The sequence below is a fragment of the Punica granatum genome, chromosome 5 (assembly GCF_007655135.1).
Source record: "Punica granatum isolate Tunisia-2019 chromosome 5, ASM765513v2, whole genome shotgun sequence".
Taxonomy (NCBI): Eukaryota; Viridiplantae; Streptophyta; class Magnoliopsida; order Myrtales; family Lythraceae; genus Punica; species Punica granatum.
Genome location: NC_045131.1, coordinates 8583628 through 8701618, shown reverse-complemented (window position 1 = coordinate 8701618; position 117991 = coordinate 8583628). Strand labels below are relative to the sequence as shown.

The following is a 117991-nucleotide window of genomic DNA, read 5'->3' as shown; positions in this document are numbered from 1 at the left end:
ACACAGTGGAGTTAACAAGACATTCACAGTGTGTTTGGTTTTAGAGTTAAGTAGAATTGAATTTTGATTAATGAATAGTTGAGAGAATTTAGTATTAAAAATTGAATTGAATGGTTAAAAAATTGAAGAAAAGGGAAAAAGTAATAATTGTGTTGTTAACTTTTATTGCGTGGTGCATAAAGTTAAAGTTGGAGTTATTAAAAATTGACCCTAAAACCAGACGGAGAGACATGGTTTAGTGATTTGATGTAAACTATGTGCTAGCTAAAAAGAGAAGGGAAAAAAAAAAGAAAAAAGAAAAAAGAAAAAAAGAAACCAATACTTTTCAGTGTATGATTTTGGAAGCTTTTGAACTGAAAATACATACCAATAATTTTGGAGTCACACGCCACGTGCCCTTCGACTAGTATAATAAAAAAAAGATAGAAAAGATAATATCCTTGTTGTTGTTGTTGTTGTTGTTGAGAAGGAAAGATATCGACGACGACTGGTGGGGATGGGTTGACTCACATTTGGCAAATTGTTATATATGTAAGCCAAACTGATAAATTAACAAGTAATCTAATCATTGACACCTTGATTTGACTTAATTTTATGAGATTAATTATGATTGGATGATGCTACAGGAGTTGGCACGAAAAAACTACTAGAACGGTTGTTTTATTATTGGTCGTCGGATCTTCTTATTTAAAATTCTGACTTAATAAGTGTCTAATATTTTTTACTTTAAGATTCACCCCTGATGTTTTAATCATCTATGATTTCGTCGGCCACGTATCTTCTCGTCGAAATTCGATCTTGTCCGTGAACCAGCCGAATCCAATTCGAGAGGGACTGGGAGCCGGGCTTCGATTCTATGGTTTTAGATCAGATTTGCGCATTGGGGTTTAGTTGTGCCGCTAATGATCTACAGGATAGATGACCCGAGGGAATTTCAGATCTGTACGTACGATGTGGACGGGGCTCAATGATTTTGAGTCCCGTGTTTCTGATTTCCCTGGATTGCTTCGCTGAAGCATTTGATTTTGTGTTTTCTTTGAGCTGGTTCTCGTTTATGGGCTGAGCAGACGACTTCAACTTGACTTGTTCACCTCTAAGCTCCAGTTTTTCTGCTGAATTAATGAGAAAGTGAGATTATTGCTAGTGTTGATATCTGTTCAAATCGATTGCCGCATGTTATTCCACTTTTGTTGGAGTTGATTCCAAGTGTGAAGGCTTGATGGTCCGATGAAATGAATTTAATTAATGTGTAGAAAACTGTGCGCTTTGTATGGCGATTCAGTCAGTCATGCTTGTTCTTCGATCTCTTCGTAAATGTGACAAACTGTTTTAGTGGTAATGTTTGTAATAATTCTTTGAGAAAGTACTTCTCAATTTAAAGCAATAACGGGCCATGGAGAAATTCTTCAATAGCGTTGGTTACTCTCTCCCTTTTACTCTCTCTATGAGCGAGCCTAGTTGGGCTCGGATACGGAGGTAGAGCCGGGAAGGAAGCAAGGAGTCGGGCTCGGAGCTTTCCTCGATAGACTGCTGGGAGGGAAGGGAGAGGAGGGGGGAGTGGGGCTCAGAGCTGGAGGCAGAGCCGGGAACGGCGGGCAGGCGGCCTTGGGGCGTTGACTATCGTCGACTCACATCGAGGGATTATTCTGCTCGTTTGTTGGATTAGAGGAGACGTGGAAGACGACTTTTTTTTTTTTTTTGGTTTCTTTACTGTTTTTATTTTTTTTTAAGTAATTAAATTATTTTTAATTTGGTTGAACCGGTGCAATTCAGTTTGGTTTATTCTCGAACTGGATTTGGCTCATTCACGGATGAGACCGAACTTTGACGAGAAAATATGTGGCCGAAATCATAGATAATTAAAATATAAGGAGTAAATCTTAAAATAAAAAAATATTGGACACTTGTACGGCTAAGATTTTAAATAAGAAGAGTCGACAATCAAGAATAAAACAACTGTGATAGTGGTTTTTTAGTGCCAACCGTTGTAGCATCTTCAAATTATGATTAATAAAGTAACAAAAACTAATATTATTTTGAATTGTCTCATAGACGTGCGGGATTATTAGCTAAGCATAAAATTAGATTTCTTTTTCGCAGGCTAGCCAAGTCCACTCTGGACACGTAAATACAGAAAGAAAGCTTAAAATCAATATTAGAAAATTTATAAAACTTCAAAGAGCGTCACTACTCTAGAGAATATAAAAGGGACATTTAGAAATATATAATCGTTGTAAGTATATTAATATATCGTCATTTTCAGAATAATTTATTCTCCAATCAAGGAGAATAAATTAATCAACCCCTCAAAATGTAAAGGAATATTTAGAAATTTTATAAAATTTTACGATGCCGTTATTAATATTAGATAAGCATATAAAACCAGAAAAATCTCATCATTAACATAAAATTGATATATAAAGTATTTTTCGTTAATTATATTACCGCCCTAACTATCTATATATAAATATCGACTTAACTTCTTAAAATGAAAATATTATAAATTTGATAATTTTAGAACTTTTATAAATAACTGATATTATAAAGTTATATAGTATTTTTTATTTGATAAATTTTATTCCTCAATTTCGAATGAAAACAAAAACATTTACCCTTTTTTTTATAGACAAATAAAATTAAATTTTGAGAAATATGTAATTCCACACTTGACAAAATTTGACTTTTCTTTTTCCAACCCTAGCCTAATAGATATATTTTTTAAATAATCGGTTACTTAGTTATTACTTATCATATATAAATTTTGCGTGTTGCAACTACATTTTGATAATTTTTCGTATCTCTAAATTCTTTTTTTTTTAAATTTGAATCTTGGCAAAATTATGTTTCTTATTATTTATTGTAAATTGCGAAGAAAATATAAGTTTTCTTAAAAATAGCTAGTTTTCTTGATAAACTAAAAAAATTCTCAATAAATATCGATTAAACCACACTTGAAATAATTTTCTTACGCATCCATGCAAGTGCGGCCTTCACCTTGTTACGTACTAATTTATGTAGAGTACACTACTTATTGTAAGAATGCAAGGACGGATATAGGAATTTAGTACAAGTGAACGAAATTTAAAAGACTTTGTCTCGAAAATCCGAATGACAAAATAGAACAATTTTATTGAGAAAATGATAAATTGTCCCACAGGCCACAGCCCCTCCCCCCCAATCCGTCCATGGTGGAATGAACATGGCATGACATAGGGATATGATATGTATATGGATCCTCGTGCAAGCAGTAAAATAGTAAATTCTACAATACAATCATCTCAAATGGAGGTACTGTATCTCCACCTCTCCACCAATGAGCATTTGACATATCCATTCTTTTAAAATAACTTTGAACGATTTACTTATAACGTGAATAATAATTAAAATATATTAAAAATGTAAGCATATTACTTGAAAAAAAAATACAAATGCAGATAACTTATTTGAAGGCATTATACATTCATTTTTCAATTAAATATATAATGTAGACTAACCCAAACAATATACTGCCGTACAACGTCCATGTCAGAGTACCTTTCTTTCTATTAAAGACTGTATCCTTTAGGTAGGCGATCCCGAGGTCATTGATTTCTAATATAATTCATTAATCACGGGTGACCTCGTCAAAGGTTTCACATGTGTATAAAGAATCTAAACAAACACAATTTATGCGAGATCTGTTCAGGATCGTGACAAAAGGGCACACAAAATTAATTATTAGTGAGTTTGCTTCTTATCAACCAGGCAAAAAGCATCATAGGACACAAAGGAGTGGAGAATTATATAAATATATATATGTATACATTTAAAATAATAGATTCAGGAATCCAAAGGTGAAACTCTTGCTTAAGAGGTGGATATGCAAAAACTAGTGGGATTGTACTTCACATGATCATTACAAGGTTTGATTAGGAGGATTCGCCCTAAAACTCAGGACTAGTTGCATCGAGTTCCCTCATACTATATTTGGAAGAGTGGATTTGAAGGGAGAGGACTTCCCATTTCGAGATGGTACTCAGAAGGATGGGGAGAGAGAAGGAGAGGCTTGAAGGAAGACACTCCCTCTCTATTTCCATCCACTGTGAAGGAACTTTTAAATATTAATAAAAGTGGGTAAAGCTTAGAAATATATATATATATATATATTTGATATATAGGAGGGGAAAAGAATGAACTCTAAGTGAGAAATGGGTAAGAACATTTATATATGAATATGATTTGATAGATTGTAGTCGGCAACATAAGTTCAAGATCTAATTCTGAAAAAAAAGAAAAAGAACATTGTAAATTCTTGAACCACTTCTACAATGATTATTTTCGGTAATCGATTGATGAATAGCGAGTTATTCATATTCAATTCTTGAATAGTTCTGACTATCGATTATAAAACTATAAAAATGAAAAAAACGAAAATTATTAAATAAGGAGCTTTCTTTAGAGCATATAGTACATTGACTAAAAAACCTTGAGTCTACTTGAGTATTGGTTGTTTCATATGGAAAAAATAAAAAGAAAATGAATAAACTCACCATTCTACTAGTTCAAACCTTTGAGATGGATTTGGATCCAATTGTTCGTAAACGCAAGGGAAATCTTACACGGTATCCGTGAAAGTTCACACCACGTCAGGTCTAATGTCAAGTTTTACTAACAGTGCTTCTCATGTTAGTCCGAGTGTGAAACTCATGGTCTGTAAGCCCAGGTGAGGAAGAGTAAAGCCTGCCTCATGATGACGGTATGAAAGATCACATGATGTCATGAAAGGGTAGGGTGTTTAGGACTGGTTGCACATCGAAAAATTAGAAAGCAAATCCTAAGCATATAAAATGATTAGACTTGTCATTTTATCTGTTTGAGCTTTAAATTTGACATGGCCTAATCGCTTATAGAGTCAAGTTGAAATTTTACGTGTTTCAATGTTCAGCAAGCTCTGGAGCAATTCAAAGGCAATAAAGCAAGGAAGAGAAAGCTCGGGTGAAGTTGATGGTTTATTGTTGCTCTTACTTTCTCGGTCATGGCTGAATTTGCTATGTTGTTGCTAAGTTGATTTCTCAGGAGTTAATTTGATTCTTAATTCAAGTTTTGGGTTGTCAAGAGTTTTTATGCAAATATTTAGAATTTTGTTCATAGTCTAATGATATCATTAATGATTCTTAATTCACCTGTCACACTAATGATATCATCCAGTTCTCCAAAAAATATAAAAGGTTAATTGAGAAGTCAATGGTTGCTATCTTCAGTGAAAGTTCTGTTGAGATCATCTCTGATGCATCTGCTCAGCTGGAATTGATGGTTATTGTTGCTCCCACTTTCTCGGCCATTACTATTGGCTAGACGATAGGCCAGCGTATGTCATTGTCGATTGAAAATGTTATAATTTTCATTTTTTAAGATTTTTTTCCTTCCTTCTTGACCATCTCTTCTTATTTTGACAGAATAATATAGACAGAAGAGTCGACACTAAATAAGATAACCATAGATACTTCTTACATTTATCCATTTTTTCTTTAGAAACTCTATATGATTATAATGTTTATGTAGATGGAAAAATTTGATTGGTCGCCTCAAATATATTGGTTAGACCTTATAACTTTTTTCATAATATATGCTTTAATATATATAATGAACAATGACGTGTCATTGCCATGGGAAGCTGTGTCATTAATAATCGGTTAGTTAGAATATGAATATGAATGATCACTAAATATAAAGTATCTTCTGTTTTACGTGACATAAATTGGTAATTTTCTAGTTTTCATATATTAAACAAAGATATATAAATGCTTTTTTGATACCTGAGGAGATTATATGTCTCTTTATTCAAGTTTTGGGTTGTCAAGAGTTGTCATCTAAATATTTAGACTTTTGATCGAAATCTAACGGTATCATCCAATTAATAAAAAAAAAGTAAAAAGAATGATCCCACAGAAAAAATAAAAAATAAAAAGAATGAGAAGGCAACACGGTTGCCCTAAAAAATAATAATAAGAAAAAGAAAAAGGAAAATCCTTGTTGAGAAGGAAAGATCTTAATACAACGATTGGTGGGGATGGAATTAGCTCACATTTGGCAAATCGTCCATATATGTAAGTCAACCTTATAAATTGATATGTAACCGTCACTGACATCGTATTTTTGAATTAATTTCATGAGATTAGGATTAGTGAAGTATTAAAAACTAATTTTATTATAAACCGTCTCATATCTTATTACGTTAAGCACATAGTTTAACTTTTTTTTTGTGGGATTAATTAATAATAATATTATTATTCATTACCTAGGGAGGCTAGCTAGCTGTCCCCTTTAGATTTGTAAATACTTATAAAAAAAATAGACGTGTAAATAAATAAATACAGCATCCAATTACATATAGAGATATAATCTGCATCTAGATCCCCGTGGAACAAATTCCTCAGTCCTATCGCTATATGAATATATAATAAGGTATCGAAATAAGTCATTAAAATCTCAATATGCGGTGTCCAGCTTTAGCATAATTAATCACATTCAAACCGTGCTATTATCTTCATATTTTCCTTTTGCAATCAATTAATTTAGAAAACAAATTGATGCACCAATCATTAATTATAAAAGCTCCACATAAATCAATTCATAAAACCCTCAACTTCACTTTGATCGATTTTTCAATTCCGATTAAATGAAATTTTCACTATATTTTATTTGTATTATATGCTAGGAATTTTGAATATTTATCCATATTATTTATAGATAGTGATATATAATTATACAAATTTTTGAAAAATTAAAAGTTCATCGATAATTCACAAAAGTTTCTCAATTTTTTTTCAAATTTAATGTGCTAAAATATCATCTAAGTAAAGACATGAAAATTCATTTTATAATTCATCTTTCTATTTGTTTGTTTTCCCCACATTTGAACGCCAACGTGATATCTTCTCTTCCTATGATATTACAGGTTGATTTACTCCCACAATATATGTTATTTGCATTTCCTTAGGAGATTAAAGTAATTAATTACATCTGTTAGCTTTATTGATCTCTTACTCACAATTCATATAGTTTAATATATATGCTCCATAAATAGTTTTTTTTATATATTTATTTGTATCGCATGTCATGATTATCATTTTTTTGGTTGTACAAAAATAAATAAAGAGTAACAGCATAATGTGGAAATATCTCCCAGTCTATATATAACATAACATATAGTGATTAGGTCAGTCATCATATCTCGCCATTTGTACATAAAATATAAACTAGCGGCTCCTCTCGACCCTTAATTGCCTAAATCTAAAATTAGAAACGACTTTTTCTTTCATATTAGGCCGTAGGCCTCTTTTGTAACTGAAAAAAAAACTACAAGCAACTTTTCTGTAAACTAGTCATAGAAAAATAAATTAGCTTATAATTTTCCCTTTGAATGGTACTTTGTTGAATCTAAATCATGGACCACATGAAAAAGAATATTATCAATGTTGAAATAAATTGATCATAAGTTAATCATCTTTTTGTTTATTTGTTAATTTCCCTTCTATACTTTCCTTTATAATTAAAAAATATTTAAAAAATGTAAATAATCTTTGAAAAATAGAAAATCTGACAATTTATTAACTGAGTTTGATTAGTCTCGAACTTGATTTACAAGTCAATTTCATCAATTCTTAGCGAATGAAAATCTTTTTCATGGGCTATAAAATACATATAAAATCTGGCTAATAAAATATAATGATTAAAATTTCCATTAACTAATTAACTATTCATAATCAATAAGTGTTTTCACTTGAATATCTGTTATTAATTTGATGAAAAATGTTTACTTCAATAAATAAATTAAGTAAAAATATTGGTAAACTGATAAAAGACAAAATGTGCAAAAGAATTTAAAAATGAAACTAAAAGATATTAATAGAAATGTGAAGTAATTAATCGAACAACGAATTGGATAATAGAGTAAAGTAAATTAGTAAAAACAGAAAATTCTTTTTAAAATATAAAAAATAAATTATTTACCTTAATTTTGATTAAAATAATTTTGTTTATTTGATCTTACAGATCTTATTTATAAAATATATTCATTAATGCTTTTTTAAGTGATGTCTTAAATTAGGTAGCTGGCTATATATTCGTCCATAGGTTCTAGTCCCCCTACTGCATGGGAATTGGGAAAGACATCAAAAACCAATTAGCCATGGCCGCCAACAATGTTGATCTCTGGTACATTGATTGGTCCTACCTCCTCATTTTAATCCTCTCCTCCATATTTGTCCGCGTTGCCCTCACCAAATATGGCAAAAATTCTTCATCTCCATCAACCCCTCAACCTCCAAGCCCCCTCCCGTTACCCGTCATCGGCCATATACATCTCCTCGGCTCGGTTCTGCCCCGGTCCTTCCAAACCCTGGCCCGGCGCTATGGGCCATTCATGCGTATCCGCATGGGCTCGTCCCTTACCTTTCTTGTTGGCTCGAGCCCTGACGTGGCCAGGCAGATCCTGAAGCCAGATGTGAATTTCTCGTCCCGATTCGAACTCGGTCCTGTCCAGTATTCTATATACCAGCAGGGTATGGGGTTCATAACCAGTCCATATAGCCCATACTACCGGTTCATGAAGAAGCTCTGCACGACTAAGCTCTTTGTTGGGTCTCAGCTCAACCAATTCAGGCACATCCGGGAGCACGAGGTCCGGGATTGCCTTAGGTCGGTCTCTGAGAGTTCCGTAGGGGGTGATGCTTGCAATCTGACTGCTAAACTTACTACGCTAATGAACAACCTCATCTTTCGGATGATTATGGGGAGGAGGTACGATAAGTATGTGGATGACGAGGTTAAACAGATAAAGGAGCTGGTGGTGGAAATCATGGAGCTCGGATCAAAGTGCGGGATTTATGAGGTGTTCGGCCCGCTGAAGAAGTACGACTTGTTTGGGCACGGGAAGAAGCTCCGGGCAGCAATGGTGAGGTATGATGATGTGCTGGAGAAGATCATCGCGGATTATGAGGTTGGCGATGGTGCTTGCCGTGGCAGTGGCGATGATCTGATGGATATTCTATTGAAGACGTCAAGAGATGTTGATGCGGAAGTTAAGTTGACCAACAATCATATAAAGCAATTCATTCTTGTGAGTATACAACCCTCCTGCACGTGCAAACTGGAAAGTGCGTTTGCGATTGCTTTCACGCCTTTACGAAAATTCAAGATTACTTGTTTTTTAAAAAATTACCCAACTTGTTCACCGAAAAAAAAATGATCCAACTTTTAAAACCCTTCTACAATTTGCTGATTTTTAAAAATGGATAGTGAATGCGATAACAGGAGATTTTTTGAGATATATAATAGAGCAGCTTTTTTTAATTTACTTTTCAGATTTTGATATTTTCCATGAAAATAGTAGAAATTTTTGATAGTTTGTTTATATATATATATATATGCACTATAGTTTCACTAAAAAGAGGGTGCAGTGAAGCACATTGAAACATGTTCTCCCTGATTCGATATTCAATAAGACTATTTATATCCATTTATTAGTTATTAGGATTTATATTTCATAGTATTAGGTCTATGAGGCTCAACCAAAAAAATAAAGTTTCACGTTATAAAAGTTGTGGCAATTATAATTTTTTTCCTTAATTAAACTATAATTATATTTGTATCCACGCTATGTGCGGTATAGTATTAAGTTTTAGATGAGCTGAAAATAGAAAATTTGTAAACACATAATGCATGATTTAAACAATAAGGAAAAATACTTTATACTGTGTGAAAGAGAAAAAAAAACCAAGAGCAATAAGGAGAGAGGGGAAGTGCAAGCATACACGTAAGTGACTGCAGGAGAGAGAGAGGAGAGGGATATGTGTGTGAATTTTTTTTTCCGATTATAATAAAAGGGTAGTTAACCTGAAACATCTAGGTTATCGAAAGATGATATAGCGTCAATGCACTACACCCCTTCAATGGAGTGCAAAATAATAGGAATTATTTGTAAAATCAATCAAAAAGTAACGGATGTTTCACCCAAAAAAAGTAGCTAAGACCAAATCCTCCTCTTATAGAGCAATATCTTCTTATATAGTAATATATAAATATAAATATAAGATAATATAAAATAAGATAACTCAGGCTTTAAATGATTTTCCGAGAAAAAAATTATTTACACAAAAAGTAATTTCAGTAAAGTAGTTTTATTTATAGACGTTTGAAACGATATTATGAAAATCAATTATTTTTTAACTTGTAAACAAAGAAAAGAAAATCCCAAACTTTAAAATAATAATAAAAAATAGAAAAATAAATATATTTTAATGGTATCTCACCGGCGGGGAAGATGAATTTCAAAAATATTAAGAAGATTTTATTTTCCCCAAATTTATTATTTATTTGCAGTTTGATTTTGAAAATAATTTTCTGATGACCAAAACTTATTGAGTTCCGAAACACTTGAAATTACTGTAATTACGCTCAAGAACAGGTAAGTCTGACTCAAACTGTACATATAGTTTAATAGGGAATATTATATAGTATGATTTCAGAAAGATTAGAACTTGGGCTTTTCCCAAGAAAATTGTACTTTTTGACCACTAGGCTAATCTTATTGGATTGTATATCAGGCCGTTAACAATTTCGTGATTCTCAATACCTTAGACGGTGGCTATAGTATTAGTCAGATCGTAACATACGTTGTGCATGAGAATAATTAGCATCTTCTTTACATAATTTGATCACAAAAAACATAACGAACGTAGAGTTTTATATGACAATGTATCATTTGATTATCTAACTTGGTTACATTGCAGGAAATGCTGATAGCAAGCATTGACACAACCTCCGCAGCACTGCAGTGGACCATGGCGGAGCTCATCAACCACCATCGGGTTTTCATGAAGCTCCGGGAGGAGATTGAGTCGACTGTTGGCCCCAGCCGTCTGATGAGCGAATCGGACTTCCCTAATCTCCCGTACCTGCAAGCAGTGGTCAAGGAATCGCTACGGCTCCACACCCCCACGCCGTTGATCTTCAGGGAATGCACCAAAGACTGCAAGATCAACGGCTACAAAGTCAAGGCCGGGACGAAGATCTTCCTGAACACGTATGCGATCATGCGGGACCCTGAGACATGGCAGGATCCAGATGAGTTCGTGCCCGAGAGGTTCTTGGTCAATGCGGAGGGCAGTCAACTCGATCAGGCGGAGCTTATGAAGGGACAAGACTTCGGGTCGTACCTCCCCTTCGGTGGAGGGAGGAGAGCTTGCATTGGCGCAATGCACGCATCGGCGGTGATACAAGCAACCGTCGGAGCGTTGATCCAGTGCTTCGATTGGAAAATCAAAGACGGGGACAAGGTGGACATTACGGTCGGGTCCGGTTTCTCGGGTGCCATGGCGCGACCTCTTGTGTGCTACCCAGTCGTACATTCCGATCCGTTTAAGTAGCTGAACTTGTTTCGCTTCCCTTTTCCTTGCTGGGATTAGGAGAAATAATAAATGTGTATCCCACTATGTTGTGCTCTTAAGTGGTCAGACCACCAGTACTGGTCACTTGTGGAATCTACTCGTGTTTCCAGTAAATTGAAAAATAATTTAGTACCGGAACTGTTCCAAGGTAAATAATAATTGTACGGACAATAATATAGTAATAATTCAAATAATATTGTAGTAGATTATTGTTATTGTTTGGTAATTAAGCTCCAATGAATTGATTGGTCACATAATCAGGGCAATAAGAAAAAGATTTATCAACATGCAATTGTTGTCCACGTACAACTTCAGCAACAAGCCTTATCTGAAAGGTTTGATTGCACATAAATTGCATCTCTCATTTTTTTCGGTAATGGGAATCTTAAATATATAATAAAAAGCCATGGATAGTATCACTTTAAGTATTGAATTTGGGATATCTTGGTCACTAGGCGTGGTCGTGTGCCACTACGCTACATCCTCTTTAGTATATATTGCATCTCTCAAATTCAATTACAATAAGCATCAATAAGAAGCAAAAGCTATATTATTATTCGAAGTTGTGAACTTCAAATGCAATTTTTTTTTTCCGGTGGAACAAATGCAAAAATCTTTGTTTAAGAAGACCCTTTCCTTGATCGGGGTCGTTGCATTGTTGAGAATAGGAATGTTCAAATTGGGGTACTTTTTTTTTCACGATACCTAGACCCTATCATGTAAGGAACATGTTTCAAGATTTTGGAATCAGACCCTACCCAGTTGAGTCGTGAAATCGGAATCTATCCGGAACCTGTATTATACCATAGGTTCCGGGTATCCTATAAATTTTTTTTGTCTCGCTAAATAAAATCGAAAATGTCTCATCCATAATAAGTAATCAAGTAAAATATAATATCGGCATAAATTTAGATTAATTTATAATACATCTACAATAAAGAGTAATATATCTCATCAATTCATCCACAAAACTAAACATTCGTAATACGATCAGGCCTAATCGAGGACACACTGAGATCATCGAACCAAAGCAATTGACGATAAGGAATGCGAGGCTTCTACTAAGAGAGAGAGCAAGAGACAGAGAGAGGAAGAGGGTAAAGTAAAATGGAGAAATATATCTGAATATAACTAGGAGAAATTATTGTCGAGTACGGATACCGATTCTGATTCTAGTTTTGGGTACTCCATATGCAGGAGCCAGAACCACCGATTCCTTATTTTAATATCCGGACCTTACCATATTTTCAATACGAGTTATCCGGACCCTATCCTAACGAGTAGGTTTCGACAGGTTTCGGGTATATTCGGTATCCGTGCACACTCCTAGTTGAGAAGATATGATCAATCTCATTCGCCCGTGCCCTACTACCGATAGCAGAGGAATGAAAAAAATCTACTAGAGAAAAAGCAAAAAGAATAAAATAAAATAATAAAATAAGAAAGCGAGAACAGATCCTTGATAGGTAAATCCCTTTCTTCCTGAAATTTAGTCACAAAAAATTGTTGATGTTACTGTATGTTACAAAACAGTTTCGCTAAATATATTAGGGTAAATTACACTGTTAGTTCAAAAAGTTTTATAAATATTTTAATAAAGTATAAAAAGTTTTTTCTGCAACTTGATGGTACAAAATGTTTCAAAATTGTTTCAGTATAGTACAAATCGTCATCTCGCCGTTGACACCGTCAAGCGGTTCTTTACAAGATCTGTAAATTTTACACCATCATGTAACTTACGTAAAACATTTTGTACTATTAAGTTACAATTTTAAAACATTTTATACTATCATGTAACGTCCTACAAAAATCGATTTTGCATCATCAACGTCGACTTGACGGCGTCAATGGTGAGATGACGATTTGTACTATACTGAAATAACTTTAAAACATTTTGTATCATTAAGTAGCAAAAATTTTTTTTATACCATATTAAAATATTTGTAAAATTTTTTGGACTATCAGTATAATTTACCCAATATATTATGTTCCATTTTATTGAAAACATGAATGAGCCCCACTCACTGTTACAAGATATCGGCACGTAATAATTTCTATATACGTGAATTGTGATTTAGGCTTCTTATAGAAGATCGACTGATCTTTTATGTGTTGATAGGTAATGCATCTAAATTGAGTTTTAAGATCGATAAACTATCTGATGGGCCGAAGTCCAAATCTTGTTTAATAATAAGCCTTCGTGGCAAAGTCGTCCCTTAGGCCTCATGACAACGTACGTTGCGCAATGCAAAGTGAAGGTGTCAACGACATGAGGCCCAACTAGAACTTGTGAACTGTGGTGCGGTTGATCCAAATGCAAAATTTGGTCAAATTTGGATTTTTTTTTTTCGTTCTAGTGGAAATCCATGAGCGTAGTGAAAAATCAGAAAAGAAGATTAGAAAGGAGAGGATATTAAGGGGCAAAAGACCACTTAACAAAAATTGTTGATTTTAAATTGGAGAGTCAGAAGAAGTGCTCTTTCTCTGGGAAATTTTTATTTACAAGAAAAAGGAGAAAAAAAAATAGAACAAGAACTTGCTTAATGTGGAATATTATTGCTCATGAGGAAGAACAAAGAAAAAAAATCTGGTGTTTAATTAGGAATAATCGTTCATTCATTTAAATTTGAACGTTGATATAAAAATTAATAAATCTCCTTTTCAAAGTTGTGTCCTTCATTCAAATAAATAATAATATTTTAAATCTTTATATTTTTTCTATTAATAATTATTTGACTAATGAAAGCTCTTTGGAAACGGGCCATATTATGCGAGGACCACAAAGGTGATTTATTTTCATCTACTTGGGGAAAAAAAAAGAGCCACAAAGAATGATTATGCATGAAACTATTAATTACAGAAATATTTGGGGAAAGCAAGAAAAGTACCTTCTTGGAATATGATTTTTCCACTTGTAAATCGAATAATATTATTTTGATCATATCGTATTTATTATTTTTGGGTAGAAATTAAATATGTTATCATTTTTCCTCCCGTTGGTTTTTCTTCTTGTTCCAATCTCTCCTCCGAATCTTCTTCTCCGTGGAAATAATGCAAGAGTCGTAATTTGCTTTCAAGAGCGCCATCCAAATAATTTTAAAGCTATTTTGTTTGCATTCCGTACTGATTTTTCTTATTGATTAATTCACTTTAAGAAAAATAAATTAAGGATTTTGACATCAAGAAATAAAGACGGAAAATTGAAAACTAAAAAAATTTAGATGATTATACCTTACTACAATCAGATAAGAAAGAACAAATACAAGTAAAAATCACTTAATATACGTTACTATTTGATTAATTAGGAATTATTCACTTATTTATTATAATTTAATTGGTATTTTCTGCCCGTATTATCCAAAAAAATTGATATTTTTACACCTAAGTAATAGAATAGTGTCGCCTTGGAATTTCTCTAAAGGAAACTTATCGGTATTACAGGCCAAAATCAAAAGGCCTCCCTACACACGATTGATATACAAGATAAAATTTTGGTTCATTATTCTTATGTTATTATGTATACACCATTATTAGCCTATCATTATCCTTAGAATTTATGGGACCATTTGGATGAGTCACTATGGAAATGTCCTAGCATTGTATCCCAGCTTTTTTCATTTTCCATAGTATTTATTGTCAATATCATATATCACATATATAATAAAACGTTTCGTCATGACGATTATTTCTAGTGTATGTCGTTTCACAATTGATTCACAATCATGCTGGACCATATGATATTATAAGCTAGTACAAGTATATTCAGGTAGTCTTGAAATGAGATGTTTGTCGTACACAACACAATCAACAGTCTGTCGTTATATAATACTTTATGTGTTATCCCACGTAATCTGATCTTCTATTACGAAGAAACTTCGAGCTTCAATCAGCTATCATGAAAGCTACAGCTTTCTAAGTGGCCGATCAACGAGTTGACGCCAAATAATCCCATTGCAACGTTCTATTATATAATCTCCTCAAAGTTTACATTAAATTTCTTATTAGACATTGAGAAAACAATATGGAGATTGAAGTTTCAGCCAACACCATGTACTATTACACTGGCCTCCTCCTCATCTTCGCCCTAGTTTCCACCCTAGCCTCGCATTACTTGTTCATGAAAAGGCCGTTGAAATTCCGAACCAAGATCCGGAGCCCACCGAGCCCGCCAGCACTCCCGATCCTGGGCCACTTCCACCTCCTCAGCTCTACCCTGCCCAAGTCCCTGGAAAACCTAGCCCGTCGTTACGGTCCCCTCATGCGGATCAGCATAGGCTCCTCCCACTTCCTTGTGGCCTCCGACGCTGCCACCGCCAGAGAGATATTAAAAACCCACGATGTGGAGTTCGCCTCAAAGTTTGTGTTCGCCCCATCCCACCATAACATCTACAGGGATGCGGAGTTCGTGAATGCGCCCTATGGAACATACTGGAAGTTCATGAAGAAGCTCTGCATGACAAGGTTATTTGCAGGGCCACAGCTCGAGCGGTTCTCCCACATACGTGAGGAAGAGACCTCGAAGCTTCTTGGATCCCTATGGAGACAGTCCGTGGGAAAAGAGGCGTGTGACCTGAGCACCGAGTTGACTGCCCTCACGAACAACATGCTATGCTGGATGGCCATGAGCAAGAGGTGCTCGAGAAACCCTGGCCAACCCAAGGAGATAAGGGAGATTGTGAGCAACATGATGGCTTGTGGAGCAAAGTTGAGCTTCGCCGAGGTACACGGCCCGTTGAAGCATATTGATCTGTTTGGAAATGGGAAAAGGCTGAGGATGGCTCTTAGGAAGTTCGATATGTTGTTGGAACAAATAATTAAGGAGTATGAAGAGAGCAACGAAGTTCGAGATCCGAGTTCGATCAATGAAGAAAAGGATGTCATGGACATTTTGTTGGAGACATGTAGAGATCCCGATGCCGAGATTACACTGACGAAAGATCAAATCAAACATTTCTTTCTCGTGAGTATCCGTATCTAATTGGTTACAATTGATTGTAATGAAGCTAAGTTATGTTGCGAACAAGTACTCATTATATGGCGCGTCCTTTCGTTAATAATTGATATTCAACAATATATTCATGGAAGGATCTGCTGATAGCCGGGGTGGACACCACGTCAGCATCAATACAGTGGGCCATGGTCGAGCTCTTTAACTGCCCCGAAGTCCTGACGAAGCTGAGGTACGAGATTGATTCGGTTGTGGGGTCCACAAGGCTGATCAACGAATCGGACGTCCCAAACATGCCCTACCTGCAAGCCATCGTGAAGGAGACCCTTAGGCTGCATACGCCGGGACCTCTGCTCCGCCGCAGATGCAACACCGTCTGCAAGATCAACGGCTACGATGTTCAGGCTGGGACCAACATTCTGGTCAACGCCCACGCCATCATGCATGATCCTGACACGTGGACCGATCCCGATAGGTTTTGTCAGCCATGCACAATTTATTTCAATAAAATATAACACACACACACACATATATATATATATTAAGGAGGCTATCCATGCATAGATCCTAGAAGATCGACGAATTACGACAAAATATTAGGATTTTGTATGGTAGTGTCAAACTAGGATTTTGTATGGTAGTGTCAAACTAATTATATTTATAACTAATGATGGTGCCCATAGAGGATATGCTGCTCTCAGGTATGTGATTTCCCGTATTAATTTATTGTGTTATTCTTTTCCCCGTAGATTTATACCGGAGAGGTTCATGAAGGATTCTGATGTCGATAGGAAGTACAGTGCAATAGTTCATTCTCAGACGATGGACCTAAGGGGTCAGGATCTCCATTTCCTGCCGTTCGGGAGTGGAAGGAGAGCTTGCATAGGAGTGGGACACGCGGCGATAGTGATGCACATCACGATCGGGGTGATGATCCAGTGCTTCGACTGGAAAGTGAGAGAAGAGGAGAAGATGAATATTAAGGTGGTAACGGGGTACTCGGGAGCTATGGCACATACTCTGTTGTGTTATCCCATCGGACGACTGAATCCTCTTGTCCTAATGAATGGAAAATGAAATATAATCAAATAAAATTAGCCGAAGAAAACCAGTAAAAGAGTTGAAAAATAATGTTGTCATGGCTAATTTGAGCAGTGATGCCTGTGTGGTGTGTGTGAGAACCGAGTGGGGTGACTTTTATGTGTGTGTTTTCAAGTAAAAAAAGTTGAAGACGTGATCAACTAATAATCCTTCTTGTTGATGTACATTATTACAAGCTTAATCGCGTTGCAAATTGTAATAAACTTAATCCAGTGTGTGTGTTTATATCTATATATCTATGTATCTACCTATCTATCTACGACTATACATTGTCCGCAAATTTGATTTACTATTCATACCAAGCTTAATTCTTTTCCTGTATTTCGATAATAACTTTCGTTTTTTAATTTGCCAAATTCTAAAGTGCATATTTTAAGTTTTTCAATATCATATAAAACTAATTTGGGCCCTTAAATCCTCCTCAATCTAATATGAATCGTCAATTTTTATAAGTTTTAAAATTTCAAAAACACCATTTAGAAATTACAATATCGTCCCTCTATTAAATAAAATGTGATTTTCGTTCACGATTCTTTTCGTCAGTGTTTGATGCTATCTCAAATTTGGGCTGATGACGTGGAATATTGAACCAAACCGATTAGAAAATAAAACCATACTGTTCAATAAAGCGTTTTCCATTGAATCAGTTACAAAATAAAACCTATTAGAGCTCCACGATCAATTGGAGGAGGGAATTGGGGGATTCGATTTGGGGGAGGTAGTACTCAATGAGCCGGCGGGAGGTGAGGTCATTGTTAGAGAACGCCAGTTGGATGTCTCTCATTGTGGCTTCCTTGATCATCAGGTGAGTATAATAAGGTTAATCCAGTCGATGAGTACAACACATTGGAGGAGGGAATTGAGGGATTCGATCTGGTAGAGGTAGAACTCGGTGAACCGGCGGGAGGTTTAGATTGTCAATGGATTAACAACTTGGAACTGGCCTATATTGATCCGACGGTCATAGAACTGTCATGAATCGTCCACTATTGATCATATGGGTGGTATAATCTATATATACAATATATAAAAGTAAAGATAAAGATGTGGGGATTTGCCACAGAGGACAGAGGAATATGACCACGAGTAGAAATGTAGCGAGTGAGTGCCATGTTACCACATCGTTTATGGAATTCGAAAGAACCGGCTTGCACTTATGGAAGACAGTAAGATATAATATATATAATCAAATGCCACAAGAAACTGAGTAATATACTGCGTTTCAGAGCTAAAATCTCTTGTAAGAGCAATGAGTAATAATATCGTAATATTGAGTACGGTTGCTCTAACGAGTGGGTTTCAAGGAAAGTGGAACCGCATTGCAAATTTAACTTGATAATGGGAGGCATCCCTCATGATGTGGGAAGAATGACGTACTTTTCATAGGTTGGGGTCATATTATGTAATTTTGATTATTGAGGTATATGCAATAGTCATCGTTGAATCGACTGCTTCTCGATATCCTATAGTTAATAAGAAGGCTTTTGTTTTTTCTACTAATATCTTGTATGGATGGTGCTGATAATATAATGGGAAAAAGTGCCAAAGGATTTTCCCTTCACATTTAATGTTTCTTATATGAGTCAGTATATATGACATATCTTCTTAATTACCCTTCACGTACGGGTTATAAGTGTAATGTTTAATATTTGCATATTTAAAGTATCGATAAAAAAATATTTGCATATTTAAACAATATTTTTTTTAAAAAAAATCTCTTGGTACTAGCACCTCTAATTTGCGCATGCATCTGTCGGTCTAGTTTTCCTAATGAGACTGCACGAGTTATCAACATAAAACTTTACATACCTAAATTAAAACTGGACAAGAGCTCGCTATTGCTGGTATGCTTCATCAAATGTCCCATAATAATCAGAACCCTTTAGATTTTGTTTTAATTAACTGATGTGACGTGTCATTAATACTGACTCCAAGAGCAGACAATATATAAGATGAGGTTTAATCAATTGAATAAACTGCGGGTTCCCCTACAAGAAATTGAGGATTAATTGTTTTACAAGCTTGTAATAATATTATGCAATAGGGAGGCCAAATTCTGTAGACCCATCATTGGCTGAACGGATGATTCTTGCTTTTCAAGATCCAACCGTGTCTCAACTTAATACGTACTTTATATATATATATGTGTATGTGTGTGTGTGTGTGAGATCGATGAAGCCACTCTGCAAAAAAAAGAATACATACATAAAACTACGAGTGAATTTTTTATTCTACCAACTACGTCGTTGAAGAGTCCCGACATACGTTACAAGACTGGTCCCAGATTGATACAGCTGGCCAAAATCATCTGACTTATTACACATGCATGGACCATGGGACGTACTAGGAAACAATGAAATGACATAGCTAAGATCCTGGCTAGAGAAAGACGCTCTAAAGTTTCAATCATAATAGATATAAAAAAGTATCATGACATTGATTTGGTTTGAAATATGCACACTTAATTAATTTTTTTTTGATATAGTATATATTGGTCATGCTTTCAGCTTCATGCCAGAGAATGACACAAATTTTTATTAGAATTAATCACATAGAAAAGTATAACATTTGCACTTTTTTTTAATATAGCACGACCTTTGAAAAATAATATAAAAATGCACGATCTTTACATTTTTTTTCTAAATATAGAATGACATTTGGAGAGTAGTACATAAATGCACAACTTTTACACTTTTTCCTAAATATAGCACGGCCTATAAAAAATAGTACAGAAAGGCATGGGTAGCACGATGTCATTTATTACTTCAGATTGTAATAATAACAGTTAATGTGGAGCTAACAATTCTACATGACACAATATGATTGGACAAGTAGATCCAATAGATTTTTATTTAATTAAAACATAATAATAAAAATTGAAAACATAAAAGAAATGAAAGAGGGATTCAACTTAACAAGAGGAAAGGGGGAGGGGGCAGATGGTGGTGGCTACGCCTGTGGTTACCATCTCTCAATTGGGATCGTCGGTTGTAGCAAGATCCCAATTACGTAGATGGTAGCCATAATCGGGGCACCACTGCTGGAATCAAAAGAGTCCTAAAATTGGGGGCTTTTCCATTTCGGCAGTGGGGCCTGATTGCTCTCACCACAATCTATAGTCCGCTCCTTTCTTTTCTTTTTTTTAGAAATAAAATCTTCTTTTTATAATTTTTAGAATTATTTTTTAATTAAATAAAAATGTGGAACCTACTCATCTAATCATGTTGTGCCATAAGGCGCCGGTAGCCTTTATTGTTACATTTGACGAGTAATTGACGTCATGCTAGAATTGCAGCTAAACCTGAAAGTCGTAACTTTCTGTGTTATTTTTTAAAAATTGTGTTATATTTAGGAAAAAAAAAGGTAAAGATCATGTCTTTTTGTGCTACTCTCAAAAGGTTGTGCTATATTTAGGAAAAAAATATAAAAGGTCGTGCATTTCTGTGCTATTTTTTAAAAATTGTACTATATTTAGAAAAAAAAATGCAAATGTCGTGCTTTTATAGACAATTAACTATTTTTATTATAATAATTAAATTGACTCTTTTGTTCCCGCTTGAATTATAAGCTTTTGATGGTCCTATGATTTTGCTTATGTCAGGCTTTCAACTTGGCACGCTGGGTAACAAAATTTGCCCATCACTAGAAACCTATACATATATATATTTTGGTAAACTTGGAAATATCACTAGAAACATATTGAAATATATATTATATATTTTCTGAAATTGATCATCATATATTGATAATCTTCTGTTGGCCTTAAGTGGTTCATGATCCGGAGTCTGATGTAGAAGGAAAATGTGATTGATTGGTACTTATATGTATTGTATTAATTGTCTAGAAGATATAAAAGTATAATAAAATTGGTCTCCAAAAGAAGATATGTGACATATACATACATACATATATATGTATATACACACATAATAAACATTGATCTTCTATTAGCATGTCAATTTATCAGGGATGACCATATCAAATAGGTCATTCTTCATAAATAGATAACAATTTTTCGTCTGAAAACGACTTTAAAAGCGACAAGTGCAATGAAATCGAATTATAATGTATAGATATAATTATGAGCGAGCAATCTACTATAACACATAAAACCTTAGTTGCAAAATAAGCTCTCAGCTCTATAAATTTAATTTGTTTTTCAGTTTTTCACTCGTTTTATGATTAAAAAAATTACAATACCTAAATCACAAATGTTTTAAATAAATTTCTGAGTAACTTATACTTGGCATAATTCAATTCATGATGCCCGGTAGAAACTTAAAAAAGACTCTTCGCATCTATCAATAAAATTTGTTGATATTTTACTTGAATTTTAATATAACACATAACCTTCAGTTTGTCCACATTACATGCACTAGAGAGCGATTCGTATGTATAGCGCATATAATAAGAAATTTGTTCTACTAAAATTCGAAAAGTTTTAGGAAAAAAATCTCATCAGCAATATTTATAGTGAATTTTATTTCTTCTTATCCTATTTTCAATTGAATTCATGGTCTTTTCGTATAAAAAAATCAGTTATGTCATATATTGTGATTATTTATTTTTTTAGGAAGAAAAACATATACATATACATATATATATATATCTCTTACTAGTCACTTGCGGTTTATTCCTAGGTAAGATAGAAACAAAGAGAAAAGGGGGAGGGAAGGAGAGAATTTGTGGAAGGTACAGTAGGAAGTAACTTGGCAAATTTACAATTGTATTCTCAATTTGATGATTATTAGCTAATCAAATATACATTCATTTAACTAGTATGAAATTAGTCTCATGAATGGAGAAAATCTATGATTGGAAGAGTTTATCTCCTTAGTGGATTGAATCGGTTCAAACTGAATTAGTTAGAACCCATCGGATTTTCTAATACCATAGTGCACAAAAAAAATTATTTAAATAAAAAACATAAATTGAAAGTGAGATGGAAGAGGATTTTTGAGTTTGATAATAGTACATATATACTTTAAAAATATATTTGGAGACTTTTAAAACAAGTAAAAAAATTATTTTCATATAAGTTGGAAAACTTAAAAAAAAAGAATTTTGTGAATAATATTATTATATATCTATTAAAAGGCCTTTTTTTGTGTGAACTACCTGTTTTTAGGAAGTGCAATACCCGTTGACCAATCCAAATTCAAACTTGATTAACTAATAAGAGATAGAACTCTCCCAATCGCGGAATTTCTTTATTCACAGTACTCGAACTCAACACCTTATGTAAGAATAACATGTGTTGAACCACTTGAAGAAGTCCACATTGAGTATTAAAGGGCCTTCTAGATCATATTTCTACATCACAAAATAGTCAAAGTCAGTTTTTTGGTATCTAAAGGTTCCAAGTTGAATTTTTGTTATGAGAGTACTCATATATCTTAATGAGGTTTCTATTTTTTTAAAGAGAGTAAATTAATAATTTGTCCCTCATAAGATTAGTGTTACATCAAATCCGACCTCAAAATTTTTTTTACATCAAATTGGACCCTAACAGATTAAGTGTACATCAATTGACTTCTTCCGTCAATATCTCCGTTAACTTTAATCGGAATTGCTGACGTGTACATAATAGTACCACGTGATACACGATGATTGGCCAAGTGAGTTCCATATGTTAAAAAAAAAATTCAATATCCCGATCCGTAGCTCGAATCGTAGCTCCAACCACATCCTTATTCATAGCCCGAACCATATCCCGACCTAGTACCATAACTCGAACCTCCTCTTCCACCACCGCCACCACTGCCTCCTCCTCCTCCTCCTCCTCCTCTTCCACCGCTCCCATAGCCAATACAAGCCATTATCGCTTCCGCAACCAGAGCCCAGAACTGTTTCCTTTGCCCGAGCCTCCACTTCCACAACCTCCTCCTTGGCCAACACTGCTATGTCTATGTCGACTTCCGGATCCATATTCCAAGCCAGAGCCACCGTGACCTGACCCTTCTCTACCATCACCGCCTCCTCCTCCACTGCCTCTGCCACCACTATTGTCGTTACCGTCTCCAAAGCCACTTCTTGAGCCATAACCTGATCCAGAGCCATGTGAACCGCCACCGCCTCCACCACCACCATCTTTACCACCTCTTTAGATCGACCTTTTCCGGATGGTCTTGGCATGGCGAGGCTAGATCTAGCCTTTCTACAACTAAATATTGCCGAAAAATGGGAGATTTGGCCATCGTTAAAATCGATCGAAACTCAACGGTCTTCGACGATCCCTGCAGTGGGCTTGACGAACCTTGTAATGGACTTGGCAATGTCGTCCAAAGGTCACCCAGCGCTCGTGAGTCGAGAAAGAGCCTCTCGAGCCTTGAAAAAGAAGCGATTTGCCGAGTCGAGTTCGCCATGAGTTGGAGGCTTCTGCTAACCATGCCTCTCAATCTTGGGTCTCGCTGAGTCGGGGGCTCGTGACCCCATGAGATGGGCCTGCTAGTCCTGCGCAAACCCACTCATGGGTCTCCGGATGGTTGGCTCAAGAGGGCTCACATGGTGGGGAGTCACCATGATACTGTTCATCTTTTTTCACGAAGAAGATGAACAATATATTTTTTAATTTTAATTTTTATTATATTATTTTAGATTTATTGTTAGATTTATCTTTTCCGGATATGGTTCGGATTACGGATCAAGATACAGTTCAGAATTTATTATTTTTTAAAAACATATGGAACTCACTCGGCCAATAATCGTGAGCCATGTGGCATTGTTATGTATACGTCAACAATTTCGGTTAAAGTTAACGGAGATATTGACAGAATGGGTCAATTGATGTAAAAAAAATTTTAAAGTCGAATTTGATGTAACATCGATCTCTCGAATGGCAAATTATTAATCTATTCTTTTTAAAAATAAATAATTTTTTATTTTGTTATATTAGACATCAATTTTTCTCGTATTAGAAAAATATCATCCTTCTCACTGACCCCACCAGTGACGCCACTACCACGCTACTTCATCTCGCCCAACATGCATACCATTTAATTCACAATAACTTCTCCATCAATGGGTAGAAATATGTCGAAGTTATGGCAAGTATATTTTGTCCATCATTGGCAACCTTTCCCATTTTATCTAAATTGCAATTTTTTTTTCGATCAAAGAGAAAATATTCCTTTGGCCAAAAAAAAAAAAAAGACAGATATTGCATTTTTTTTTCAGTTACAAGGGAGGTTCATGAACCTAATACATTAAAATATAAATCCTAAATATCTAATAAAAGGGCACGGATAGTCCCATTGGATATCGAACTTGAGACCTCTTGGTCATCAGGCGAGAGGTGCACTATTGTGCTATTCCCTCTCTTGATATTGCATTTTAATTATAAGACATTCTAAAACTATACACGACTTGGTAATATCATATGCTTATTATAGTTTTGAGATTACTTTCGGACTATTCCATGTGTTTTTTTTTTTTGTACAGGTACTTTGTATTTGTATGAAAAAATGTTTGCATATTGGCACGCGTACTTTAATGATCAATTGCGGAGCTATGCCACTTCTGAATGAAGCTTAGAAAAAACCTTAGTAACCTCCAAAGTTTAGCACGGAGATTGAGTATGTCTCGCCCTTCCTTGCGTAGTATAATAGGTCATGGGGTCGATAACCTCTGCTGCGAAAACTCTTTGAAGGCCAATCCCTCATGCATTTTATCGTGTACAGTACGCACCAGGTCCCATGGGAAATAAACTTGGATCATTAAGTGCTTAGTTAAGGGAAGAAATGCATAGAAAGTAAAGAGAAATGATAACGATGAGCAATGTTTTTGATGAGTAAAGAGTATTAATAAGTAAAAAATAACTTATTTCATAAAGTCCATTTTCTACTTATTTCATTAAGTGATTTTGTACTTAATGATTAAGTAGTTTAGACTCTCATATCTCGTTATTCCTTATTTCTTCCATTAACTTTTCCTTTAGGGTTAATAACTTAAAAAAACACGATCTTTGCACATTTTCCTAAATTTAGCACGATCTTTGCAGAGTAGTACATAAATGCACGACTTTTACACTTTTTCCTAAATATAGCACGACCTTTAAAAAATAGCACAGAAAGGCACGGCTTTCAGGTTTAGCTGCGATTATAGCACGTTAAAAAGAAGATCGTGAATTTTTGTGCTATTTTTTTAAAGTCATGCTATATTTAGGAAAAAGTATAAGGATTGTGCCTTTCTGTGCTACTCTTCAAAGGTCGTGTTATATTTAGGAAAAAATGTAAAGGTCGTGCCTTTTTGTGTTATTTTCCAAACGTTGTACTATATTTAGAAAAAAGTATAGAGATCGTACTTTTCTAAGTGATTAGCCCTTTTCTTTATAACTAACTTGTAACTAATTTTAAGAATTTATTTAATTAAGTTAAAATAAACACACCCATAGTAAATTAAGAACTGCTTACAACAAAGATGATGTACTGGCCTAAAAACCATATAGGTTACTCAAGAAAAAACATAAATTTACGCTTTTTTCAAAGGAATATATCATATATAAGGACTCAATGTTTCTTATTACGTTCCGCAAGAAATGGCTAACGGTTATCTTCAAGACAGCCTCATGCTCTTCTTCATATGGCTAATTTCCATAGTTCTAGTCAGAGCCTTCCTACGCCAAAACCGAACCAAATTCCGCTTGCCACCAAGCCCACGATTCCTCCCCATCATAGGGCACATGCACCTCTTGGCCCCGATCCCGCACCAAGCCCTCCACAAGCTCTCTATGCGCTATGGACCCTTAATCCACATCTTCATAGGCTCGAACCCCTGCGTGATCGCTTCCTCTCCTGAGGTTGCTAAACAGATCCTTAGAACCCATGAGTTGTCATTCCTTAACCGCCCCAAGATGGCTAATCCTGACTACCTGACTTATGGCTCAGCCGACTTCACCTTCGCACCCTATGGGCCCTATTGGAAGTTCATCAAGAAGTTATGCATGACCCAACTTCTCGGCGGCCCAACCCTAGAACACTTGAGCCCTATTAGGATGGAGGAGCTCAAGAGGTTCCTCAAGTTGATGCAGAGAAAGGCCGAGGAAGGTGCGTAATGTGAATTTTCAGAAAACAACTGCAAATTTTAGACTTGTCCGTGGAATCACCATAATGGAAACATTGTTTAACAGGTGAGCAAGTTAATGTTGGGACAGAACTTATGAGGCTAACTAACAACATAATATCGAGGATGGCCTTGAGCCAGAGGTGTTCTGACAAGGAGGACGAGGCTGATAAGGTGAGGAGGCTCGTGAGGGAGATGACTGAGCTGGCAGGAAAGTTCAACTTGTCAGACTCGATATGGTTCTGCCGGAATTTCGACATTCAGGGGTTCAGGAAGAGGCTGAAAGATGTGAGGGATAGGTATGACGCGATGATGGAGAGGATCATTAAGGAGCACCTGGAAGCAAGGAAAGAGGGAAATGAAAGTAAGAAGAGGGATCTGCTGGATATGTTACTGGATATATACGAGGACCCGAGCTCCAAGATGAGATTGACTAGGGAGAACATTAAGGCCTTCATCATGGTAAGCGAAATCAAATCTTTTGCAATGTCAGCTTTGAAACTTCCCTTCGTTTAGCATAACTTATAAGTAATATCAATCACATGCACAGCACTTTGAATGGATTGGCTTGGAATTTTGTCATAAGGAGAACTTTGTTGTACTTTGGTTCAGTAGTATTATTAGCCCGCAATTTGTACGAATAAGTTCTCAGGACACTCAAGATCTCTATTTTCCTAAGAAATGTACTTCTGGCATAAAGATGCTTATTGTAGGCGCAAATTGCAAAATGCTCACAGTATTCTTCCCCACATAATCTACAGAACATCTTTGGGGCAGGAACTGATACATCTTCCATCACAGTTGAATGGGCCCTGGCTGAGCTAATAAACAATCCTGAAGTGATGGAGAAAGCTCGGGAAGAGATCGAATTGGTGGTGGGCAAGAACAGGGTAGTAGCTGAGTCGGACATACCGAACCTCCCCTACCTTCAGGCCATAATAAAGGAGACTCTAAGGCTCCACCCGACAGGGCCCCTGATTGTGAGAGAGTCGACTGAGGACTGCAAGATCAATGAGTATGATATCCCTGCCAGGACCCGGGTGTTCATCAATGTGTGGGCCCTTGGGCGGGATCCTACTCACTGGGAGAGCCCGCTCCTGTTCATGCCCGAGCGGTTCCTGAACAGATTGGAAGAGGGGAATCTCGACATTAGGGGGCAGAGTTTTCAGCTGTTGCCATTTGGGAGTGGAAGGAGAAGCTGCCCTGGAGCCTCCCTGGCACTGCAGGTTGTGCAAAGCACTCTCGGGGCAATGATTCAGTGCTTCGACTGGAAGGTTAGCACGGGAAGTGTCGACATGAAGGAGGCTCCAGGCTTGTCGCTTCCTAGAGCACATCCTATCCTGTGCCTGCCTGTTGCTAGGCTTGATCCGCTTCCCATTGGTTAGTTTTCTCTAAGTGAGATACTAGAAAATTAGAGATGCAAAATCTCTTCACAAAAATCAATTGTGTGATTCAAATAATGCATCATATATGTTTAATGATGTGGCACCACTCAGATGCCGGTGATGTTTGAAGATCTCTGTTCTGCCATTATCATTGTAATTTGTTGCCAGAAAAAAAAAAAAAGAAGAAGTTTAATGGGGAACACGATCAGTTTCAGATTTGCGCAGTTGTAAGCTATGCGGTTGTGGAAATACAAAGGGCATGTTCTGACATGAGCATATTAGTACTGCAAGGCATCTATTATTTTTGTTGATTATTTGATCTCTTTGATGGTCTGCCGCGTAAAAAGAATCTTATGATCATTGAATCACAGCTATTAGTCTCGCATCCAGTACCACGATCAACTGCTGGATCATAGTTCATGGCGTAAATGTGTACAAGCTAAAGAAACATCCATTCCCAATTTCATCTGCCAGTGCAGCTACGTTTAAGTACTAATCAGCTACTTTTCCCGTTCTTTGACAAGCATTGTTTCTGTGATTCCATACTCAAGAAGCCTCTTGAGAGTTACTCTTGGCTGCGCGAAAGTTGTTGGCCTGGGTCCCCCCTTTATGGAGTTCACGAGTCTCTTGCAGGCATTCCCCACTTCAATCCCTTGTGACCCAGCTCCTCATTTCATCACCACATGTCCGCTCTTGCTCTGACCGCACTGAAGAAATCTATGCAAGGAACAATTTCATTAGCTACTGATGCTTGTATCAGCTATGTATGGAATGAAGCCAAGATGTTATGGATTTACCTTACGAAAATCGAATTAGAATTGCAAACTCGTGTCAACATTCTATGTTGTTTGGCTTCTGCCATAATGAACATGAACATCAAACAAAGGCTTAGTTCTGAAGAAGGAAGCTTATAAGCAATGCATTGTCCAGAGAAGATGTCAACATGCTTGACTACACACGTCCTCCCTCAGAAAACCATCGGTGCAAAAGATGCCCATGCCGACCCTGTCACTCACTAGTGAACTTCTCCATCCCATCACGAATCAGAGGGACGTACAGTGTCACACAATTAATTACCTGTGCCGTGACCGGTCTACCTGGTTCTCCTGCGTATTGTACGCGCCCGGAAGTGCTGTACTCCATCTTGGTTGTCAGTTATGTTCATGAGGGTGGCTTTCACCACTAAATTATCGGTTTTATACTGGGTGGTCCCAACAAGATCGATTATAAATATTCCGCACATCTTGCCGTTCCTTATGATGTCGGCTACCTCAAGGTACCTCTACCTAATGAACTTGGAGGGGATCCCCGGCCTTGCCACACAGCACTTGTCGTAACAGGGACTAATATAAGCAAAAGCAATGATCCCTAATTATTAGGGTTTTGCTAACATGACTCCGTATTACCGTAATACGTTTAGTACTTTCAGTTCAAGCATTTATGCCGCGTTTGGTTACAAAGCATGATTTTAAAATCAGATTTTGATTTTGAAAAAGAGTGGTATAAATGGTTATGTATTGGGCCCACCCTTTGACTTTGTATGAGTTATTTTATTTTATTGTGGAAAAAAGAGTGGTATAAATGGGTCTTACCCTTTGACTTTGTATAAGTTATTTTGTTTTGTTGTGAGTAGAATTAAGTTAAAGTATGATTTTAAAATCACACTTTGAAACCATGATTAGTACAAGTGATCATGATCAGTTTAATTGTTTAGTATTCTTAGTAATCATGATTAGTACAAGTATTTTTTACTTTTACTTTCAATTTAATGTTTAGTATTACGAATGAAATGTTTAGTATTTTGTATAATCCATCATAAATAGCAAAAGTATTAAACGCTTTACCTAAAATACTAAGCCCTGTTTGATTTCTAAATCCGATTTTAAGATTTTAACTCTAACTTTAACTCTACTCACTACACAATAAAAGTCAACAACCCAATTATTACTTTTATATTTTTCTTCAATTTTTTTAATCATTCAATTCAATTTTTAATAATAAATTATTTCAACTGTTAATTACTTTTTCACATTTTTTTTTTCATAATTCAACGTCACAATCATTACAAACCAATTAAAATCAAAATTCAACTTAACTCAACTCTAAAACCAAACACACTAATAATTGAACTAAAGTACTAAGCATGTCATAATGACACCGATTTATATTAGAATTTTCCTAACTTATTATTGCCTGAACGGAAAATTCTTGCTTTTCATGTTCCAATTGTCTCCATCAAATACATAGTTTATGTGATCTATGAACCTATTGCAATAAAAGAATCAAGATACATAAATTATGGGTGAATTTTTAATCCGACCAACTAGTACTCATTGAAGTCACTGCATATGTAACAAGCCGCTCCAGTTCGATAGGGTCGACAGAAACAATTATTGACGTGTTGTATGTGCATGGACCACACATATGGGACATGCTAGGTTACGATGAAATAACATTGCTTGCCAGGACCATATAGAGAAAGACGTCCAAATATAAAAATTCTCGCGACATTGATCAGGTTGAAATATGCACACTGCCGATTGATTGGTACTCACATGTCTGGCATATAATTGTCTAGATAGGATATAAATCTACAATAATATAAAATAAACATGGTCCTAGAGCTCTGGGGAATCAAGAGCGGTCTAGATTTGGCTTGGGCCCTTGGCTTTAGGTGAATTATTGCTAAGTTGTTCGGTTATAGGTAAAGTCATGGATATATATAAGAAAATAAAAATTCTAATAACTAATAAATAAATACGAATGATCCCATAATAAGTATTGAATTTAAAATCTTTTAGTCATCGGAAGTGACACATTCAAATTTGAACCTCTCCGGTCATTTTTTATTTTACATGGGGGGCATTAAAGCTCTCTTCTCAGGCGATATTTTTGGGGATCTCGGTAATGCACTTTTGTGTTGGCTTAATATTTTTCCTTTGGGTCTCAGACTCTCAGGCCTCAGCCCATTATTCATAGAAAACAACAAAAAAGAAAATGGTCCTGGAAAGGGAACACGGGGTATATATAATAACATTGCTTTTGTATTATCATCATGTCAGTTGTCACGTTAAGTGAGGTGACGTGAGGTGAGGTCCATATATATATATATATATATATATCAAGTTAGTCATTTTTCTTAAAAAGATTATTATTTATATATATGAAAATGACTTTAAAAGCGACCTGGCTCTGGCAATGAAATTGAACGTAACATATAAATATAATTCCTATTTTTAATATATATATGTGTGTGTGTGTGTCAACAATTTATTGTAGTATATGTAAATTATGAATATGAAATTCCATGTCAGATAACCCAGCTCTCAAAATCTATTCAATTTTTTATTCATTTTTTTAATCAATGTACCTAGTTGTATTGAAACTTGTGTATAATTTTTAAATAAATAAATATATGTATGTATTTATATGTATTATGAGACGATATATAACGTGCCCCCAGATTATAACCGGTACGTACAAGCATATTTAAATGAATCTTCATATCTGTTAGATGGTTTTGACTATATTTTATATTTATGCTTTTTCAAAATATAACCATCAATTTGTCCATGTTATACACATGCTAGAGCAAACCTTCTCTACAATGCAATCACCAAGAAATGACCAACTATAATCTTCAAGACAGCCTCATGCATGGTCTTCTTCATATGGCTAACTTTCATCTATTCTAGCCCGAGCCATCTTAGGCTGACCCGAAACCAAACCAAACCCCGTCATCCTGCCAACTAAGCCCACGAGCTTTCCCAATCGTAGGGCACGTGCATCTCTTAACCCCCATCCAGCAGCAAGCCCCCTCCAACAGCTCTCAGATCCGCTAATGAACCCTTAATCCGCGTCTTCATATGCTGAAACCACTTGTGTGGTCACTTCCTCTCTTGAAGTCGCCAAATAGATCCTTAAAATCGGCAACAGATGTTGCTCGGTCCTAATCATCTGAACCAAAGATGGCTGAACCCCAGACTACCTGACCCATGGCTAAGTTGGCTTCACCTTCGTGCGCTGTATGGGCCTTACTCGAAGCTCATCAAGAAGTTGGCATAACTCGAACTCCACGATGGCCTGATCCTGCATGCCTATTAGAATGGAGGAGCTTGTACACGATTCCTCAGGTCAATGCAGAGAAGGGCCGAGGAAGGTGCGTATGTACTAACTCCTTGAGTCCATGAGCAGCCATATGATGATGTATTGTTTAATCAATTGGGAAGCCAATTTTTTAGATTGCATTAACCATGCTAATTAACCTTGATTAGATCCGATATCATTACTCACTGAACGATTAATCCTTGCGTTCCAAGATCCAACTGTCTCAAACCCAATACATAGTTCAATGCATGTGCGCAGTCAAAGATATACATACATAAAAAAAATTACGATTCGATTCTATTATGCTACAAGTCATTCAATGAAGGCACCACACGCACACACACATATATATCTGTCAATTTGTTCAAAGAAATTTTAAAAAATTTATTATATTCTGATCGAGAAGAAAGATGCTTGATTGATCTTCACGCATCTGACATTAATTGATTGTTTTATTAAGGATATAAAAAGTTAAAATAAAATTGGTTCGATACAAGGGAAGTTATGTTAATAACATATATAAAAACACATTGATTTTATGGAGATGTGCCTCGTCTTTGGACCTCGGGAGACATGGAAGGAATTGACCTAAGATGGGAGGAGTAGCGGGCTGTGTGGCTGGAATTGCTGTATGATGGCGGAGCGCTTCGGTCAAGAGAGCCGGATCACGGTCTGGCTTGGGCCAGTAGGCCTCAAAATAAATCTGGACTGCGGCCTGGTTTCAATGGTGCGGTCTGCCATGCGCTCCAGCTTTTACAGAGAGCAACCAAGCTGGAGACCTCGGTCTGGGCCTATGGCCGTGGTCAGGCATTGAGTTTCACTTGTTTCCACCCCGGTTCCATTTCGGTTTACCGCATTTGTAACCCTGTTAAAACCGGCCTCATATTTCCTTGGCTGTTCTCTTCTGTTCATAGCACACTTGAGAGACATTTGAGAGAGTAAGAGGAAGAGATCAAGATTAGGGCTCTCCAGTCTCTCCAGTTTCGGGCTTAGAGTTCTTCGAATTGATCGAGTCGAGAGTGTGTAACTTGTAATTTTCTGATTTCTTCTAGCGGTTATCTCCTACTCTGCACTATGAATATCTCCTAACAGTTTTTAATTATTTTATCACGGCGAGATAAATTCAGTGAGGTCCATATAAAATTTATCATTTCAGAAAGCCACCTAATGAAACTCTGTCAATAATGAAATTGACAAAGGACAACATACATATCACATGCACCTTATTTTTATCTTTAGACCGCAGTTGATTAGCTCGAGAAAAGCATATTGATATATATGACTACTAAAGTTAATTAATAATGCTCTTCCTTCGAAAATCGATCTCCAATTTCCATATGTCTCGACAGCTTAAGATATAATCCGTAGCTGATCAGTAAATGAATGCAGCAGTTGGAAATCCATTACTACGCACAGAAATGGCTAACAATGATCTTCATGACAACTTCATGCCCTTCTTCATAGGGCTAGCCTCCATTATTCTAGTCCGAGCCATCCTAGGCTGAATCGGAACCAAACCCTGCCTCCCACCGGGCCCACCAGCCCTCCCGATTATAGGGCACATGCACCTCTTAGCCCCTGTCCTTCACCAGGCCTTCCACAAGCTCTTGACCCGCTATGGGCCCTTTATCCACATCTACATAGGCTCAAACCCCTGTGTGATCGTTTCCTCCCCTGACGTAGCCAAACAGATCCTTAAGACCCATGAGATGTCGTTCCTTAACCGCCCCAAGACAGCTAATACTGACTACCTGACCTATGGCTCCGCTGACTTCGCATACGCGCTGTATGGGTCACTATGGAAGTTCTTTAAGAAGTTGTGCATGACTCAACTTCTCGGTGGACTCTGGAGCTCTTGCACCCTATTAGGAGGGAGGAGCTCAAGAGGTTCCTCAAGTCGATGAAGAGAAGTGCCAAGGAAGGTAAATTCGAAGCTTTAAGAGAAACAACTCTAAAAGCTTGAGCTTGTCCCATGAAGCCAACATCAATACAATTATTGTCTGACAGGTAAGGAAGTTAATATTGGGGCAGAGCTAATGAGGCTAACAAATAACATAAAAATCAAGGATGGCCTTGAGTCAGAGGTGTTCTGACAAGGAGGACAAGGCTGACGATGTGAGAATGCTGGTGAGGGAGATGAGCGAGCTTGCATGTAAGTTTGACTTGTCAGACTCAATATGGTTCTGCCGGCATTTCGACATACAGGGATTCGGGAAGAGGCTGAGGAATGTGAGGGATAGGTACGACGCCATGATTGAGAGGATCATTGAGGATCACCTGGATTCTAGGAAAGAGGGAGGCAGTCGAAAGGTGAAGGATCTGCTGGATATGTTAATGGACATAGACAACGATCCAAGCTCCGAGATGAAATTGACAAGGGAAAACATTAAGGCCTTCATCATGGTAACCATCTGAATCTTTTGCCATTTTAGCAGTAGAACATCCCTTTTTTAGCTTAACTAAAGCAATATCAGTCGCATGATTAAGTATTTTCGAATTGCCTGACTTAGAATAATTGCCCGTGATTTATACACAAATAAGTTCTTGGACACACGGTGAAGCATATGTACAACTAATGGATCATATAGATGTCTTCAAATTGCAAAATGCCCACAGTATTCCCCCGCATAATTTACAGAACATCTTTGGGGCAGGAACTGATTCATCTTCCATTGCGGTGGAGTGGGCGCTCACAGAGCTAATCAACCATCCCAAAATGATGCAGAAAGCTCAAGAGGAGATCGATTCTGTCTTGGGCAAGAACAGATTATTGTCAGAGGCAGACATACCAAACCTTCCATACCTCCAGGCCATAGTAAAGGAGACCCTGAGGCTCCATCCAAGCGCGCCCCTGGTTGTGAGAGAGTCGACTGAGGACTGCAAGATCGATGGCTGCGATATCCCTGCAGGGGCCCGGGTGTTCGTTAATGTGTGGGCCCTAGGCCGGGACCCCACCCATTGGGATAGCCCGCTTGAGTTCAAGCCCGAGAGGTTCCTGAACAGATCAGAAGCGGGGAATTTGGACATGAAGGGACAGAGTTTTCAGCTTTTGCCATTCGGGAGGGGGAGGAGGAGTTGCCCTGGAGCCTCGCTGGTGCTACGTTTTGTGCCAAGCGCTCTCGGTGCAATGATTCAGTGCTTTGACTGGAAAATTAGTAAGGGAAGTATCGACATGGAGGAAGTTCCAGGCATGACACTTCCCAGGGCTCATCCTATCATGTGCCTGCCTGTTGCTAGGCTTGACCGGCTTCCTATCAGTTAGTTGTCTGCAGTTGAGGGGCAAGAAAATAAGGGAAAATCAATCCTAGGACTTTCTTCCATGATCAGATTACGTATCATATATATTAAATGATGCTGTCTTCGATGTCAGGAGCATACTATTACCAAGAAGGATGGTTTTGTGCAGAAGATGATTTATTTCAAATTTAGGCAGTAGTAAATTATGCCATTATGGAATTATGAATAGCACCATCTAACTTGGAAAGCTACTAATAGCAGAGAGTCTGGCTAGTGGAGATGTTCTTCGGATAACCTGAGTACATTAGTCCTGCAAAGCATCAATTATTTATGCCAAACATACCATCTTTGTGATTGTTACTGCATACAAAGAATCTCGTGATCATTTATTCACAACTTCAGTTTCGCGATCTGGATAAAGGGGCTAGCTAAGGAAATTTCCATGTCTAATATCATCTTCATTTGCATCGCCGAGTGCAGCTTCTTTTAAGTACTTCTCAGCTAACTGGACCCTCTTCACGTTTTCCTGCTCTTGGACGAGCATGTAGCCGTACTCGAGGAGCCTCTTGATAGTTACTCCAGGCTGCTTGAAAGTGGGGGGTCCCTCTTTGGAGTTCACAAGCCTCTTGCCAACGTTCTCCACTCCAATCTCTGAGACCCATTTCCTCACTTCTTCATCATACAATCTTGCTCTAATCGCACCAAAAAAATCTGCGCAAGGAACAATTTATGAGCTACTCATGCTCGTATCACCTTCTATGCAGTTTCATCTATAACGATGGCTTAGCTCTGAAGAAAGGAATTTACCAATGGATTGTCCGTAGAAGGTGTCGACGAGCTTGACTATGTCTTCCCTCGGAGCACCATCAGTGCGAAAGATGCCCATACACACGCCAATCCTGTCTTCCCGAGTAGGAGCCCAGTAGAACTTCTCCATCCTTCCATCACGAATCAAAGGGGCATACAGCGTCGAGAAATCATTACCAGTGACTATGATCGGGACGCGAGGGTTCTCCTGCTTATTGTACATGCCAGGGAGCTGAACGTCAGTTGGGTTGTCGGCTATGTTCATGAGGGTGGCATTCACCATTTGATTGTTGACGGTGTACTGGGTGGTCCCACCGAGTCTCCCTGCCCCAGCATCTAGATCGTTTATGAAGAGGCAGCACATCTTGCCTTTCCTTATGATGTCGGCTGCCTCACGGTACCTCTGCCTGATCAACTTCGCGGGCTCACCGGCATTCCCACTCTCCAGTTCTCCAGCACTCATCGTAATGGGACTGTTAACATTGTCACATTTACAGTACGTCAGGTGTCAAAATTTCAAAAGAATGGTCACGGGTCGATGCTGGGATAGAAGCTCGATTCTACCGGATGAAGACATGACAGTATACTTGTATGTTCAGCTCACCTGATTCCCATTTTGGCAAAGACGAGTTCACATTGGAATGACTTCCCCTGGCCTTTGCCACCCCAAACACCCAAGATGAGAGGAACCTGCAGAAGGTCGGAAAACATTCAAACTATCAAATTTGAAATGGAACCGAACTATAACTGAAGCATTATTGGGTTCAGCCAGCTGACCTTGATGTTCGGGAGGTTTAAGAAGTTCTTTGTCATGTGGATAACAACTTTATCCATGAATGCCGGAGCAATGTACAATCCATCCACATTGTTGTCAAATTCATAGCTGCGCGAAACATAATTTCATACCCCATCAGCAAAAACCAAAACATGACGTAAACATAGAACGATGCCGAAGGCAAAACTGGCGTTACTGATTTACGAACCAAGTACGTATTTGGTTTAAAGAAACGAGTTAGAAAGAAGAATTGGCTCTCAAAAATCATACCATTTTACAAGGAGTGTGTTCCCAGTTGCCAAAAACGTGACATAAATTCTTACTATAGGAAAGAAAATTGACTTGATGGATTATCTACTTACTGGCGGAGACCCGCGCTTGTATAATCGTAGGAGCTCATGACGGCATAGTGGGTCCCGGACCCCGCCGGAGCTTGGAAGAGGGTGTCCACCATCCCTTTCCCTCTGGTGATGTCCTGCTGGTCATCAGAAGCATCGAAAGCCAGCCCCCTCCATTTGTCTTTCGTGCTCTGCTTCTGCTCGTCGTACTCCGAGACCACCCTCAATTTCCGGGAGGAATTGCTCAGCTGCACAGCAGTCCTAGAAGGACTGACTCGATCCCGGGCTCCAAAGCCATCCGGTTTTAGCTGTAACGAAGAATGTATCACCTTATTCACACCCAGCAGGCCAGAAGCTTCCATTATCGAGACGAAGAACACTTGAAATGGTCTTGATACGGTCGAAAGCGAATAGGTATGATGGCCGATTCAGGGAAAGTGGGAAGCTCCTTTAAGGGACGATTAGAGCGAGAAAACTAACGACGGATGATGGGAAAGTTCAGACAGCAGATTTTGTTCGGTGAAGCCAAGACTGAGTAAAGCGATGTGAGTGGCGGGAAAAACAGAGGGAGGAGGGGAGGGAGTATTCCAACGGCAAGACAAATCCGCTGGAAGCAAATCCGCTGCCCGTTCCATGTCTCCGTCTCCTGTCCCGTTGCGTTCGAGATAACGGTATCCGTTCCGTGACGGATAACAGCGGAAAAAAAAAAGAAGAAAAAAGACAAAAAAAAAAAGGGGGACGTTGGTTTCTCGAGTGACAGGAGCGGCGGATCTGTGCAAAATACAGAATGAGATATTTCTTTATTTATTTATATTTTTTCAGCCTCATTATTATATTATAATAAAGCTAACTTTGGTCTAATCTGGTCTGATCAATCACATTGGGCTTCTGAACGATGGGCCCAATGAATTGATAGAACCAAATGGTAGACAGGACATGGAAATTGCAACTTGAGTCATGGTGCTGCAGATAAAGGTATGGCGCTGGCAAAATAACTAAGAAAATGGAGACGCCTTTTTAATTTTATATCTTATTATATAAGTGGATATTATTATTATTATTTTGATCATCATCATCACCTCATCATCTATCTACCCATCTATCTACCCATCTATCTATTCTCTTAGGCTAATTGATAATTCCAAGGTCAGCTCTCCTCGTCAGACATGCGACACAATTTCTTTTTAAAGAGTTATATATAGTAAAGGTTAATTAAAAAAAACACCAATTTTGTAGTATTATTTCTAACACGAACTTTTATAAATTAACAAAGAGCATAAACTTTTGATTTTGTATCGCATCTAGTATAAAGTGACTTTCACCGTAAATTTTGACAGATTCCTCTGACTGTCTAACGGTGCTTATGTGACTGACTGTGGATGACACGGCGAGTCTTCTACACTTTAAGGTTTGATGAACTACTAGTGACATTATCGCCAGCCGTTCAATAGTGATGTCGAATTCATGAGCTAGTAAATTGAACTATTCACCGACTGCAGTTCCAATGATGAAATAATAGGAAACACATTTCCAGTATTGATGAGGTAGACTTGAACGGTATTGGTGGTAGGAACATGAATGATCTCTTTGTAATTAGTTTTTTTCATTTAATGTGGTATGAACAATTGAACCAGCAGGCAAGGTAAGAGATATCTCAGAGTGTAGAAGACTCGCCAGATCATCCAACGTGAACTACATAAGCGCCGTTAGATAGCCACGTCAAATGAATCCGTCAAAACTCAAGTGGTGCTCACTGCATGCTAGATGTGATGCAAAACCAAAAGTTTGTGCTTTTTTTATAATTTCTAAAAGTTGTACTAGAAAGTTGGTGCTTTTTTTTTGAAATTTTCAAAAGTTCATGCTAGAAAGAATACAAACTGCAAAGTTTATAACTAACGTGGGTCGATTCAAACGGTTCGACGTCTGTTTCACTTAAGTACGATCTCAAGTTTGAGTCCTTGTGAATGCTAAATATCCATGCTGGGAGAGTTTTACCCCTTAGTTGGCCGACCCGACTCAACTGGATTAGTCGGAGCCTAATTAGGCTTTTGAATACCAAGGTTCATACAAAAAAAAATTGCAAAGTTTATATTTTTTTGGGAAATTGACCCCAAATATTATTATTCACGAGTAAATTTTAGTATTCATGCAAGTTCCTAAAGGTTTTCTTTCGTTATCCTTCTTTTCCCTTTTTATCCAAGAGTTCTTTTATTAATACCCAATCACACTCGCATTGCACGGAATTTATTATCAAAGAGTTATTTTCATATATATTATATATTATGCAACTTGTTGCTTGAAATTTGAAAATATCAATTAGTTTATGTTATCGGAATACTTTAACGTCCAAGTTGTTATATTTGCATAACTTAATCTAAGCCACATTACAAGAATATTAAATTCATCATATTGAGTTAGCTCTACTGAAATAAAATTTTGAAGAGTTTTGTTCAACATGATGCCTCATGGGAGAAAGAGAAAACAAGGAATATGAAAGAAGCTCTACTCTAGTCACACTAGACAAATTTTGGTATAGACCAACAAAATACTAGAAACAAAAAGCAGGGAAAACTCATTATAGTTTGTGAATTATTAATTTGAAAGCCTATCTAATAATTATTCATGTTAATTTAATCCTAAGTGCAAGTAAGTAAGAAGTGAAATGATGAGGAGTTGAGGATTTCGGATTTTAGAATATGTGGCAATTAATGGAGAATAGTTTTGCTATTATATATTATAAAATTTAAAATATATAGAAAAGAAAGGTTAATTTAATGTTGAGGTTTTAAAATTTTTAAGATTATTTAATTTTTATATAGAGTTTATTTTAATTTAATATATTTAGGAACATTTTTAATTACATAATAAAAGTAATTAATTGTGCATGAGCAACGAAATATAAATTTCAACCAATTGAAAGGATCAGAGCGCATTTCGAGCTGAGTTTTTAAAAATTACGTGGCATTATACATAAAGTCTTATGTTACGCCATATTGAATATTGTATAGAATATATAGACATATAGATATTGTATAGGATATATTGATATATCTTAGAGTTGACATGATGACAATGTGATTAACAATCTTTTTTTCTTCATTTAATAACGGATGGATGAAATTAACAAAAATAAAACTAAGTGATAGATAATTGTTTGTTATTATGAGAGAGTTATACCAATGAAAATGTCAAGGAGAAATCAAAATAAAGGAAATTATGTTGAGATATGAAAGAAAATATATTAACCAAGTATTTGATTTTTGGCCGATGCCCTTAGTATAATGATAAATTTAATGTACAGAACTTATCATGACGAATAAGTGTATTAATTCATTTAACATCAAAGAAGTACTCGTTTTAAATTGATAAAAAATGATAAATATAGTGTTTTTTTTCTCGTAATCCATGAAATTAGTTTTTTCGAAAGGCATGCCAGTTAATTTTAGGGAAAAAAAAGTGATGAATAGTAAGTGTCATTTTTGAATCCATTTATGATATCTTACCCATCAACATCAGGGCGGAAATATATATATATTTTAGAAAAATCTGTACATACATATATACATATATTAAGGAGCTGGCGTTGCATTTTTTTGCTTGTTGTCTTGGAAAATTAATTATTGCATATACATTTTTCACATATTTTATTTGTTTTTATTTCAAATTATTTTTCATTCCTGTAGTATTTTCATTCTCATTATAGGGCTGTTATTATTATTATTTTCGTGGAGGTTTCTATGTTTTTGCATCAAAAGACAAAACACCACCTCCCCTAACCAAAAACTCTTCGATGTTTAATTATTTTCATGAAAAATTATGAAAAATATTAATGGCTGAACAAATGAATGAATAACTGAGAGATATGGAGAGAGGGAATTGTAGAGAGAGAGAGAGAGAATAGAGGGGGAAGGGATTGTTGTATATTCTATGTGAGGAGAGATTTTCACTTCTTTCATTTTCTCTAACTTCTCTAATTTTCTGTGTATAAATTTAAAAATATTAACTTCTTAAATGATTATTTAAATTTTTTATGGATTATTTTTATAATAATTAATTAGAATGAAGTTTCCTCATTAATGGAGTCATATAATTGAGAGCTAAGGGTTGACACATGACACTATCTTATTAATCCTGGAGTTGACATATGGCATGGCCTCATTGAACATGCTTTTTTACTTCACTATTATATATTATATATAGATACATTCAAGCTCTTATAAGGTCTTCTTTTGTTACCCTTCTTTTCCTTTTTTTTTTAGTTTAACTTCTAAAATTAACCATTAACTAATTAATCAAGATAATAATTCCTGGTTCAATTATCAATTATGAGATTAGGAGTGGAAATTGACCAAGATAATGGTTTATGGTCCCATTATGGGACCGCAGGACGAGTGAGGACCTTCTCCCCACTTCCTTTAAAAAAAAAAATTTGTCGATGTTCATTTTTTTATTTCTTCCTTTTTTTCAATGTTCTTAAATCCGACCAGATAAGGTATAATGTAATTCAATAAATGATCAAATCGTTATAGTAGGACCACTTAGTTCCAAAAAAAATCTTTTTCCTTAATTTTTATCTAGAAAAATCTGAAGAAAATTGTATTAAAAGTACTAGATTAACAAATACATATGCAATATTTTTTATTCAAATTTAGATCGCAAGTACCGAACCTTTTCCCCATTCCATTTTTTTTTAATGTTCTTCTTTTGTTCAGTGTTTTTAAACCAAGCTCGGCTAAGTAGAAGGAAATCCAATTGACCCGTAAGTTCAAATGATTTGATCATTAAGGTTTGACCAGTTTTTCCTAAAATAAATTATTTTTTTCACCAAGTTTTATCTAAATTTGTCCCTATTACATGCAAGCTTCTAACGTTTGCAAGCTAATATAACGTCACATTTTTTGCTCATATGATATAGAATTTCTTCTCATGTTTCTCCCGATTTCTATAGGATTTAACCCCATTCGTTACTTTATTCTATCTATTTATTTTATCTTTTTTCTAAAGAGTTATATATATACCCTATATTTTTAATTTTCTTTACAAATAGCAATTATATGAATACCCTATATCTATTTTCACTCACCGAAACATACTTTTTTTCCCTTTATATTTTATCTTTCTTAAGAAACTATACTAATTGGATACATACATTTTGAATTACAAGTAATATTTTTATACCTTTATTTATATAGAAGACTCAATAATGAAAAGTATTTTCATTGTTAATTTATTTTAACTTTATAAAATCCGAATATTTTCATTTTTTTAAAGTACATCAAGTTCTCCTTTACTTAATATTGTTTGCAGAATTTCAAATCTTATTCATATCTATTTTTTTAAAAACAAAACTATAGGCTTTATGCTCGAGAGTCAACCCATTTAACACATTCAAAACATTTCCATGAAATAAAAATAACGATATCATACATGATAACATGAATATTCATATGTATTTATATACATAATGTTGAATTAAGGTAAAACTCACATTTAAAAATTAAGAAGAAAACATGGACATGAGAGGAATGAGTTCTGCCATCTATGTCAACTTAAAATTTTAGATTGAATATGTGCTTGCAATAAGATTTATCCCTCATATAAAAATAAATAAATAAACTCAACTGAATCGGAATGGAAAATTGTATAAAATTTTAATTTAAAAAAGAGTCATAAATTCAAGTATAGTGTCAATGAAAAATTCAATAAAAATAATGATTAAATAATAATCACGATGTTGATACATTTGGAAAACTTCATAGATTTGAATAAGTCTATGTAGAAAAAACATTTAAAGATTCTATAAAATTATAGATATATTTCTACGTCCTTATATCGGAATCCACAAAAAGTTAGAGATTGTTTAGACATATATAGATGCTTGATTTTGTATAAGGAATTGCAACATAATCTAATTGTAATTAATCGTAAAAAAAATAATAAGAAAAACAAACTAAAACAATCTTTATGCATCACCTGATTCATTAATAATTCTTAATGCATATCTATATCTGTGTGTATACTTAAGCTAAATATACTGCTCGACAAACTAAAACAATTTTTTTTCCTGGTTCTGAGAAAGTCCATAAGAAAAAATAAAAATAAACAAATAGATAAATAAAATGCCATAAAAGGTCCTATTAATGAGAATATAATCTAAAATTTTTTAGTTTCAAGCGATGTGTATATACACCATACGCTCCTTTCAATGACATAATAATTATTGGGTAAATTACAAAAAAAAACCCAAGTTTTGTAAAATATCTCAATTTTGTCCTAAATTTTGTTTTGTAACAAAAAAAACCATAAATTTTCTAAAATGTCTCAAAAATGACCTCCGTTATAACTTCTGTCAATTTTTGCTGCTAATGGTGGGTCCCTTTAACAGTCCACGTAGGTCACACGTAGGCTAGTGGGTCCCTTTAACAGTCCACGTAGGTCACACGTAGGCAAAAATTGACGGAAGTTATAACGGAGGTCATTTTTGAGACATTTTAGAAAATTTATGATTTTTTTTGTTACAAAACAAAATTTAGGACAAAACTGAGACAATTTACAAAACTTGGGTTTTTTTTTGTAATTTGCCCATAATTATTTAACTAAGTAAAGATTCTCATGACTGTATTTCCTTCTTCGTACAAATCCTTCTATGGTTGTCTCCTCTTATTTTTCTGTACATTTTTATTTTAAATTTCTTTGCAACATTTTTTTCCATATTTTGATCCTAAAACTTTGATATTACTTCATAATCTCTAATATTATCTTAGAAATTTTATTTTTGATACGTTTTCTTCCTTATCATATATTCTATATATCGGAAACTTATGCGTATTAAATTTCTAATGAGTAATGATCATTCTTTTTTATTTTGGCACTGTAATTATCACAAAATAAAAATGAACCATATAATGAATTTACTGAATTAAAAGAATTCCAACAATTTGGGGACTTTACATATTTATTAATTTAACAGTTCTCTTCTATTCATTTTGCATCTATTGTTCTTTTCTCATTTTGATATCTATGCTAAGTACTCCTTTACTTTTCTTATGCTTAAGGTGATTTTTTATTGATTCTAAAATGTATATCTATCTATATCTATATCTACTTTAAATTTGGCGGACTCTCATTTGCTTGACTTGAAGTCAATTTTACTTTTATTATTTATTCATTTATTTATTTGTTTCTAATAGTCCACGCTAATAACTTGAGCACATATTTTTCGAATTGTTTTATTTGTATCCAATTTTAAGTCCTAGTTTCTATTATGTTGTTCTAGTTTTTTTTTTAACTTTCATGAAATATATAAATAATTTTTTAAAAAATTCCAAAATAAAAAAGACGCAGGCCTGATGAGGATTCTGCCGACTTTTCTGGGATGGGGAGTGAGAATAAAAAGGAGACTCCAACAACGCCACTGTAGATGAGGTTGGTGGCCATCATTGAGCCCATCGATGACTGGCGCGATGGTAGCTCCAACCAGGCTCGATCATATCTTCGTTATTTCTATTTTTCATTTCATTCTTTGAACTTTTTTATATTTTATTTTCTTCGATTTCTACAATTAATGTTTATTGCATTATTGTATCATCTTTAATAATGACTAATGAACTTGGACGTGGTTTGTTACGAAATTGAATTTTATTGTCCTGCCTGCTTAGGTAGATAGTCTAAGTCAAGTAGGGTTGGCTATTTCATTAAAAAAAAAAAAGGTTGGCGGTTGTCATATTCTCAACTATCCAAAAATCCATTCAATGAGTTCGGAAGGTACTTTTTATTAGAGTGTGTGGCCGAAAGAGGAGCCCCCTCAGCCCCGATGTGTTCCCCAGGGTCTTCTTTTGCAATTTTTTTTTTCTATCTTTTAAATATAGCCATGTAAAATGAGCCGGATGTCACAATATTTGTGGTGTTAAGTCTACATCACCAATTCCGTGATAGTTGATTTCAGAATGGGCTAAAATTGTTTTTTCTTTTGAATCGATTTGAGACTTTTTTTGTGCTAAAATTAAATTTATAAAATTCAAGTCAAAAAATTGAAATTTTTTTAGACCATCGTTGTAGTTCTCCCCTTCATAAATCCCAATATTGCCTTTTGAATATATTTTCGAGACATTTTCCTTTTTATAATATGTTATGGGGCAAGTGATGTGTTATAAACTCATAATTATCAATAGGACTTTTTCTATCCTATGAGAATTTATATTTATCATGAATGTGTCTATTAGTTTGAGAATGAAATAGATGTTTGAATTTATTTTTATTTTTATACTAATGATCATCAAAGACAAACGAACCATGAGATGGTGAATTTATTCACCCAGAAGGCCTCCCACAATTTCAGGATTGGACGTACTTGTAAATTCATTGATTTCTTCTTCTCTTTTACATTTATTTTAATTATATTGAAATATGTATATAAGAAATAAAATTTTAGTTTTCTTATGCATCATGTGATTTATTAATAGTTTTAGAATGCATATGTATACCTATATCTATCCATCTATATATATTTTTAACTATAATCTATATGGGAACTCTTATCTTGAAGATTCCCTGTAATTTTGGTAAGTGAAACATTAATAATCTAATAAATCTCAAAAAATTTATTCTTCTTTATTTTTATTTTTCATTGATAACTTTAAAAAATAATAATTTATTTTTCTTATGCATCATGTGATTCATTAATAATCATAAAATACATATTCCACATATCGATTGTAATATATAAAAGTCAACAAGCGGATACATGGTTGAGCCACGTAAGCTAAATCACAAACACTCAGCTCCATGTTAATTGTCTTTTCAATTCAAGTTAAATGAACTCTTACTAAATTTCACTTGGGTTATATTCATCGTATTTCAAATATTTGTCTATATCATTTGTATGTAATAATATATAATATAAGAATATTTTGAAAAATGAAAAATTTATCTTGATAATTGAAAATATTTATTGAGATATATAACATGTTTAAGTTCAATGTGTTAAATATTCTATAAATGGGAGATACGGAAGTTCATTTTATTACGTCGTCTTTCTATCGATCACTTTGAATTTCCGTATATTATAACCTCTACATCATATCATCCGCTCTTCATGTGTACCCACCTGTGTATTACAGATTTATTATTTTTTACTATATAGTTTATTAATTTATCTATTATACTTGTTTATTCGCCGTCAACATGATTTTAAATTTTTTGACAAAGAATTATGGCACAATGCCCGAATATTAACTAGTTTTAACTAAATTATGTGTGTGTATATATATATATATATAATATTATGATAAAGAGAGTTTTATCTTTTCAGAATATACAAAATTAGATGGCCAAGCCTTAGATATCGACCCAAGAATTTCATCGGGAGCACTTCACAAAATTTTTTCCCCAAAAAGGAACAATCATGCGCCAAGCTTATGCTCAGAAAAGATATATAGAACAATTCCATGCCATCATTAAATATATATATATATATATATATATCTTGGGCTTGGAAATTAACAGAAATTTCATGAACTGATGGGCTTAGGTAGAACTATTGTCTACATTTCCTGGGTCAAAATGTACACTGTTTGAAGTCAACCATATATAGTTAATTTGCAATAGAATAGTTGAATGCAATTTATATACGTAACTAGCTAATACAAAGATTGAACATGAGTACACACCTAATTTACACTTTCAGCCGAAAATTGTACAATAAGTTGACGTGACACTGCGTTCCCTCCACGAATCATCATATCGGTTTAAATGATTTCCAAAAATTTAAGTCCATCTCACGCAAGACAAGCTCATATATGAGACAAGAAACAATATAGTTGACTTCAATTACATTAATTGGATCTTACTGTATCATCTATATATGGGGTTAATTAATTAAGAATATGGATCCAAGTGCCCACATATATAAAAGCATCATATGCCCAAAATTGGATTTGTCCAGACTGTCCTCACTCAATTGGTTTCAGCGGAAATAGAAAGAATATACCAGCAAGAACTGGTATACTGAGACAGAACTTACTAAATGTATATATGGCGATTAGTCACCGGAAAAAAAGAGAGTAAATATATGACGATATATATATATATATATATATAAAAAAGACACATACCCATACTACTTACGGATTACCGTAATTATTTTCTCTGCTTTCAAGTTTTTTAAAGAATTATAATCAATTTTTACAATTTTTTTTAATGTGTGTGCAAGGTTTTTGTAATATTAATTAATGAAACTATTTATGAAAATAAAAAGAAAAATTAACTCTACTCCACTTAACTTCACTTATCTTCAGTTCAACAACATAATTATTATTTTTTCCTTTTTCTTTAATTTTTTTAGCCATTTAATTCAATTTTTAATACTAAATTATCTCAACTATTCATTATTTTTTCCACAATTTTAACAATAAAATCATTACTTTCACTCAACTATTTATTACTTTTTCACACTTTTTCTTATAATTCAACAATATAATTATTACAACCCAATTAATTTATATATATTCAAAGTTAAAATAGAGTTGAGTTAAGACTCAACTCAAATGCTAAACAAAGCATTTTGAGCAGGAGTAGAGAGAAAATGGAGAGAGAATTGTGAAAAATGGGAGAGAATTGCGGTAATAATTAGTTACTTGGCAGTTAAAGGGTGTACAAATTTACTAATTTGTTCTTAATTTCGTGGGTAGTAATTGATTATGTTATTTTGATATGCAAAATCGGCAAGAGAATGCTATACCAACTTCCACACTTCTCCAATTAGTAATATGAATATAGTTATAACATACATACATACATATATATATATATATATACACACACACACTGGATGCAAAGCCGCACTACGTACAAAATTCATTAAACATATCGATTAACTACTTAAATAAATATAAATAACTACAAAAACTCCCATCCATCATTCAATATCTTGTAGAGATGCTAAATCTGAACATTTTTCAAATTTGCTGTAAAGAAGAAAGAGGTATGGTTGTTGTCTTGAGAGGCAAAAGAGAAAAGGGAAGAGTGAGAGCGTTAAAAAAGAGAAAATTATTTGTTGGCAATTATTTGTTGTATTTATCATTTGAACCTTTTTTTTTCTTGTGCCATGTGCACTAATTAACTTATTTATATCTATACTATATACATACATACATATATGTATTTAAAAGTTATTGTAAATTTCTTTAATTTTTAATATTTTAAAAATGTCCATATATCGTCATTACTTTTTCTCACACATTTTCGTCTCGTGAATTTTGATAGTACATTTTCAATATATATATATATATATATACACACCTACTCTTTTTATTCATTACTCATTTTCGATATTTTATTACCTCATATATCTTTCGACTGAGTTAACCATTCATTACATGTATGTTTGTTATATTATTATTTCATAACCATTAGTTTCAAAATTTCGTTGCACCATATGTTCGTTTTCAAAATTTGTTGTGCCAACATGTTCATACTTTTTTGTCTCATCGCTATAAATCACGTAATTATTTTCAAAACTTCTTGTTTCCTTATTTTTTGTTTTTAAAAAATACCTATATCCTTCATGAATTTTTACCTTCCTTTTCATACATTTTACTACACACTTTTGGCGTGCACTGTTAGTATGATTTTTCTCACACATTTTCGACTTTCTATTTATTCCTCATCTTAACATTCATTGTCTCATATATTCTATTATATATTGCCTCAGCTGAGTTAAGTTTTATACATCTCCTCTAAAGTACGACTCTTCTAAATGTCTCCAACCCTTATAGATATTATTAATTATTTTTTATTTTATTTATTTATAACTTAAAGTAAAAATAAATTTATGACTAGAAATGGTTATAAATCCACTCAAAAGAAGACTATTGATTTACTTATAACTTATATATATATATATATATACACTTTAAAAAATTTTCTTGATTTTGAACTCATCAACATCTTTTGACCCATTAATTCTTGTATCATTTTACAAGCATATATTATGTCGTTCGAGTATTATGTATTTTAACCTTATCCAAGAAGGTTTAACATGCAACGCATGCGTAAATTCACTAGTGTTATTAAGTGCGTTTATGTAAGAAGTAAAGTTAGACGTATAACTTTCTTTCTCACAAATAAATAATATATATAATTTATCCAAAAAAATATATATGTATATGTCAATTTTTTTGGGTGAAACACTTATGCATATTTACTAGTAATGTTAATTTACGTATATATTTTCGGTAGTCTTATCAAATTTTTGTTTATTTATAATATTGATGTTTGTGTATGTATATATATATATATATATATATATTTATTTATGCATGGTTGTACTTCTTTTCCCATGTTCATCTTGTTCTTTCCACTGGATTCTCTTAAATGGAGGTTTCAAAGTCAAACTGTATATATCATCCACTCGAAGCTCCTGAATTTGCATATATAATAAACGCGGGTTTTTTTAGTGAAGGATAAGTTTCTTCTCCAAACCTATGCGATATCACCGATTAATTTTAAACCGAATTTTAATTAGAGTTCATATCATCACATCGTCTGTGCCAAATAGATATAATATTAAATTATTCGAAGTGAAATAGTTAACAATTCTAAAATATATCACCGTCACGCTTTTATCTGTTCGCTGAATCTTGACACAGAGTTGATGAATCGTATACGGTACGTATATTTTCATGCACGTTTTATCCGTTTAGATTTAGAACTGGTGGCTGTGACTATACCACTCGTTGGGGAAAGGGAAGCACCACATATCTGTGCCGGCCACGCCCTCAAAACTTTTCGGACAAGAAGTTATAAAGCAAAAGGGGAAGGGAGGAATAGAAAACATGACTTGCCAGCAGTAAATCTATTGTCCGTCAGAGATGTTTACTATGTGAAAGGAAAACAAAAGTGACACATGGTTTAGTGCGGAGATAGTCGCACTCGACTTCGAATTATGAGGTTAAGAATGAGTTTCATCTATCATCAAGGACATTTTTTCATATATTTTTATTTCTCCTTCTCTTTTTTATGATTACTGAATTGTGAATTTATCTTGTAATCGAAAAATAAATATGCACAAATATATATATATATATATATATATCATTGGCAGGGAGGGCATGACAAGTAATGGGCTCACCTCGAATGTGCGGATGTCTCACTGCCTTTTGGGAATGTCAATGCTCTGTCTCTGTCCATATGTCTCCCCATCCATTGGCACGGTTCAGATGGTTACACCCGACCAGCTGCCTCCCATCCATGAAATTTGTCTTGGCCCTCGAGATCAATAGACCTTTTGCTTTTTCTTTCTTTTTCCAATTTATAAAATGGCAATCAAATCTCGAATTGCATTAGCTAGTAATGATTGAAGGCTATGCTAAGTCTCCTCGAATTTGAACCCTGAGAGTGGGCAAATCAATCGTGGTGACATTATTCACGACAAGGAAATATGAACTTTTGTCAATTACGATTCGAACAGAGGACTGCACTATTTCAAACATGTAGAACCAAAAGTTCTATTGTCAATATGAAGTGAGGTGACAGCCCCGTTATGGTCGGCTGGACTCCTAGATGGCATCGGGCTGAAAGACGGTTTGCTTCATATAGAATCACTCGGCCAAGAATATATAAAGTGAAAAAATGGATATGTGCCATTTATAGGGATCTTTGTTTAACTTTTATAACATTGAATCAAAGAGGGTGTAACGCAGCGTCGCACGCTTTCGCTTAGTAATCAAGAGGTTTGTTGAGACATATTATCTTACATGGAAAAACTAAAGAGAAATCCACATGTTTATAATAGTGTGTTTGATTTCAGAGTTGAGTTGAGTTGAATTTTGATTTTAATTGATTTGTAATGATTGTAATGTTGAATTATGAGAAAAAATATGCAAAAATAATGAATAGTTGAGAGAATTTATTATTAAAAATTGAATTGAATGGTTAAAAAATTTGAAGAAAAATGAAAAAGTAATAATTGTATTGTTGACTTTTGTTGTGTAGTGAGTAGAGTTAAAGTTAGAGATAAAATCTTAAAATCAAATTATGAAATCAAACGGGCTAAGTGATTAGGTACCACAACTTATCAGCTCGAGTTTTTGAGTTAGAGATTGGCTCAATTGCTTATAGGTCTAGTGGACTTTTACATGGTATCAAAGCGGATTACGCTTTCGGGCGCACATGTGAGCTCACACCATGCTAAGTCTAGTTTCGAGGCGGCCAAATTGCGTCTCATCTTAGTTCGACTCAAGTGTGGCCTCATTATCAATTATCCCCCCTCCTCTCGCCCGAGGTGTAAGAAGAATTTTACCTCGTGGTTAAGTCCCGAGCACAAAAGTCCAGTCCTGACTCGTAGTCAATTCTTGAGGGTAGGTGTTCAAGTCCACGTGACACTTGTAGGTAAAGTATCAAAGCCACACGTTGCCACGTGAGGGTGGGTGTTGAGACATATTATTCCACATGGAAAAATTAAAGAGAAATCCACAGGTTTATAAGTGATTAGGTACCACAACCTATCAGCTCGAGTTTTTGGATTAGAGATGGATCCAATTACTTATAGGCCAAGTAGAATTTTACAAGGTTTCAGCCCTGCGCTCAATACTCATTGTGGGACTACCTATATTCTTTTTATTAGTTATTAAGATTTTTATTTCATTGTATTAAATTAATAAATTTTCCTTGTAATCTTAAAAAAAAATTTAAAACTTTGAAATTCCCCCTCGCCATGTATGGAGAAACAAGACATGCATGTCAACGTTCAGTTGTACATATATATATATATTTATTTTGGGAAGATCAATTATATATAGATTTGATCACTAAGAACTTTAAAGAGAGATATTTGGACTTGGCATTTGCCTTTTATTACGTGTTCCGGCATCTCCCGCACGCGACACTTTTTCGTCGATGTGCTCACATCGTTTCTACCCACCGAGGATTATTTTATTTGTGCTTCGGAGCTAAGCTAAACTAACTCCTTTCGAGCTATCTGGTTACAGATAAACTGCTGCTCTATTCGACAACATTGTTTATTAGTTTTTGTTTGTAACTACTGAATTGATTCCTACCGGCGTAACCGAGTGAATCAAATTACAGTCCCCACATTGTCTCTCCTTTCACTTTCTCTAATGTCAATTATTGGAGATGTCGAAAGAATTGGTCAGATATGATATGATCCTAAGGGAATATGATTAATAATTTACTTCTTTTTTTTATTATCTAATTGTTTTCTGGGTCTGAGAAAGAACACAATCTTGGGTGTGCAGGGATAGAATTAACTCATCCAGGGTAATTTCCAATCAGATTTCTAGTTTCAGTTAAATATATGTACAAAATTTGAAATTAAATTTTTTGCCCCATAAATTTATGCTATTCCCTGAGATTTTTGCTACTTGATTTTACCCTCTGGATTTTCTTTATAATAAACATTTTTTACCACCTACTAATTAGTTGGAATTAATTCACATATTATAAATCAATGCAACATCTTTTATACTTTTACAGCTTGTTTGGGTATAAGGGAAATGAAAGGAAAGGAAGGGAGCAAAAATTATATGAAATTTTAAAAAGCTCCAATACAAAATCCACACCACTTTCCTCCCCTTTTCTTTGTTTCTCTCGATCGAAATGGAGAGTTGGTATATATTGTAATAAAAATTTCAATGAATTCTCAAATTTACATAATTACTTACCCAAAATTTTTTACGTAAATGACTGTTACCATTTTCAACGATCTTTTTTCCTTTTCATTTAATACTAAAATTTAGCTTTATATCTTATAACGCCTAGTAATCGAAGCCATTTTTCGGAACAATAATTGGCCAAAATAAGTTAAGAATATATCTTAATTTTCATATAATTCTAGATCTATATATATTGGCCATGCATGATATATATATGTGTGTGTGTGTGTGTATAGCTTAACAAATTGTGTTGTCCTCGCCCCTCCCAAAAAAAGAAAAAAAAAAGAATTGCATTAAAAGAATTGCTGTCCCCTGCTTGTGGGTTTATGTATACATGTATATATATGCCCCATAGAAGACGGAGAGTGAGAAGAAAAACAAAAAATAAATAAAATACATAGGGGAAGAGAGTGAGAGAGGGAGAGATCAGAAGCAAATGAACACTCAAATGGCCGCTGGTCCGGAGATTAGCTTCAAAGACCAGAGGTGGTCACTTAAAGGCAAGACTGCTTTGGTCACTGGTGGGACCAGAGGCATCGGGTCAGTTCATTAGTTCCCATATTCTCTTCCTTACCATGCTGTCGAATAATCGATAACCACTGATTGCTGTAGTTCTCGTGTTATCATTCGTCGTACCCACTTTATTGTTACAGGTTTGCGATTGTGGAGGAACTTGCGGCGCTCGGAGCAGCAGTTCATACTTGCTCTAGGAACCAGGTGGAGCTCGATGAACGAGTCCGAGAGTGGCGGGATAAGGGGTTCCGAGTCAGCGGCTCGGTATGCGACCTCTCCTCGAGGCCGCAGCGGGAGGAGCTGATGAAGACCGTTTCTTCTGTATTTGATGGGAAGCTCAACATCCTCGTGAGTACTATATATGCATGCTTCTTTATGACTCTATAAAAATTACCTTGCGCAACCTCTAGTTTCTTCTTAGGCCATTGCCGGGGAAGAGGCTCTTGGCCTCATCCTTGCAAGCCCTATACGTCGTCATGAGCCGGAGTCACATTACAGAGCATGTGGTCCCTTACTGCAAGAAGAGTGCAAATAAAAAATAAATTAAAACAACACTAATAATTTTAGGATGCAAATATTTCTTTTGTGTTTGTTGAGATAAGATGTCTTAATCACGTTTTCGGCCATTTTGAAAGTTGTGTGTGTATACGTTCCATAAAGCCTATGAAAGAACTCTGGCCGGCAGGGGCATATATTATAGTTTATGCCCACAATTAAGACAAGTGGTTTGAAAAATGAGATGAATACTTTCGCTTAGAAAATACGAATTTTAAATTTAATTCTCGTTATTGAAATTATATATATATATACTTTTTTTTTCATTTTTTTATATTGGACTCATTAATCTCTTTTGTAGTCCCAAAAAAAAGAGAGTCCCAAATGGAAAATTGATGACAGCTAGCTAGCTTAGGGCAAACTGCTTTCACAAGAAATTCATGCATGCATGGACCATTTTAATACATTTTCTTTTCTTGGGTATGATTTTTTCAATCATTTTCACTTATTTGAATATTCCCACGAAAAGAGAAGAAATCACTTGAAAACATCCTCGAATAAATTTATGATTTATATATGAAACATTTTAACATGAAAGCCAACAGTCTTTAAAAATACAAAAGACGAGAGGAGAGGTTCAAAAATTGAAAGATGTCATAGAGGTTGATTTCCAAAGGGTGAGAGTTCATTTTTTTCCTGTTACAAGAAAAACTAATAGGTCTAACTAAACTGGCAAAACAAAAACTTAACTAAAGATAGAAAAATAAGGGAAAAAAAAAGAGGTAAGGGACAAGAGAAATTAAATCTAAGATATCTTAAATTGTGTTTGTTTCAATTTAATTTTAAGTGCTGAAAATTTAAGATCTTAATTAATGAAATAAGTGCTTTGAGTGTTTAAGTGAAAATTGCTTGGTTGCAAAAATTCTAAAGGCTGAAAAGTTGGAGTTATTTAAAAATATATTAAAAAATTTGCTTAATACTTTTACTTCCTTTCACTTTTACCCCATTTATATATTTTTATAAAAAAAATTAAAATAAAATAAATTGGAAAAAAAACGAGAGAAACAAGTTTTGGTTTTAATCGGAGGGGAGAGGGGCAGCGATTGCCCCACCCACCACTGTGACATAGGTGGCCGTCGATGAGCACAAAGGTTGACAGTGACCTCGTCTAAGCGGTGGTGGTTGGGGTCGAACGCCATCGCAGCAGAAATCTCCCTCTCTCTCACTTCATTTTCGAAGAGAGAAGGGCAGCAAAATCGGAGCAGTGGGGGTTCCATCGCAGGTGACCCCATACGTTGCTAGCGACCTTTTCTGTGCCAATGGGGGCCAATGACGGAGCCCCACTGTTCTGATTTCGTCCATCTCTCTCTTTGAAATCGAAGAGAGAGGGACGATTGAGGGCAATGGTGCCCCCTATACCAGCAACCATCGTTCAGATGATGTCACTGATCTCAATGAACCGGTGGTGGGACCAATTTGCAAACTAAATAAAACTTAGGGGCACCGTTCTAAATATAAAAATATATATATGTGTGGATAAGCGAATCGCAGAAAACTGAATGATTAGTAATTCTATATTTACTTAATTATTAAGAAAACTCCTTTGATTTATTCAGTAAGTCAAGTCAATTTTTTTCTTTGCTTCATTAAACAAGCTTAATACACTCTTAGTTCCGAGCCGAGAATCCCCTTCCTTAGTGAAAAGCCATTTAGTCTCGTATATATAATATTCTCTTGAAGCTTCACTAGAGTTGTCATATGCTGGAGAAATTAATATATTTCGCTCCGGGTACTTGTACAATTCTCTTTGAAATGATCAGTATAATCACCTTATTCCATCACTTGTACTTTAATAATACCCAATAATTTTTATAAATACATAAAATTATGAGTCATTGCCTGCTTTTATGTGTTAAAAAAAAAAAATTGGGCAGGTGAACAATGCGGCCACAGTTGTGCTGAAAGATGCATTGAGCCACACAGTGGAAGACTACACCCGCATGCTGGGGACAAACCTCGAGTCCCCATACCACTTGTGCCAACTCGCACACCCACTCCTCAAATCCGCCGGCGACGGCAACATCGTCTTTGTCTCGTCTATCGCCGGCGTCATGGCCCTCCCCTCAATTTCCATCTATGCTGCTACCAAAGGTCCATATACTTATGTGTGTATATATATACACAGACAGATATATGGCCAGTGTTTTTTTGTTTTTAATTATTATTCTAATTATTGATAAGAAAATGATACATATTATTTTTTTCCCTCTTGTTTTTTTCGGCTGCATCGTTGTTGATCAAATTAGGGGCCATCAATCAAGTTACGAAGAACTTGGCGTGCGAGTGGGGAAGAGACAACATTCGCGTCAACACGGTCGCACCTTGGGCCGTCAGGACCAACATCGTCAATCCTGTAATGTTCTTCCACAACCACCCCTTATTTCGTGGCAACAACGTTACGAAACATTATTGCCATAATTAACGATACTCATTTTCATTCTTTTCCTTTTCCTTTCTCTTCTTTCCAGAAGGATGTCCCGGAGGCGGATACTGCTAAATACCTGGAACTCCTATCACGGACGCCGCTCCGCCGAATCGGCGAGCCAAACGAGATATCGTCGGTGGTGGCGTTCCTTTGCCTGCAGGCAGCCTCGTACGTCACGGGACAGGTGATCTGCGTCGATGGGGGATACACTGTCTGCGGTTTCTAGAGATGGATCTCGTCCTATGATTAATTTTTTAGCTCTCTCCAATTATTGGGAGATTTGACAGAAAAACAACCTAAATTATGAGCAAGGACTTTTGGTCAAATTAATATCGTTTTTGGAGCACTTCATGCACCGAAAGACGACTGGTGCACTTGGCTCTTTCTAGGGGACCAATTTCTGTGTTGTCAAAATATGTCTGCCGGCAGCGCCATGAATTATTGTTGACATCGAAGGTTCACTTTGGTGAATGGATGATTGAATATGTCTATGTTGTCCACGTAAATGGGTTGCCCTTGCCCTTTTTTTTTAATATAATATATATGTGTATATATATATATATCCGGCAAAAAATATACATATATACATATATATAGATATGCATGGAAAGGTGTAGAGTTTGGTCTAATGGGGGCCAAAGAATAACAAAAAGAAATAGCTGTGGGGTCATACGAGATGCGGATAACTTTTATGAAGAACATCTTGTGCATGTGAAAAGATTTACGGGTTTTCTCGACTCCAAGGAGATCCGCTGTTAATGCAATCGTAGTGGCTTAATTGGATTGTAATTATTCTCGATCGTAACATGTTATAGGTATATTGTTCTACCTAGGACACACCATGTGTTGTGTTCCTTGACTTCTACATTTTCGTGTGTGAGGCCGAAATGGCTCAAAATCATTTTTGTCAAATGTCGGTTGGAATTGATAGCTAGCCACTTTATATGACATGATGATGGGCCTCTTCTAACCATAACGCTGTATCGTGAATTTTCTTATTATCTTGGTTTCAAACAGGCATGTCCAATACAAATAATGAGATGGAATTGACTAAACATCAATAAAGTGAAGAAACCCAACTGATCGTGACCTAATGCTTTATGGGTAGCGTAGCATAGGTAGCATATAGCAGATGGAAATTAAGGAATTTGTTGTCATTTTACAATATCTTCAAGCTTGACTATGATTCCGCTAAGATGCGTAATTAATTCCTAACATATCACTTAGAACCGTTAATTAGATTGTCATCCCAAGTGCGGCACAAAGCGGAAACATATATATGACTTATCTAACTATTAAATTTCCATGGGTCTTATACAGATTTTTGCTCATATTCAGTTAAAAATTCAAGTTGATAAATAGTAGTACTCAAACTATTCATTAACCCATAAATTTTCTTTTTTTCTTTTCCGACGTGAGATGTTTATCTCATTTTACTCCTCAATACCCGCCATCACGTGCAACGTGTGGTCATTTACCTACACGTTGTCACATGCCCTTAATCACCCGCCCTCAACAATTGACCTCGAGCCGGGCTCCTCTTCCGTGCTCGGGCAGTGAGGGGCTAATACGAGGCGCTCTTTTGGCTGCACTCGGACAAACTGGGCCTGACGTGGTACGGGTGCATGCGCATACGCGCGTGAACACGCATACGCGTAACCTGTGCTCTGATACCATATTAAATTTTCATTGGACTTATACAGATATGAGCTCATATCCACTTAAAAACTCAAGCTGATAAGCGGTGATATCCAAACCATATATTAATCCATGAATTTTTTTTCCGATGTGGGGATTTTTACATCATTTTACTCCTCAACACTAACAAATCATGTCTTAGAGCGGTATAACTTTTTGGGAACTAGACTATTCTAATGCCATTACGGTTCGTCTATGTGAATCCAATGAGAGTGTGGTGGGAGAATAACTAAATTTTTTTGTTGACCTAACCAATCGAATTCCGATAAGAAATAAAATATAGTCACATTCTATCAACGTAGATCCATAAACCTTCATTTACGTAACTTAAACATCTAGCTTAACTGACGGACATGTGCTCTTCTATAGTTTCTGGTACGAAGTTTGTATGATACTACTCGACAAGTAATTTTAAGATGATTCTTTGTCGCATGTAAATTAGAAAAATACGAGAGAAACACTATAACCTTATAGTTTTTTTTTTCAGGAAATTAACTAACATATATCAAAATTTTATCTAAATTTGGAGACTACTAATTAGTTTTTCATCATCTATCTATTTTATTGGTGGGTGTATTAATTAATCATTCAAAAAACTTCTTCAAGATTAACACGAGAGCATCACTAAATAGAGGACCACTTTAGAAATTCACCAACGGGGTAGGACGAGGAGAAGACAAGTTCACCTGAAATTTTTCTTATCGACACGTGTCACCTCCACAGCCATCCCCTCTCAGGGGTAACGTGATGGAGATTCTTCGTACACGCAATATGACTGATCAGTGGCCTAATCCAATAGTCGTCCAACCACACAAAGGAATTAAAATAAAAATTAATTATTAAAAAAACACGAAATTTAACATTTTTTTTAATTTAACACGATCTTTAAAAAATAATATGTAAATACATAATTTTTACATTTTTTTCATAAATATAACATTATTTTTGGAGAGTCGTATAGAAATGCATGACTTTTGCACTTTTTTTCTAAATATAACAATTTAAAATATAGCACATAAAGGCACGGTTTTCAGGTTTAGATGCGTATCTATCACGACGTCAATTATTCTGTCAGATTGTAACGATAACGGCTAATGTGGAGTTAAAGATGCTACGTGGCATAACATGATTGGACGAGTAGACCCCACAAGTTCTTATTTAATTAAAAAATAATTAAAAAATTAAAAGAAAAGAAATATGATTCAACTTAAGAAGAGGAAAGGGGAAGGGGAATGATGGCGGTGGCTGCGCCGGTGGCTACCATTTCTCAATTGGGGTCGTCAGCTGCAACATAATCCTAATTATGTGGGTGGTGGTCATAATTGTGGCACTCATCTCCGAAATCAAAAGAGCCTTGAAATTGGGGAATTTTTCATTTTGATTGCGGGGACCCCATTTGCGACCTCCACAATCTACAATCCGTTCCCCCCCCTTTTTTAAGAAAAAAATCTAATTTTAAAATTTTTAAATTATTTTTAGTTAAATAAAAATATATGGGACCCATTTGTCCAATTATATTGTGCCACGAGACGCCGTTAACTGTTACCGTTACATTTGACGAATAATTGACGTCGTACAAGAATTGCAGCAAAAACTGAATGTCGTGTTTTTTGTGTTATTTTTTAAAAATTTATATTTAAGAAAAAAAAGACGAAAGTCGTGTATTTCTGTATTATTCTCAAAATGTCGTGCTATATTTAAAAAAAATTAAATGTCATATATTTATGTGCTATTTTTTAAATGTTATATTTTAAAAATAGCGTAAAGGTAATGTTTTTGGTAATTAACCCTTAAAATAAATAAAAAGAGCAATAAAGAACTGTGGCCAATGGGGACCCACCACGTGGCTCTCAACGAGGGGGCGTGGAGCCCGAGCAATGTTCCTCAGCTCCTTCCAGAAACATCCAGCAGCTTCAGCGCCCCAAAAGAATAATCCGCACTCCCGGCCCTGATCCCGCCACGCGTCCCACGTCCACGTGGCATCCGACGTGGCTCGCCCTGCGTCGCTGCATTTGATACGGGGCCCCTCAAAGATTTATTAGTTTAATAAACGGGACCAACGTGTCCCCCGATTTCTTCTCTTCCTCCTCCTCTTCTTCTTCTTCCGTCGATTCACTTCGCCGGAGTACAGCGCTGAGAGACGTTTTCGCTTCGGATTCGACGTCGGAGGATCGCCGGCTACGGATTCGGATGGCCACGAATGGCGGTGGAGGTGTACAGAGAGAGGCGGAGGCGGCGGTGGGTGGGCGGAATCTGGTCTATGTCTGGGGCTACCTCCCCGGAGCTTCGGTTGAGAAGTCGCCGATTGCAGCTCCGGTGGAAATCCGGCTTGGTGGAGGCGATTCCTGGAAGGACGTCTGCGGCGGTGGCTGTGGATTCGCCATGGCAATTTCAGGTCAGTTTCTGCTTGGCTTTCTCCAATTTTTGGCTGATTTCGTGACGGGGAACTCTCTCTCCCGAGTTCCAATCAGGTCAGCGTCCCTTACATTTTCGTGTAGGCTTCGGTTGTTTGGATGTGATCTGAGCGGATCGAGAACTCTTTTACTAGGAATTATTCCCAGCTATATCAGTGAGCATTGTGCCACGCATCACTTTGAGCTGAATCCAACATCGAAGTTCGCATTGTGGACTCAACGATTGTATGATTGTCGAGTATCGAGTAGTCCTGTTACTGGACATTGGAGAATCGCATGGAATTGGATGCTTTCTGTGATAATCCTCCAGCTTAAAGCATCCTTGCTCTCAAAGTTCTGATCTTGCATTTTTTATCTGCTCACTGCTATTTACTTGTTCTGAACTTAAGCTGAGCTAGAAAGTGCGCTTGATCTCCTACTCGTTGTGAGCTAATCCTTAAAGACAAAGAGAGGAGCAACAATCTAACCACTTCTTCGATATACCGGAGATATTTGAAGCGTTGATTTGATCCATCAGAAGCTACGCTGCTCTTTTCAATTTGTTTTTCGCCCTCTCATTTTCTCTGGTTCGAGTTGAAGTTCTTATTGCTGATATATTTTCTTTTATTACCAAATGTGGCGTATCAGAGTCGGGAAAGTTGATAACATGGGGTTCGGCAGATGATGAAGGTCAAAGCTACGTAGCTTCAGGAAAGCATGGGGTAATGCAGTTATCTTCTGGCTCGTCTGGTTTGCAATTCTGCTTTCTTTAAATTGAATATGCACTTTTTTTATTGCACCATTCAAGGAAATTCCAGAGCCCTTTCCTCTTCCAACGGAGGCGTCAATCGTGAGGGCTGCTGCTGGTTGGGCCCATTGTGTTTCTGTTACAGGTAGTTTTTTCTGCTTGTTGATTATCTCCTCTTTGATGTACCTCATTGTTTTACAGTAACTTATATGGTTCTTTTTACATGTAAACCACTTAAATCAGAACTGCTTAATTAGGTCACCCTTCCTATTGTGCCATGAACCTTGATTTGACCCCCGGAATTTAGAGGACTGGATTGGCACAGCAACATATTTCCCATCACAGACATGCTATTTGGGATTAATATTGTCATTAACCACCGGGTGCTTTCATACTTCTTACATTTGAAAATTACAGAGGCAGGTGAAATATACACTTGGGGTTGGAAAGAGTGCGTTCCTTCTAGCAAAGCTGTCTCCGATATGGCTTTTGGAGGAGGCTCCCAAAAGGACACGAGTGGAAGACAAAGCTCTACAGCGACTGAACAAGGTAATTTGAAAATCAATTAAAAGTTTATAAATGTAAATTGTTGCTGTTATCAACAAGTTTTCACCAAAAATATTTTTGCAGTGAGCCCCAAGTCTCAAAGCTCAAATTCAGCGCAGGCCAGTGACAAGAAGGCAGGAGAGGAAATCTCCAAGCGAAGGAAAACATCATCTACTAAGCAAGAACTTGAGAGTATGGCTCCTGGAGATGAAACGTTTACATTGCCACCTTGTTTAGTGAACCTGGGTCCTGGTGTGAGGATTAGTACGGTTGCTGCTGGAGGACGCCACACCTTAGCATTGTCAGGTGAACCTATGGTTGTGTTTCCTGTGGAAGTTCCTGGTAGTGCGTCTGCCACTCTGTGGTTACAAAATATAGTTTTGTAGGTCATTTGAAGTTCGAAGATATGGAAGGTTTTTGATATAAAGCAAGACTCCTGATGCATCATATTTTTACGCAAAGTTTCAGATATGGGGCAGGTTTGGGGTTGGGGCTATGGTGGTGAAGGACAGCTAGGTTTGGGATCTCGGATAAAAATGGTTTCCTCTCCCCATCTTATACCTTGCATTCAGCCCCCTAGCCTCAGAAAGGATGGAACCTTAATAGGTAACAATGGTAGCATAAGCTCAGCAATGCAAATGTCAAAAGCCCCTGGAAGCTGTGTGAAGCAAATTGCTTGTGGAGGTCGGCATAGTGCAGTTCTAACAGGTTAGTACTCTTTGTTATGTGGGCTCTGACACTTGGTACTTGGGGACACTTGGGGACATTCATAACAGTTTTGAGAGAACAATGAAACATAAACAGTTGCTTTGGTGGTGGTTTTCTTTCCAAGTGTCAGCCACATTAATTTGTTCCCATCCTGGATTATATATGGAAAGACGGATGTCCTTAGGCCTCTATAAATGCAAAATATGTACACATGTATGTTATGTTTTCTGCATTGGTCTGCAACTTTATTTTGACTGTGGCAGCTCAGAGTTGGAAAAAATATATTGACTGTGCTGCGCTGCTGGCTGCTTCTATATCTATGCAATGGTGGGTGCCTGTTTACTTCAATGTCTAGCACATTTTCCACCTTATTTTCGTACCTAAACTTTTTCTTGTAGATTCTGGAGCATTGCATACATTTGGATGGGGACTTTATGGACAGGTGAGCTCTGTCATTAATATTTTAGGACCTCCTTTGAAGATATACCGCATCGATAAGTGATCTAAAGCCTCTGGGCTGTTGACGGGAGTTAGATATAGCTATTTTCTGAAGGAGCAAAGAATCCTTAAAGCATTCAAACTTAATATTTTCTCCCTGTACTATCTTGATCTTATATCCTTTCACTCAAATTCTTCTCTGCTCTTCTAATCCAGTGTGGACACGGGAATACAAATGATCAACTAAGACCAACATGTGTGTCTTCCTTAGTGGGAAATGCAATTGGGGGTATTGCTGCCGGTTTGTGGCATACTTTGTGCGTCACTGTTGATGGACATGTGTACACCTTTGGTGGGAATCAGTTTGGACAACTCGGAACAGGAACGGAACATGCAGAGGTACACCCTTTGTAATAGTTTTGAGTTAAAGATGCATTCTACTTCCATGGAAATGTGAGGGATTGTTCTCAGTGTCTCTGCATATGTATGATCCAGACCGTACCGAGGCTTCTGGACTGTCCTGGTCTGAAAGAGAAGCACGTGAAGATGGTGTCATCTGGAGCCCGCCATAATGCAGTGCTAACAGGTAATGTCTCCTACTCTCCTACCTAATATTGATCATATACTCTTTTTGTCTTCCTTTAATACACGGATTCTTATGCTTTCTGTCTCACATGTATCGAAAAGATGATGGTCAAGTTTTTAGCTGGGGATGGAACAAATATGGGCAGGTAACAACTCCTGAACTCTCATTTAAGATGAATTTGTGAAGATTCTTGCCTCTCAAGCCCACTTCTACTTTGCACGTACAGTTGGGTTTGGGCGACACCATCGACCGAAATATCCCTTCCCGAGTTTCCTTTGAGGGCTTTGTTCCGAAAAACATTGCCTGTGGCTGGTGGCACACTCTATTGCTGGCTGAGGAACCTTGAGGCAGAGGCTTTTGAAACGCCATTGATTGATGCTGCGAAGGACGAGCAACAGTTTTGGTAGATAGCGGTTCCTCTTGCTCTTGACCTGGTGGAGCAGTTCCTTGATGTACATTGTGTAACTTTGTCCAGCATAATGTACAGAAGAAATATTTCCCGGTCCTCGGGAGCCACTTTCAGCAATTACCCTGAATGATTCTGTAGGGCTTTTCTGTACGTAAGGTTTTAGATTGCAGCTGGTGCTCGTATCAGTACGGAGCACATTGTCGGTTGGACAGTTTCATTTCTTTGCAGTGAGAGACTCGACAGTGCTTGTTTCACTGTATCATTTCTTCCGGGTTCCCCGTAATGTAAACTTTTTCAGACTGCAAGGTTGGCTCGAGATGATAACGGTTAAATGAGAAGAAAATGAAGCAGAACCACCACCCAGTAGCGGCCACAGTTATTGGATCCTAATCTATTCAATCATGTCAAATAAGTTACGGGGCAACTATACCTCGGAGTGCAGGGAGTCCTCGACTTGTCTTGCGAGTACTTGGAAAGACCATTGAGCAGTTACATAATCCAAATAATATATGATGTTTCGATTTAAAAGCACAATTTGAAATTTTATTCGACAAGTATTTGTCCTGTTCCTTGTAGTGATAGTATCTAGCAGATTAACATGGCACAAGGCTATGGCGGGAATACTTAAGCCGGTATTGTGTAGAGTGATATTGGTGTTCGCTGAGCCACAGCAAAGGTCAAAGCCTTACCATGGCCTAACTCGACCCATGATTGAGTCCTTCGGAAACGAGGCAAGCCATCGGACACCCACTCTGGCGGCCAGGATGGCGGTGTTTGAAGGGACAAGTTTTTTCTTTTTTGGCCAGAAAACAAGGTAACTTGACGCACAATGTTTATCGACAATCTGATAGAGAACTTCGTCTGTAAGCAGCTGCCGACCTCCCCTAGTTTTATCCATATCCATCTTCAGAGTTTGGATCAATACGACATAAACAAGTAGATGTTCGAGGTTACAAGAAAAAGGCAAGATACTAAAAAGCGCCTATTTTCGATCGCTTTCGTTGAAAATTATGGTAAAGCCACGAACTTTAGCTAAAACTTAGGTGCAATCAACATTGGCCAAGCAAATTAACAATTAATTTCTTTGCACCAACCGCATGAAGAAATCCTATCATAGTTGCGTGAAAAAACACCAATCAAATTGAAGTAAATAGAAAAATGAGTATTAACCGCTCGAGTACTAGACATAATTGTTCTTAAATATAACATTCTTATTAATTGGTTTTTTTCTTGTCACATCATTGTGAGATATGATCATTTAAAATCTCAATCAACATCGAATTTTATTATATCCTCGACATTTCCTAATTATGACAAGAAAGGAAAATAGAAATAAAAAAAATAATTTTCACCACATACATGTGGCATGTAGATAGTAATGTAACTTATAAATACGTATCCTTTGGAAGATGAAACCGGCACGCAGAAATTTAAAAAAGAACAACAACCCCGCCAATCGTATTGAGATGTGTTTCAAAGTCATCAAACTAATCTTACAATGATTAAAAATTTTACAATATTGAATAAAGTGAAGGGAGTGTGACTTGGACGAGAAGAAGAAAGAACGCATGTGGTTTACAAAGTGTTTTCACGTACCTTTCGAGGCCTTCGTGCGGGTTTGCCTCTAAAGCTCTGCGTGGCTGTCTTTCTCTATTTTTCTACTCTTTCATTTTATTTTTTTGGACTCAAAAGATAAATTATTGAAAATATTATTGCCCGAGAAAATAGTCTACATTTTCTAGGAGTATTTTATTTTCGGGAAATAAATCATCGATTTTCTGATTTCCATATTTATCGTGCGGCGAACTAAATAAGATTCGTAAAATTAACAAAAAAGTGATGTTATTCCCATTTGACAAGTTTATTTAGTTTTCTCGGTATTTCATTACGTCAAGCAGCGAGACAGAACTATTTAAGCATTTTACGTACTTGTTTATATTAAGTAAGGGAAATAATTTGCACATATCGTAGGTTTATCTGTTTGTGAGTGATTATAATTGATCTAATCCATCAAGGAATTGTATTGACCAAGTAAATGTTTTGTTTGAATAAAGGAGGAGACTGATATGGTGCTTTTTGCCACATCATCAACCTTTTCCTTCCCTTTTTAAAAGCCCATCCCTCCACCTCTCCTAATTAGTGAACTCTAACCTTTTTCTTTTCTGTGAGAGCTGCAACGATGGAAGGTCTCATACCCTTTGTGTACAGAACACTTGTGGAGCACAAGAATACGGGAAGGCAAGGGCCCCTGAGCTCGTGGCTCGACGAGTCGCCCTCGGCCTCGTACCTGAGACTTGCTGGGGACTCAGGTCGGTCTCAAAACGCCAATCTTCTCCAGTCAGATTATGGTGTCTCCGTGGCTTCTCTCCCACCCTCCAGAGAAGCGAGTCTGCGTGCTTCCACCTCTGAAGTCATCGTGTCTACGGGCATCGAGTCACCGGTCTCTCGACTGACCTCACGTCGTGTTGCCGGTAACTACGGCTATTGAATTGCTGGATATGCTAATCAAGTACATGCCGCAGCATAAAGTATACCTTCGGCACTTGTCAGTATATATTGTATGGTTACAGGATGGTACGTTATATCTTCCTATGGTTCCATTTCTCCTCTTTTCTCTTTTCTTTTTTCTTTTTTTTCAACGTCGTATTGTAATGAGATCGATAAGCGCGTCGTGAAAACCAAATCAAGGAACACGCGCCAAGGTAGTTAAAGATTAAGATAATGTACATTAGATGTTTGTAATGTCTCAGAAAGTTGAATGATGGCCGAATGGCCAAAACCGGTTAGTTGTGTATTTCAGCTTAGCTCTGTGTATTTCCTTCTCTTCTCCTCCTCAACTTTGCCTCTTCTTTCACTCTCATCGCCCTGAAAGGCTGACTAGCAATTAGTTCGGGTAAAGGAGACTGTTTCCCCATTATTCAGGATTCGGTCCAAAGAAGCTTTCATGGTAAGTCGAACACATTAATGATCAAATAAGAGAACTCGGTTTTCAATCCCACAAAACGACTAATGTAAGTGAGAAAAGGAATTCATTTCGGGAAGTCAGGAGTCATAACTGACAAACACCGACCCAAGAGTTCAAAGTCAGGGATATTACCTTTGGCATACACTTTTGAAGTAAGATAACTTCGCGAAAATTAAAAGATTATATAACCCATTTATTGGAAGTTCTCAAGAGGAAGGGGAGGGGAGACTGTCGCAACTGCCCGGAGGTCCAACTCACGTGTGATAAAAGGATAGATTAAACTTTATCTAAAATCCTAAAAGCGGGAAAGTTCATTAACATACACCAGAAAGCTGTATCGAAACATTGAAGGAATATGGAATCATGATGATACGATACCACTCAAAAGGGAGCAACTGCATTTACATGACAACCAGAGGCATCAAGACTTTGTACAGTCACTCCAATCCAACAGGCAGTGTATCAAAGATGTGGATTGTTAGAAAATGAGGCCAAGATCCACAACATTACTTGAAAAGACATGAAGAGGAGACCCCATGCAATGAATGCGAAAATGACCGAGATTTCATACATTAGACATGGGAGATGAGATCGATTGCAGAGCTCAAAGTCATGCAAATAGAGGACTATAATTCCTGCTGATGAGCACGCTGCTGCTAGTGATAGCATTGATGTCACCTGCAAATTCCGAAAGTGAACCTTTAAGTTCCGGCTTATATTGTTTATAAGAATTTTATGTTATGGGTTCGCACTTACGTAACACAGAAAGTACAGAGACTTGGGTTAGATTGACTGCAAACAGAATGTGAAGGCAATATTTGATAACTGAGCTTTCAGTTTGATTATAGTTCAGGGAAATTTTTTCAGCACAGAAGGATAAACTATGAGAAGATGCATATGGACAGTCAAAGCACAGCCTAAAGATACAATGGGGCAATAGTGAAAACTGCAAGGAATTCTCACTGTCATCAAGTTATTGGCAATACATAACAAGTACATCAAGCAATTGTTCAATTCCAGATGAATTATTCAGCTAATCAGGAAAATGCATCATCCTGGTGTTAGTGGGCAGTGAGCATTCACAAAAGCGTCAAAGTTAAGGTGGTTATAGTGCTATTGCTGGAACGAAGCATCCAAGTTACCCTCTTCTGAAACTCAATAAAGAAAAATTATTGTCAAATTTGAGATTAAAATATATATATATATATATATATCAACAGATCGAAATTGCGGATATAGCAGCTTGCTCTGAAATGAAAGGATTAACTGCCTCATAATGCTAACAAATCCACATACAAGCACTCACACTGGAAATATTCTGCGGAGTCAATAGTTATAAGCTCATGATGCTCTATATATATTTGAAAATAAATCAAATGAAATTTGCAGTTTCTTGGAGCAATCAGTTTCAAAATAAATCATGTCGAGAATAAAATGCTATGCTAACCCATTAAAGATAACAGGGTATAGTGAACAAACTGTAATGAGTCTAAAGGAACAGATGAATACCCAGTCTCCAATGGCAAAGAAGCTCACAGAAACTGGATTTTGCAAGTCCCTGTTTTTCTTCAGAGCATAGGCATCGAGGCACGCAAGTGCAAAGCTATATAAGACTTGAAATCCCATCGATGCAACCAAATAGCTGTCAAGACGGAATAATCCCTCCGAAGTGAACAAACAATAGGAAATAGATCCCATTCGTTTATGTTCCTGCCCCGTTAGTGCAACATCCCCAAAACTCCACTAAGTAAGATACATCATATAAGCACAGTAGATTCAGACAAATTCAACATTGTTTACGGAATATTCAGACGCTCCTGATCCAACGTAACAAGTCATTAGTATCACAGGCAATGATAAGTCCAAGTCATTGGCCATCACAACTAAAATTATCCTAGACCAGGGCAAATCGAGCGAGCTGTGATACAATCGAATCATCAACGTATGAACCAAAAGCTCGATTTTTGAGGTCAATTTCCATGCTATCCATGAGGATCATCACAGAGCTCAACAAGAACACCCATACAAATGCAGTAATGACAAAAACAGGGAAGCAAGATTAGACGACGTCGTACCTAAAAGCTGTGAACTTGGAGGTGTCCCCGCTGCTGAGCATGGCGGAGATGGAAGCGGCAGCGAAACCGAACTGCCCCGTCCTCATCATCAGCCCGCTCACTGTCCCCGGCCTCCCCAAGATCTTCATCCCCTTCTTCCACCCTTTCTGCTGAAAAGGGTCCCCGGCGCAACTGGGTCGTCGGAATCCCGGCAAATCGGAGGAGATAAGCAATTGGGTCGAAGAACGATTCGCCCTTTATTCCTGGTCCTTTCGGGTTCTGTGAATTTGCCAAAACGAAAACAACATTTGATGGATTCCGAGGAAAAAACACATTCCAACTTATTTATGATTTTGATCCTCGTAATTTCATTCAAGACCGATTTAGTCCTCAAAATATTTTTATTTCTAGTTTAGTCCCTTTGCTTTGATTGTCGGGCTATTTCAGTCCCCACAGTAAATGTCCAGCAGCGAGTAGCCTACTTAATACAGTTGAGATAGTGTCTTTTGGAATGAATGTAGAACCAAACCTTTGAAAATCCACCGCTCAAATCGCAAAATCAAGTATTGGCCGGTCGAAACTTTTTTAGATTTCCACTATTGACATATATAAGAAAGGAGCACGATAATTCTACCTAAATATCGAACTTGCGACCTCTTGATCACCAGGCGATGACTTGCGTCACTACGCTATACTTTTTTTTTATCTTAAAAGAAGTAATTTATAGAGGCTAATTCAAACGTGCTATATATATATATAGTGCCAACAAAAGTGCTATATTTAATTTGGTGTGTATCTTAATATTCGAGAGTCCAATAAGTCCCGATTAGTCTAGTTCAGGTCAAGACGGGCCATTAAAAGATAAATCTCTTTCAGAGTGAATTTTTTCTATTCAGAAAACTAGAATTCAATGCCTTATTTAAGAATAATAAATGTCGATCATTTGAACTAATCCATATTGGTTAGAATGCATCATATTAAAGTGTATCAGAAAGAGAGTTGAGTAGTAACGCAACCAAATTTAACCTAATTTAACTTTACTTTACTTTTCCGTAAATTCAACAACACAACCATTACTTTTCTATTTTTTTCTTCAAACTTTCTCTAATACTTTTTCTTATCTATTATTACAATTCATTTTTTAATATTAAATTATCACAATTATTCAATATTTTTTTCTCAATTTCAACATTTTTTCCTTAATTGAACAATACAACTATTACTTTTTTTTTCAAATTCTCTTACATACTTTTTTCAACTACTTTTATCTTCATCTCATTAAATCAAACTTAATTTCGTTACTAAACGCAATGTTATTATCTAAGATGAAGTTTATTATTCTTTTAAAGGTACATTCCAATAACAACCTCTGTAATTTCATTAATGAACAACAAGTCCCGTCGAAATAGATATTTTGTTTGGAAACGAAGTTAAGATGAAACTTATTATTCTTTTAAAGGTACATTCCAGTAACAACCTCTGTAGTTTCATTAATGGACAACGGGTTCGTCGAAATAGATATTTCGTTTAGAAATGAAATGAAATTTAACTTAATTTAAGTTCACTTTAATTTTTCCTCAATTCAACAATACAATCATTACATTTTTTTCTTTAATTTAATAATAACTTCTCTTACATATTTTTTTTCTTATTTATTATAATCATTAATTTTTAATACTAAATTTTTTCAACTATTAACAATACAATCATAATTTTCTTTTCTTATTCAATTTTATAATAAATTTTCTCAATTACTTTTGTCTTTATCTCGTAAAATCAAATAAAATCATAATCACACTCCATTACTAAACGCATTGGGACCTTTAAATATAATTTTTAATTAAAAAAATCTAAAAATCTAAAAATATTTAAAAACTGAAAATAAAGAAAGGGAGGCGGCGGCGTTGGAGGCTCCTCCGCCTTCTTCTCGAGCTGAAAATCAGTAATAAAAATCTCACCTTTCACTCTTCTAACAGCTGCTTCCACCTGTCTACTCTCCTCCATTGTTGGCTCAGACGGTCCAAATATCCGTTGAAGATCTCATCATTCGGTCCGAGGATGTCGGGCGATGCTGCCTTCTTCCAGTTGAACACCGGAGCTAAGATCCCCTCCGTCGGACTCGGCACGTCAAAGGCCGATCTCGCCATAGTTGGGGATGCCCTCCCCAAAGCCATAGCGGTACGCGCCCATCAATTCGCGCGGTCGGGTATTACGGTGTCATGTGCCAATTCGGTTTTGAATTCCCGGAAAACCATAAAGCTTGTTACTGTAATTGTAACACGTGGATAATGGTGACGATGGTTCGAGTGTGATCTCCGTACTTTGTCAAGCGCACCTTCTTCCTTTCAGCTCGATTTTACATATGTGATTTGGTGTGTGTGGATGTAGGCCGGCTACCGACATATTGATTGTGCCCGACTCTACGGTAACGAGAAGGAGGTGCTGCAGTACTAGTACTCCCTACGTTTTGTCTAAATGCTCTGTAAAATTGTTGACACCTTCCCTGTCGGATAGGCAGATACTGATTTGAAGTACTTTGCAATCAGCAGTTGCTCCTAATTACAGAGACATTGCCTGCTCTTTCTCGGGCTGACTGGAGACAACTTAGACAACTTATCACGTCCGGCCCGTGGAGGGTCCCATAGAACTCACATGATGTTTTGAATTGTCTTGCTTTATTTCTCTTTTTGGATAAGTTGAAATTCTGGATAAATGTCTCCATCTTTTTTTAAGAAATGTTGAAGCCTTCTCCCCTAGCAGAAAGATTCAGGCTTTAGTGCTTTATTTACATTTCTGTTGCTGAATTGTTGCTAAAAGAAGAAATTGCCCCAAGAAAGCTTGATCTTCCGAAGAGAGAAATCATCTTGACCATCCTTTGGTTTATCACTACTGACGCACCTTATCTTATCTTCGATAGATTGGATCTGCCCTAAAGAAATTGTTTGATGATGGCGTAGTGAATCGCAGAGATCTATGGATCACCTCCAAACTTTGGTTTGCCTTTTACTCTCTCCCTTTCTTGCTTTTGTAGGTTCTCTTCCTGCTATTAGTGCTAGTCAATCTATAACTCAGAAATTCAATCACGTTGTAGGAGTACCGACCATGCACCAGAAGATGTGCCCAAGGCATTAGATCAGACATTGAGAGACTTGCAGCTCGACTGCGTGGATCTTTATCTTGTATGTATAATCAATTCCATATTTTGCTTTCCAGGTTGCATTGCTGTGGCCTGTCGAAATGGTGAAAATCCTATTTCATTTCTTGGTTTGTGGTCAAAATGAAATCATGGTTGACAGTATCGATCTGGTTTATGTTTTCAGTAATTGATATCAATTACATATTTTTTCTCTTGTGATATAAGATCCATTGGCCAGCGAGCATGAAGCAGGGCTCAGTCGGGATCAGCCCCGAAAACCTTACCAAGCCTGACATAACAAGCACATGGAAGGCTATGGAGGCTCTCTATGATTCAGGAAAGGCTCGGGCTATTGGAGTTAGCAACTTCTCCATAAAGAAGCTTGGGGAACTGTTAAAGATCGCCAGGGTCCCGCCTGCTGTGAACCAAGTGGAGTGCCACCCAGTGTGGCAACAACCGAAGCTCCATGAGTTCTGCAAGTCTAATGGAGTCCATTTATCCGTAAGCAAACCTCTTCCCGCCATAGCCTCTTCGAAATAATTAATAGAATGCATTACACGACTTCCTGTCATCCTCTCAGGGCTATTCTCCATTGGGTTCACCAGCATCGAGTTCTGTAAGGACCCTGGTGCTCAAGGATCCAGTGCTTAATTTGATTGCGCAAAAACTAGGTAAGACTCCAGCCCAGGTAGCCCTTCGCTGGGGCCTGCAGGCAGGCCACAGTGTGCTGCCGAAGAGCACTAATGAGGTGAGGCTCAAAGAAAATTTGGACATTCTCAATTGGTCGATTCCCAATGACCTTCTCACCAAGTTCGCTGAAATCCCTCAGGCAAGTACCCAACTCCTATCTATGTCACTGCTGATTAAAAAGTGGGTCCACGAATGAAGTAATTGACAGCTTTCCGTGTCTGTTATCCATTACGTAGGAGAGGCCCATCAAAGGCACGGGTTTCGTGCATGAGACGCTGGGCTACTACAAGTCCTTGGAAGAGTTATGGGATGGCGAGCTCTGAAAGGAATTTATTGGAGAAGATACTTTGTCTGTTCCCATCTGCCTCATTAATGCAGTCTAATATCGTCTTCGGTGCAGAATGAGTATTGATAATGCATCTACTACATCTATTTGTATCTGGCCCTGAACTAATGCGAGGCATTAGTATTTGCATCTGGCGCTCAACTTATTTCTTTTCAAGATATTGCTCAAGCATATATGTCCGAGGAAATGTATTTCTCAAATGCTTAACCCGGAAAAAGGAGAATGAAGAGATACATATACGGAAGCCGAAGTGAACGGTCGAAAGTCTGCTGACAGCAGCATGGCGGAAAAATGTGGTAAATTGGAGTCATAGAGTGATGGGGTCGACTCAAATGATGAACCACAACATGAAGAGTGGAATTCATACGCATATATTTCATCAAAAAGAACGCATACACACGCAATTCTACTTAATCTAGTTGCATTCGGTACGAAAGACTGTAACAAAAGGGAGTGGAATCATCATGTAAAGGGATCGACTTGCTAATCGATTCCGCTGCATTAGATGTAACCGATTCCGAATGCCATGCCCAGTCATATGTGAAATGAATTATCCACGCGTACGTTGATAGGTAGTTTAGTAAATGGGAAATGATCTACCTTTGTCGCCGTTATCCATTGAGCATTGTTTTTGTTAATACATGGAAATCTTTTTGTGGGGTTCTTCCGGCAGGACCGGGTCACCCAGAGACCGTCACTGCAACCGAAGCGGCTCCTTTATCTCCATCTTCATCTTCCTCCATTCCCGTCTGTCTTAGCAATACAATTCATCAGACATATCCTTAGATCTCTCTCTGCCTGCCTCTCTGCGTGTTGAGTTGTCGGACCAACCAAGAAGAAGATGAAGAGAGCGAACGGTAACGGACATTTCTGCTTCGAGCTCAACACTGGGGCTCTGATGCCGGCGGTCGGCCTCGGAACTTGGAAAGCGCCGCCGGGCGTCGTCGGTGAAGCCGTCGTCGCTGCCGTTAAGGTTTCTCCTGTCCTGTCTTTCTCTCGTGTTTGCAGTCGTTGTTAATTACGATTTGCCCCTTGTGACCCCTTTAAGAATGGATCATGTAATTCGACTTGTCTCATTTTGACCCCTGAAGTTTTTTAAACCGTCTCATTTTGGCCCGATTGGCTCTGGAAATCATGCTTCTTGCAGGCAGGGTATCGTCACATCGACTGTGCCCGGGTCTACGATAACGAGAAAGAGGTAGAATCTCCTTGTACTAATCTCGAATGCTCCGTCCCTGTATCCGCCTTTACTCCTTTGATCATTTTCGTGTGCCTAAATAGGTAGGAGTGGCATTGAAGCAGCTATTCTCCGATGGAGTAGTGAAGCGCAGTGACTTGTTCATCACGTCAAAGCTATGGTAATCGTTCGGTAACTTTGAAGTCTTGAACTTTAATAAGTTTCTGGTATAGAGAGCTCCTTGGTTTGAAAGCTTAATTCCAATGAAATCGATCGACTCGCAGGTGCAGCGATCATGCTCCTGAAGATGTTCCAAAGGCTCTCAGCATGAGTTTAGAAGACTTGCAGCTCGATTATGTCGATTTATATCTCGTAATCTCTTCTTCCTTTAGGCTTGAGCTTTATACTGATAAATCATTCAACATAGAGAGTAATATGAAGAACGCGAATTGTGGAGTTGTATTTATTTTAAAGCAAAGTAAATCAAAGCTGATGTTGAATTTGAATTATTTGGAACTGGATCTTTGTCTTCATCAGATGCATTGGCCATTCCGAACGAAGCCAGGAAGTCGAGGGTTTGCTCCAGAAGTCATGGCTCCTCTGTGCCTCCCAGAGACATGGGTTGCCATGGAAGGGTTATATGCTTCTGGTCGGGCCCGTGCGATCGGTGTGAGCAATTTCTCGACCAGAAAGCTAGGAAATTTGCTCTCACACACGAAGATCCCACCTGCCGTTAATCAAGTAGAATGCCACCCCGTGTGGCAGCAACCTAGCCTTCACCGTCTGTGCCAATCCACTGGAGTTCATCTCTCAGTAATCCTCTTGACGTAGTACATGCGTGATGTATTAGAATTCCATGTTCTGCAAGCTTAAGCTTATTCATCAGTTGGTCATGTTTCCTTAAGACACTTCCACGTGGTATTAGAGCTTTGCTTTTGAGTCTCCATGCGCCGCTTGGTCATGTGTCTCTTATCAATGCCACATGTTTTATTTACGAGCTTAAGATTTTAGGTCGTTTAATAATAATCTTTTAAAATTTTTCCTGCATAATGCTTTGGAAAAATTTTATCGAACTTCACTGGTGTTATGAGTAGTATTTGGTGTAATCTCTATATCTCGGGTCTTTTGTTATTTTGCAGGCCTACTCGCCACTAGGATCGCCTGGGTCATGGGTCAAGGGTGAGACACTCAAGGAACCGGTCTTGATTGAGATTGCCGAGAAGCTCAACAAATCCCCTGCCCAAATTGCTCTACGCTGGGGGCTTCAGTCTGGTCACAGTGTCCTCCCAAAGAGCGTCAATGTGTCCCGGATCAAAGAAAACTTTGATGTGTTCGACTGGAGCATTCCTGCAGAGCTGTTTGAAAAGTTCTCGACCATACAACAGGTACATCCATATAAACCTTCCTAAGTGATTACTTGGTGATTTTCTGTCAGGCAATCTTCTTAGTAGCTATAGCTTGGCGATTGTGTGGTGCAGGCTAGGCTTCTCCGGGGCGATTTTGCAGTTCATGAAACATGCAGTCCATACAAAAGCCTCGATGAACTGTGGGATGGTGAAATATGAGAAGGTGTGACACACTACTCTTCGAGTCTATCATCACACGATAGATTAATAAAGGAAATTGCGCATGGGCTGGCGAATGCTCCTGGTATATGAGTTTGAAGACTGTTGCTTATTGAGAATGATCACCGATATCGAACTATTAGTTGGAAAGTTTATCTTCCTTTGATAAGACCTTAAAGTCACCACAAACAATGGCTTTAAAGATGACTCTCTGCACCAACCAAAAACTTTATAGTGATCAACTCGGAACAGTGCTAGCTTTCATAGGATTCTTTAAGCTGTGTCTGCTAATCTCAGGAGGTTAAACTCGGTGAAGTACCGAGTTCTTTCTGATTTTGTTAGTCAAACTACACAAGAAGAAGAAGAGGGACAGAAATTGCAGTGCCTTGATTATCATCTAACTCGACAGAAAACACTGGAAACACTAACCTTTACATCCCTTATATGAGAATAATGAACCGTGGGTCCAGAAAAGTTCAGATTACTCATTCAATTTACAGCGTAGCTTGAATGATCAGATCACTTATCCCGAACACGAACTAGGTTCATATAACTGGAAATCCCAGGCTAAAACACTACTATAAGATGAATCACTGAGCCTTTCCTGATTTTCGCAGCTCAGGTCGGCTAATCTCTGGAAGTTAACTCCATGAACTACCAGCTTTTTTTAAAATTTTTTGTTGATTTTCTTCTTAGTCCAACAACACAACAAGGAGTAGAGTATAACACAAAACCAATGAGGTGTAGCTCAGTTGGAAACGCGCTTATGTTCCAAGCACTATGTAGGGAGGAGACTTGGGAGCAAATAAGGGAGGAAGGTCCCCCTATTTGTTGTTGAACCCGTTTGCGGTAATAGTACTTCGACTATAGACTTGTGGCTGGATAGTGTTCCTCTAATACTTCATTGGGGTTGCGATGACGAGCCCAGACCCTCGAGTCTTGGTGTAGCTATGGCTCAAATCGGACATTTCGCGGTGGGGTTCAGGCTCATATGGTTACGCCTGTGGGGGTTGCTACACTGGTGGCCACCCGACCCCTAAAAAAAAAGAAAAAAAGAAAAAAAAGAAGAGTATAACACAAATAGCAGCGCCTTAAATCTCGCCAAAATGAAAACACTGGAATCAGGAAAGCTTTACATCCATTCCATCAAAACAAAATGAAGTTCGACAAGATTTTACGAAAAGCCAGATAACTGAATTCGTCCAGTCCCCTCCTCAGCCACCGCCACCTCTGCAACCGCCACCTCCGCAACCGCCACCGCCACTGCCGCCACCGCCGCCATCGCCGCCACCACAATCACCACCACCACCACCATCACCTCCTCCTCCTCCACCACCGCCACCACCACCATCGCCTCCACTACCACCACAACAGCAGCTAAATGTGACGCTGCTGCTGTGATGGTCATCAGCAAGAGCGGTCGCTATCTCAACGACAGCTTCTCCCATATTGCCTAGGACTTCCATGTTGCCATCTTTGGTGCCTCTCCGAGAATCCGAAGAAGCTTGTAAAGCTCTAGCCGCAGCATCATCATTTGGCTTTCCAATCTTGTGGCAAACTAAGTTCACATAGAGGAGAATTATGAGTAAAAGTCCAAGGCCGCCAAAGCATAAGAGCGCAATCTCATATCCATCCATCTTTGGTTCAAACAAAGGGAAAGGAATGAACCAAAAGTGTGACTTGCAGCATTGGTTTCACTATACCTGCAGGCCATATATATATATAAGAAGTCGATCACTTACATGAGCAGGCATACATTGATAACATACTTTTCGACATGTGTCCGTTAACTCATCTCGGCTGACCCATTCTTTAACCATGCAGGGAATGCATCCACAGGTTAGTTTTGGATTAGTTTGGCCGAGGGAAATTGATGGTGGTCGGTTGTGTTAACGGGTTGTTTTACCCATTCCGTAAAAAATTCGCTGATGCTTCATCGTGTAAAAACAAATGAGGTCAAAATGATTCAAAAGTCTAATTTTACGCGTCTACGATTATAAGACGAAACCATCCCAGGAAACTTCCAAGTGCTATCTTCATGATAATGACAGCTTTGTTCCTTTGGGGGATATATATCCTATGACTTTTTCATTCTAATGCAGCGAAACCTTATCAATTATATATTTATGAAGACCAATTTTAATATAGCAGTAAGCAGAAAATTGGGGAAAATAAGGATAAGGATATTTCCCTCCTGAGAAAAAAAAAAGAAAAGATATTTCCCTCCCATGATTGTGACAGTGTTAAAGTATGATCGGAAAATTATTCCTCGGGAAATATTCTAGGATCTTGTCATTTTAGAATGGAGCAAGGTGTGTTGATTATAAATCGACGAAGACATCCATAGCAGTGAGCCGAAACAAGGAAGTGGCTAGGAATTTACAGAACCGCATGAGTTCACTACTTTCCCCAGTACTGTAGCTTCCATCATTTAGTATACTATTGGAGCTTTCAGCCCCCCAGTCTAACAAACAGTTAAAAGGGACAGTCCATTCCGGAAGTCGGCCTTGAAGTCATTTGTCCGTCGACTGGACTCAATAACATATTCTATGATGTCTAAACGTTCCGGGGGAGACAATCACCAGCAGCCAGGAGCCGATACGAACTTGTCTGTTTTAGATAGGGACTGTCACAAACTTGTCTGTTTTATAAAAGTCCTTATTCTTTTTCCTCTCTCTCAGGGATGAAATTCAATCCTCCTTGTAGGAGACGCGTTTACGATGATGATATGGAAATTCGACCCTCATAATGTTATGGGAGTTCCATCTCATGTGTTTGATAGGATAGCCAATTAATCCTTCTTCCTTAATTGGAGAGTATCCGTAATTGTCGAGTCTCTTTGACTTGTTGAACTATCAAAGCGAAAAATCGGAAGTTATCCTATGACCCTGCCATTCATGCGTAAGCTGAAACGAGGAGATTCCTCAGCAGTTTACTGGAAAAAAAATTAATGGACCGTCGGTCCAGAAAAGTTCAGATCACTCATTCAATTTACAGCGTAGCTCGACCAATCAGATCACTTGTCCCGAACACGAACTAGGTTCATATAACCGGAAATCCCAAGCTAAAACACTACTATAAGAGGAATCACCGAGCCTTTCCTGATTTTCGAAGCTCAGGTCGGCTAATCTCTGGAAGTTAACTCCGTGAACTACCAGCTTTTTTTTTTTTTTCCTTTCCTTAGTCCAACAACACAACAAGGAGCAGAGGATAACATAAAACCAATAAGGCGTAGCTCAGTTGGTAACGCGCTTATGTTCTAAGCACTAGGTAGGGAGGAGACTTGGGAGCAAATAAGGGGGTAAGGTTCCCTATTTGTTGTCAAACCTGTTTGCGGTAGTAGTACCCGACTATAAACTTATGGTTGGGTGGTGTTCCTCTGATACCTCATTGGGGTTGAGATGATGAGCCCAGACCCTCGGGTCCTAATATAGCTATGGCTCAAATCGAACATTTCGCGGTGGGGTTCGGGCTCGTATGTTTATGCCCTGCGGGAGTTGCTATACTGGTGGCCACCCAACCCCTTTAACTCAATGAAAAAAAGAAGAAGAAGGAGAATAACACAAATAGCAGCGCCTTAAATATCGCCAAACTTAACACTGGAATCATGAAAGCTTTACATCCATTACATCAAAACAAAATGAAGTTCGAGAAGATTTTACAAAAAGCCAGATAATTGAATTCGTCCAGTCCCCTTCTCAGCCACCGCCGCCACCACCAGCCCCACCACCACCACCACCACAACCACCGCCACCACCATCACCTCCACTACCACCACAACAGCCAAATGTGACGCTGCTGCCGTGATGGTCATCAGCAAGAGTGGTGGCTATCTCAATGACAGCTTCTCCCATCTCGCCTAGGACCTCCATGTTGCCATCTTTGGTGCCTTTCCGAGAATCCGAAGAAGCTTGTAAAGCTCTAGACGCAGCAGCATCATTTGGCTTTCCAGTCTTGTGGCAAACTAAGTTCACAAAGATGAAAATTACGAGTAAAAGTACAACGCTGCCAAGGGATAAGAGCGCAATCCCAGCTCCATCCATCTTTGTTTCAAACAAAAGGAAAGGAATGAACGAAAAGTGTAACTTGCAGCAATACGTTGATAACATAGTTTTCGTCATGTATCCGTTGACTCATCTCGGCTGACCCGTTCTTTAACCATGCAGTGTATGCATCCACAGGTTAGTTTTGGATTAGTTTGGGCGGGAGTGCAAATTGATGGTGGTCGGTTGTGTTAACGGGTCGTTTTACCCATTCCGTACATAAATTCGTTGATGCTTCATCATGTAATAACAAATGAGGTCAAAATTATTGAAAAGTCTAAATTTACGCGTATACGATTATAAGACGAAACCATCCCGGGAAATTTTCCAAGTGCCATCTTCATGATAATGACAGCTTGGTTCCTTTGGGGGACATATATATATATATGTATATATTTCCTTTGACTTTTTCATCTAATGCAGCAAAACCTTATCAATTATATATTTATGAAGACCAATTTTAATATAGCAGTAAGCAGAAAATTGGGGAAAGAAGGATAAGGATATTTCCCTCCTGAGAATTTATCCAAAAAATATATATATATATATATATTCCCCTCCCATGATTGTGACAGAGTTAAAGGATTATTAGTGATAATGTGTAGTCAGAAATCGGGAATTATAATCCCACATGGAAAAAATGAAAGAATAATTATGAGTTTATATGAGGTTTGGGTACCAATACTTATCGATTTGAACTTTTACGTGAATATGGAAAGCTCGAGCTGATTAGTGTTGATACCTAAGCTTCATATAAACTTATGATTATTCTTTCAGTTTTTCCATATGGGATTATAATTCCCAACAATCGGAAAATTATTCCTTGAGAAATATTCTAGGATCTTGTCATTTTGGAATGGAGCAAGGTGTGTTGATTATAAATTGACGAAGACATTCGATAGCAGTGAGCCGAAACAAGGAAGTGGCTAGGAATTTACAGAACCGCATGAGTTCACTACTTTCCCCGGTACTATAGCTTCCATCATTTAGTATACTATTGGAGCTTTCAGCCATCCAGTCTAACAAACAGTTAAAAGCGACAATCCATTCCGGAAGTCGGCCTTGAAGTCACATTTTACTCTTTGTAGTTGTATTAATGAGTAGTTAGTATTAGCAGTATTTTTTACTAGTAAAACTGAACAGACTATTATTATTTGAGATCACGATTTCAAGATTTAACTTTGCTGATCAGTGTCCAATGTGTAGCAATTACCATTAAGTCACCATCTAATATTTTCATAGCCACTTTTTCTGATCATCGGTGTTGGGTGTCTTTGCCCCTGTCTTTCTACAGCATATTCACTTCTGGAAATGCTTATTGGGATTCTTAGTGCAGGACTAGCTGAACATTCTTTTTCGAGTCTCCATATTCTGAACAAGAATAACAATAAAGCCGGAATAGATGTGCAGTCCTCTGGTTCCATGTTTGGCTAGTGACTGCCATGTCCCGTCTTTAAAGGACCCTAGAGGCGTCAGCCCAGGGGAGACGCCCCCGATGATCACATCAGTTCGGAGCTAAATGGCACCAAATGCAGCCTCTTTCACTCAAAGGACATATGGAAGGCCCACTTCATTTTCTGAGTCAATAATAGAAAAATTTGTCCATCTCGATGAACCAAAAGTAAATATTTAAAATCAACGATCTATGCATTCGTCGAAAAATGATTACATCATAGATATTTCACAACGCTCGAATGAAGGAAAAGATCAGCTCATTAATCCCTGCCACAACCGCCACCGCCACCGCCACCGCCGCCGCCGCCGCCATCGCCATCTCCGCCACCACAGCAACAACCTACTGTGCTGCTCTCGGTGGCTCTGGGAACATCATTTATAATAGTGGCCATCTCAACTACGACTTCTCCAGGATTGACCATAACCTCCATGTCACCATCTTTGGTCCCTTTATGGGGATCTGAAGAAGCCGCAACAGCAGCAGCATCATTAGCCTCTTCTATTGTCCCGGCCAAGCAATTGTATATGGCGACTCCAACAAAAAATAGTACTGGTACCATACCGATGATTATGGAGGCAATCCCAGTCCCATCCATCTCTGTCTTCCCAAATGAGTAACAGTTTTAAAACTATACTGTGACTTTGGAGGATTAACTCATAGGCTACTGCCCTTTATATAATAAGGCATTTGCCCTGTTATAATCTGGATTGATGTGTCTAAGGATGTGAGACATGTTTGACTCTCTTGACCTTTCTTTTTAGCCAATATGCCGATGACTTTGACTATGACATGCTCGCATCTTCCTCCAGGTGTAGGGCTGAGATCGACAGAGTAGTTTCATGTAAACTAAAACATATATGACAAATTATGTTCTAAAACAAATACGCAGAATATGAAGTTTGAGATTTTCTTATGTCTTCTTTTCACACGGAAGGTCTTCTTCCATACTAGGATCAAGCGTGTCCTTGACGATAATGAGGACAAAATTCGAGGGGTATTCTCAGTTCGACCCTGTGATGGTGACAGGATCGTGATGAGATCCGTTGTCCTCGAGGAAACTATCATGGTCACACAAACAGTGGCTTCAAACACGGGTATCTGCACGAACCGAAAACTTTCTAGCAATCAATTCTGAACAGCTTCAGTAGAGCTCACAGTGCGAGCTTCCATAAGATTCTTTAAGCTCAGGAAGTTAACTTGGTGAAGTACTGAGGAGCTTCTTTTTTTTTTTCCCCTGATTTTTTTACTCAAACTACACAAGAAGAAGGGTCACAGAAATGGCGGTGCCTAGATTATCATCTAACTCGACAGAAAACACTGGAATTACGAACCTTTACATCTATTACATCAGAAAAAATTGATACTTGACAAGATATTACCAAAAGCCAGCCAACCAGATTGGTCCACTGTCCACCTCAGCTGCCACAACCACCACCATATCCTCCGCCACAACCACCACCACATCCACATCCACCACCACAGCCACCACCGTCGCAGTCCCCACCACCACAACAGCAGCCTACTGTGGTGCCGCTGCTGTGACGGTCATCAGCATTAGCGGTGGCTATCTCAGTGGCAACTTCTCCTCTGACCATGTCCTCAGTGTTGCCATCTTTGGTGCCTCTCTGAGGATTTGAAGAATCTCCATCACCAGCGGCATCATTTGCCCGATCTCCAGTCCCTAAGCAAACTAAGTTCACGAATATGAAAATCCCGAGCAGAAAAACGACCCCACCAATAGATATGAGTGCAATCACAGCTCCATCCATCTATCCCTCCAACAAAAGGGGTGAACCAGAACTCAAACTAGGGATTATTGGTTCTCTCATACATGGCCGTTTATAAGGATGACACTACATGTTAATTTTTGTGTCTTTATCATGTGTCTGTTGACTTGACTCGATCGACAAATTCTATCAACCAAATGTTCCTTAATTGGGGGGTATCCTATGACCTTGTCAGTAAGGCATAAGCTGAAACAAGGAGATTCCTTTGCAGTTTACAGGAACTAATAATGAACCGTGGGTCCAGAAAAGTTCAGACTACTCATTAAATTTCCAGCCTCCAATCAAACACCTAACTGGACGTCATATTTTTCTGTACTGCGCAGGGCTCGACAAACAATGTTCCTTTCGCTCTGTAGCTGTATTAGCCGCTAAGCTGTGTCAATTACAATTGCTTCTGTAAGGATTTTCTGACTGAGATTTTGCTCAATAGTTGCTTGTTTTACTGGCACCGGTATCTTCTACTAATGATGAGAGAGCTTTGTGCGGTGTGTTGCAGAATTCAATTGGAAATCCGATACATAAATCAGTTTGTTTGGGTTACTCCGAGTGAACTTTCCACTTATGTTCTCATAGAAATACTCTTTAATCTCGCTCTGCTATGTCTCATGGCTTTAACCCCAGAATGCCCAGCCTGAGGTGAACTATGCGAGAATGGGATTCTTCCCAGAATTTCCTAGTCAAAGTACAGGGCAAAGAATGACACTAATTGTAGTGCCTTCAACATCAATCAATGCTACACTACTTCCGGAATGATCACCAACCTGCACATCCATACATTGAACGATAATGATCATCGGAAGTTTTTACAATGAGGGGCGACTGGTTCGAGGATTGTTGTATTAGGAGAGAAATTTAGATTGCATGGAAAATTGACCCGTTTAGCATTGTTGCAAGGAATGTAGCTCAACCAATCAGATCAGCCATTCCAAACACCAACTAAGTTCATCATAACTGAAAATCCCAAGCTAAAACACTACTATAAGAAGTACCGAGCCTTTCCTGATTCTTGAAGCTTGGGTACGCTAATCTCTGGAATTTTACTCCGCGAAGTACCAAATCTTTCCCAATTTCCTTAGTCCAAGAACACAGTAAACACAAATAGCAGGGCCTTAAATATCACCTAACCAAATAGAAACACTGGAATCACGAACCTTTACATCCATTAAATAAAATAAACTGATGTTTGACAAGATTTTACAAAAAGAAAGCCGATCAGAGTGGTTCAGTCCCCACCTCAGCCACCACCGCCACCGCCACAACCGCCGCCGCCGCCGCCGCCACCAACACCACCACAACCACCACCACCACAACCACCACCACCACAACGCCCGCCAGGACCCCCACAACCACCGCCGCCCCCGACCCCGCCTCCACCACCACAACAGCAGCCAACTGTGATACTGCTGCCATGACGGTCTTCAGCAGAGATGGCGGCTATCTCAACTATTGCTTCTCCCAGTTTGCCCATGACCTCCATGTTGCCATCTTTGGTTCCTCCACTAGGATCCGAAGAAGCTCCGGCCGCAGCAGCATCATTTGCCTCTCCAGTCCTGTAGAAAACCAAGTTCACAAAGATCAAAATTCCTAGTAAAGATACGACGGCACCAATGGATAAGAGGGCGATTCCAGTTCCATCCATCTCTCTCCCACAAAAAGACTGAATCAAAATTTTAACTTGGAGTGTTGGTTTATCTATACTTGGCCACTTTATATATAAGAAGTTAATCAATAATTGGGCCGGCAAGTATATGTTGATAACATGATCTTTGTCATGTATCGGTAGAGTTGACACGGTTGACCCATTCTTTAAACATATGTTTCCATGGAATACCTCCACGTAATAGCCGGAGATTCGCTGTCTGTCCTATTGTCATCTAAGGATGCTTAACGTAAACCAAATGGATGAGGACAAGAATAATGAAAATCCTTACACTATGATTGGGAGTTGGAATAGGAGGGAGAGGAAGGAGAGGATTTGGAGGGAAAGTGTTTCCCTTTGTTTGGGAGATCTGTAGGCCAACCGGAAGGGCAACAGAATACCCCTTTCTCTAGTGCTCTTACCACCTTTCATAATCATGCCAACAGGGCCACAGAGTGACCGAGCTACGCCGATTTAGTTGCTTACGTTCAAGCATGAAAAATGCAAGCATACATCTGTTGATAATACTTGTTTTCGGGTCATATATGTATGTAGGCTCCAGTGACTCTTCTTTTGACCAAAAGTCCCCAAGGGATGCTTTGGATAATTCAATCGGAATAAATCAGTAAAACAAGGATAAGGATACTTCCCTCCAAATGCAGGGCCTGAGAGTGATGTACTAACTCTGCTTATGATGACAACAAAGCAACTGCATCTTCAGAATGTTCCAAGCGCCAACACATGATAATGACAAGATGATCAGATATTCCTTTGAGACTATTCTAGGATCTTGTCATGGAGTAAGGTTCATTGATTTTAAAATTGATGAAGACATTCGATAGCAATATCCAAGCTGAGGCAAGAATGCTATACTTTGCAATTCACAAAATATGCGTGAATTCAATAATTTCCCCAGTTCGATTGTTGTTTCCAGCAACTCTAAAACTATGAGAGGTTTCACCCATCTAATCCAACAGTAATTAATTGTGAAACTTTCTGTACTGTGCGGGCTCGACTTGGAATTACATTCTGCACTCTAGTTGCATTAATCTTTCAGGGTAGTTTGTTTTGTTGGCGTCCTCTATAAGTAAAACTGAACTTCTGGAGTGTTATCATTTGGGATCGTGATCAAATTCCATTTCAAGAGTCCACCTTTGCTGGTCGGTTTCCATGCTAAGTCACCATCTAATATATAGCCATTAGTTTGCTGATCAACAGTGCATGTGCTCCCTGCCCCTCTCTTTCTGCAGCATATTCAGGAAATGCCTATGAGGCTCATTACTGGCCCAATCACTTGTTTTGTCTGTCTATATCCTGAAGAGGAATACAACAATATAACCAGATTACGTGTTGTGCAGCCCTCTGACTCGACACATTCGGTCGGCTAGTGACTGTCATATCCTGGCTTGCAAGGATCCTAGAGGCGTCAGCCTAGGAGAGGTCTCTGACGATCGCATCCGTTCATGGCTAAAGTGCAGCAGATGCGGCCTCTTTTGCTCGAAGGACATAATAGTTGATTTCACACACGAAAAGAGTAATTCAAATGGCGATATGTCGAACAAGATGAACCAAAAGTAAACTCAAATCACTAATCTACGCATTCGTTGAAAAATGATCACAACAGAAGATTGCAAAATGAATGAATGATGAAAAAGATCAGTGCATTAATCCCCGCCGCAACCACTACCACAGCCAGCGTTGCTATCTCCACCACCACAGCAACAGCCAACATACTATTATGGCGCATTTCGCTCTTGCAACATCATTGATAGCAGTGGCCATCTCAACTACGACTTAATTAACTGGGATTGACCATAACCTCCAAGCACCACCTTTGGACCCTTCACAGGGATCCAAAGAAGCCACAGCAGCAGCAGCAGCATCTTCAGCATCTTCTGTCCTGACCAAGCAATCGCATATGACAATTCTGATAAAAAGTAGTGCCATACAGAAGATTATGAGGGCAAGCCCAGTGCCATCCATTTCCTTTGATCTCCCTCTCTGTCTCTCTGTGCATTGAGTTGTGGGACCAGCCAAGAAGAAGATGAAGGGGCCAATGGAAATGGACATTTCAGCTTCGAGTTCAACACTGGGGCTCTGCTGTCGGCGGTCAGCATTAGCACTTAGAAAGAGCCGTGGCGGCGTAGTTGGTGAAACCGTCATCGCAGCCATTAAGATTCTCCCGTCTCATCTTTCATTCTTGCATTTGCGGTTGTTACTAATTACGATCTGCCCCCTGTGATCCCAAAAAGATGTACCATATAATTTGACTTGTCTCACTTTCGCGACATCTGCTGTTACCCCGATCATTTTCCTGACGAACAATTAGTTTATGATTTTTCTTGTGCCTAAGCAGGTAGGAGTGGCATTGAAGCAGCTTTTATTCGATGGAGTAGTGAACTGCAGTGAAATGTTCATGATGTAGAAGCTATGGTACTTGTTCAGTAATTTTGAAGTCTGGAACTTGGGTATGGAGAGCTCCTTTGTTTGAAGGCTCATTTCCACTGAAATCGAGTCTGGCAGGTGCAGTGATCAAGCATGCTCCTGAGATGTTCCAAAGGCTCTCAGCAGGAGCTTAATTGGAGCTTGACTATGTTGATTTTTTATCTCGTAACCTTTTCTTCCTTTAAGCTTCAGCTATATGCTGATAAATCTTCAACATAGAGAGTAATGTGAAGAACGAGAGTGGTGGACTTGTATTTATTCTTCAGTGAGTAAAGCAAATTTGACGTTGCATTTGAATTATTTGGAACTGAATTTTTTTTCTTCATCAGATGCATTGGCCATTTCGAACAAAGCTGGGAAGTCGAGGATTTGCTCCTGAAATGCTCCTCTGTGCCTTCCAGGGACTTGGGTCTCCATGGAAAGTTATATGCTTCTGGTAGGGCCCCTGCAATCGGTGTGAGCAATTTCTCGACCAGAGAGCTAGAAATTGGCTCTCACACGCAAAGGTCGGACCTGCCATAAATAAAAAATGCCACCCCATGCGGCAACAACCGATTACGTACAGGGCGATGGAGCATTGCAATTCAGTTTATATTATGCATACCAAACGCCCTCTGAAATTACTATTACGATTACGGGTCTATATCCAAACAAAGTAATCGGAAAGTACATACTTAATAGTTCAACAACACAAAAAGGAGAAGAGTACGTAACATAAATAGCAGTGCCGTACAATATCATCAAATCGTATTAGAAAAACTGGAATCATGAAAATTTACAAAATTACATTCATTACATCAAAACAAACTGTCGACGTTCGCCAAGATTTTTCCTAAAAACCAGCCGGCCTCAGACGACACCACCGCCACCTCTGCAACCACCGCCGCCACCACCGCCGCCGCCACCACCATCGCCGCCAACGCCGCTACCACCGTCACCACCACAACCGCCACCGCCACCATCGTCACCACCACAACCGCCACCGCAGCAGCAGCCAACTGCGATGCCGCTGCTGTCGCGATGGTAATCACTAATAGCCTCGGCTAATTCAGTGGCTGCTTCTGCGGCTTCTTTCAGTTTACCCAGGACCTCCATGTTGCCATCTTTGATGGCTCTCCTAGGATCCAGGGAAGATCCGGGGGCGGCGGCAGCATCATTTGCCTCTCCAGTCCTGCAGAAAACCAAGTTCACAAAGATGAAAATTCCAAGCAAAATTACAACGCTGTCAAGTGATAAGAGGGCGATTCCAGCTCCACCCATCTTTGTCTCAAACAAAATTAGGAATCAATGAAAATTAAGTTTAACTCGGAGCATTGGTTTCGCTATATGTGCAGGCCGCCGTTTATAAGAAGTGAATCACGTACGCAAGCAGGTCTATGATGATAACGAACATAGTCTCTGTTTGTCATGTGTTCAATTGACTTATCTCGGTGGGCCCGACCCATTCTATACATAGCTCCTGGATGAGTTTTCGTGATGGCGTCCATGAGCATTGATGATTAATTAAGGTTATCATGAAGGGTCACACAGACACTTGCAATCCTGGATGTAATTCGATGATGAAGATACAGTGGGCAGCAACTTGCCCACTTGCGCCATTGCATGATTGATTTCCTAGCAAATAAAATGATATCGAAAAAAACCTTCTTATTAAGAGCTTGGGTCTTCTATAAATTGGGTTCCTTCACACACCGGGCCAGGATACCTCCATCATAGTGAAGCTCGCCGAAGAGAGTAACATAGAATAAACGTTTATAGAGGATACCATCAAGACTCCCCAAGAAATGTATTATTCAGTGACAGAAGTCCTTTTTATATTAACAGGCATATGGTAGGAGATTCACTATCCGGACCTGTTGACAAGGACACTTCATGTAGACCATAAAGGACAAAATTACTGAAATCCAATCATACGCGTTTGGGACCATCCTAGGAATGTTCCAACTGCCACATTCATGATAATGACAGGATGCCAATCCTTGATATTCCTTTGGAGGAAATCCCGTAACCCTTTTCATTTTAAAAGGTAGCGAAACCTTATCAATTATACTAGGCAATCCCTACTCACGCTTTGCTGTGCGTCCAAACATTTTGCATCGATATTTCTAATTAGAAGCCATGATAGCAATAATAAGTAGCTAATTTTAAGTGGACGAATTATACTTTCACTATAGAGGTTCGGTACTCATTAAAAGTTGTATTGTGGTTATGGGCAAGTCAACACATAAGTATGAATTTTTCTGAATCAATAATAGGATGTCGTACCTTGCGTTTCACTTCAAAAAGAGAACTCTCGCTGGAGCTCTCGCCTCTTCCCTTCTACTCTGTTTCCTCTCTCTGTCAGTGTTTCTCTTCCTCTGCTTCTATTTTGGTAGAAGAATACAGCCCAAAATCAAAACCCAGATGAAGCAAAAGGAATTAAAGAGACGGTGGGAAGCTTCAAGAAGAAAATAATTAAAAATCAAATACAAATAAGGTATCATGGGCTGAAGAAGAATGTTGGAGGCCTTCTGGGCTTGGCCTCAGTCCATACTAACTCCAGCCGATGGACTTCTTCGTGGGGGACTCCTCGGAGTACTTGGTACTTGGCGCCATTCCCCGCCGGAATGTTGCCGGAGAAGCCTCGGAGCCATCAAGGCAGTGAGAACTGGGCGAAGCCGGAGAAGTCCGGTTTAAAGAGGCCCTGCTTCACGATGGGGAAGATGATGGTGACGATGTCGTTTGATAGGGAAGGGGAGAGGAGTGACGACGTTGTTCGCTGGGGGAGGAGAGAGGAGTGACGGCGTCATTTTCGGTTTTTTTTTTTAAGCTATGACATTATTTTCGGCTTAAGGGGAGGACAAAAACGACGTCGTTCGTGAAGAAGATAAACGTTAATGGGGGGCATTAACCTACTAAATGCCATATAAGCGTCAATGTCATTTTTTCATAACGGCAGTTACGGAAATTTGACGGTGGGATCAAAATGTTATGGATAATGATCTTTGGAGGATTAAATTGTTAGACAAAATCTTTCATGTAATAATTTGTTAGTTTTCTCATCTATATATATATACGTATATACATACACGCTATATACATGTGAATGTATATGAAAATGCCTGGTTTCACAGATGTCTATATTCTGAACAAGAATAACAATAAAGCCGGAATAGATGTACAGTCCTCTGACTCCATGTTCGGCTAGTGACTCCCACTCCTGTCTTTCAATAAGGACCTTGAGCAGTGATGGACCGAGGGGGTTGAGGAGGGCAGTCACCCCGTAAAATTTTCTCATCCTAAGGAAATTTATATATAGTTCTTCGAATTTTGATGAATTCCTTATACACGCTCCCCTAACTCGAAAAAATTATCTCACCATTGACTCCCTTAAGGATCTCGTCCCCCCTTAAGTCAAATCCTGGGTCCGTCCCACGCATAAGCCCAGTGAGACGCCTCTGACGATAACATCAGTTTGGAGCTAAAGGGCACCAAATGCAGCCTCTTTCACTCGAAGGACATATGGAAGGCCTGCTTCATTTCCCGAGTCAATAAAAGAAAAATGTGTCCGTCTTGATGAACCAAAACTAAACATCCAAAATCAATGATCTATGCATACGTCAAAAAATGATACATCAGAGAGATTACACAATGCCCGAATGAAGGAAAAGGTAAGTTCATTAATCCCCGCCACAACGTATGAACCAAAAGTTTCCATGGAATGCCTCCACATATTAGCAGGACATTCATGTCCTGTTCTGTTGTCGTCCCTGGACAAGGATGCTTCATGTAAACCAAACGGATCGAGGACAAGAATATTAAAAAATGCTTGGGTTTCTCTCTCTCTCTGGGGGCATGAAAGTCCTTGACACTCGAATAGTAGACGCGTTTACGATTATTATACCGAACCATCAGAGGAATATTTTTCCAAGCGCCATCCTCATGATAATGACAGGATTGCAATCCTTGTTCCTTTGGGAATATTCTGTGACCTTTTCATTTAATTATAAAATGCAGCTAAACTTGATCGATTACCTATTGATAAAGACCAATTATAATATAGCAGTGAGCTGGAAGGAGGAGATCAGTGTGCTGTTTACTGGAACTAACATATTCTGGGTCCAGATACCAACACCTAAAATTCATTTTTTCGCTCTCCTTACTGGTACAGATTTCCCGCGTGAGATTCTGAAAGTCCATAGTATGTTTTATTGGTATTGGTATCTTTTACTAGCTAGAATAAACTTTCGGATCATGGTACAGATTTCAACTGGAAAGTTTTTTTGTTTTCACAACCACCACTACCATCTCCTCCACCGCACAGCAGCATGACCTTGATTCCATCACGACCTTGATTGATGCTCCGGTTAGAAATGGGTCATCTACTGATCCTGAGCCTTCTCAATCTAATGGGATCTGTAGCCTTGTTCCTTAGACATTGCCTTGGTGTCGGATCTGTAGCCATTTGGAAGGCTACAGAATACACTGTTCTCTAGTGCTCTCAGCCTCTCACCAGCTTTTGATCATGCCAACAGGGCGACCAAGCTATGCCGATTTGGTTGCTTATGTGCGAGCATAAAAACACAAAGCATACATCTGTTATATATGCGGGCTCCAGTGACTCTTCTTTTGACCAAAAGTCCCCAAGGACAGTTTGAAGATTCAACCTGAATAAATAAGGGAAATAAGGATAAGGATATACTTCCCTCTAAAAGCAGGCACTGACAACAAAGAAAATGCATCCTCGGAATGTTCCAAGCGCCTACCCATGATAATGACAGGGTGATCATATATTCCTTTGGGAATATTCTAGGATCTTGTCATGGAGTAAGGTTTATTGGTTTAAAATCAATGATAGAAATAAGCTGAGGGAAGAAGGCTGCTTTGCAATTCATAAAACTGCATAAATTCAATACTTTCCGAGTTCAATTGTGGTTTCCAGCAATTCTAGAACTATGAGAGTGTTCAGCTATCCAGTCCATCAGATAATTACTTGTGACAGTTTCCATACTGTTTGGGCTTGACATGGAATCACATTCTGCACTCTAGTTGCATTAATCTGTGACAAATAGTTTGTTTTTTTTCGGTTACAATAGGAGGCTCATCGCCTAATACAAGAAAATGGAAAGGAAATCTAAATAAATGGGCACGGGTAGTCCCACTGATGAGAATTGAACTTAGAACCTCTAAGTTATCAGGCGAGGGTGTTAGCCACTGCACTACACCCTCTTTCTCGACAAATAGTTTGTTTTGTTGGTGCCTTCTATCAATGGAACTGAACTTTTGGAATGTATCATTTCAGATCATGATCAAATTTCCATCTAAGAGTTTAGATTTGCTGGTCAGTGTCCAACGTGTAGCAGTAACCACAAAGTCATAATCGAATGTGTAGCCATTAATTTTCTGATCAACAGTGGAAATGCTTATGAGGATCATTACAGGACCGATAATTTGTTTCATGCGTCTATATCCTGAAGAGGAAAAATAAAACCAGATTACATGTTCTGCAGGACCCTAGAGGCGTCAGCCTAGGAGCAGATATCTCCGACGATCACACCAGTTCGTGGCTAAAGGGCATCAGATGCAGCCTCTTTTGCTCGAAGGGCATATTAGTTGATTTCACAAACGAAAAGAGTAATACAAATGGAAATATGTCCAACTGGATGAATCAAAAATAAACATCGAATCACTAATCAATGCATTCGTTGAAAAGCGATTACAAAATGCTCGAATGGAGGAAAGACTGAGTTCTTTAATCCCCTCCGCAACCACCACCACAGCCACCACCATCGCCATCTCCACCACCACAGCAACAGCCTACCGTGACACTGTCGTTGGCTCTGGCAACATCATTAATAGCACTGGCCATCTCAACTACAACTTCTCCTGGATTGGCCATAACCTTCATGTCACCATCTTTGGTCCCTTTATGAGGATCCGAAGAAGCCGCAGCAGCAGTAGCATCGTCAGCCTCTTCTGTCCCGACCAGGAAATTGCATATGACAATTCCGATAAAAAGTAGTATCATACCAACGATTATGAGGGCAATCCCAGTCCCATCCATCTCTCTCTTCCCAATTGTAAGAGTTTCAGAGCAGCACTGTCCCTTGGATGATTAATTCCATAGGCCAATGCCTTTTTATAGTTAGTGTCTTGTTAAGCAAGAAGGCATGTTCTTGTTGATTGAAGTGTCTTAGGATGTAGGATACATGTTTGAGTCAATTGACCCCTTTTTTAACCCAATGTTCCAAAGACTTTCACTAGGACAAGGATGCATCTTCCTCCAGGTGGAGGATTTGAGATTTTTTTTTTGGGCCACCAGCAGAGTTTGAGATTGACAGAGTATTTTCATGTAAACCAAAACATACATGACAAAATAAGTTCTAGAACAGAGAAGCACAATATGAAATTTCCTATGTCTTCTTTTTGCATGAACAGTTTTGTTCTGTACCAGGAATCGAGCCTGTCCTTGACGATAATAAGGAAAAAAAATTCCAGGAATATTCTTAGTTCCACCCTGTGATGGTGACAGGATCATGATCAGATCCGTTGGTTTCTTTTGGTTTCTAATGAACTGATTATAATAAGGAAAACGTTAAAGATAGATTCACAACATAAGCTGAGACACGGAATCGGAGATAACTCAGCAGTTAACCAGATTACTGTACTTGTGGGCAAACTTTCATTTATTAATTGAACATCAACACTTGCCTAATCAAGGACAGTATGGGTTGTTTTGCTCGGCCCCATTAAATGGAGTTTCGAAATGTAAGCAGAATGCTCGAATTCCACTTGAGAACTATGATTGGACTACTCCTAGGAAACCAAGAAAGTGTAAATACACAAGAAACAGGGTTTGCACCACGATACACATTTTCTCTGGAAGTATTACGTTTTGCTGTGAGCTAAGTCGGGCAATACTTAAGAGGATTGTTACCATTCCAGGACACAAATTTGACACTAGACATATGTCCATCCGTCTGCATCCCGAAGAGGATCATAACAGTAAATCCGGAGTTCATGTTGCCCAGGCCTCTAATCCCGTGAGCCGGCTGTGACTTACTTACCCTGGCACGTCCTGAATAGCAAGGACCTGGAGGCCTCTGACTCAAGGAGACAGCTCCGACAGTCGAAAATGTAGAAGGAATTTCTATATTGCCCTGCCCCAACTAAAAGGGACCTTCGAAAATTCTACGACTTTTGCTTTCTAAAATGTAGAAGGAATTTCCGGATTGCATAAAATGAAGAAACGCCAATAGCAATAACTGAGATGAGGAGATTGATCCCAAGTTTACAAAACAGTGGAAATACAATACTGTCCCGATTTAACCCTGGTCCCAGCAATAATCTGGTGAGATAGTTTCTATATTGCCCTGCCCCAACTAAAAGGGACTTTCGAAATGCAAAAAGAAGGTTTAGAAGTTCTTATTAGAGAACTATATGTAAAGTACTACTCCGAGGCAAGAGGTAAAAGGTAAATATGCAAGAAACTGAGTTCACGCGACAATATGCGTATTCTTGGGAAGATTGGTTTACATTTTTCTTGCCTTGGATATAGTTATGCTACTCCGACCAAACATAAAGGCGAATTGGCGTTGATCGGTCCTTCCCCAACAGACGACACTAATGTGGCCAAGCCCTAAGTCGTGCCGCTCTTCAATTCTATATATATATATAACCGAAAGGAATTGCTCCATTAGAAATTAAATCTCTATTGGTAAACTGAAACCATTCTTTCCAATCAAATGCAGGCTAACTCCTTTTCTTTCTATCTCGAAGGAGGAAAAAAGAACTCTTCCACTCTGAAGATACATGAACTCATCGACTCTTTTGTAGGTTGTTATAGAAGATGAATTCATAATCTTCTCCGAGTTTTATTGTCGAACTACACAACCAAGTATCAATGAACGCAGTAGTAATTTGAGAATGACCAACCTGTTCAATGAATTGAGCAATAACGGTGCTCAAAAAATTCTTACAGAAGCAGCTTAATCAATCAGGGCCAACCGACCCAAAGCGAGCTAGATTCCACATGAAAATCCCAAACTAATATTACTACAATCCCAATAAGTAAGATGACAGTTCTGATTCCATTCATCTCTCTCTTCATAAAGGGTACAGCATTGGCACGTAGCAAATATGTTAACTATATATATATATATATATATTTTTTTTTTTTTTTTGCTTTAATGTTTATCTGACTCCAATGACTTGACTATTCTTTTAAGCAAATTTCCCCATGAGAAATTTGAATGGTTCAATAAACCAGTAAGGGAGATGAGGAAGGTGACGATGCTTCCCTCCAAATGCGGGGCCAAAGAATGAGATACAAGCTGCTGTTGCTGATGACACTGAAATAAAAGTCCATCCTCAGAACAGAAGGTTCCGAGAGCCACCCCACGATTATGACAGGATCCTCAGGTCCGATCCTTATTGTTGTTTTAAATTGTAGCGAGATTTTATAATATCAAAAACGATGAAGACAAATATCACTAGCCTTAAGCTGAGATGAGGGAGTCTGCTTTATAGTTTGTGTAACATTCTCATTTGAGCCTACACAGACTTGAGCCCATCTACAATCCAAAAGTTTAAGATGATAGGTTGTTGGATTCAAGCATCATATAAGCTTGTGGTTTCTTTCTCAATTTTTCCGCGTGTGACAACATATCTCAACAGTTTACAAGCCCTGTGAATTCAGTATTTTCATGTGGGGCTTGATACGAACCACATTTCTCGCTGAGCTGCATGCCAAAATCATGCCTCTATCACTTGTCCCTGAAAGAAAGGAATTTGAATGGAATCTTTCTCAGATTGAGATAATGGAAGGAAATCACCCTACGAAACTATGGAAGGCCTGCAAGCTTCATTCTCTTGGTCAATCTTCGGTAAAATAAGCAGTACATAGAATGTATGTCCATTCAGTTCAATGAACAAAAAAAAAACATCAGATCACTATTCCATGCATATGCCAAAAAAAAAAAAGAGGGGGATAGCAGACAGATTATTTACAAAAATGTATAAAGAAAAAAAATATCAGTTCATTAATCCCGGCCACAACCATCACCACAGCCACTGCTACAGCCATCGCCACCACCGCAGCAGCAGCCAACTGTGACGCACAAAATTATTGTTTCCTGTAATTAGTGGTACTTTTTTCCTCCAGTCTGACACGCAACCACATTTCATTCTCCTTAGTTGTATTTAACATCAAGCTGTGTAGGCGAAAGTGGGGCCTCTATTTGGAAGTTTGAGAGTAGTTTGGCTTAGCAATATCTTCTAGTTTGTAGCCATTAATTTGCGGATCATCTGTCTCTGCGGTTTCTATCCTCCCCTTTTTGCAGCATATATCCAGGAAATGCTTTGAGGATTGTAACGATTGTTTCCAATACAAGACCGAAATTAGAAATTAAACATATGTTTCTGCGTCTACATAGGTGTGCATTCCTCCGATGACTCTCTGTTGTCTCGTGATAATTGGAAATAGTCAACATTTAGGCCAGATATTTAGGCGACGTAGCAGGGATAGTTGATATTCTATTTCCTTATTTTTTGCTTTCTGTAATTAGCAGATTTGTTACTCATCTTGTCTAACACATGTAAAGAGGTATATACATTGTACTCCGTACATAGATTACATTTTTGAGGAATACGATTGATATTTTCTCCATCGTCTCTAAATCTTAAATGGTATCAGAGCTCCTGGAAGCTGCGTGATTTTACTATCAGAAGGCATGGTGGAGAAGAAGCCAATAGATCCGATGTCACCATATTACATCGGGATCTCAGACAATCCAGGTTTGAAGCTAATTGGGTTTGAAGTCAATGGTGAAACTATCATTCATGGGCAAAGGCAATCTTGAGGGCACCAGAGGCGAAGAATAAGGTTCGGTTCGTCGAAGGCTCGATCAAGGAGCCAGAGTTGACGGATCCATTCTACCGAGCATGGAAGGTTAATAACTCAATGATTGCGTCATGGCTGTTTAACTCGCTCGATACGAGTGTTCAGGCCACGGTCATGCATGCACAAGATGCCAAGACCATGTGAGATGAGCTTAAGCAGCAATATTCCCAAGGGAATGCACCACAGGTGCATCAGATCAAGACCGACATCTGCAATCTTCGACAGGGAGGACTTACTGTGATGAAGTACTTTGGAAAACTGAAGACTCTGTGGGACGAGTTGGATGGATACTACGAGTTGGACTAGTGCAGTTGCGGTTGCATGTGGTGCAGCACAAACGGCAGTGAGGAACAGAGAAATAGAGAAGGCACATCAGTTCCTCATGGGACTGAATTTAAACATATCTATGAGACGGTAAGATCACAGATTCCAAATGCTGACCCGTTGCCCACACTCAATCGGGCTCGTGGAATGGTCAGAGAAGGTGAGAGACGCTGGAACATAGCGCAAGGGCGAAATGAGCAGATGGATTCCTCTGCCTTCTTAGCCAGGGGAACTAATGGACCGGGCGGGAGGGTCCAGTGTGATTACTGTAGGAAGATCGGTCACACCCGGTCAGATTGCTGGAAGTTGAATGGGTATCCTGCAGATTGGGAGCAAGGGAAACGTCCAGGACAGCATGGTGGAGGAAACAACGGTAGGTGGAACTCTCAAGAGACTGGGTATGGAAAAGAAGGAAATAACTGGAACAAACAAGGAGGACCGAGAGCGGGTGAACATGGCTGTCCAGAAGGCACAGTTGGCTCAGATCAATGACAATCCATTAGATGGACCTGATGGTAAAGCAGCAGAGAGCTCGATCGAGTCCAATTCAGTAGCTGCTTTCCAGGCTGGGCAAAATGGGACTACAACGGCCCATATCTCAGCACTGTCTGATGAACAATACCAGCAGCTTGTACAGATTTTTGGGAAGAATTCAATTTCATCAGAACAAAGCTCAGGTGAGAAAGTACTGACTGGTAGCCTCACAAATTGGGTATTGGATACAGGGGCCTCGATGCATATGACTGGAGATGCAGACATGTTGTTGCAGCCGAATGATATGTCCCCGGCTATTTATGTAACGATACCCAATGGGAAGTCGGTCCCGGCAACGAGAAGAGGAAGTGTGCAATTGGGGCCGAGTATTATATTGAAGAATGTCCTATATGTTCCTGGGTTCAACCGTAACTTAATTTCGGTTGGGCAGATTACAAAAAAGATCCTGATTGCAAATTGACAATTTTCTCACGTTCATGTGTGCTACAGGACCGGACCACCGGGAGAACGATTGGATCGGGTGAGCTCTCAAGGGGGGTCTACTGGTTGAAGCGTGCTGCACCATCAGCAGGAACATCTACAGCGTTGATGGCTACAAATAAGGCAGGCCATGAGCTGTGGTATCGTCATTTCAGGCATCCATCATGTAACGTCTTGAATTTCATTCCAGGAGTTAATATAGAAGCTGCATATGTATGTGATGCATATGCCCGTGCCAAACAGACTAGAAAACCATTCCCAGAAAATTTAAATAAAGCAGCAGCTTGTTTCGATTTGATCCGTTGTGATATCTGAGACTGTATCGGATCCCATCTATTTCCCGAGCACGTTATTTTCTTACTTTGGTTGATGACCATAGTAGATGTGTCTGGAGCACGTCATTTTCTCGGGGTTTAATGATTGGTTTTCACAAGATGGTGCAAACACAATTCGAGCAGTCAATTAAGATATTCAGGACTGATAATGGGTTAGAGTTCACGTCTGGGATCATGCGCTCATTCTATCGTGACCATGGAATTTTACATCAAACTTCTTGTCCAGACATGCCACAGCAAAATGGCCGTGTTGAGAGAAAGGGTAGGCACTTGTTGGAGGTGGCTTGATCTCTTCGATTTGATGCTAATTTGCCAGTACGTTTTTGGGGCGAGTACGTGCTCATAGCTGCATATTTAATTAACTACATGCCGACACCTTTGCTATCTGGGAAATCTCCAATCGAGGTTATTTTCAGCAAACCGCCTCAAGTGGGTCATTTGCGAGTCTTTGGCACACTCTGTTACGCCTCTAGAAGACCTAAACCCACTGATAAGTTCGAAGAGCATGGCCGTCGATGCGTGTTTGTTGGATAACAATATAATAAGCGTGGATGGAAACTTCTTGATCTTGAGAAGGAGGAGATGTTAGTTTCACGTGACGTTATTTTTCATGAGCAGATTTTTCCTTTCCGTGATGCACAGAAGCTGTCCAACCATATACCGTCGCACTTAGCACCTACTCCAGATGGAGAAATTTTTTTCTCAGACCAAGACCTGATGGAAGAAGCGCCAGATTCTGGTCCGCAGCAAGGGGGGGTTGTGGTGGGGGGTGTGGGTGAATGGAGATGATATTGAGTCAGAGACACACATAGCCGAGCATGAAAGCAGCAGAGGAGGGCAAGATGGGTCGGTTACCTAAGACAATGATCGGCAAGATGAGTATGAAGGCGAGGTAGTGCAATCAGGTACTTCACCAGAAGGGTCTGAATCAGATAATAACCAGTCTGTCCAACCAATAACTTCGAAGTTACCGCCTCGCAACAGAAGACCACCATCAAAGTATCGAGATTTTGTGTGTGACACGATTAAATCAGTTGAACCCCCACCCCCCCTCGGCCTCATCAGATTCATCGGACTCAGTTACGTCCTAACCATTAGCACATTAGACTAGGAGAATGAGCCAAAGAGCTATTCAGAGGCTGTTCGGCATGCACATTGGCGTGAGGTCATGGGACGTGAGCTTAAAGCATTGGAGCAGAATAACCCATGGACTATTGAATCACTCCCCGCTGAAAAAAGACCAATCAGTTGCAAGTGGGTCTACAAAATAAAGCGGTGTCCTGATGGCTCTATCGAGCACTACAAAGCGCGTCTTGTATCAAAGGGATATAAGCAAGTAGAGGGTCTTGATTTCAACTAGACATTTGCACCCGTGGCTAAGTTGGTAAGTGTTCGGGTTTTGTTAACGGTTGCCTTGTACAGGAATTGGGATCTCTACCTTCTCAATGTTAACAACACTTTCCTTCACGGAGTCTTGGAGGAAGAGGTGTGCATGAGGCCACCGCCAGTTTATAATGTATTGGCACCGAATCAAGCTTGCAGATTACGTAAGTCTTTGTATGGCTTACGTCAAGCTTCCCGTAACCGGTTTCCTAAATTCTCGGTTGCTTTGAAGGATTATGGGTTCGAACAATCGGCAGCGGATTACTCACTATTTACCTATAGCAGAGAGGGAATCTTCATGGTGGTGTTGGTCTATGTCGATGATTTGATATTGACTGGAAATGATCCATCGAGTTGTTCACGGTTCAAGCAGTACTTGGATCATTGCTTCCATATTAAAGATCTTGGGAAGCTGAAATATTTTGTCGGGATTGAGGTAGCTCGCACAACTGACAACTTGTTCCTATGCCAAAGGAAGTATACGCTCGATATATTGACGGAGTGCGGGATTGGAGCAAGACCGGTCAATTTACCTATGGAGCAAAATCTGAAATTAACTTCGGATTCAGGGGGAGAATTGCAAGATCCATTCCAATATCGCCGCTTGGTGGGCCAGTTGATTTATCTTACGATCTCTCGTCTGGAGCTTAGTTATCCTGTTCATATACTGCCACAAATCATGAAGTCGCCACGCCAACAACACTGGAATGCAGCTCTAAGGATTTTGCATTATTTGAAGCAGAGTCCAGGAGTTGGCCGACGTGGGACATTGTGTCCTCTCACATCACCATTTTTTCTCCAACATCCCGCCCTCACGTGGTATCGTGTCGTCTTACATGAGACACGTGACCTAAACCAATCGACGGGACCACTTGACTAATCACACCCGCCCTCACTTTGATGTCCCGACATCGGACACAATGGGTGTCTGCTCGAGGCGCACGTTACGCTTACACTCGAGCCTACGGGTCACATGGACCCGCGCATACGTGCGCGTTATGCGCACCTCATGGCACGAAGCCGCCCTACACACCCAGAACTATAACCATGGGCTTTGATACCAGTTGGATAAATTTTTAAATCTAAAATGGGCCTAATTCGGACTCAAGTCCATATGCAACCCAAAAGCTTAAGCCAATAGATTACTGGGCCTTTGTCTTTTATAAACTTCCCCATTTTTTTCTTTTCAACCGATGTGGGACATTGTGTCCTCTCACATCACCACTTTTTCTCCAACATAAGCCAATGGATTACTGAGCCTTTGTCTTTTATAAACTTCCCCATTTTTTTTTCTTTTCAACCGATGTGGGACATTGTGTTCTCTCACATCACCACTTTTCCTCCAACATCCCGCCCTCACGTGGTATCGTGTCGTCTTACACGAGCCACGTGACCTAAACCAATCGACGGGACCACACGACTAATCACACCCGCCCTCACTTTAATGTCCCGACATCAGACACAACGTGCGCCTCGATAAAAGACAAAGGCCCAATAATCCATTGCCTTAAGCTTTTGGGTTGTATATGGACTTGATTCCGAATTAGGCCCATTTTAGATTTAAAAATTTATCCAACACCAGGCCAAGGGCTTATGTTCAAAAGACAGACTTCCCTGTCAATTACGGCCTATTGTGACTCAGATTGGGGTAGTTGCCCAATGACTCGTCGCTCTTTGAGTGGTTATTACATCATGCTTGGTGGATGCCCGATCTCGTGGAAGACCAAGAAGCAGACAACTGTTGCTCGATCTTCAGCTGAAGCTGAGTACCGGTCTATGGCATCTACTACTACGGAACTCATATGGCTCCGGAACTTATTGTCTTCACTTGGGATTTCACTGTCAGAACCTGTTACATTATTCTGTGACAACGTGGCAGCCATACTTATCTCGGCCAACCCGGTCCACCACGAGAGGACAAAACACATAGAGATTTACTGTCATTTTATCAAAGAGCATATTCAGTCTGGAGCTATTGTTACGCGGCACATGTCATCTAAACTGCAGCTGGCCGACGTTTTTACTAAAGTGCTTGGGCGAGATCAATTTCTGTTTCTCTTAGCAAGTTGGGCATTTTTGCCATCCATTCACCAACTTGAGGGAGAGTATTGGAAATAGTCGATATTTAGGCCAGGTATTTAGGCGACGTAGCAGGGATAGTCGATATTCTATTTCCTTATTTCTTGCTTTCTGTAATTAGCAGATTCGTTACTTATCTTGGCTAACACATTTAAAGAGGTATATATATTGTACTCTGGACAAAGAATACATTTTGAGGAATACGATTGATATTTTCTCCACCATCTCTAAATCTGAAAGTGGTCACAGGAACGTCCTGACTTGCAAGGATCTTAGAAGCAGCAGCACAGAGGAGAAGTCTCTGACGATCACATCAACTTTTGGGGCTAAATGGCAGAATATGCAGCCTCTTTTGCTCTAAGAACATAGCTTCATCAATGATCCCGATGGTCTCTCGGCCCGCAAGCTCATGCCTCCATCATGCTGGCCCCAAAAAAAAGTAATCTGTTTGGGATTCTTTCTCAACTAGATATAATAGAATGCAACACTATGGAAGGCCTGCCTTCATTCTCTTGGTCAGTCTTCAGTAAAATGAGTGTAATACAAATGGAAGTATGTTTATTCGGTTTGATGAACCAAAAGTAAACATCAGATCTCTATTCTATGCATACAAAAGTCCTCGGTAAAATGAGTGTAATACAAATGGAAGTATGTCCATTCGGTTTGATGAACCAAAGGTAAACATCAGATCTCTATTCTATGCATAGACAGATTATTTTACAAAATGCTTAGAGGAAGGAAAAGATCAGTTCATTAATCCCCGCCACAACCACCACCACAGCCACCGCCATCCCCACCACTGCCGCTGCCATCCCCGCCACCACAGCAGCAACCAACTGTGACACTGTCCACTTTACCGGCGTCGACCACAACCTCTACGCCACCGTCTTTGGCACCTCTACGCGGATCAGAAGAAGCCACAGCAGCAGCATCACCATCTGCTGCTCCTTTCTCGACCATGTAATTGCAGATGGCAACTAAGATAAGAAGTACAATCGAACCAAAGATTATGAGGGCAATCCCAGCCCCGTCCATCTATCTCTTCCAAAAACAGGACAAATTAAAACCACTCCGTTACCCGAGATTAGCTTCATACGCCAAGGGGCTTTTTAGAGCTAGTCCTTGTTGTGCCAGCAGATCATATCTTGTACTATCCTCCTCCTTTTATTAATTGTAGGCACAATTTGCATTGAAGTGTCATAAGATAATATACTCATGTTTGACTCCATTGATCCGTGTTTTAACGTATCGTCCCAATACTTTGAAGAGCCTCTTCTAGATTGATAGAGCAGTTTCATGTAGAAACAGAACACAACGAGACAAAATATAGAATTTGAGAATTCTTATGTCTTCCTTACGCTTAGAAGGTCTTCTTACTTACTAGGCATCGAGCGCGTATGTGAGACCTAACATTTTTATATTCAAATAGCATACATGTACATATACTTACATGCCCTCAATTTCCCCTGAAATCCTTTTCCACCGCCGTCCCTTGTCCATTTCATTTGTTTCTTCCTTTTTTCTTTCTTTTTCTTTTGTTTTTGCTCTCTTCTGGGCTGAGGGGAGGACGAAGAGCAGAGAGGGGGAGATAGAGAGCGAGACAGAGAGAGCTCAGGGGAAGAGGAAGGTTTAGGGTTCGGCTTAACGGGAAGGGGCAAAGGAAGAGAAAAAGAGAGAGACAGAGAGCGTGAGAGAGACAGAGTGTTGCTGCTAGTGTGACGGAGGCAGATCGAGCCAACAACTTGAGGAAGAACTAGGAAGCTTAGACGGACAGGAAGTAAGACGGCAACGAGAAACCTGTTTCAAAGGGAAGATTGATTTCGCTCAAGTAGGATTATCTGCATGTGTCGAGTATGTAGCTAATTCAACTTCATCATGTACTTGATTTTGATTGCTAGAATTTGGATTCGAAGTATGGACTGAGTTACATGCCCATTCCTTGTTCGATTTAAGAAGAATTTGACTGGTTTGATGATAGGAAGTCATGTGGGAAAAATGGCTGAGTTGCAGGATGATTCTTGGATCGGTTTAGGGAGGTTTTGCTTAATTTTGATTACTCGCTGCTGCGTTTAAGTATGCGGCTGAGCTGTGTGCTGATTTCTTGCACGACTTAGATAGCATGCGCTTGGCTTTGGTGATGAGAATGTGCCTTTGAAATGTTAGCAGAGAGGTATGATGCTCTCTTTAATCGATTTAGGCATGTCTAGCTTGGTTTTGATGATATAGCGATAAGTTTTGTCATCGGCTGAATTGCTTGACATTTGTTCGATCGATTTGTGATACTTCGTCTCGATTTTGATGCTACGTGGTTGCACTTATGATATGGACTGAGTTGGCATGATTGTTCCTTGCTCAATTTGTGTCGATCTAGAGTAATATGGTAGGCCATTCATGGGATCGAGTTCAGAAGGAGTTAATATGTATGTGTGGATTTGGCTTACCTTCCATGGCCTTGAGTGTTAGCTAGGATTGATAGTGAGTGCTTCTAGATTTTCGATAAGTCTTATTGTCTTATGCTTGATTTGGAATATTTCTTTAAGTTGGTAGATTGAGGGAATTTCCTTGCAGCTGTGAGTGCTAATTAGGGTGCGCATGAATGTTGGAATTGGGTGTTTATGTTGGTATGCATGTGACAATTATTGATTGGTGTGTTTGGATAGTTTGTTAATTTCCTCTCATTGTGTTAATTTCCTCTCATTGTCAATTTTTGCTGCTGATGGTGGGTCCCTTTAACAGTCCACGTAGGTTACACGTAGACAAAAATTGACGGAAGTTATAACGGAGGTCATTTTTGAGACAATTTAGAAAATTTATAGTTTTTTCTGTTACAAAATAAAATTTAGGACAAAATTGAGACATTTTACAAAATTTGAGTTTTTTTTTGTAATTTACCCTTAGTTTTTTAATGAATTTATGCAAAAAGGATAACAATAAGTTTAATATAGCAAAAGCTCAGACGCCGAATCGGAAATAGCATTGCAGTTTACTGCAGTACTGTAGTTTTGTGCCAAACTATCATTGTACGACAGGTTCACTGTCACTGGACCAGTCAGTCCAAGGAAGAATCCTAAAATAAAAAATGGTTTGCTTCCATCATTTTTTCATACAGCTTCTGGATCTAATTAAACCAACACCTTCACTTCGAGTCTTCAAAGATTAATTTCTGGAGCCATGGCCATATTAGTAGATCTTATTGACAAAATGATTTTTACAAATGGTAATACATCCATTTTGAGCCAAGGCACATATCGAGTCACTAATATATGCACAGATCAAAAACATGACTACAACAAAAGGATTCTTTTACTAAAAGCATATATTTACAATAAAAGGTACTAGAAAACCAGCAATCATGAGGCCAGCTGCAGCTCCATCCATCTCTTGTCCCAAAGAGGACAAATCAAAACAACACCTTAACTCGGAGGACTATTTCAGGGGCCAAGGCCCATTTATAGTTGAGACATTTGCTTATTCTACGAGCCGCTTTGTGATTATAATCGCAATCTTGTGTTATCTATCACGTGTTAATATTAACGTACATTTTGAATGGAACGAGTTTTAGGATTGACTATATTATGACTCCTATAATCCTTCTAATCAAATGTCCAAGTGATATAGACTAAATGGAATTTGCGTCTTCCTCCAAGTGCAAGGATTTGAGATTGATCAGAGTAATTTAAGGGAAATCAATGAAAAAGACAAACTCATTCTAGAGAATGGACTCACAGCGGAAACAAATAATTAATCTATCTTCTCTTTGTATGCATAAGAAGCCTGATTGGGTTGTTCTCTGTTGTACAATCCTCTGATTGCACATATCGATTGGCTAATGACTCTCATGTCCTGGTTTGCAAGGACTCTAGAGTGTTGGATAAATTTTTTAAACTAAAATGGGCCTAATTCGGAATCGAGCTCATATGCAACCCAAAAGCTTAAGTCAATGGATTATTGGGCCTTTGTCTTTTGTAAACTTTTCCCATATTTTCCTTTCAACCGGTGTGGGACATTTTGTCCTCTCACACTCCCTAATTTTTTCTCAAACATTCACGTGGTATCGTGTCGTCTTACACGAGCCACGTGACCTTAATCAATCGACGGGACCACACAACTTAATCACACCCGCCCTCACTTCGATGTCCCGACATCGGACACAACGGGTGCCTGCTCGAGGCGCACGTTACGCTTACACTCGAGCCTACGGGTCACACGGACCCGCCCTCACTTCGATGTCCCGACATCGGACACAACGGGTGCCTACTCGAGGCGCACGTTACGCTTACACTCGAGCCTACGGGTCACACGGACCCACGCATACATGCGCACCTCACGGCACGAAGCCGCCCTACACACCCAGGACTATAACCATGGGCTCTGATACCAGTTGGATAAATTTTTTAAACTAAAACGGGCCTAATTCGGACTCGAGCCTATATGCAACCCAAAAGCTTAAGCCAATAGGCTACTGGGCCTTTGTTTTTTATAAACTTTTCCCATATTTTCCTTTCAACCGGTGTGGGACATTTTGTCCTCTCACACTCCCCAATTTTTTCTCCAACATAGAGACATCAGACTGGGGGAGAGGGAGACACCTCTGTCGATCACATCAGTTTGACGACTGAAGGGCAGCAAATGCAGCCCTTTTTTGCTCAAAGGACGTACTCATCAAATTCACAAACCAAAAGAGCACTACAATTGGAATTACAGCAGACAGATTACCTTACAAAATGCTCGAATGAAGAAAAAAATCAGTTCATTAGGCAGCCCACCCCACCGCCATCTCCACCGCCTCAGCAGCAGCATACTGTGACACTATCGTTGGCTCCAGCTAAGTCATTAATGGTTTTGCCCGTCTCAACTGCGGCTTCTCCAGCACAGTCCAGAACCTCCATGGCACCATCTTTGGTGCCTTTATGGGGATCCGAAGAAGCCGTATCAGCAGCATCATCTGCCTCTTCTGTCCTAACCAAACATATGACAATTTTGATAAAAAAATAGTACAATACCAACGATAATGAAGGCAAGCGCAGTCTCAAAATTTCTCTCTTTTCCTGAATATAATAGTTTCACAACTTCTTTAACTTGGAGGGTTAATTCGATAAGCCAATGCCCTTCTTATAGTAAGGCATTTGACTTGTTGCAAGAAGTAATGTTCTTGCACTGTCCGCCTCCTTTCATCAGTTATGTAACAGGGACAGTTGTCTTAGGATATAGGTTATATGTTTGACTCCGTTGACCGTCCTTTTGACACAATCTTCCATTGAATTTGACAAGGATGCATCCTCCTCCAGGTGCAGTTTGAGATTGACCGAGTAGTTTCATGTAAATTAAAGCATAAATGATTAAATATGCTCCACAACAGAGCGGCATGATGTGGATTTTGAGATTTCCCTTATGTCTTCTTTTCACACTAAAGATATTCTTCCGTACTTTCGGCATAATACTAAACAAAATGAATCACTTCCAGGAATGTTCTCAGTTCCATCCCATGATCGTTACAGAATTATATTCAGATCCTTTGTCCTCGAGGATAATATCACATTCATTGTTTTCTTTTGGATTTAGTTGATCTGATTATTAGGAAAACGATAGATTCAATGAGATACTTAACTTGGAGGATTAATTTCAGGGGCTGTGGCATATTTATAGTTGAGACACTTGCTTATCCTAATAGCAGGGTTGTGCTCATTATCGCATTCTTGTATTGTTTATCATGTGTTCACATTAAGTACACGGACTTTGGATTGAACGAGCTTTGGTATTAACTATGTTATTTGACTCCCTCGACCCTTCTCTAATCAAATGTCGAGGTGATAATAGACTAAACAGAAATTGCATCTTCCTCCAAGTGCAGTGGATTTGAGATTGATCAGAGTAAATTAAGGAAAGCCAGTGGAAAAGACAAGCTCATTCTAGGAAATAGACATATGAGGGAAACAAATAATTAATGTATCTTGCATTTCATTCATCTCGAATATCCTTTTTAGGTACTCTCTAACCGCGTCTTTGGCCATATATTACGGAAAAATCTCTTTGGGGAATGTTCAGTCCCTCCCTGTGATCGTGACAAAATCATGATCAAATCCATTTTCCTCAAGGAAGATATCATATTCGTCATTGTCTTTAGTAGAGCAAATTCTAATAAACTGATTAGAAAAATGATACAGATGACAGAGACGAAACGAACCGGAAATTGCTTTGCAGCCTAGAGCACTATATGCGTACAGACCAAGCCATTTCGTTATACTTGTGGGCCAAGCTATTTTCAATATCTTGGTTCACTTTCAGTCCGACTCCGAGGGAAATTAAATCTCATTAACGAAAAGCTTATCTCATCAATCATTTGTTCATCCAGCTTCAAAATTTCGATCCAGATCAAGAGCAGCGAGTGTAGACACTAGATGGATCAAACCCCCAAAATCTTGGGTTCTTTCATTTTTGATTGGTTGAACCTTGCACCACCTCCAATTGGGATCAACGGTAATCGGAATTGAAATAACCTCAAATATTTTAGGTTATTTCATATGCCATTGGAGGCCTCACCAGCGGCCACTGCCCCCAATTGGAGTTGCCAGTGTCAACTTAGGTCGTTGGTGACCCTGATTGCTGGTGGGTGGCTGCCGACAGGACTCCCACCACCCTCTTCCTCCCTTTTTTTCTCAATTTCTTTTTTTTTTCCTAATTTCTGATCGTGGAGGCCTTGACGGAGGCTGCCACCACCCCTGTAGGGACGCCGGGATGGTGCCTGCTGGCAAGCCCCCGCTGCTGGCCACCTCTCGTCCCCTTCACACTTAGGGGTTTTGAATTTTATTGTTCCTTTTCTGCGTTTTCAGTATTTCTTTTTCAATTTTTGGGCCCATTAGGTTAGACTTCGTGAGTGCCACATCAGCCAAATCCATCTAAATTAAGGGAAAGATTGATGTCGTGCTAAACGTGATACAAAATTGAAGTTTGTTGTGTTTATATGCAAATGAAAAAAAAAAGTTAGTGCTAACATTGATAGAGGTACAATCTTTGGGTTTTTTTGCTAATTACTTCATACTATTTTCTAGAGTGTTCCACAAGTCCAACGGGTCCGGACTAATCCAGTTCAAGCCAGGTTGATCCACTGAGGGGTAAAACTCCCATAATATGGATTTTTTCCATTCACAATACTTGAATCCGAGACCTTGCTTAAAATGAACGAGTATTGAACCACTTTTTTTTTTAATGCGCTTGAATCAACCCTTGTTTGGTTAAAGCATGTATATTTTGATAAGCCCTCCTACATGTGAGTAAACGATGCTTATTTTGCCTCCACTCACTTATTATTGAAAGTCTGCTTTTTGTTTTTCCTTTCTCTTGAACATGAAAGTTCGTTTTATGAGCGCAAACTGAATGCACCTCTGAGGATGACATGGTATAGATCCACCCTTGGAAAGTTCCTTGGAAAATATTCCATAACGTTGCCGTTCTATAATGTAGAATAAATAAATTTTCTGATTGCATATGAAGGAAAGAAAAAAGTCAAATCCTAATATGCCTAGATATATATGAGCAGATTGCTCCGCAGTTTAGAATATTGTACATTGTAAATATGATAGTTAGTCTTGATTTTGTTTGTGAATCCAGCAATTCTTTAGTGAGATGGTTTCTACAAGTATCGTGTTCACTATCGCTCTAGAACAAAAAGTCATTCTGACTCTCGTTTAACGGATTTTCTGTTTGAGAATCGCTTGTAAGATGCATCTCATACTCAGAGAAGTAAATGTCCTGAATAAATTATGATATTGAGATCATAACCAGATTCCACCCGCAAGCTCAGTTTCCATTAGGAAAACTTGTTATACATCGAATATCATAAACAGGTAGTCGCTGAGTTGGCCCTGATCATCGGTTTTTCCCCAAAAGCCATTGCTGGGGTCGAGCACTGAGCCCCACACCGCTCACTGAAGCGTTTCTATGCAACCAAATATCTTTTTGCGTTTTATCTGCTCCCCGAAACTATAGCCCAGCAGGCAGAATATTTAATCATCACCCTGATCTTCCTTACCCGAAAAAGAGAATAAAAACAGACTACTCAGTTCAGTGTCTCCCCTGCAACCACCATGGCCGCCACCATCTCAGCCATTGCAGCAGCATCCAACCATTATATCCGTGGCGGAGTTTGCAACATCACCAATAGCTTTAGCCATCTCAATTGCGGCATCTCCCTGATGGCCCCCATTCTCCAAGTCACCATCTGTGGAGCCTCCCTGAGGATCCAAAGAAGCTGCTGCATTCTCTTTTGGCCAAAGTATGCATACACAAATTCCAATGAGAAAGATCGCTACGCCAAAAATTGTAAGGGTGAGTCCAAGTCCATCCATCTCTCGTCTTGAAGGGAAAAAGTTGAAACAACAATTTAAGCGGAACAAATAGTTCCGTGGACCATCATCCCTTTTTATATTAAGGCAATTTACTGCAGTCTGGCTGGTTGTTCTCGTCCTATTATCCTTTGTTTTATCTATACTTCGTGTTGAACGAGTTTTAGGTCATAGATTGTGTATATTTGAGTATGACTGGACTAACCCTTCTTTAACAAATGCCCAGCTCCATATTGTTGGAGATGTGGATCAGCTACTGTTTAATTTACCCGTGTATTAGTTTGTGTCTTTAAGACTTATGTTGTCTGTCTTGTGTTCCTTCTTTAACAAATGCCCAGCTCCATATTGTTGGAGATGTGGATCAGCTACTGTTTAATTTACCCGTGCATTAGTTTGTGTCTTTAAGACTTATGTTGTCTGTCTTGTGTTGTTCATTAACTGTAATTTAGCAGTTAAGTTAGACAGGTTATATTTTGAATTTCAAATCTTCTCCAGTGGAAAACAGTTATCTTCAATCAGTTATGGCTTTATATGTAAGGGTCAATGATGTAAGTTAGGTGTTAATAAAGTTTTTCTCTTCTCAACTCTCTTATGTCCATCTCTCTGTTGTTCTGTATGTGCGTGAGTGCAGTTCTGCAACAACTTGCAGACAAGAGTGCATATACTGAGTGAAAGTGAGAGTTTTGTTCTGCAATACTTGCAGACATTGAAGAAATAGAAGCATCAGTGGTATCAGAGATGTGAAGAATCTTAAGGGATCTGTGGAGTAGGAGGAGAAACCTAAGAAGGAAATCAGTTGAAGATGGAGGCTGCTACTTCAGCATCGGGATTCTCCACCATAACACCACATGTGTTTGATGGAGAGAATTACCACGTGTGGGCTGTGAAGATGCAGACATACATGGAAGGGGCTGATCTGTGGGAAGCAGTAGAAGAAGATTATCAAGTGGCTGCTCTTCCAGACAACCCCACGGTGAATCAGATAAGATATCACAAGGAAAGAGTAACGAGGAAGGCTAAGGCAAAATCATGCCTTTATGCTGCTGTAACAGCCACTCTCTTCACCAGAATAATGAAGCTTCAGTCTGTTAAGGCAATTTGGGATTACTTGAAGACCGAGTTTGAAGGAGATGAGAAGATCAGAGGTATGAAAGTTCTTAATCTGATGAGAGAGTTTGAACGGTTGCAGATGAATGCAGGGGAAACGGTGAAACGGTTTGCAGATAAACTTGTGGAAATTGCAAATAAGATAATGGTGTTGGGAACTGAGTTGAGTGATCAAAGGTTGGTGCAGAAACTGCTTGTCTCAGTACCAGAAAGGTATGAAGTAGCCATTGGTTCATTAGAGAATACAAAGGAACTATCAGAATTGAAGTTTGCTGAGGTTTTGAGTGCTTTGCAAGCACTAGAACAGAGAAGAATGATGAGAAAAGAAGAACCTGTAGAAGCAGCTTTGCAGGCAAGGTTGAAGTTTAACAGTGAAGCAAAAGGGAAGAAGGCTTATCAGCCGAGAAAGCAAGGAGAAGCATCTTCAAAAACTGGAAACACCAGTATTGGTGGCCAGGAGAGAAAGTGGCAGAAGTTTCCTTGTCAACATTGTGGGCAAAAAAGTCATCCACATTTCAAGTGTTAGAGGAGACCAGATATTAAATGCAGAAGATGTCACAAGATTGGTCATATGGAGGCAATTTGCAAAGAAAAAGGTCACCAACAGCCAGGAGAAGCATACAATGCAATAAAAAATGAGGTAGAGCAGTTTTTTGTGGCTTCATGCTTTACTTCAAATGTGATAAAAGATGGTTGGTTAGTAGATAGTGGGTGCACAAATCATATGACAAGTAATGCAGACTTGTTTAGTGCCCTGGATAAATCAGTAAAGTCAAAGGTGAGGATAGGAAATGGTGAATACATTGTTGTTGAGGAAAAGGAGATGTAATGCTTGAAGGTTCTAATGGTGTGAAGCTTATTCATGAAGTGTTGTTTGTTCCTGAAATTGACCAAAATTTACTAAGTGTCGGTCAACTGGTTGAAAGGGGCTATAAGGTTGTACTTGAAGAATTTGAATGTGTGATCATGGATAGTGAAGGACAAGTGCTTCTCATTTAATCCCTTAGATAAGAAGCACATGGCTATGACAAACTTGCTGAAAGAAGAAGAAGAGTTGTGGCATAGAAGACTGGGACATTTTCACAGCAAAGGAGTAAATTTTCTGCAGAAAAATGATATGGTGGATGGGTTGCCTGCAATTCAGAAAGAAGTAACAGAGTGTAAAACTTGTTTGCTTGGAAAACAAGTCCGACTTCCTATTAAGAGATCAAGTTGGAGAGCTGTCTCGAAGCTTCAACTAGTCCATACAGATGTATGTGGACCTATGCCCGAGGAGTCACTAAGTGGGAGTAAGTACTCTGTGATCTTCATTGATGATTTCAGTAGAATGTGTTGGATATACTTTATGAAAGCTAAGTCAGAAGTAGCTGAGATCTTCATGAAGTTTAAGAAGCTTGTAGAGAATGAAAGTGGGTGCAAGATGAAGGCTATAAGATCTGACAATGGCAGTGAATATACATCAGGGAGGTTCAAGGAAATTTGTGAAACATCTGGTATAATGCACCAGTTCACCGTGCCTTATTCACCCCAACAAAATGGGGTTAGTGAGAGGAAGAACATAAGCATAATGGAGATGGCCAGATGTCTACTACAAGAGAAGGAGATGCCAAAAAAATTCTGGGCTGAGGCTGCAAATACCGCAGTCTTCCTGCTAAACAGATTGCCCACTAAGTCATTGGACAAGAGAACACCAGTTGAAGCTTGGTGTGGAAGAAAACCTTCAATGGCAAATCTGAAGGTGTTTGGTTGTATATGCTATTCCTACATTCCTCAGGTGAAAAGGGACAAACTTGATAAAAAAAGCTGAAGCTGGTATCTTCATCGGCTACAGCTTGGAGTCAAAATCTTACCGAATATATCAGCCTCCAAAAAATAAGGTGATTGTAAGCAGGGATGTAAGATTTATGGAGAAAGAAAAATGGAAGTGGACTGATGAAGAGAAAGGAGAAATGGAAGTCGCACAAAATTGGGAGGCAGCACCTCAGAAGACTTCATCTGAGGTGGAGGAAATTGAAGCTTTGAATGATGAAGAACTGGTAGATAACATACCAGTAAGAGGAACCAGGTCATTAAATGAAGTGTATCAGAGGTGCAATGTAGCTGTCTTTGAACCTAGAAATTTCGAGGAAGCAAAAGAAGACAGGAGATGGGTATCTGCAATGGAGGAGGAGTTAAAAATGATTAAAAAAAATCAGACATGGGATCTAGTGGAAATACCTCAAGATAGAAAGGTCATTGGAGTTAAGTGGGTGTACAGGACCAAGCTAAACTCAGATGGTTCTGTTAATAAACACAAAGCCAGGTTAGTAGTGAAGGGATATGCTCAAATTTGGGGGGTTGATTACTCTGAAACCTTTGCTCCTGTAGCAAGGTTAGACACTATCAGGTTATTACTAGCTGTTGCAGCTCAGAAGAATTGGAAGGTTTACCAGCTTGATGTGAAATCTGCTTTTCTCAATGGTGTGCTCGAAGAGGAAATATATGTTGAGCAACCTGAAGGGTTCATAGCTAAAGGAGAAGAAAGCAAAGTCTACAAATTAAAGAAAGCGTTATATGGCTTAAAGCAGGCCCCTTGAGCCTGGTATGGTAAGATTGATCAGTATTTGCAGAATCTGGGATTTGAGAGAAGCCTAAGTGAATTCACACTTTATGTCAAGAAGGAGAAGGAAGACATGGTAATTCTATCCTTGTATGCTGATGATTTGCTGGTCACTGGAAACAATAAAGTACAGGTAGATGGATTGAATTCACACTTTATGTCAAGAAGGAGAAGGAAGACATGGTAATTCTATCCTTGTATGTTGATGATTTGCTGGTCACTGGAAACAATAAAGTACAGGTAGATGGATTGAAGTTGGATCTGATGAAAATGTTTGAAATGACAGATTTGGGAGAAATGACTTTCTTTCTTGGCATTGAGATTTAACATAAAGAAAATGAAGTGTTTGTTTGCCAGAGAAAGTATCTCAAAGAGATTTTGATAAGGTTTCAAATGGAAGAGTGCAAAAGTGTAAGCACACCAATGTATCAGAAGACAAAAATGCAGAAGGATGATGGATCAGGTCTAGCTGATGAAAGAACCTACAGAAGTCTTATAGGTTGTTTGATGTACTTAACAGCAACAAGGCCTGACATAATGTTTGCTATGAATGTACTGTCGAGGTTTCTAAGCTGTGCAAGTGAAGCACATATGGTGGCTGCTAAGAGAGTCATCAGATATCTGAAAGGGACATCTTCCTATGGTTTGAAATTCTGCATAAGCTCTACCTTCAAGCTGCATGGTTTCTCTGATAGTGACTGGGCAGGATCATTGGATGACATGAGGAGCACCTCTGGCTATTGTTTTTCTCTTGGTTCTGCTTGTTTTTCGTGGAGCTCTAAGAAGCAGGAAGTGGTGGCTCAGTCAACAACAGAAGCTGAATTTATTACAGCCACAGCAGCAACAAACCAGGCAATTTGGCTGAGAAAGTTGATGACTGACTTAGGGATGGGTTCTGACCATGAAACTGAGATATTTGTTGACAACCAGGCTGCTCTTGCCATCTCTCAAAGTCCAGTTTTCCATGGGAAAACAAGGCACTTCAAGTTGAAGTTCTACTATCTCAGGGAAATACAGCAAAGTGGTGAAATCAAGCTTGTTTATTGCAGGACAGAAGATCAAATGGCTGATTTATTCACCAAGTCATTTCATGTGGGAAGATTTGAGCATCTGAGAAGGATGGTTGGAGTATGTATCAGTACCTAATCCAAGGAGGAGTGTTAGAGATGTGGATCAACTACTGTTTAATTTACCCGTGTATTAGTTTGTGTCTTTAAGACTTATGTTGTATGTCTTGTGTTGTTCATTAACTGTAATTTAGCAGTTAAGTTAGACAGGTTATATTTTGAATTTCAAATGTTCTCCAGTGGAAAACAGTTATCTTCAATCAGTTATGGCTTTATATGTAAGGGTCAATGATGTAAGTTAAGTGTTAATAAAGTTTTTCTCTTCTCAACTCTCTTATGTCCATCTCTCTGTTGTTCTGTATGTGCGTGAGTGCAGTTCTGCAACAACTTGCAGACAAGAGTGCATATACTGAGTGAAAGTGAGAGTTTTGTTCTGCAATACTTGCAGACATTGAAGAAATAGAAGCATCACATATATGTAAAACCAAATGGAGAAGACAACAACTAATTAACAACTGAGAATTCATGAGATGAAACTGAAATTTGCCATATGTCTTCCTCCCCACGAAGAGCTCTTCTTCAAGCTCCAAGCATGTCTTTGACTGCCATTATACCAAAAGATATCCTCTAAGAACTGCTCGCATCGGCACTCTGTGACTGTACTGGCTGTGATCATTCAATCCTTATTTCTCCTGGGCATCTCCTGCTTCCGTTGTCATCTTTTAGCGTTGCAACTATACATAACTGGTTAGTAAAATGATGAAGGAAAACCAGTATAGCATAAGCTCAGCAAGACGATTTTCTGGAGATTGCTTGTGAGACCGGTCAACCGAACATGCATATATAATATATATATATATACACACACATATACACACGTGCTTACGAAATATACATGCATGTTATATACTAAAATTTTGTGGCTGCAGAAAAATAAAATAAAATAATAAGGGGTGGAAAATGGCCCCACGTGGCCTTCATTCTTGCTCCCAGCAATTCCACCGCCATTCTTTTTGTTCCATTTCATTTATTTTGTGTTCCTTCTTTCCTTTCCCCTGTTTTTGGTTGAGAGAAATCGGGAGAAATAGAGCAGTAGAGAGAGAGAGAGAGAGAGAGAGAGAGAGAGCACGAGAGTTTTAGGAAGAGTTGGCAGTGAGGGAGATAACGGAACAAAGTCGGGCAAGTAGAGGAACACCGATTTGAGTGAAAGAGTTTAACTCGTTTTACGGTAACGGTATGCTAAGTGCTCTGCTGAGATGGTTCCCTTGTGTTTTAAGTTTTTCTTGTTCTTTTTCCATGATTAATTGTGTTCCTTCAGTTGTTGTTTGAGATGTGTTACTAAATCAAGAAAAAAAAAACTAGAGAAACGGGTTTGGAGATGTGGATGGATGGCTAATTGAGGTGGAAAGACTGATGCTCTTGAGCTTAGTATTAAATTGCTTAGATTTTACTTTTTCGTTTGGGGGTAGGTGACGGAATTGGAAATTATACATATACATATACGCATATGTATATATATATATATATGCGCATATATATAAAGCTTTTTCTTTCAATTGGTAGGTTTTGTTGACTTACCGTTGATGGCTCATGCGGGGTATGAGTTGAAAATCTATTTAGATCAGCTATACCTCCTGTTCTTGACTTTTGTTTTATATATATATACTGGTATGTCATTTCTTCTCAAGAGCTGGTTTGCTGCCTTGTACTAACCTTGATTGGATTGAGATTTTCTATTTTTGGTGTGAATTATCCTTATTAAGTTGTATTTCATCATGAGAAATCCATGGATAGATTAAGTTAAAAATAATAAGCATATGTATATTTATTTATTTATGTTGGACGTTCTAACTATGTTTACAATTTATAGGAGCCGAGGAGACCGAGAATACACACCCGGAAGGCTCAACTCATTGAGTTATCATTTTGGGGTCGTTGTGAGTATTTTTATTCCACTATAGAATGAAACTAAATCTTAAATTAATTATATAAATGCTTGCTTGATTGAAATAAGTTGAATGAGGATAGTATGAGGATTTCAAGGAGTTATTTTAAATGAATTCGGTTGATTGCGATGTGGTGAAATTATTGTTTGTAGCCATGGGACCGCTGATCCGGCGGTATATAAGTAGGACGCCTAGACCGCTGATTCGGCGGGATATAAAAAGGGACGCCTAGACCGCTGATCCGGCGGGATACAAAAAGAGACGTCTAGACCGTTGATCCGACGGGATATAAAATGGACGCCTAGACCGCTGATCCGGCGGGATATAAAAATGGACGCCTAGACCGTTGATCCGGCGGGATACAAAAAGGGACGCCTAGACCGTTGATCCGACGGGATATAAAATGGACGCTTAGACTCCTACTGCCGGAGGATAACAGGCAGCCCCCGCTTATGAGGAATCAAATGAGAAGTTTGTGGATATGAGTACGGGGTCACGGTACCGTCGAAAACTCTGTCGCGAGGATTGCGACCCTATGGCTACTATTATTTGTTGCTTTTGAATGATTGTTTGAATTATGTGATATTGAATTGGCCGATAAAAGAAAGGGTTAAGATTGGAAAGGAGATATATATATATATATATATATATATCTATGTATATATCATTAGAAAGTTTGAAGTAAATGGTATGACTGTAATTGAGGTTGTGAATGCTTAAACATGTTTGATACTTCATTTTATGGTGGAATTTAATACTCACTGAGATGCAGCT

At 38.5% G+C, this 117991-nt stretch overlaps 13 protein-coding genes, 1 long non-coding RNA gene and 1 pseudogene across 18 annotated transcripts; 8 read left to right on the top strand and 7 right to left on the bottom strand.

The window, feature by feature from the left end:
- The first annotated feature begins 8135 nt into the window (after positions 1-8135).
- Positions 8136-11567, top strand: LOC116207202 (cytochrome P450 93A3-like). Its single transcript, XM_031540089.1, has 2 exons — positions 8136-9100; positions 10773-11567. Exons 1-2 carry the CDS (start codon positions 8171-8173, stop codon positions 11406-11408), a joined length of 1566 nt encoding a protein of 521 aa, XP_031395949.1. The 5' UTR covers positions 8136-8170; the 3' UTR covers positions 11409-11567.
- A 3823-nt stretch (positions 11568-15390) lies between these two features.
- On the top strand, positions 15391-17711 carry LOC116207263 (3,9-dihydroxypterocarpan 6A-monooxygenase-like). The gene is made up of 3 exons (XM_031540167.1): positions 15391-16389; positions 16515-16852; positions 17127-17711. The coding sequence occupies exons 1-3, from the start codon at positions 15451-15453 to the stop codon at positions 17452-17454; spliced, it is 1605 nt and encodes a 534-aa protein (XP_031396027.1). The 5' UTR covers positions 15391-15450; the 3' UTR covers positions 17455-17711.
- An 8303-nt stretch (positions 17712-26014) lies between these two features.
- Positions 26015-28194, top strand: LOC116206963 (cytochrome P450 93A3-like). The gene is made up of 3 exons (XM_031539802.1): positions 26015-26522; positions 26606-27000; positions 27300-28194. Exons 1-3 carry the CDS (start codon positions 26015-26017, stop codon positions 27921-27923), a joined length of 1527 nt encoding a protein of 508 aa, XP_031395662.1. The 3' UTR covers positions 27924-28194.
- Positions 28195-28313: 119 nt separating this feature from the next.
- Positions 28314-29193, bottom strand: LOC116206964. Its single transcript, XR_004156831.1, has 3 exons — positions 29001-29193; positions 28721-28778; positions 28314-28640 (listed from the first exon to the last, which is right to left on the bottom strand). It is a non-coding gene; the product is annotated as an uncharacterized LOC116206964 (long non-coding RNA).
- A 2308-nt stretch (positions 29194-31501) lies between these two features.
- LOC116206742 lies at positions 31502-35395 on the top strand (annotated as a pseudogene).
- Positions 35396-35556: 161 nt separating this feature from the next.
- LOC116206741 (ribulose bisphosphate carboxylase/oxygenase activase 2, chloroplastic-like) lies at positions 35557-37986 on the bottom strand. The gene is made up of 5 exons (XM_031539546.1): positions 37212-37986; positions 36852-36957; positions 36679-36764; positions 36075-36547; positions 35557-35978 (listed from the first exon to the last, which is right to left on the bottom strand). Exons 1-5 carry the CDS (start codon positions 37547-37549, stop codon positions 35692-35694), a joined length of 1290 nt encoding a protein of 429 aa, XP_031395406.1. The 5' UTR covers positions 37550-37986; the 3' UTR covers positions 35557-35691.
- Positions 37987-53074: 15088 nt separating this feature from the next.
- On the top strand, positions 53075-56857 carry LOC116206941 (tropinone reductase homolog). Its single transcript, XM_031539780.1, has 5 exons — positions 53075-53398; positions 53512-53719; positions 55801-56017; positions 56173-56279; positions 56395-56857. The coding sequence occupies exons 1-5, from the start codon at positions 53295-53297 to the stop codon at positions 56575-56577; spliced, it is 819 nt and encodes a 272-aa protein (XP_031395640.1). The 5' UTR covers positions 53075-53294; the 3' UTR covers positions 56578-56857.
- A 3244-nt stretch (positions 56858-60101) lies between these two features.
- Positions 60102-64182, top strand: LOC116208467 (ultraviolet-B receptor UVR8-like). Its single transcript, XM_031541935.1, has 11 exons — positions 60102-60444; positions 61091-61164; positions 61251-61335; positions 61608-61739; positions 61821-62042; positions 62205-62444; positions 62843-62886; positions 63099-63281; positions 63378-63468; positions 63570-63613; positions 63695-64182. The coding sequence occupies exons 1-11, from the start codon at positions 60240-60242 to the stop codon at positions 63812-63814; spliced, it is 1440 nt and encodes a 479-aa protein (XP_031397795.1). The 5' UTR covers positions 60102-60239; the 3' UTR covers positions 63815-64182.
- A 2889-nt stretch (positions 64183-67071) lies between these two features.
- LOC116209614 (CASP-like protein 5B2) lies at positions 67072-69196 on the bottom strand. 2 transcript variants are annotated; one of them, XR_004157286.1, is made up of 3 exons: positions 68918-69099; positions 68352-68552; positions 67072-67520 (listed from the first exon to the last, which is right to left on the bottom strand). XR_004157286.1 is itself a non-coding variant. In XM_031543312.1 (3 exons), exons 1-3 carry the CDS (start codon positions 69043-69045, stop codon positions 67305-67307), a joined length of 477 nt encoding a protein of 158 aa, XP_031399172.1. In that variant the 5' UTR covers positions 69046-69196; the 3' UTR covers positions 67091-67304. The 2 variants fall into 2 exon arrangements, 1 of the variants encoding a protein (XP_031399172.1); XM_031543312.1 differs by having other exon boundaries at positions 67091-67520; positions 68352-68484; positions 68918-69196.
- A 1594-nt stretch (positions 69197-70790) lies between these two features.
- On the top strand, positions 70791-73243 carry LOC116208648 (NADPH-dependent aldo-keto reductase, chloroplastic-like). 2 transcript variants are annotated; one of them, XM_031542183.1, is made up of 7 exons: positions 70793-71074; positions 71285-71335; positions 71814-71890; positions 71988-72075; positions 72258-72533; positions 72613-72861; positions 72959-73243. In XM_031542183.1, exons 1-7 carry the CDS (start codon positions 70955-70957, stop codon positions 73043-73045), a joined length of 948 nt encoding a protein of 315 aa, XP_031398043.1. In that variant the 5' UTR covers positions 70793-70954; the 3' UTR covers positions 73046-73243. The 2 variants fall into 2 exon arrangements, with proteins under 2 accessions (XP_031398044.1, XP_031398043.1); XM_031542184.1 differs by lacking the exon at positions 71285-71335 and having other exon boundaries at positions 70791-71074.
- A 152-nt stretch (positions 73244-73395) lies between these two features.
- On the top strand, positions 73396-76195 carry LOC116208647 (NADPH-dependent aldo-keto reductase, chloroplastic-like). 3 transcript variants are annotated; one of them, XM_031542182.1, is made up of 8 exons: positions 73396-73628; positions 73742-74041; positions 74216-74266; positions 74350-74426; positions 74530-74617; positions 74783-75058; positions 75385-75630; positions 75724-76195. In XM_031542182.1, exons 2-8 carry the CDS (start codon positions 73910-73912, stop codon positions 75808-75810), a joined length of 957 nt encoding a protein of 318 aa, XP_031398042.1. In that variant the 5' UTR covers positions 73396-73628; positions 73742-73909; the 3' UTR covers positions 75811-76195. The 3 variants fall into 3 exon arrangements, with proteins under 3 accessions (XP_031398042.1, XP_031398041.1, XP_031398040.1); XM_031542181.1 differs by having other exon boundaries at positions 73396-73640; XM_031542180.1 differs by having other exon boundaries at positions 73396-74041.
- Positions 76196-76342: 147 nt separating this feature from the next.
- On the bottom strand, positions 76343-77699 carry LOC116208649 (glycine, alanine and asparagine-rich protein-like). The gene is made up of 2 exons (XM_031542186.1): positions 77553-77699; positions 76343-77368 (listed from the first exon to the last, which is right to left on the bottom strand). The coding sequence occupies exons 1-2, from the start codon at positions 77587-77589 to the stop codon at positions 77025-77027; spliced, it is 381 nt and encodes a 126-aa protein (XP_031398046.1). The 5' UTR covers positions 77590-77699; the 3' UTR covers positions 76343-77024.
- A 1809-nt stretch (positions 77700-79508) lies between these two features.
- Positions 79509-79853, bottom strand: LOC116208935 (homeobox protein Hox-B3-like). The gene has a single exon (XM_031542511.1). The coding sequence runs from the start codon at positions 79851-79853 to the stop codon at positions 79509-79511; it is 345 nt and encodes a 114-aa protein (XP_031398371.1).
- Positions 79854-84330: 4477 nt separating this feature from the next.
- LOC116208934 (alanine and glycine-rich protein-like) lies at positions 84331-86898 on the bottom strand. The gene is made up of 2 exons (XM_031542510.1): positions 86555-86898; positions 84331-84646 (listed from the first exon to the last, which is right to left on the bottom strand). Exons 1-2 carry the CDS (start codon positions 86896-86898, stop codon positions 84331-84333), a joined length of 660 nt encoding a protein of 219 aa, XP_031398370.1.
- Positions 86899-88029: 1131 nt separating this feature from the next.
- Positions 88030-88440, bottom strand: LOC116208933 (alanine and glycine-rich protein-like). The gene has a single exon (XM_031542509.1). The coding sequence runs from the start codon at positions 88438-88440 to the stop codon at positions 88030-88032; it is 411 nt and encodes a 136-aa protein (XP_031398369.1).
- Between the last annotated feature and the right edge of the window lie 29551 nt (positions 88441-117991).

What these genes read in the sequence shown, in the direction of transcription:
- LOC116207263 (XM_031540167.1), top strand. Translation starts at nt 15,451, where the DNA reads ATGGAGATTGAAGTTTCAGCCAACACCATGTACTATTACACTGGCCTC. An exon ending in AAATCAAACATTTCTTTCTC is followed by an intron (nt 16,390 to 16,514) that starts GTGAGTATCCGT and finishes TATTCATGGAAG; the next exon opens with GATCTGCTGATAGCCGGGGT. An exon ending in ACGTGGACCGATCCCGATAG is followed by an intron (nt 16,853 to 17,126) that starts GTTTTGTCAGCC and finishes TTTTCCCCGTAG; the next exon opens with ATTTATACCGGAGAGGTTCA.
- LOC116206741 (XM_031539546.1), bottom strand. Translation starts at nt 37,549, where the DNA reads ATGGAAGCTTCTGGCCTGCTGGGTGTGAATAAGGTGATACATTCTTCG. An exon ending in TTTGCCAAAATGGGAATCAG is followed by an intron (nt 36,548 to 36,678) that starts GTGAGCTGAACA and finishes CAATGTTAACAG; the next exon opens with TCCCATTACGATGAGTGCTG. An exon ending in CTTCTACGGACAATCCATTG is followed by an intron (nt 35,979 to 36,074) that starts GTAAATTCCTTT and finishes TTCCTTGCGCAG; the next exon opens with ATTTTTTTGGTGCGATTAGA.
- LOC116209614 (XM_031543312.1), bottom strand. Translation starts at nt 69,045, where the DNA reads ATGAAGATCTTGGGGAGGCCGGGGACAGTGAGCGGGCTGATGATGAGG. An exon ending in TCCAAGTTCACAGCTTTTAG is followed by an intron (nt 68,485 to 68,917) that starts GTACGACGTCGT and finishes CCGTCTTGACAG; the next exon opens with CTATTTGGTTGCATCGATGG. An exon ending in TCTTTGCCATTGGAGACTGG is followed by an intron (nt 67,521 to 68,351) that starts GTATTCATCTGT and finishes CGGAATTTGCAG; the next exon opens with GTGACATCAATGCTATCACT.
- LOC116208467 (XM_031541935.1), top strand. Translation starts at nt 60,240, where the DNA reads ATGGCCACGAATGGCGGTGGAGGTGTACAGAGAGAGGCGGAGGCGGCG. An exon ending in ATTCGCCATGGCAATTTCAG is followed by an intron (nt 60,445 to 61,090) that starts GTCAGTTTCTGC and finishes GTGGCGTATCAG; the next exon opens with AGTCGGGAAAGTTGATAACA. An exon ending in CCACACCTTAGCATTGTCAG is followed by an intron (nt 62,043 to 62,204) that starts GTGAACCTATGG and finishes GCAAAGTTTCAG; the next exon opens with ATATGGGGCAGGTTTGGGGT.
- LOC116208648 (XM_031542183.1), top strand. Translation starts at nt 70,955, where the DNA reads ATGTCGGGCGATGCTGCCTTCTTCCAGTTGAACACCGGAGCTAAGATC. An exon ending in CTAATGGAGTCCATTTATCC is followed by an intron (nt 72,534 to 72,612) that starts GTAAGCAAACCT and finishes TCATCCTCTCAG; the next exon opens with GGCTATTCTCCATTGGGTTC. An exon ending in AGTTCGCTGAAATCCCTCAG is followed by an intron (nt 72,862 to 72,958) that starts GCAAGTACCCAA and finishes TCCATTACGTAG; the next exon opens with GAGAGGCCCATCAAAGGCAC.
- LOC116208935 (XM_031542511.1), bottom strand. Translation starts at nt 79,853, where the DNA reads ATGGATGGAGCTGGGATTGCGCTCTTATCCCTTGGCAGCGTTGTACTT.
- LOC116206941 (XM_031539780.1), top strand. Translation starts at nt 53,295, where the DNA reads ATGAACACTCAAATGGCCGCTGGTCCGGAGATTAGCTTCAAAGACCAG. An exon ending in GGTGGGACCAGAGGCATCGG is followed by an intron (nt 53,399 to 53,511) that starts GTCAGTTCATTA and finishes TTATTGTTACAG; the next exon opens with GTTTGCGATTGTGGAGGAAC. An exon ending in ATGGGAAGCTCAACATCCTC is followed by an intron (nt 53,720 to 55,800) that starts GTGAGTACTATA and finishes AAAATTGGGCAG; the next exon opens with GTGAACAATGCGGCCACAGT.
- LOC116208933 (XM_031542509.1), bottom strand. Translation starts at nt 88,440, where the DNA reads ATGGGTGGAGCTGGAATCGCCCTCTTATCACTTGACAGCGTTGTAATT.
- LOC116206963 (XM_031539802.1), top strand. Translation starts at nt 26,015, where the DNA reads ATGGCTAACGGTTATCTTCAAGACAGCCTCATGCTCTTCTTCATATGG. An exon ending in GCAGAGAAAGGCCGAGGAAG is followed by an intron (nt 26,523 to 26,605) that starts GTGCGTAATGTG and finishes ATTGTTTAACAG; the next exon opens with GTGAGCAAGTTAATGTTGGG. An exon ending in ACATTAAGGCCTTCATCATG is followed by an intron (nt 27,001 to 27,299) that starts GTAAGCGAAATC and finishes CATAATCTACAG; the next exon opens with AACATCTTTGGGGCAGGAAC.
- LOC116208934 (XM_031542510.1), bottom strand. Translation starts at nt 86,898, where the DNA reads ATGACGGTTTCACCAACTACGCCGCCACGGCTCTTTCTAAGTGCTAAT. An exon ending in TCCAAAGGTGGTGCTTGGAG is followed by an intron (nt 84,647 to 86,554) that starts GTTATGGTCAAT and finishes GGTTTTCTACAG; the next exon opens with GACTGGAGAGGCAAATGATG.
- LOC116208647 (XM_031542182.1), top strand. Translation starts at nt 73,910, where the DNA reads ATGAAGAGAGCGAACGGTAACGGACATTTCTGCTTCGAGCTCAACACT. An exon ending in CCGTCGTCGCTGCCGTTAAG is followed by an intron (nt 74,042 to 74,215) that starts GTTTCTCCTGTC and finishes TGCTTCTTGCAG; the next exon opens with GCAGGGTATCGTCACATCGA. An exon ending in TTCATCACGTCAAAGCTATG is followed by an intron (nt 74,427 to 74,529) that starts GTAATCGTTCGG and finishes ATCGACTCGCAG; the next exon opens with GTGCAGCGATCATGCTCCTG.
- LOC116207202 (XM_031540089.1), top strand. Translation starts at nt 8,171, where the DNA reads ATGGCCGCCAACAATGTTGATCTCTGGTACATTGATTGGTCCTACCTC. An exon ending in ATATAAAGCAATTCATTCTT is followed by an intron (nt 9,101 to 10,772) that starts GTGAGTATACAA and finishes GTTACATTGCAG; the next exon opens with GAAATGCTGATAGCAAGCAT.
- LOC116208649 (XM_031542186.1), bottom strand. Translation starts at nt 77,589, where the DNA reads ATGTCGAAAAGTATGTTATCAATGTATGCCTGCTCAT. An exon ending in ATCAATGTATGCCTGCTCAT is followed by an intron (nt 77,369 to 77,552) that starts GTAAGTGATCGA and finishes ATGTGAACTTAG; the next exon opens with TTTGCCACAAGATTGGAAAG.